The sequence below is a fragment of the Xiphias gladius genome, chromosome 8 (assembly GCF_016859285.1).
Source record: "Xiphias gladius isolate SHS-SW01 ecotype Sanya breed wild chromosome 8, ASM1685928v1, whole genome shotgun sequence".
NCBI lineage: Eukaryota > Metazoa > Chordata > Actinopteri > Istiophoriformes > Xiphiidae > Xiphias > Xiphias gladius.
Genome location: NC_053407.1, coordinates 21,192,493 through 21,333,017, shown reverse-complemented (window position 1 = coordinate 21,333,017; position 140,525 = coordinate 21,192,493). Strand labels below are relative to the sequence as shown.

Genomic DNA, 140,525 nt, shown 5'->3' with positions numbered 1-140,525 from the left:
CATTTATTTTAGTAATCAGTTTATCCACAATGTAGAAGCGGGTCTGCTTACAGTTGTTTTTACAGTAGTTGTTGACAGCTTCAACTTTGACTGCTTATCTCCAGACGCAACGACAAAACCATCATCTGCATCACTCAAAGCAAACTTTCTTTCTATACTATCAAGAACAAGAAATTCAAATACGTTAATAACATACTTATTCAGGTAAAGCATGTGTAGGGCAGGATGTTATTTTTTTGAAATGTGGTTTTATATGGCACTTTGTGGCTCATCAAATAATTAAAAAATAAGTAAAAGTAAAAGAATATTAAGATTTTGAAAATTAATTAGCAAAAGGCTGTAGACAATATTCTTTATTGAATCCTATAGTATAACAGTCTTTTTAAAAATGGAACTTTGTAGAATTTTTAAATGTTTATGGATTATACTCTGCAGTTTGATCTGTGGCTTTATCAGTAAGAATACCTGCTACCCTCAGTTATATAATTACCTATGCACCAGATTCAAATAATAGAATGTCTTCACTTCTCCACTTTGACTGTCTGTGTTCAAGTTCAAGTGTGATTGGCCCTGTCTCTGCCACATACAAACATTCAACAGATTGCTACACAACTGTCTTTTCTACAATATTTGCATAAGAAGGCAATGATCTGATGATACTCCTGTTACTTGATCAGTCAGGTACCTTTTTCAGGTACTGAATGATCAACCATTTCGGAGAAATGGGTATTTATTATGGATAATGAAAAGTCAAGAAAACTACTGTCCCCCCCTTGCAGGCTAAGCAATGTCATTAACGACTCATGTTTACATGCTTGGAGTGCACAACACTTTCTCTTGGCCATCCAGTTTCATAGGATTAATGAATATACAGTTTCCCCAATGCACTTTCAGTGGGTCTTTATACACAGTGTCTTTTACCTCCTTTAGAGATGGGTTAATTATCCAGATGTCTGAGTATCAGTGCCTCTTGCTTTTCAGCATTTACGATGTGCAGCATCCAATACTAAACCATTCCCAAAGGTATAATGAGCAAAATATTCATTGACTACTAAATCATATATAATTCAGATTCTGTTTCTGGCTATCGTTATTTAACAATGGCATTATCATAGTTGCAATAAAGTCTAATGCATAATACTGTACTTATCTCAGAGAGAGAATTAGGATTACCATAATTTATTAAATAAATGTATAATAATCAAAAATAGAAAACAGTTGTTATTGTTCTTTAGAGACATCCTATTAGATACAAGGTTAATGTTCATCTGTAGTGCAGGTGAAGCAGATGGAAGGAGCGTTAAGGGATTACATTAACTCCTTTAACAGTCTGCAGTCAGTCAAGTGGGCATCCGATTATATTGCTCCATCCTCCCATTTGGGGAGGAGGGTGGAGGGAGAGGAGTGGAGCTGTGTGCAGCTCACAGCTCCCCGGTCCGGCCCTGAGTCACATGTGCTCTGTGCTACCGCTGCAGCTGCAGCTGCCCGGATACCTGCCTCGACTGTCTGGACTGCACATACAGTGACTCTGGGAGTTGTTGTGGATGCGGGGTGTACACAGCTCTGTGGAAACACAACTTAGATATCTATTCAGTTTGCCATGCTGATTACATGGTGGTATTTATACCTCGCAGCTCGGAGCATCGCCGAACAATGCAAGTATTGCTGCTGTTTTTGTCTGTAGCTACGCGTCTTTTGAAGGTGAACTCTGCAGAAGGATAATGTGTGTGTGAGCTCAGTCTGTGTGTTTTCTTTTTTTCTTGTGATGGATCTAGATAACGGAGAAAGTCATGCTTCCATTAGTGCTACTGAGATAAATGTCAGGCTTAATTTGTAATCCCTCTACACTGACTATAACTTTCTACATCATGAATGCAGCATTTATGAAGTTTGAGCACATTGCCTGCTTTCTGGGTGCAGGACTTTTTGCCTCGGGTGTTTCTGTGTGAGATGTTTATCACTTATCAACAACAAACAGACACTGTATGCCTGACCAGGAATAATCCTCTCTTGTTTTCTTCCCTTTCTTCTTTCGTTTACACTTCTCAGCATTTAAAATGGCCTCAATCCTGCAGAAGCTGATCACCCCGCTTTTCAGCGGTCCTCCTGAGCCCCCCAGGAATAAAGTGACAGTGGTGGGCGTGGGCCAGGTTGGCATGGCCTGTGCTATCAGCATCCTGCTCAGGGTAAGAGCCCCACTGGTTCTGCCTCTGCTCAGATTACCCTCCTGCCTGCTGTTGTCACAGGAGGGGGTATTACCCAGGATCCTCCGAGACTGACACCGGATTACTGATCTCTTGGTGTCTGATCTGGGTGTTATCCCTACGCTGTCCTTGTTAAGGTGTGGTGACAATGGCAGAAAAATAATTTGTCATCAAAAGGGAAAACCTAAAGTGACTTTCTACGAAAGCAGTTCAGCCCATCTTTTCTTCTTCAGCTGAAAGTGGGCAGCAGCTTCCTTTGTGAACAGTAGTAATTACTTAGTTTAGTTTATTACATTTATTTGTCAGGGACCATGTACAAAAAAACATTAATCTCATACAAAGAGAAAAGATGTAGTATATTAGGTATTAGCTAAATTCCATACTTCAATATCACGAATGCAGTTAATACAAATACAAGTTTAAAAACATTGACTGCAAAATACTAAATGAAATCATAGATTTAGTATATAAATAGTATATAAGTGTGTGTGTGTGTGTATACACAAATATATATATATACAAACATGTATGTATGTATATATGTATATACATATATACAAACATGTATGTATGTATATATGTATATACATATATACAAACATACATGTTTGTATATATGTATATGTATATATGCAAAGCATGTCACTACTTGCACAGTAGCAAGGTACAACGTTAGTTAAGCAAGTAAATATATTTGTATGATCAGGTTTTTATTTGATTTAAGACCAGTTACAAGTACATCTTGTTTTATATGAATTTCCATCTTGTCTCATATATTTCATTGAGTAGTTACCTGTAGTAAAATATTATTAGTTCAGTAATTGGGCTTTATCTGTGATGAACTATAAATCTTAATCTATAAAACACAACCAAAAGAACATATAACGTGGCTTTATGGAAGCACATACATGCAGAAAAGCTGTAGTTTAAAAGAAACCGTGTGCAAGTGGGAGGCCATACGACAACAATGGGTCGGGTACTGTTAACAGCTTTAACCTCTCTATTGACATTATTTCAACTGGTAAACCCCCCCTGAAAAGCAGTTATGTTGGTGAATGAGTTTACTGCGAGGTGAAGCATTGTCATGTGGTTTGCTCTGACCTTGCCTGATGTGTGTAGGAGCTGGCTGATGAGCTGGCCCTGGTGGACGTGATGGAGGACAAGCTGAAAGGAGAAATGATGGACCTGCAGCACGGCAGCCTCTTCCTCAAAACCCCCAAAATAGTTGCAGACAAAGGCAAGTTTATATCCTAGATATGCCAAGAAATTAAATCTCAGAACCCACTCTTAGCTTGATAAACACAGTTCGGGTATTTTCAGAGTGCAGCTGACTGGCAAACACTCTGACCACTTTTTTGTGCCTGTAAAAATTTACAAAAAGTTTTTTTATGCATCAAATATGATTCACTGATGGTCTAAAGATACAAGGGTTTAGATTGGAATCTGAAAGTGAGCTTTTGCCCTTTTTACCATCCCGACGAATTCACTCCTCTTTCTTCTTCTTCTCTGACAGATTACTCTGTGACAGCAAACTCCCGCATCGTGGTGGTGACAGCTGGAGTCCGTCAGCAGGAGGGGGAGAGCAGGCTGAACCTGGTCCAGAGAAATGTCAACATCTTTAAGCACATCATCCCCCAGATCGTCAATTACAGCCCAGACTGCATCATCATTGTGGTTTCCAACCCAGGTGCTGTCTAACACAATTTCTTCACTCTGTCTTTACTGTCACACAAAAACAATAGTGCTAAAAACTCCCTTCAACAGTGGATGTGCTGACTTATGTGACCTGGAAACTCAGCGGCCTTCCCAAGCACCGCGTCATCGGCAGCGGCACCAACTTGGACTCAGCCCGCTTCCGTTTCCTGATGGCCGACAAACTGGGAATCCACCCCAGCAGCTTCAACGGATGGATCCTGGGAGAACACGGAGACACCAGTGGTGAGGATTTGTGGCATTTGTTTTTTGTCAGCCCTCCTGAACTAACTGCCTGTGAGCAAGCACAAAGAAACTATCACTATCATGTCTTAAGTTTTTGAAAGGAGGGTGATGGTTTCAACGTGTTTTAGTGCCTGTGTGGAGTGGAACAAACGTAGCTGGAGTCAACCTGCAGACGTTAAACCCGGACATCGGCAACGACTGTGACGATGAGAACTGGAAAGAGACCCACAAGATGGTGGTGGACAGGTAGGCCAGAGTTCACTTAGGTTGCTCACATTTCCTTGATTAATAATGTAATCGTATTGTGACCAAATACTCATATATGGATATTTTCGTTCACTGTTCTCACCTCTAAATGAATGATAATATTACATTAAACTCAAATGTAATCAAAACTTTTTCTTGAATTCATAGGATCTTACTCCAGTAAAATACTAAAAATCATTAGTCTCTGTGGTGTTACAGATTAATTAAACTTTATATCATCTGATTTTGAATATTTTGATAATAATTTTCACATATCAAAAACAGAGGCAAAGTGATAATTAATTATTTAATTTATCCACATTGCCATCCTGTCATGTATGAACTAGTCTTTTATTGGTATTAAAATACGTTTGTTTTTTTTTTCCTGGAAATTAGATTTGAAAAGTGAGATTGTATTATAATCAAGGATTAGACATAAATTAAATATTCAACTCTCCTTCTGTCTGTATCCTTCATTGGCGTTGACGAAAAAAGCAGCATTCACGATGCAAAATCTGCTTCTAAGAGTGCTCTTATGTTTTATGAGTTTATTTTTAACACCTCACATCGTTTTTTTTTTTGTTACATTTCAAATCAAATAACGGTAATAAGTCAAAACATTAAACAGTCCAAAGTTAGTTTTTGGTGTTTTAAGTTGTGTCCATGTGTCTCTCAGTGCTTATGAGGTGATCAAACTGAAGGGTTACACCAACTGGGCCATCGGTCTGAGTGTAGCTGACCTGACAGAGAGCCTCATCAGGAACATGAAAAGGATTCATCCCGTTTCCACCATGGTGAAGGTAAATAATGTTCACGCACACACACATACACATATTCCTTCTCACATGCATTTTACACCTCTGAACAGAAACTAAAACTTAACAAATTTTTTTGGATTTGCACACACATGCATTTATAAACATAAACCAAGCTATAGCTTTTCCTTTAAAAGCTTTTACGGGCTAATATCTACAACAAATAATTTTTGTAATGTTAGTGAAAAAAGGCTAGTAACAGCAAAGATTGTTCTTAAACTGCATCGGTTAAAATTGAATTGTGAATTTTAAATGCAAAAAAGCAAAATCCCATTATTATAAATTGATTATGACTGACTTAGATTTAAATCTGAATACTGAATTTTGCTTGTAACTCAAAATTACATTTTATTCTTATCAATTCTGGTTTGATTTTCTTAAATTAAGTCAAGTTCTCAGTAACAAACCTTTCAAATTTTTTTTCCCCAAAGTGTCACATTTAAACCTGATGTTATAATTACATTTAATTTCAAGCATTTGCTTTCAGTTTTAATTTTTGACTAACGAGTTAACTTTCCTATTTTTCACTCACTGTAAATATGGGCATAATGAGTTGAATTCTTTGCAGTTGTGATCACATCTCTGGTGGCTCTAATCTTTGTTTCATAGATGTCTACATGCTCATACAAAAGTGTTTTTTGTTGATCGACAGGGCATGTATGGAATCACTGATGAGGTGTATCTTAGTCTGCCCTGCGTGCTGAACAATGGGGGTGTTGCCAGCGTGGTCAACATGACCCTGACAGATGACGAGGTGGCCCAACTGCAGGCCAGTGCCAACACACTGTGGGACATCCAGAAGGACTTGCAGGATGTCTAACTGACCAGCAGGTGGCGGGATAGCTTCATCTTCCTGACTGCTTATGGCCTGCCATCACTCTACAGTCACTGAAACCAGACAGCTCCACCTTCTGCACCTTCAACCCTATGCCCTCTGTAGAGTCACAGGTATATGTACGGAGATTTAATCCCGTCAGATGTAGCTGTAGATGTCAGCGTTTCTTTACTTCTGCTCGCTGGAGACCAAATGAGTGAAATGTTGCTCTGACTCATTTGTCCTTGACTGTGTTGCAGTGTGGTACCATTTGTCACTTATGTTGCTTTGATGTGTAATAAAGTTTGTTGATGCTTGAACAAGAAGTGCATTTGTTCAGTTATTCAGTGGTGAAGTCCAAATCTACTGTGAAATATAATTTATACACACAATCACTGAGCAATTTATTAGGAACACCATACTAATACTGGGTAGTTCCTCTCTTTGCGCCCAAAACAGCCTCAGTTCTTTGTGGCACGGATTCAATAAGGTGTTGGAAACAATCCTTTGAGATTCTGGTCCACGTTGACATGATTGCATCACATCATTTCTGCAGATTTGTCAGCTGCACATTCATGCTGTGAATCTCCCATTCTACCGCATCCCTAAGGTGATCTATTGGATTCAGATCTGGTGACTGGGGAGGCCGTTGAAGTCCACCCAAGTCATTGACATGTTCATGAAACCAGTTTGAAATGACTTTTGCTAAGGGACATGGTGCATTGTTATGCTGGAAGTAGCCATCAGAAGATGGTAAATTGTGGCCATAAAGGATGCACATGGTCAGCAATAATACTCAGATAGGCTGAGGCATTCACACCATGATTGATTGGTATTATAGGGCCCAAAGTTTCCAAAGAAAACATTCCCCACACTATTACACCATCACCAGCAGCCTGGACTGGTGACACAAGGCAGGTTGAGTCCATGGATTCATGCTGTTGATACCGGATTCTGACCCTACCATCTGCTGCCTCAGTAGAAATCCAAATTCATCAGATCAGGCTACTTTTGTCCAGTTTTAGTGAGCCTGTCCCCACTGCAGCCTCAGATTTCTGTTCCTGGCTGACAGGAGTGGAACCCGATGTGATCTTCTGCTGTTGTAGCTCATCCGCCTCAAGGTTTGACGTGTTTTTCATTCTGAGATGCTTTTCTGCTCAACACAGTTGTAGACAGTGGTTATCTGAGTTACCGTTGCCCTTGCTGTCAGCTCCAACCAGTCTGGCCATCCTCCTCTGACCTCTCTCACCCACAAAGCGTCTCCGTCTACAGACCTGCCGCTCACTCATTTTTTGGTTTTCACACCACTCTAAGTAAAAACTCTAGAGACCGTTGTGTGTGAAAATCCCAGCAGATCAGCAGATTCAAAAAATACCAACAACCATGCTGCAGTCAAAGTCACTGAGATCACTTTTTTTTTTCCTCATGCTGATGTTTGATGTGAACGTTAACTGAAGCTCCTGACTTGTATCTGCAGGATTTTATTTATTGCACTGCTGCCACACGATTGGCTGATTGGATAATCGCATGAACAAGCAGGTGTATGGGTGTTCCTAATAAAGTGCTCTGTGAGTGTACATGTTATCTCTGCACTGTAGGTTATTTCAAAAATTATGAGTCGACTGAACTTAGGCTGCATACTTGGCTGACAGGTTTGCTCTTCTGCTTGTGCATTTCTTGCACAAGATCTTTAAAGGAAACAGTATACATGTAAAAACCTCCAGTCAGTAATCTTCCAAAACTAAATAGTTGCTTTTTATAGAAAATTGTTCATTTAGGAGCCCTTACATGTACAAATGTACTTTTATTCTGATTTATGTCAGTCTAAAAAAAAAAAAAAACAGTATTAAACCCTTGACTCCTCTTCATCTAAGCTGCTGACCTCTGTTTGACCCAGTCATGGCTGGGTCAAGCTGCCATTCCCAATAAAACTCACTGGGCCACCTCTTTTAGTGACCCCAGTGTAGACAGCGTGATGATGTTTATCCCGGTGTTAATCACTATGTGGTGAGAATGACTTAACTGTTGCTGACAGACTTTCTTTTTATATATATATATTGTTTAATTGCTTAACAGGCTGTACCAACGTGAAAGGAAATCCCTGCTGTGCCGAACACACGCTGTAAATCTAAACACTTCAGCCCAACAATAAAATTGAACATATGGCTCAGAATTTAACAATAACAGCTCACAGGCATGGTCATTTTATTTATATAGTTCATTTAATTACAAGTAAACTTGAAAAAAGCAACAAGTAATGTACAGAAAAACATAATAAATACATGAAAATGAAACAATTTAAGAAAAGAAGATAAAAGTGTAGACATGATCTCTGATAGGACCTCACAAATTCAGCTCTTGCCCGTCAGAGTAATTATCTAAAGTGCCTCCACCTGAGGAAGAAGGTAGATAAAAGAAGGATTTGGAAAAAAACAAAATCTTATATCATAGATGATGGTCGGGCAGCATGTTGGTGATGGCTTTCAGGGTTTTACCTTCTTCCAGAGCAGGCTGCAGAAGCCCCAGGAGAATGGATGAGGCCAGAGACAACCCCAGGCCATCGCTGCTCCAGTTGTGAGTCACTGCAGAGATGCAGAGTAAAGACATTTGAAAATGAAGCACGAAATTGCAAAGTCCTAGAAAGAAATAACATACAAACATATGGACATGTTTTTCAGGATCAGCCAAACAGTGTCTGGTCTAATGCTGGAATAAATGTGCTGAAATTAATTGTTGTGAGAAAAACAACTTGGTATCAAACTGTTGTAAAGACTGTATAGATCAGTTATAAGCCATTTGCGGGAGAAACTTTTGTTGCCAGTTTGTTAAACATCCCTCTTTCTTGTCATTAACAGTCAAGTCTGCAGTGATAAATGTCAATAAATTGTTTCTCTTAAAAAACTGCAGTTAAACATGTAAATAAAGTCATTTTTAATGGATTGTGTTTTTCACTCGCAAATAAGCCAGAAGTTAATAAGTCATTTGCAATTAAAAAGATCAATTAATCATTCATTTACATTTTTTTACAATTATTTGTTATGTCTGCAGTTGTAATGTGAATAAATAGTTAGTAAATAAATTGTAGTCCAGATGGTCTGCAGCTAAAAGTGTCATACTGGAGGAAGATCAACTCTAGCCAGAGAGAAATTTCATAACCTGGCAACCCAGATGTTGTCCTGGCTTACAACTGATCTATAAAGGATTAGTAAAAAATGTATCAAGCATTAATAAAGTTCTTATTTACAACTTATAAACCCTGTATAAAGGCTGACTTCTTAGAAAGTGATAGAGGCTTTAAAGAGCCCAATATAATACAACACCACTGCTTGTATAACGTTCTTTCTCTGAATTATTGGATGTTTGCCTGATGGTGAAACTGAAATTAAATGGTTTTGTTTCAGTTTTTTTTCATCATATTATATCATCACTCACCTGAATGTAAAGTGCCCTCTTCGTCTCTGCTGGCGCGCTCCAACACTGAGCGGTGTCCCTCTGCAAAGGATCAGCATTCAGCGCTCACTTCTCTTAATTTGAAAGGACAGCTCATAACAAGCCAGTTCTTCACTGTGCTGAATGTGCGCTTACGTGCTCCTTTTAGGTATAAGATGGCCTGAGGGGTCCAGTTTCTCCGCTGAAAAATGATGCCATCGATACAGTCTTTTAATCTCACACTGATATTTCTACACGTTCGTGATTAAATTCGGCGTAAGACGGGAGAAAGAAAAATGAGCTTTCACTCACCTGTGGCGCTGTCCAGCACTGGGTAACCAGTGTCACCACAAACAATGTGACTATGAGAGACATGGTTGAACTCTGTAATGACATTCAGTTCAATTAAAAGTAACAATAGTACAACGACTAATAACAGAAGTAACGAAGAGGTATCAACCTATATTTATCCATCAGTTGGTATTTTAATTGCCCCAATTTAGTATTAATAAGCAGTATATAAACATTTAATAAATTATTCATGACACACTATAATGTAGACATTTCCATATGTAATTATATATTACAAGGTTTTATTTATGTTTTATCATTTATACTATCATTTGAGATTATCGCAGCTGTGTTTTCCTATATTGTTATTCATTCATCTTTTCACACCAGCCTCCACCTATGGGTTTTAGTCAAACAAACACATTCAAAACATTTTTCTGCCTACAACTACATCATAGTGCGCTATAACCCATATTTTAATGTTTATATGGTCATTATAAATAGTAAATGATCGAAAAACACACACTTAACCACTTTTTCTTTAATCTTAACCAACTTAACAAAACACGCACAATAACACAGCAGGTGTTGCACCACTACAAGCACTTAGAAAGAGACATTGCAAAAAACAATCTTTCAAAATATTATTTTCTAACCATTATTGATTGTTTATATACTGTGTTTGAATGCTAAATAGGGGGACTTAAAGTAAAATATATATTATTAATGATGACAGCTTACCGTTAATGATCCTTTCTCTCTGCTCTCCTACGCGCTGCGGTCTGTGATCAAGTGTTTGATTTTGTGCTTCGTCCTCCTCACCGCTGTTACATTATAAGAAAAAAAAAGAGGCAAACCATCTCGTTATCAACATCAGTGCTGAGGCTGATAGGCGGCTTAATCACGTCACACTATATTTTTCAATTGACGGCAGTGACAGGTGCCGTTGAAACTGTCACTGCTCATTAATCACAGACACGAGGGAGACTTCAACTTTTTGTCAGACTCCCGTGAGCGGCAGCAGAGTCTCTGCAGCAGGTCACCGCAGGATGAGATTTTATGAATGGAGCTGATGTGATGACAGCTTGTATGTGGGTGTAGACACCTGCGGCTGAAGGTTGTGAAAAAGCTGCAATTGTTGGCGCATTTGTTGATGCTTTCTATAAAAAGCTGCATGTGTCTTACGAGTTACTATAGAAGTAACCATAGTGCACTCTTCGAGTGCAGAAGGAGAGATTTATTTGTGTTCACTGAAAGTACTGGTAACACCTTATAATACAGCTCATGCTTTACAGTCAGATTATAAGACAACACGCCCGTCAACTACTCCTACATACAGTAAGAGCAAGACATCTGGATCAAAAGTTACACAAAATGACCACAAAGAAACGCAAAACAACTGCATCCTTTGTGGTCATTTTGTGTCTCTTTGTAGTTATTATGTGTCTCTTTGTAGTCATGTTGTGTCTCTTTGTGGTTGTTTCGCATCTCTTTGTAGTTGGTATGTGTCTCTTTGTAGGCGTATTATGCCTCACTGTGGTCGGCAGTGTCTCTTTCAGCGACATGTTCCAGGCGAGGCCTAGGGGGAACCTTGACCCTTTGGGCCTGTGCCCAGTCGGACTGTTCATCAATCCATCCATGTTTACGGTGTAATTTTGTTGTAAATGTAGGTAGAGAGGAAGAAAACAAGACTCTGAGGAACAAGGGTGTAAAAACTGGATATTCAGTGGAAATAAGAAATAAATTAAACTCTCGAGTATTTTTGTGAATGCTGGGTAGCTTAAGGTACAACACTGGGAAACAAAAAGTTTGTGAAATAAGGTGTTTACAACCTTGTTCATGGTGTGTAATTAAAGAGTAAAAAGGGAAGAACAGCGACGCATTAAATATCCCAGGTGACGTATTTAAAACTGCGATCCCTGCTGCAAAAATATACAACAAAAGTATAAAAGACACACTTTATTTCAAGTATGCACTTACAAAATTTAGGGTCAAACATCTCCACAACAAGCCTCTTGAACTCTTTCCACAACAAGTTCAGGTTTCTTTGCCTAAGTAACATTCAGCTCAACCTTATTTATTTTAAAGTACAAAATTCCAGTAACACTTCACAGAGGAACCCAAAAATGCTCTCAGTGACTGTTTAGGCACACAATCTGGAGGAGTGGATGCTACAAAAGGCTCCAGACTCTCCGCTGAGTTGGTCCAGTGGTCCCAAATTATCAGTCCATAAATATCGGACTGGAATCATACAAAAAAAAAAAAAAAAAAAAGAAGGAAACCTGCTTCCAACCGTTAAAATGAAAAAAAAATCTCTTGGTAACTTTGTCCAGTTGCAGTCAGATACAAAAGTGTTTCCTTCTGACGGAGGAAACTTCCTGATGTCAGTCAAATGTCCACAAATAAACCAATAAACCAGTGTCTTTTGTGCAGAAAAAATGTTTGGATTCACAGTTCTGGAGTGGCAATGACCAAAATATACAGTAACTATTAGAAGCTTTGATAAATACTGAAACTGAAACAACCCACTGTTATACCATAGTGTTGCTCTCGCCAATTTTGTCGACCAGCTGAAAAAGAAAGAGAAAACAATCCAGGGTTATTTATGAGCTGCAAGTTTTACAACTTACCCAGAAATATTCAATGCAAAGTTTAAAGCTCAGAGGAAGAACAAGAGGAAATTGCTTCTGCATCTGTCAGAAGCAAGGGCGTATGTTGGCTTTCAGAAATAAACAATTATATATCTTCTTATCTATAAGAAAATACTAACACTAACTTTCGGATATATATTGTTGTATAAGTGTCTTCACTACAAAGACTACTGATGTTAAGTTCTAGGGTCTTTTTAGGAGATTATTAACTATAAATAGAAATATTGATTATATTTTTTTCTTTACAGCCCATATACAGCCTTAGAGGCTGAACCCAGGGCCAAAAAACTGGAAATCAATCGATGCACCACTCCTTACCTTCATTTATTTATTGATTTATTTATTGACAGACTTGGTTCTGAAATAATAAAAGTGAGGGGCGGCGAAAACAGGATTTTGAAAAGTGAGCGGGTTGATTTAAAACCAAAAAGTCCTGAGGGGAATATTTTACCTGACGAAGGTCTAAGGACCAAAACGTTGATAACGAACTGAGCACATTGGATTGACAGCGTGGGAGATTTCTCAGAAGTCAGAAAGACTTCCTGGTGTGCTACGACTTTGTAGTTATCTGAAGGTTCATTAAAAATCATGGTGATAAAGCAACATGTGAGAGCAGGATTTTTGGCGCGAGGGATAAAGAGATCGTTTAAGAGAGGCCGACAGGATCAGAGCTTGGATATCATGAGCCGGGAGACTTTGCAAACCACGGAAAAGAACGTTTTCCCTAAAGACGGGATGGGGTTTTTATATGAAAACACAGAGAGGCACAAGATTTGCAAAATGTTTGGTGTGCTGAATACAGTACAATACACCACACACACCAGAGAGCAACATTAAAGGAATTATGTTGTGAGAACTGATCCCGAACACTGACTGTCTTTATGGAGACATGAAGACAGACAACAGACTCTTAGAGGGGAGTCCCATGAGGCCGCGCTCAGTACAACAGAGACGCTTTTCTTAGGCGACACAAGAGAACGACTGTCAGCGCTCACGTTTCAGTAAAAGCCTCCTATCGTATGTCACTTTTTTTTTTCACTTTTCTGACATTTTGCAGACCAAACGATCAGTCGATTAATCAAGACAATAATCGGCGGAATAACTGAATAATGAAAATAATTGTTGCACTGTGCTGAATTGCAATAGCTGTTACACAAATAATTATTCACAAAGTTCATCTTTAATTACTGTTTGCCTTTGAGGCCTAACTTGTCGTCGACAGCTTGTAAATTCAGTGTTTTTCAGGATTAAACTGTCAAATATAGGATGTTTGATACGCACCAGAACGCTTTCAAAAAAGTCCTTCAACTGTATGAACACACTTTACAAGGTGAGTAAATGTTATTTGTGAAGAGTTATCAGTCTCAACCAAGTTTTAACTCTCTAATAATTTAAATGTGAGTTCAGTTTGCATGGTTTAATGGTCGACATTGATGCTTACGGTACTGATCCCCGGTAAACTGAGCAAAGACCCGAGCACAGGCACTCGTCTGATGAAGCCCACTGCCACCGGGAAAAATCCCCTGTTGAAGAGAACGAGGTGAGACCCAAAACAATTCACATCAATCAAAGAATACGATGACAACGGGTTTGTCTTCGTTCTGTCTGAGCTTACCTGAATAGGAGGAAGAAACCGTAGATCTCCAGAACGACCCCAATGATCGGCCAGCCGATCAGAACCACAAACACCCCTCCCAGGAAGAAACTGGTGGCTTTTGCTTTGTGTCTCTGGAAGAAAAATCTGAACGTGCGCTCCAGGCCGATGACGAAGGACAGACCGGAGACAAACAGAATCTGTACAACAAGCAGAGGCACACAGAGCATCACAAGTCCGACATCTTTCAGACGACACAAGGGAGATGTCTGACAGCGCGGTGACGTCATTGGTCAACTCACATTTCCGATGGCGAGGAGAGCTTTATCGAAAAACAGCATCATCCCAAAGAAGAGGAAAAACACACCGAACCCTGTCAGCCCCATCCCGATTTCTTTAGAGTTTGAGAGACAAAGGAGTTGTTAGTATGTGCACGTGGTTACATCCCACGTTGTAAACTATTATTTAAATAAAGTTTTCAAATCTAGGGAGAAACTGACACTAACGGGGTCAAACAAACTGATATGAAACAAATATGAAGGTTTTCTAAAATAGGAATTACACTACTGGCTGCGAATTATAGAGGGCAAAATGAGAGTCGCCGTACAACTTAATAAGGAAAAAACTATATGAAATAAGATATGAACCACGTGAGTAAAAAAAATGACTGAATCTCACGATGAACCCCATTAGAAATTGATCTGTTGATCAGTTTCTCAATTGCAAAACAAAAACACACAATTTAAAAGACCATAAAAATTGTGAAAGGCATTAATAAGTCATTGTGTGTTCACGCTTTATGAACTAATTGATCAACGAATGAACTAATTAAAAACTATTGGCCTGGACAATTAATAGTGTAGGACAGTGTAAATTTAATTTAGTATATAAAATATATGTGTTAAAAACTAAGTTAAATATATATACACGTAATTAAGGATGTTATAATGGAGAAATATATAATTTAAATCAGAAATTTATTAATAAGTTAATCACTTCTTTATTTTAAATACTTTACAGTGACGTCGCGATACGTGACGTCGCGGTGCTCTCGGCCAATAGTATTTGAGCGTTTAGCCTCTCGCGTTCGGCTGAACCCGGGTTCTACGCGGGGACGACGATGACAAAGGAGGACGAAGGGCAGCAGGCGGGACCTACTCTGCGAATCCGTGAGGGAGATCATCCTGGCAGCACCGGGAGAAGCTAGCGGCTCACGCGAGGCTCGTGACGGATCGGGGCCCGCTGCTCCTGACGCTGGCGCCGACTGCACTGTGGATGCCCCAGCGGCGGCGGCGAGGGCGACGCTAGCGGCTGGTTTGCGCCACGTCCTCCGGAGCCCACGTAATCACGTAGCCCGACCAACGATCGTCTATGTAGGCAGGCTGCGTCAACGGCCTGCGACTACGTGTCCGCCCCTCACGCCCCACAGACCTCCTTTCTACCTTGTACTCGTACTCTGTTTTCTTCTTTTGCACTTTTCCTCCACTACTTTTATCTGACAGCTGCCACGTGTCGCTCTCGTCGGGCCAGCGTTTATTTCACGTTGCGTTCACTCACATCACAACCTAATCGTTTTAATGGGCAGATTTGCTGGAGGCAGCAGGGACAAGGCCTGCGGAAAACCCGCACATGAACTTCCGCCGTGAACACATTTCTCAATCAATAGGTTAAACCTTCTACTTCTGCCTTTGATTCGCGTAAAGCACGAGTAAAACCGCCAGTTTCCCGGCGTGTTTTTCCAAAAAATATGCAGTTTGGCAGAACTCTTCATTACTACAATCACATAGAAGTTCTACGCCCGGTAACTTTAGCTCCGAGTTCCTTTCCAGTCTAGAGGTTGTCAAACAGTCAACAGAGGTCAAAGGTAAACAGATGTGAATTTAAAAACACTGTATGGCTTTAATATCACTGGGATATGTAGGATGGCAGGATATAACCTCCGTGCATTTTCTATCCCAAGTACTACATTCAGGGTCGCAGGGGGTTGAGCCTGTCCTACCACCTTATATAATTTAGTATGTGCAATTAAAATATCTTAGTAAACCTTCTCAGTAAATAATAATAATAAAAAAAAGTAAAACCCGCAACCTTCTTAAATCTGGTGCAAAAAAAACCCTGTTAACTTCTGTTTCATGGCACAGGCCTCTGTCCGTGTCAGTGTTTTTTTTTTTCAGATTCAAAGCATGAGTGAACCGAGTATTTCTTTGTGACAGTTGACAGAAAACCCTGTTGTGACTCCATGTAATAGTGTTTGGGCAAGAACTGCACGGACTGTTGTGGAGGTCCACCCCGGAATGAGCAATATAGAGCAATATCCCTGCTCTATCCGCTTCTCAGCGGTTTGTGGTGCCCATAAATTCGGACAGAGTGGGACCTCATCAACTTTTCTTTTCTTTTTTTAAACTGTTGACGAATGCACGTTCGAACGTCCGCGCGTCACAACGGCGCAGGGATTACACTGTTAACTAAATAATTTAAACTATTTGTTCGTTTTGTTTTGTTTTGTTTTTTATATTTCGTTAATATTTACTCCTGCTAATAATATATGTGTGTTTCATCTGCAATGTTGTCTTGGATACGGAGAACGTTGAGGACACTGCGTAACTTTTTCCGTGATGTCACCGGCGAACGACATTTCCCATGAGCGCTTGGCAGTCACGAAAAGCGCAGTCTCAGATTCAGACGTGTTCAGCCGAAGCCGGAGTTTGTGTGGAAGAAGGAAGACTCTCTGCAAAAAACGAAACGCTGCGCGTTTGCAAATATGCACCGCTCGGAAACCTGCCTCGTAAAGTGACACATTTTACACCGAGTTTTTTTGTTTGTTTGTTTTTGTTTTCCCCAGGAGTAAATCACCATGGGGACAGTTTTCGCCATTGTTCTTGTTTTTGTCGGATGCTGTAGCAATGTGGTGTCTCTGGAGCTGCTCGTAAGGTCAGTGTCAAAACTTAAGACTGTGAATGGACTTTACTACATTACAGTTCTCACAGCTGTTACTTAATGTTGTTGTGACCTCCCCTCTGCAGCAGCATTTTGTTACTGTGTCCACATAGCAAGAGTAGTCGCTGGGTTTGACGCAGAGCCGTGTTTTCAGAGGTGGCAAGTTAACAGTTTCTGGGCTAATGTAACCCCTATTAAGTAGCTTTGAGCCTGTGTAGCATAAGTAATGTTCATGAAGTGTTCTTCTAAAGGGACTGTGTGAAGGCAAAAGTTAAGAACTAGCCCACATTTATCATACAACACAAATAAAAGGATGAAAGGCAGGTAAAAGCCATATTTACAAAGTAATTTTCCTCCCAGTGCTTTGTGTGAAAACGTTTCCTTGATAAAATGGGATAGAAATTACTCAAATGTAATTTTTGTTCAGTGTGTGTATATATACATATGTATATGAAGTATGAATATACAGTATATGTACACACATGGAGCTGAAAGGATTAGTTAGATCAACAGAACAGCAAAAATGCTCATCAGTCTCTTAGAGCCCAAGATGGTATCTTCAGATTGCTTGTTTGCTCGGTTCAACAGTCCAAAACCTGCAGTTTACTATCAAATAAGACCAAAAAAAAAGCAGGAAATCCTCACAACTGAGCAGCAGGAACCAGAAAATGTTGCACTATATTAATCTCAAAACCATAACCCAACTATCCTACTCCTCCTTCAGATATATCTCCTTCGCTCTCTGCGTAGAAATAGCGCTGGGCAATGTGTGGAGAAAATAAAAAGTAGAAGTAGAAAGTATACACATGCTGGATTATAGCTCCCAAAAATTTTAACGAGACCTTTTAACTGAATCTGTCATTGTTTTCTTCTTTCTTTAGAGAGTTTCCAGGATGCGGCAACATCGTCACCTTCGCTCAGTTTGTATTCATTGCATTTGAAGGCTTCCTCTTTGAGACAAACTTCGGTAGGAAGAAACCAGCGATCCCTATCAGGTAAAAATAGATAAATAAATAAAAACAAAATTGACCGGTTGATGGAGCTTAGATTTCCTTCTGCAGAAAAGATGAACAGACACTAAAACAAGCCTCTTTTTTTTCTCTAGTAACTACGTGATCATGGTGACGATGTTCTTCACAGTCAGTGTGATCAACAATTATGCTCTCAACTTCAACATCGCCATGCCGCTGCACATGATCTTCAGATCAGTACGGATTACTGCCTTTCACACCTTCACTTTTAAATGTTTCCTGTTACCACACGACCTCCATCCCTCACCTCCTCTTCAGTCTAATCTCCGTGGTTGACCTGCTGCTTGTTTCTTTGCAGGGATCACTGATCGCTAACATGATCCTGGGAATAATCATCCTGAAGAAAAGGTATCGCTGCCTCCTCCGACAGCTCGAAACCTCGAATGACAAATATTTTGCCCCAGAGCTCTTCCAGTCTGCACCATCACAGTACATCTGCGTGCATATTTATTTCAGTAATTTGTATCCCACCTTCTCCCTCGGCAGGTATTCAGCCAGTAAATATCTGTCTATAGCTTTGGTTTCAGCTGGTATCTTCATCTGCACCATCATGTCTGCCAAACAGGTGGTGAGTCTCGTACAAGTCACATCTCCACACGTTGTCGCTGGTTGTCATGCAATATAATCTTCTTCAATCCAAGACAGTTTTCTCTTTGAATATACACAGTTTTGACCTTGACCTGTAATTTGTTCGCACGTGCTTTTTGTTACTTGTGGTTTTTGCTTCTGCAGAATGTGGCCGATGAGGGATCAGAGGACCAGGGATTTTATGCCTTTGTGCGCTGGCTTATAGGTGGGTCTTGGGTCCTAAGCTCTTTAAAATGACATTTCATTTGGACTAGGGCTACAATTACTTTCATTATCTATTGAGGTCCTGATGTGTTTAGTTGTTGTTGTTGTTGTTGTTGTTGTTGTTGTTGTTTTATGCTCAGTCAATAAATTGACAAAAAATGTTGAAAATGTCCACAACTTAACAGAGCCTGAGGTGACTTCAAATTGCTTTTTTTTTTTTTTTTTCAACCAACTGTTTAAAACCCAAAGATATTCGATTTGCAATGTAATACAAGAAAATTACAAATCTGCACATTTGAGAAGCTGGAACCAGAGAATGTTTGGTATTTTTGCTTGATTTAAAAAAAAAAAAAAAAAAAAAAATCAATCAAAATTATTTCCAGTTAATTTTCTGATGATTGACTCATCCAACCAACTGTTGTCAGCTCTTAGTTGATTTAATGACTAAGTTAAAGGCCCAGTGTGTAGGATTTACAGGATCTATTGGCAGAAATGGAACATTATATTCATAATTATATTTTTATTAGTGATTAATCACCTAAAACTAAGAATCGTTGTGTTTTCGTTAGCTTAGAACGATGCCTTCATATCTACGTAGGCAGCGGGTCCTTTTCCACAGAGCCTGCCATGTTGCACTGCCGTGTTTCTACAGTGGCCCACGGACAAACAAAACACTGGCTCTATATAGGGCCTTTACATGTTTTTATGTTACCTGAAGGCCACCGTAGGTTCTCCTAGACGCTTGGAAAGGGAAGAAGGTGGGGAGTGGTATTCAGTTGGTTGCAGTCTGCAACCTCACCACTAGATGTCACTAGATCCCGCACACTGGTGCTTTACCACCTGGACGAGGGACAACAGTTGAAAATGAGCCGTTTGGCTAACACTGGCACATTTACAGTGATGCTGATTAATGTGCATTTTCCCTGAAAAAACAAAATGAAATGAAAATAAATAGATCTCTTTCTGTGATAGGTGGATGGATAGACACGGTCAGAGTTAATACTAGCAACCAGCGATATAGATATGAATGTAATTTCTGTTCTCTTAGGTATCGCCATGTTGACCTTTGCTCTGCTGATGTCTGCCAGGATGGGCATTTTCCAGGAGACGCTGTACAAGCAGTATGGAAAACACTCCAAAGAGGCTCTCTTCTATAATGTGAGTTTTCTGTTCTGCTAGCTCTTGCCTTGCGGGACACGACACACAAAACATCTTCTTCTGCAGGAATCTCCAAGCTTCATTTAGGCTCCTGTCTTCTGTTAAATGTTTTATAGTCCTCTAAAGCAAGTTGGATAATGTAGAAAACTCTTTCCACCTCTTTTTCTTGTCTTTCTCAGCACTGCCTGCCTCTGCCGGGCTTCCTGCTTCTTTCCGCAGACATCTACAACCACTGTGTCCACTTCAGTCAGAGCGGTGAGTCCCAGCGATTCACTCAGGAAAACGTTGTGGTTGGAAAGTGTGTGTTTTGTGACCGCACGTCTGTGCTCACTGATGTAAATAAAAAATCTTCTCCTTGCAGCTCCTGTAGTTGTTCCTGTGGTCGGACTGACCGTGCCGATTATGTGGTTCTACCTGCTGATCAACGTCATCACACAGTATCCTGCCAAAAAAAAAAGAAAGGAAGGCTGATATTATGTGTACTAGATATACCTCCTCATATTTATTCAAGAGGTTTCTAACATCAACAAAGGGTCAGAACATGATTTAAGAGAACAGAAAAGAAGAAAACATTTTTTAATGATACATTTCTATCTTTACTTTCCTCTAAAGAAACACTTGATAGTTTTACCTCCTTGTGCCACCAAGTTGTTTTTTACATGAAACAACTTGAGATGGAAAAGTCCAATTGTACATTAACTGCTCACAACTCAGACAGTAGACATATTCAGCGTGTGACGAGGGGCCATAAGTGGACATACTCCTTCGTTTTGAGTCGTCAGAATTAGGACCGGTTATCAAAATTCAGTACACACAGCAGCAGCGTCATAAAGCATTGCATCGATCGCGGTTAGTTTAAATCTTTATTTGTGTAAATCGAGGAACTTTCCCATTTCAGCCCTCACAGTGTTTTATCCGGACAAAGTTCTTGTACGGCTGAGTCTGTTATAGGCATCGTTAACAGCTGACACATCGAAAAGTTATATAGAGTTAAATACAGCATGAATATTTTGTTAAATAGAAAAAAAACTTCCTCAGGCTAAGGAAAAATACTGAAAAACGCTATGATAAAGTAGTGAAAATGTATTACTTTGTTGTCACCACTGAAACTGTCAACTATCTCACATGCTACACGTGTATTTTCTGATCATAATGTGTTCGTACACTGCAGAACACACACACACACAAACCTTCACAATACATGAAGAAATCAACATACCCGTAAACAAAGTAATAATGATGGCAGTCTGGGACTTTTAAGTGTTAGGGGTTTTTTTTTTTTTTCCATTTTCTCAGTCCCGTTGCAGACTTTAACCAGTTCCTTCAGGTACGTGTGCATCCGTGGCGTTTTCATTCTGACCACAGAGTGCGCCTCGCTGACCGTCACCCTGGTGGTGACGCTGAGGAAGTTCCTCAGCCTCATCTTCTCCATCATGTACTTTCAAAACCCCTTCACTGCCTGGCACTGGGTGGGCACGGCCGTGGTCTTCCTGGGTACGCTGCTGTACACGGAGGTGTGGAGCAACGTACAGAGGGCTCTGCGTGGACCGGACGTCAAGGACAAGAAGGCAGAGTGAAGAAGAAGGGACTGGAAAAAACAGCCACCGTGTTGGACTCATGGATCGTTTTTTGGTTGACTACCCTGCAGCGATTTTATAGTTATGGCTTTTTGTTCTCACACATCATTGGCTCTAGTGAACCGCTCAGACACAACAGGTGAAAGGATGATGCTGGTGATATTCTATATTTTTATTACTGTCAACCAACAACGTGTTGGTCCACCTCTCAGTGCTTTCCCACCTCTCTACCGTGTCTGTGTCACTCAGCCCAAAGCCCCTTGGTTCCTGCTGAAGACGCAAATCTTTAAAGCGGCTATATCTTTAAAGCGGCCATTGATCACGTAGTCACGTGATTAATGGATCACGTGACAGCTTGTTACTGAAAGAGTTTGCTTGTAGTGATGACTTTATGGGGAATTATCACCCAACCCTGCAGTTCCTCTCAGCTGTCTGTAGCATTTTAGCATCTTTTAACTCCTTGTTCTGGTTTTACTGCCCACGGCGTTACTGTTTTACTTCTGTTCTTGATTCTCACCGCTCTCATTAGGCAGGCGGTTTTCAACGAAACATCTCAACTGCACACCGCCTGCTCAGCACCAAACAGCAGACAGACACAGTTAAGAGGCCAGCTGGTGATAGTGGAGATATAGTACAGTGGCCCAAAGTGGAGCTTTTATCAGCTTAAGAGCCAGATGTTTCCCTCGGGAGTTGGTAGAGACTGAAAACACAGCTACAAGAGAGGGAATACAGGACTTAAATTCATCAGGTGGACACAAACACGACTCCAAATGAATCATAATGATGCTCCATAGCTGCTGGTTGTTTAAATAAGTAACTGTTTGCTGACAGTTTTGAGATAACAACTTAAAAGGTGATGAAATGTCTAAAGCTCCAGCTTTTTTTTTGGTCTTACATTATAGTAAATTGAATATTTTCTGGTTTTTGACTGTTGGTTTGAAAAGAAAATGACATTTGATGTCGTCACTTTGTTCTCTAGTATATTGGGATGAGCTTTCTTCGCTGATGTTTTATAGACAAAACGGTTAATTGAGAAAACAATGGGCAGATTAATCGATAACGAATATAATCTCGTCAGTTGCCGTCCTAGATATGTCAGTGTTGTGTTTACAGCTTGTTTCCCCTGCCCCCAAGTGGCCAAAAACAACAAAGAAAATAAGAAAATATATCAGTTATTGTAGGTTTAAAAACTGGTAACAAATATATAATTCCCTTTTTAAAAAGGTTATATAAATTCCTAAGAAAACTGGGCTTTGTAGCTGTGGATTTTAAAAACATTACTCAAGCAACAGTAAATAATAAATTTGTTAAGCACTAATTCCAGCATTGGATTAATACAAATTAGGTGCTTTAGTGAGTATTTAGCAGCAGGACGGTGTTTACAATCAACTGAAAATTGAACTACAGAGCCCATGTCCGCTGTGAAGAAGGAACATGTTGCCCAGTGAAACGGCTCACTGATGTGTTTTAATAGTTTTTGGACAACGGTCTAGGTCTATGGCTCAGAGGAATAAGATATAACAGGTTACTGTAAGTGGGATCTGTTCATAGTCGCTTTCGGTCTTTTATTAAAAAAAAAAAATAGAATATCACCAAACTTATCCTTTAACAATAGTACCTCATTAGCATTCAGAAATTCAAAATCATGGTGCAATTTTTTTTTTTTTTTTTTTTTTGTCTGTGATGTTGTTTGAATATTTATTTGATAAAAGTGACAGCTAATTTACTCCATATTTATATCTTCTGTCGATCAGTAGGATCACACTGAACGAGATAGTGTGATGCTGAATGGACTAAATACATAAATGTTTTAGAAGCAGCAGGAATCAGGATCATTGAGATTCAGAACTGATCTTTCTGGGGTTCCTGCAGTGGCTGTATTTTAGTTTTCGTGTGTCCTCGTCATATTGTCTCAGGTGTCCTGAACCAGCATTTGTCAACATGTGGAAACATTGCACTGTACAATAAATCCTCACACTCCCTGCCCACTGGAATTAAACTGGCAACACCGCTGCAAATAAGTGCTGTATCTCCATTAGTGTCAAACAACAGGAAATGTATGTTTAAAAGAGTTTTTGTAGTTGGTTTTTATTAGTTTTGGGCTTTTTTTGTTTTTTTTAGGCAGGGACACAATGTTCTCTTACGTTTCACTGATTTTTAAGACCCAGCCGACCAATCCGGAGAGGCGTTGTTCGGCTCCGGCCAATAGCAGCCGCTGTTGTTGTTCACGCCCAGCGGTGAGAAGAGCAGGCTGGCTGGAGTTGATCATTCTGAGCGCAGACCCACGGTAGGTTGTGGATTAAATATTGCTAGCGCCCGGAAGGTCCTGGTAGCCAAGTGTGTGCGTCGCTGCGGCTGCGGGTGCCGATGGGAGGAAACAGCCCGAGTCACTTCTCCCGTGAGGATGGTGAAGGCGGGGGAGTTACTTTTGTGAAGGGCATTCGGGTGAGTGAAAGCTCCGGGTGGGTAGGAAAAAAGAAAAAAAAAAAGTTTGCTAGGATTTGAACTGAGGGAAACTATTTAAACTAAAGGTTTATGCGCACAGTTTCTTCACAGATGCATCAATAGAGACGCTGTGGCTGCAGGCATTAGCGTGTCATGTTTGTAGCCCGTAGCTAATGAACTTCCCCCTGGTGTGAGTGGTGGATGTAGGGAAAAACGTGGTTGGCTGTGACATGGACCATTTGGAAAAACTGGAGAAAAAAATTAACGATATTCATTAAGTTTTCCAATAAATAATATTAAAAAAAAACCCCACATAATTCAAAACAAGACATTTTACAGCAAGTTAATTAAGAAATTAAAATTAAATTCATTATTTAATTATTAATTAGTTAATTAAAAGAAGTGCTTTGAGAGAAAATAAACCATTCTGCTTTAAAAAAAAAAAAAAAAAAAATTACGTCATGATTAAAGAAGCAGTTTGGTTTTTCTATAAGAATAAAAAATATATTTAAAGGCACTTTAAGTCTCTTTAATAATCTTCTAGTTATTATAGGCAATTATCACTGTGCGACTTTTACTGCCCTGTATCAGTGACATTGTACCATATCAAATAAACAAGTTTTCTATGAAATAACAATCATAACAACAAGAAGCTCATAAAATAGTAATTTTGTCTTTTAAGATAAGAGAGTCATATTTTTTCACAATCTAAGTATCAGTGTATCTCAACAAATTAATTTGTTAAAATGATCTTGTGATTTTTGAAATTATAAAAGTCAACAGGACAAAACAATTGCTCGAGCAGCAAAGGCAACACTTGTTAGGTAGGCATTAGGAAATAATTGCAGTGATAGGGAGAAAACACTTTTTCTTTATCTTAAATAAAAATACCAATACAACAATCTATAAATACTACAGAAAAATTGGCAGCAAAATGTCTCCTCTCAGTGATATATTATTATATATGAGATTATTAAATTGTTAATACTGATGCATCAATCGGCATTAAGCAGCATAATACTGTCGTAGCTACTGGAGGTGGAGCTGGTTTGAACTACTTTATTTTCAGTCAGGTAGTTTAGTTCAGTGTTTACCAACCTAGGGTTACACCCCCCCCCCAGCCCCCCAAAGGGGTACTAGATAAATCTGTGGGGTTGTGAGATTGTTATTGAGATGAGGAGAAAAAGTTCTGATATATAAAAATTGTTTTCTTCTTTTGGTTGTTTGGTGTAACTGCTAAAAAACTCATAGAAGCCCGAATACGTTTGTGTTTCGAACGGGTGGTGGGACAGTGATACAATTTGAATATGTCAATTTGGGCTTTTGGACACTGTGAAATATATTTTTCTGTATTTGCTGATGATTAATTAAAATTCAGAAAATAATCAACAAATTAATCGATAATGTGAGTAATCACTTTCTGCAGCCCTGATCTCAATTTGTAGGTAAACTCTTAATCTGAGATGTAACCTGTGACTACAGCTGACAGATAAATGTAGAGGAGAAAAAAATGACAATATCTCCCTCAGAAATTTTGTAGAATAGAAATATAAAGTAGCATAAAATCAAGTACAAGTACCTCAAATTTATACTTGAGTACAGTACTTGAATAAATGTACTTTTTGTAACTTTTCACCACCGGTGTTAGTGTGCTACAATGCCCAGAAAGGGTCGTCCTTTAGAAGTCAGTCAAATTATTCACATAAGTCAAAGAGGAGCAAATAAACAGTTCTTGAACTTCCCTTTTAAATAAATGTGACTCCAAATAAGTACCAAGGAAAATAAATAAAGGAAGGAATGACAGGCGGGACAAACTTAACTTGTTATCAGATGCTACCATTTTTGTGCACCAGCCCGAAAGTCATGTTCCCCATAACCCTGGTCTCCTCTGAGAGCTAACTCTCTAAATGTCACAACCAACAAGTCAGAATGAGAAGAAGAGATACTGAACCAAAGTTACAGAGGCACAAACAGGGTAGAAATGTCAGGGTTTTTGCCTCGATTATTTTATTTGGTATAAAAATGGGAATATTGTAGATGTACCTTTTTTTTGTATAGCAAATACTTTGGAGCCACAAGTCTGAACTAATTCTGTGTCAACAGCTGTAGCAATGATATGTAGATCCGAAAATGCTTTGCATAGATAGAAACAGGAGACTTAGACTTTTCTGTTTAATTAATCGTGATTGAAGATTGAGTCCAGTACAGACCAAAACACGCCTGGCGCAGACCAAAAGAAGAAACTAAACTGGGCAAGAACAAAGTTGAGAAAACAGAGCTTCTGGAACCCGTCGAGCTAAAATATAGAAAGAACCTAAATGAGATCATGTCAGGCTGCTGGTGCAGCTCAGGCCCTGAAGAAAGAGAGAAGAAATGCTGATTAGCCCAGCAGGTGGAGCTCACTACCACAAATGTTGCTGTTTTTTCTCTTGCTTTTCTCCAGCTGTCGGACAAAGTCATCAACCGGATGAGACAGTCCTCAAAGGTCGTCTGTCCTCAGCTCTCACAGAATGGACGTCCTCCTTCACACCCACCTGAAACGCAAACACCCACCTCAGTTCCCGCCCCCTCTGTTGAACACCTGTTACCCCTTCTGACACCTCCTCCTGCTCCATCCATCCCCCCTCCACCTCTTCCTCTTTCTCCTCCTCCTCCTCAGGAAGCCCCATCTACACCTCCATCGGTGGAACCTGCTCCTCCTCCTCCTAGAAAGCTCGTCCCCCCTCCTCCTGTGAAGTTTCACTCCCTTATTCCAACCTCTGTTGAGACAAAAACTCCACCTCTGACCGACCCCGCCGTCTCGGCCCCACCTCCTCCTCCATCCGCAGTTTCTCCACAAGTCAAAACAACTGTGGAGCCTGCATCTCCTCCTGCAGTGGAGCCAGTAGTTCTGCCTCCTCCCGAACCCGTCGTCACACCTCGCGTAGAGCCAGAAAGTCCGTTTACACCGCCAGTTGCGGAGCAAGTCATCGAACCTTTTGTCCTTCCTCCACCTGTAGAGCCATCCCCAGCAGCTGCAGCTCCATCTGAACCTTTAGCTTCATCTCTTCCCTCTGAACCTGTGAAACCAGTACCTCCAGCTACTGAACCTGCTGCTGCAGCTCCAGCTGTGGACCTTCTTGAAACTGTCGTCCCTTCAGCTCCACCAGCAGAAGCGGTTCAGCCTCCACCTACTGTTGAGCTTGCACCAGTTGAACCAATAATTACACCCTGTCCTGTTGATTCAGCTCCAGCTGAAGCTGTAGTTTCACCTCCTCAGTTGGAGCCAGTAGTCCCACGTGCCCCAGCTGAAGAGGTGCTTCCAGTTGTGACTCCAGCTGTTGATTCACCTCCTCCATGGGAACTGGTTCCACCTCCACCTCCTCCAGAGCCAGTGGCAGCTCCCCCTCTTGCTCCAGAGCTCACTTTTGAGGACTCCCGCCCACCTCGTCACTGTGTGGATCTGGCCGTCATACCCGCTGGCGCACCTGTAGGTGAACCCCTCATAGAGCCTCCAGCACCACCTCCAGCTCCAGCTCCAGCCCCAGTAGAGTCCACACCCAACCTGCCTCTGCCCCCTGTTGTTGAGGATGAAGTGCCTGCTGTCGCCTCAGTGCCTCCGCCTGTTGTAGCAGGTAAGTTGGATCCGTGTGTGTGTGTGGCGGTTTATCAGAGGACACAGTTGATTCATTTGGACGTCCCGTCACTCACTTGTTGGAACGCATAAGTAGGATCAATCGTACAGTTTTACAGTTTCGATCAGACGAGAGTGAAAAAACACATTCAGGAGCTGACAGGAGGAATAAAGCAACTAAACCTAGAAGCACCTAGGTCTACTGTACATTAGACATGACATGATTTTATGTTGATGGTTTCTGTCTGATAAAATTCTAAGGATGGATCATATTCCTCTAAATCTTTAATAAAAGGGTGTAATATTTATGTTGACAGTGTCAGATATGTGGTATTATCCTTATCAGTCTCATTGAGAAAAATAGATTGTTAATATTAAGTTACAACAAACTGAGGAGGCTTTGCCAGAACTTGGTTATGTTTGGACATGAATAATAATATTCACGCTGAATCTAACAAACTTCCTAAACTTCTCCATGTCGGTCCTAAAACCAGCGTAGTGTCACGTTACCACCAACAACCAGACTGGTGTCCGGCAGTAGACCGTGGTGGATTGTGGGATACACTTAGCTCTGAATGCGCTTCCAAGCAGCATTGGGAAAAGTGTCCATCAGGTGTTGGTTAAGTGAACTGTGTGTTGGTACTTTTCCCAAATGGGAAACGCTTGTCTAGTACCCGTTGTCGCATGAATGCGCTCTTATTTGGACAGAGCCTTTTGTTTCTTCTTAATAAGCAATGTTACATCTGATAGCAGAATTTTAAGGCTTTTAGAACAGTTTGAAATAAATCAACAATCTCATGTTTTGCTTTGTTTGTTCTTTTTTTCCCAAAAATTTCCCGTGTTCACAAACAGCCTTGCCCGTTTCTCCTGAAGTGCTGGAGGAAGAGCTGAGGCAGAAGATCAAAGAGGAGATGCAGAGAAGTCTGGAGGAGGAGATCAACCAGAAGAGGCAGGAGCTGCAGCAACAGTAAGGACAGAGAGGTTTCTGTCATGAGTGTGTGTGTGTGTGTGTGTGTGTGTGTGTGTGTGTACGATAATGTAAAACAAGGTAGAACTTCATTCTACGAGCCCAGTGTTTGTGGCTGCAATGCTCTGCCAACATAGTAAAAAAAATACATAGTAAAATAGAACAAATTAAAACTAAAGTAGAAAGAAATATTTGAGAAAACAATCTCACCACAAGGCCCATTTAGTAGCTGTTCTGGAGCTTTTGATCATATTATTACATGGTGTCAATCAGCAGGTGGTTTGCACATTGGTCATGGAATTACAGATGTTTGAGTATTCATTTTCTTCTGAGCACTTTAAACACTGCGCATCCAGGTTTCCTCAAAAGCTGAGGTTTCAAAGTTCATTCTTGACATTTGAGTCAGCAGTTGACCCATACAATTTCACCACAAGGTCCGTTTAATAGCTGCTCTGGAGCTTTCGATCATATCACACGATCTCTATTAGCAGATAAAAGAAAAAATAAAGGGGGAATCAACATACAAATGATGATGGGCTAAAAATTACAAGCAATGAATAAACTTTACAGTAAAGTACATAAATGTTACTAATTAACACAGAAATATAAAGTATGAGTGGAAAATGAGAAATGGTAATAATGTATTGTAGGGCTGCAACCAAAGGTAAATTTTCATTATCAGTTAATCTGCTGACTAATTTTCTCAATTAATTGATTAATCATTGAATCAAATTGTAAAAAAAGAGTAAAAATTGCTAATTTTGCTGATTTTTGCTGATCAACTAGTCGATTGATTGACTGATCAGTTCAGCTCATCCACAAGCAGAAAATGTTCTAAAGTGCGATCCTTGTGTGTGTATGTGTGAAGGCTGGAGGAGATGAGGGCTCACGCTCAGGCAGAGGCCAAGGCAGCAGCTAAGGCTCAGGTGGAGGAGCAGGTGAAGAAGACGCTGGAGGCGGAGAAGGCGGCGTACATGGAGAGCCTGACAGACTCCATCATGAAGGAGCGAATGCAGACAGAGGATGAGAGGCTCATGGTGCAGCTTTATGTAAGCAGGAAAAGACATGCATGACCTTTACGTGCAGTACTGTGCAAACAGTTAAGGCATTGAAAGTAAAATGAGGATGCGGTCGACTTCATACAAAGTGCAGTAAACAGAAAGAAAAAAAAACCCTATATCAAATCAGTCACAACGAACAGCACCAGTTTTCTCAAGTACACATGTGCACTGAATAGTTCAAGCTACTGGGCAGGCAGGTTGGTCCGAGCATCTTGCAGAACTTGCCACAGTTCTAATGTGGATTGAGCCTGTCTCAGTGTCTTCTGTCTCTTCATGTAATCCCAGACTGACTCCATGATGTTGAGATCAGGTCTCTGTGGGGGGGGGCAGACCATCTGTTGCAGGACTCCCTGTTCTTCTCGTTGCTGAATATAGTTCTTTGTGACTCTGGCTGTATGTTTGGGTTCTCTGTCGTGCTGCAGAATGAATCTGGGACCAATCAGACACCTCCCTGCCTGATAAGAATCTTTACATCTAAAGTGCCGAAAAGCTCTGCACGGTACTGTATGTGTCAGGATCTCTTGTAAATGTGGCAGCCTTTCCCTCCTCTTACCGTGTCTCTTTCTCTTTCTTGCCCTCTTTTCGGGTTTCAGTGGATGGAGCTGAAGGTAAGACGGGAGAGAATTCCTACTTGCATGACTTTCACTTTCATTCTGACCCGACCAGCGGCTGCACAGCTGTTTTCCACTCTTTGTTTCCACATAAAACACAAAGTCGCTATGGGAAATCGGGTTTCACATTCCGCAAAAAAAAAAAAAATTTATGTGACCTTTTATTGAACCTGGCAAATCCCATTGAGGTTAGCAACCCTTTTTTTCAAGTTTCAGACAAGACAATACAACATCAGTCACACAAATAAAACAATACTAAAATGTGACAATGTTTGACAGCTCAAATAAGCTAAGAACAGAGAAAGTTACAAAACAATTGTCACTATTAAGAAAGCTAAATCAGAGGCAATTAGTAAAGGAATCATTCGCCATAGAGTTTACAATAGCCTTGGGTCCAGTTGGGGATTCCAAGTTCTTTACTTTCATTTTCACCTACAAACTATTCTATATTGTGAAACAGCAAAATATAGTTTTTGCATGAATATGCTGCTTTTAGAAGTTCTGCTCATGTTGTCATAATTATTTTGGACTCACACAGGCTCATCAGCTGGAGGAGAAGGAGAAAGAGTTGAAGAAACGAGACGCTCTCTACAAGGCACATGTTGCAAAACTTGAAACAAAGGTAAGTTAACCTTTCCCTAATGTTTATCATAAGCTGAGTAAATCATTTTTTACCACCACAGATATACACTATGTACACGCGCATATATATGTGTGTTTGTTTGTTTGTTTGTTTGTTTGCTTACAAATGACATTGATGTGCAACAGCTCTGAGGGACTTGCTACTCTTAAGACATGCACAAATTGGCATGTTGGCATTTCCTGCACAGCCATACTGATACTTTAACTCTGCGTGTGTGTTTATTAGTTTTCAGCACTGCGTGAATGTTTTTATTCCATGTGTACCACTTCAAAGACAATTCTCCATTGCCATGAAAGATTTTCCGAGTCTGACTCAGCGGTGATATTTCATCTCGATGGTAACGTGTGGTGTTTTTACCTCTTTGACAGTGTACTGAGTTTTACAGAATGACTGCTGAGAACTTTCAGAAGGGCAAAGAGGAGACACACAAACGATTTGCGTAAGTCATGTACCTACAAATTTACTTAGGGATCAATGTTATAAAAGCATTTTTACAGCTGTTGTGTTGTGGGTAGTAAGGTTACAGAGTGCACCGACACATAGAACAGGGACAAGGTGAGAGACAGTGCAGGTTATACATGAGATTATAGGCTAGTTTGAATGTTTCACAAGTTTTGTGGTATTAACTACCAAACCAGCGTGATGTTTGGTATTTGCATGTCTGTGTTTTTGTGCCTCTCTCAGGCGTTTCAGTATCCAGCCAGTGTGTGGAGACCTGCAGAGTCAGATTTTAAAATGCTACAAGGAGAACACAGGAAAGACTCTGTCCTGCTCGAGTATTGCCTCGGCCTACATGCAGTGTGTGGACAACGCCAAGAAAGTACGACTCTTTTTTTTCTTCTTGAATTCTCATCTCTCATCTCGTCACATTGTAGTCCTTTACTCACTTCTATTCGCGACTTAATTTTAACAGAATTTCTCTTCTCTCCATCTACAGAATAAACTGAGCACCGGAGGTTAATATGGGCCACTTGACCAGGATGTCGGTACATGTGACATTTTTACTGCTGCAGCAAAGAAAAGCCAAAGGAAAGAAATCAACAAACAGACGAGTTACAGAGGACAGAGTCACAGGAGAATCAACTAAGATCCTTTACGTGTATCTAGAAGAAGTGCCATATACCCTCAGAGTCCCTTTTCTGATGTAGGCCAGTAATGTGGTTTAGCTTTAGTTCAGCTGGTTCATTTTAGCTTTATGTAGCACTTTGTGTCTGCGGCCTCTCAGGTTCTTGGGATCATTTTAAAACCAATGGTGCCAATACCACAACAACTACAGAAGGATGTTTTTAAGCGCTTGTCTTTGTTAATGAGGCAAAACATAACGAATTAGCATTAGATTAAAGTTTGTCACAGATGAGTTTCATTTTGAAAGCAGTGTGAATCCACGGTATTTGTATGTGATACATGCTGACTGAGAGCATGGTTAATCAATATATACGTGTGCCTTGAAGTTGTGAAAGCTAATTGAGATTGCAGACGCTGTTACACGAGCAGATTGTGCAGTAACAAAGACTTGTACTTGTTAAAGGTTATTGTACTGTACATAAATTATTTAAGGGAGTTTTCACCTTTAACTTGTCTTCCTCAAAGTGTGGTGCATGCAAAAAAAAAAAAAAATCAATGGGTGTCAATAAATTGTTTCGTTCAATCACACAATGACATTCTTATTTCACAGTTTGAGAAAATGTAAATGTTGGTGGTTGTTGAATTGAGATTAAGTAAAGGAATCCACAATTAGGTAAAAAGTCACTTTACTACACTCAAAATGTAACAATGGTGTTTTTTTACTGTAGGTATATTCTAATGTCTGTTACTTTTGTACTTTTACTTTAGTACGATTTTTACTGCAGGAGTTTGACTTTTAACAGAGTATTTTGCACTATTGTACTCATTTTTTCTACTTTTACTTTAGTACAGGATCTTAATACTTCTTCCACCACTGTCTATACAGTTCTAGACAAAAGTCTGTTTTTTGAAGTGAGAAGGAGTAAAAACCTTTTATAAAAATGAACCTTTCTGCAAATGTTAATGCACTGTTACCTTTTTATTTCAAGACCTTCAAAACTACTAAAAAAAAAAAAAAGTAATTGTGGCATGTGCTAAAGTTTAGGCATCCAACTAGGTCAGTTATCGTCATTTCCTTATTTTGTCAGCTTCATCAAATGTTCAGGCTCAGTTTGTGGAAAAGTGAAAGGTTACCATCAATTCTTTTCTACATTTTGGATTTGAAAATGGTCGGTAGTAAAGAAAATATATTTCTAAAGAAGAAAAAAATTGCAAAGTTTTTACACAGTGACGGGGTCTGTACGTTGAAGAAGTGAAGCTATCCTCTGTATAAGTCTATAGAAAATTAACAGTATTTAATCTTGTCTCTGCTCAGGTTTTTTTTTTTTTTATTTAAGTTAAATTTAGATCTTGTGTGAGTGTTTTCCTTTTGATTTTTAGGCACACCATGTCCTGCTTCATCTGAAGAGGGAGTGAGAGTTTGCGTGTACATGTGTGGATGTGCGTGGGTGCAGACGTATAGAGAGGTGTAGAGATAAAATTAAAGCATTAGATGTTCTTCTAATAGGCTGAGAAAGATCTACAGCCATGAAAACGTCCTGAATAAATTGAATATTGTATGGTTGTCAAGCTGAAAACAAGGCTGGTTCTGTTAGTTCCTAAAGTTTTAACATTTTGGAGGTTAAGTTGCACGTGTCTCTGTGTTTAAAACTACACGATTTGAACATTTAGCCTTCTTGTTTTCAGGCTTTCTTAATTACGTTGACTAGTTCTGTTGCTTTGAACTTCTATTAATTGAATAGTTCATCAAAGCTTACATTTTGCAAATGTAATTTATTTTAAACCTCTTCAGTTCATATCCACACCTCATCCACCACCGTGGATGCAAGGCCGGGCAAGTAAAACAGAGGTGAAGCTTTTGTTTGCAGACCGAACCTGACAAAGAGTTATTTAATTAGCCGCAGAGGAATGGTGTGTGTGTTAAACATTATGTAGTTGCATTTTTTCCTCTTGAAAATAGCACTAGTTCACATGTATTTGTGCTTGTGTGTGTGATTAATCTGTTTTTAAAATCTAATGAAATCCAAACATCTGCTGCTAAAAATGCAAACGTGGAAAAAATGGTCCTTTGTGCGCTGTTTTCACAGCTTCTCGAGATATAGAGTGTTTGTTGGTTGTTGCCTGGTTATAGCTAAGCTAAGGCTACTGGTTTTTCAATCAATTGATCATCTGACTGACTGATTAATAGTTTGATTCTTAGTTAAACTGTTTTTCAGTGTAAATATGACCAGTTTATAACAGTTTTAAACCTGGAAGGAAAATGCTAAAACTTATCAGGCAAAGTTAACGTGAAGGTGTTCTAATCAATATTTTTAGCCATGCTAGCAAACAAACAAACAAACAAAGCTAGCAACTAGTTGGTGAACATGGTGGAGCATTTAGCAGCTATGGGGACATGTATTTCTCTCAGGAGTTGGTGGAGAACCAGAACAGAGCTAAAGAAGAGTAAATATTGGACTTATATTCAGCATGTGAACAGAAACAGGACTCGGAAGTAAATGCTTGTGTTGCTTCATGTGCGCTGGATGTATAAATTGGCAACTGTTTGCTAACACATTAGCCATGTCAACTTTATTTGGTAATAATGTGCAAGTGTTTTGTTTACAGGTTGCTTCCACTGCCCACAAGTGACCAAAAACAATTATTCCAGGTTTAATAATGACTAAAATGTGCACATTTTGGCTCCTTCAGTAAAAGGATCACCTGTCCCTCCAGGTTGTAGTCGGACACTCCCCATTTGCTCTGACTCTCTCTTCTGTCAGGTGAGTGGACAGAGGAGGTGACTCCCACCGACTTCCTCCCTTCAAACTCCAAGATGTCGGAGTGGTTCTGGGCGTTAGCCAGGGCCTGTATGTCGATCTCCTCCGGGTGGACTGGTGTCACCAGCAATGACTGGCTGCTGTCTGGCTGGCGATGCCTCCACCCACTCCTCTCGACTCCGGCTCTTGCTGCTGAGGGTGGGATTATTTTCAGCTGGGAACTGGCTCACATGGAACATTTCCTTGCACCACATTTGGTCAAAATGCTCATCATCTGTCCTGGGTCCACAGTGGAGTGAAGGTAAGCGGGCCGCAAGGGATTCTATCTGGCAACTAGTCAGAACAGACGACCTTGATGATCCTTTGCTTAGGCCGTACATGGTAAGACCCTTTGCACAAACCGATACAGACAGAATTTTCCTAGTGTTAATTCGTCATATATTGACAAATTTTTATCATAAATGCATTATTTGTACTGCAAAATCTCCAAGGAGTGCAGATTCTCTGTAAAAATGTGCAGAGTGAGCGGAGGATAGCGTACCTGTAGTTTCATTGCAGTTGATTGCTGACCTGAAAGCAAGCGTCAAAAGATATCTTTCTTCTCCTTCAGTATGAAATGGTTCAGAAGCAAAATCTGTCATTTTGTTCAGCTGAAACAGACTTCAGTAACACATTCTTTCCACCTGACTCAGCATAATTTTTGAATCAATACAACTTGACACTCTGTAGTCTCACAGCTCTTTCAGTACCAATAATTAACTGTTTTCCTGTTTCTTCTGCCCGCACTATACAAATGTTACTGCATGCATCGAGCTGAACGTACTTCCAGTAAAGGATGACGACAGGAGTTAGCCTTTGAAGTTTTTACTGGAAGCCTTTATGATACAGTGAAAGATGAGATAAAATTAATATACTAACAAGATTTACAAGACTCTCAAAGTAGTTGCCTCCTATCCCTGATGCCAGAAAGAAACACAACAATCAGCAGCAAAAGAATAATCCACATAGGACCGATGACACAGTAAACAGTTTAATTAATCTAGTAAACAAAGAGTCCTCTGTAGACTGTACTTTCATTTCTGCATTAGTGCAGTATATATCTAAACTAATAGCAAATCACCACATCTAATATTAACTATATTTGGTAGATTGTGGACAGGTGGCTGAAAATGTTTCAAACTGGGTTTTTGTGATTAATGGTGGATTTTTTTTAGTGCTCTTGAAAAAACTAATTGTACGTTTGTTTGTTTGTTTGTGAAATGTACATTTTCTCAAATAGTAGCCTTTTGTTATAAGCAGATCGGGGGGGGGGGGCAGTCTTCATACTAGATATTTCTGTCATTGAGATGTTTACAGTCTGATAACAGTTTTCTGTGAGAGCTCTAAGTCTATTGAAGGATATAGGCTTTTGGAATTGGAAGGTGAGTGAGTAAGTGTAAGTTGACAGAGTGTATTATGAGGGACAAAATAAAATAGAAACAACGAGAAAAGGAGGTGGACAGTTTGTGTTTATGTCTAGTTTTTCATCCCACAGAGAAAAGCCCGTCACTGTATCCTTATCACCCACTCAGTGTACTCAGCAATACCACAAAATAATTCACATTACACTTAGACAAAGACTACTGGCTGGCATATTGTCTCCATCAGCATCACATCACAAATAATCATCGGACACTTGTTATAAAATTAGGGACGCATTGCACCTTTGAAGGGAAGCTATTCATCTCTTTTGCTGTTGGCGTGGGAGGCGTGCATATGGCTTTGCTGATAAAACAAAGCAATGCTGTGAAGGTGCAGGGCTGCGTGTTCATTTTATTAATCATAACTTTGGCTGCTGAAACATGCAGATCCAAGCATCAGATCCTTCACGGTATCACCTGTATTGTATGTACAGTATGTGGGTTCAGATCTGTTGCTTTTATCTACTTTTGGAGGGGACTGAGTTTATCGTTACGCAATCCTGTCCTTTCTTTTGGTGGTGCTATAGTGATTGTTACCAAGGACGCATCTGAAGCCTGCAGGCTACTTGAGAAGGACTGTTATATAACGCTGCTTATGTGTGTGTGTGTGTGTGTGCGCATGTTTTATCTTGTCACCTTGTTGCCTGCTGAACCCAAGGGAGAGTGTGACGTCTGATGGGATATTGCCTTAAATTTTTTTTTTTTTTTTTAATTGAAGGAATGGTGCAATACAAGTTACAAAATGCATTACATTAGCCTCTGTTTTTTTTTTTTTTTTTTTATAAACAAAGTTCTCCTTACCCACCCTCCCCAAATACACCTTGGCATCTGACGTGCTCACAGTACAACATTTCAGTTCCCCAGTTACATTCAAATGCTTTCATCCAGTGGCTAATTCCCCGAGAAGGTTACCATTTCAAATAGAACTTCACTGATCCCCTCAGCTAAATTTAATCTTTCCTCTAGTTTAAAAAAAAACATTACATCCTCCAGCCAAGCAGCAGTAGATGGAGAGGTAGTAGATTTCCAGACCAACAAAATTCTCCCACAGGCGAAAAAGCGATGTGAATGCAATTATGTCAGATTGATTTGCATTTAAACCCAGAGTTTCATCTGCTATAATACCAAATACAGCTATAAGCAGGCAAGGTCTTAATGTCATCCCAAGAACCTCACTGATGGGTTTAAAAACCGTTGCCCAGAAGTTGTCAAGCAGAGGGCAGGACCATAATGCATGTGTTAGAATGGCTGGAGAGAAGGATCACCTGTCACAGCCAGCGTTTGTCCAAGGATATATGTCCGCAAGCCTGGCTTTGCTTAAATTAACTCTATGCAAAACTTTGAATTGGACCCTCTGCTGAGCTTTTGACCAGTGCTCCTTAGTAAGGTCCAGTTTGTCCTCTCATCTAGTTTTAATTTTGTGTAAGTTTTGATCTCTTAAAGACATCAGTTGAGAGTATATTACAGAGATAAACTCTTTATCATCAAAGCTAAGAGCGCGTTTTTCCAGCATTGTAGTAGGTGGAAGATCAGGAAAAGAGGGAATTTCTGCACATAAGACCATTCAAACCCCATTGTTTATAGGTAGAGTCGAGAATAGAAGTTGGAGAATAGATGTTTTCTATGAATAGGACCAAGAACTGAAGCTGATGTGAGCTTAAAGTGGCAGCGAAACTGATAAAAAATTTTGAGGGTGGAGAGCACATCAGGGTTGAGTGTAAATTGAGAGCGTTTCAGCGTGTCTCAAACAGATACCAGTTTTTACCTGGCCGGTGGAGCGAAAATAATACCTTTTTCAATATTAGAGGCCCAATAGTAATGAATAAGGCTAGGAAGGCCCAGTCCACCTACCTCACGGCCTCTTTGGAGAATGTATTTATTAATCCTTGTGACCTTGTTTTCCAAGTAAAGGAGATTATAGATTGGTTGACTGATGTGAAAGAGCACGTCCTTCATATTCCTAGATATTTGAAACTGTCTTGAGATAAATGAAAAGGCAAAGATTCCTCTAGGAATCTGTAGGGCTAAGTTATTAATGGGGAAACATTTGCTTTTATGGAAATTTAATTGGCCTAGTAATGATACAATCACATGACCACTAGGGTCACTAACATAAAGCAAGAGGTTGTTAGCATATAGAGATACACAATGTTCCATGTCCCCTCTCCTAATGCCTTGGTTGATTTAAGTGCAGTAGATTGCAATTACGCTTACAAAAAGCGGGGACAATGGACATCCTTGGGGAGTGCCACATGTTTATGAGAAATAATCAGAATGAGAATAATTTGTCCGTATGCACGCTAAGGGTGAATCATATAATAGCTTAACCCATGCTACAAATGTCATGACAAATCCCAATTTTTTTAAGACGCTAAACAAGTGTAATCATTCCACTCAATCCCTTCCCCGCATCCAAAGAGATTACAACCTGTGGACATGAGAAGCGGTGGTTGAATAAACCAAATCAGCCAACCGACGGATATCGGGAAAAGGTGTAACGATTTTTTAATTAAATCTGTCTGATCGTCTGGGATTATTTTAGGAAAACTGTGCTCTAAACGACGCGCCAGCACTTAAGCCAAACCTTTCACATCCACATTCAACAGTGAGATAGGGTGCTATGATCCACATTGAGTCAGGTCCTTGTCCTTTTTAAGCAGAAGCAAAATAGATGTCTGTGAAAGGGTAGGGGTAAGGAACCATTTTTTCCAAAGATTCTTGAAATACTTCTAAAGCAACCAGCGTGAGTTTATTTTTAAATTTCTTATAAAATTATACTGGGTAGCCATCGGGGCCTGGGGTTTTACCAATCTCCAATGATCATAATGGCATTATTGAGCTTGTCCTGTTCAAGAGCCTGATCTAAATCTGCCTCCTAACAGAACATACATCTCTGTTAGTTGATACAAAACGGCAGTATTTTTCACTGGAAAGCAGAAGGGCGTTAAGTCTCCACAGAGGTCGTTCTCTAATGCTTAAAGGAAAACATAGGTCTAGTATCACAGGCAAGTGATCTGATATAACTATAGCTGTATATTCAAATTGTCTAACCATTGGAATGAGGGAGCTATCTTTAAGGAAATAATCTAGTCTGGAAAAAGAGTGATGAACACGGGAAAGAAAAGGAAAACTGCCTAGCCAGTGGGCTCAAAAATCTCCACCATTTGTTGCATAAGCAGTGAGATAGCCTTTGCCATACCAGAAGGTATTCCCTTAGAACTACACCTATCAAGCAGTGGATCCGTAGCACAATTCAGATCTCCTGAAAAGATAAGCCGGTCTTTTTTCATATTAGATATTAATGATAAAACTTTATCTGCAAATGGACATCATCCCAATGGAGCATAAACATTTACCAAGACAACAGGTTTATGAAAAAGAGATTTCGAAACTATAATAAAACGGCCATTAGGGTCAATGATTACATCAGACGATGTAAACTCTGTTCTTTTGGTGATTAATATTGCCACACTCCTAGACCTGCTATTAAATTTGGAGTGAAAAAATTGCAGAACCCACATTTACGGAGTCTGTTATGGTCTTCCAATCTTCAGTGTGTTTCTTGTAGGAATAACATCTGTTTTTAACTGTTTTAGATGAGAGAAAATTGTAGTTCCTTTCACAGGACCATTAAGCCCCTTTATATTACAAGATATAATTCTCACAGGATTGCCTCCATCAAGGATAGGGAGGGCCTGCGATGCGAAACAGTGCGAGGATACATGCTGCATAAGAAAACACACAATGAAAATCCTGTCGTAACACTCAAAAACATAAGCTTCCACGGTGATTCCCAAAGACATTCCACCCATGCCCATGTGAAAATAAGGGGGGGGGGGTGAACCCCCAAAACCCAGATCTTCTTCCCCAACTGTGGACGGTCGCAGGCAAAAAAAATGTTTTATGTTTATTTCATTTTAATAAAATTTAAATTAAATCTAAATGAGGTTGGCTCCCTTCTTTGAAATTTGTATGCTCGCTTAGGTGCCCTTTTAATGCACAGAGACATACAGTAACCATACATCTGTCTGTGTTTTTGCTACTAAACATCAAGCAGTACATTGCTGTCTCCCCGGCCCAATCATAATAATATCTGAATAAAATACCATCACGGTACTGCGGGTTACCCTTATAAAACCTAAAGGGAAAAACAAGCATCAGTGCCTATCTCGATATAGCTCTTTGTTCAGTGCAGACTGTGAGGTAGAACTGAGCATTTGACACTTCAGTAGGTTGGGTCGTGACCAAGAGATCTATACTGAAACGGTCTCGATATAGCTCATGTCTGCATGCTGAGTGTCAGAGTCAAACAAACAGAGAGAGACAAGAAGAAGGGGGAAACAGACAGTGAAAAGAGGAGATATATTTTCAGGCTCTCTGAGTCTTTATAGCATAGTCATCCTCTGGTGAGGCAGCTGGTGAGGACTGGGGATCGTGCGAGGACGGTCAGGAGGTTGGGCCGCGGGCAGAGGCTGGCTGCAGGACTGAGGACGTCCACAGAGGCAGTCCTTACGATGCTGTGGCCGTTGGAATCACAGGCAGCTGGAATGATGCCGGAAAGTGAACGGAGGGGGGTGAGAGGTGAGAGGTTAAAGGAGGAGACAGCCGTAACAGGTGCAGGAGGAGCATGCTGGACGACTGACAGCTGGATCAAAGTGTGTGTGATTTTGTCACAGAGATGAGGAGGAGGGGTTTTGTGGTGAGATCAGGATGAGAAGTCGATGTGACTCAGCCCTCGCAGCCACTTCCTTTGGCATCTTCTGGATGCAGAGATGAAAGGAGGAGAGGAAGCAACTCATCGTATGGTCAGCTGACTCACCGTATAGTAACGGATACTGGGAAATTAAGTACATACTTGAGGATGGGGGCTAAGTATGCACATGTATGAGTTGTACCAAGCCTTTTGTCTTTGACAGCGGCACAATTATTCCATTTCCCGTCACACCAGAGGAATGCAGGGTGAGATTCCTGCTCTGTGAGTCGCACCCTCTCACCTGCTATCACCATGCGGTTACAATTTCACCCCTTCCTTTCCCGCCCTGCAGGGGAATTCCCCCAGTTTGTGTGGTTTTACTCATGGGGCAAGTTGCAGAGTTTGTATAAGCCTTGTTGTTCTGGTAATAATTGAATAACTCAAGTCATGGCCGGTCTAACCAAACTATGTTCCTGTTTTCTCTACACACAATTTATTTTGCCTCCTTGAAGGAGGTCAGGAGTCTATTCCAGCTCGAAATGTGGGAAACCAAGGAAATATACTGCTGTGAGGTATTTTCACAGCATTTTAGAGTTAGTCATGTGCAAGCATGTAGGAAATAAGTCTACAGGATTATGTGGATGAAGTGTGTAAATGGAGTAATTGCATGTTTGTGTTGGCGAGAGTAGGGATGCTTTGTCATGTCGGGTGTGAAGTGTCTGTCTGTGTGTTTGTGAGAATGAGTGAGCACTTAAGCAGCTGCCACTGTAAATTTTATGTGCTCTGGGATTATTTATATTGTCAGAACTCGTTTCTAAAGCTTGTAAAACCTTCACATCTTCTCTTTCTACATCCTTATAACTTACTGTGAACATAGACTACTACTACAGTGCAGTCTATCTGCATGCGTGCGTGTTTGTGTGCCTGCGGGAGCTCGAGTTGACTCACAGTTACAATAATGACTGGTAAAGCAGTGGATGAACAGCTCACCCTAACTGTAAAAAGCAGAGAGAGAGAGAGAGAGAGAGAGAGAGAGAGAGAGAGGCGAGGGGGCTGTGCTCTCAGTGCCATCTCCATCTTATAACTCTGCTGCCACTCAGTGTGTTCACACACACACACACAATCACACACACTCATACAGAGGCTACAGCTCCTACGGTACAGTATAATACTTTAGTACGGGGTATGGGTTGGGACTGGCTTTCAGGCGGAGCAGCAAGTGTGAAAGCGTCTCCAGGAAGGAAATAATTTCATCGTGTGGTAGGTGACGGACATTTGCAACAGGTTAGTGTTGGTGTTTATCCCTGGGTTTGTGTATATATTAATTTTTTTGTTTAGCTTGTTTAGTGTTTTAAAGACAAAGATGCAGTTTTACTTGCAGTCCTACTATGTCACAACGTGCGTGAAATTTCATGGGCTGTTACAGAAAGTGACATAGCAGTTTTATTTTCAGTCTATTTTTGAACGGCAGCCAGTCACCTGTGGCCTTGCTGAGTGACAGATCTCTATCATGTCTTCAAACACTTGCTGTCAAGGCTTGTTTGGCTTCAAATGTGTTTTAGTTTTTTTTTTGCTTCTGGGTGGCATTAGCTTAAAAAAAAAAAAAAAAAAAAAGGAAAAAAAGTTAACAACAACTCTGCCACAAACAAGACAGAAAAGTTTGTGTTGATGAGGGGAGGAATTTAATAAGCATTCTTTCCAGAAGGAGGTCCAGTAAAAGGGTTTATTCTCTCAGTCACTATCTGGTGATCCTCTTTGCAGTGACACAAGAATTAGATGTAGTCCTTCTCAGAGAAAACGCTTTATGGCTCTCACTTCTGTCTGTTCTCACAGACTAAATGTGATGCCACTTCAAGGCTAAACATCCTTCCTTTGTACCAAATGATCTTGGGTATATCTTTGTCCATATGACATTTTCTGTCTCCACTTCAACCTCATGCTCTCATATCTAAATTTTGCATATGTCAATGCCAGGTGACCACACCTGGATGCTGCCCAACATCAGCGCGTGTATATAGAGCTACAGAACACACTCCCCGCAAACCTCATTCTGTCATTTAAATCCTGCCTGTGCTGAAGTCTTCCTTTGTCTGCACAGTGACTGATCTCAGACCAGGCGATACAGGTCCAAACTAATTAACAGCAGACTGGCAAGTCTCTAAAATCCCCTGGTTACTCATCCCCCAACATCAAATACTGTGACATCTATTTTACATAATTTGACGAAAGTAATTCCAGTTCTCTTTCTCTTGCATCCATCCTCATTCATAACCATCTCTGTGCCAAGGTAAATTTACGTTTTAATCGCTCACCGTTGTTTGTGTTTGCTGCCTCTTCAAAATGAAAAAGCCCAGGAAATGTTTTTGTATGACTCATCTGTCACAAGATTGATTGCTTTAAGTCTTGGAACATGACGCACATCCAAGTTTTAGTTTTTAGGAGGTGGACTGACTCATCTTCAGTTCAGTGTCTTACGGAGGCAGATGGGGCTGAGTTATCTCCCTTTGGCCAAATGCCCAAAGTCTTACTGGGTTTCTGATCTCAGGAAGATCCTGTAGATTCCTGATACATTTCTCTCTTATTGTCTTACAGCAATAGTTCAACATTTTTTGGGAAATTCGCTTATCCATGGTCTTGATGAGAAGATCAATACCAATCTCACATGTATATGCTACATATGTAGCTACAGTGTGTGTTTTTTACCTGTGGACAGGGCCAGGCTAGCTGTTTCCCCCTGTTTCCGGTCTTTATGCTAAGCTAACTGGCTGCTGGCTTCATATAGCTTCATATTTACCGTATAAGCCTGTGAGTGGTATCGATCTCCTCGTCTAACTCTTAGCAAGAAAGTCTATTACTGTATTTTCCTTTAACCCAAAGGAAGCAAGACCTTGTAAATGATGCTGCTATTTGTCTGTGGTCACATGAGCAGAAAAATACTTTTCACTGGAAGAGGAATCTGAAGATTATTCATCAGTTCTTTATGCTGTTTGTTTGCTTTTGTAGAGTAAATGCCTCAAATAATTGGTTTTTAGTCTCCCCGTGGTGTGGCTGACTCATGTTCCCCTCACCTGCTGAACTTCATCGGTCAATACTTCATAAACCTAAATGCCAGTTATGCTTTGGTTGGGTCAACAAGTCTCTTCGTTCATGTCATGATGAATAGGAAACCTTTCCACCAGATTCACTCTGTCCTCCTTTCTCTGCCTGGGTGAGCACACCATTGCACATATTCATGGGGGTTATACCCTCTGCCATTAAGGATAATTGCTCTGCTTGCCCTACGTGTGAACTCACTTAAGCATGCCGAGGAGCATTCACTCTGATACGAACATGAAACTGCAACTGGAGACACACCAGCTTCAGATTGAGCTCAGGGGAAATGATACATCGCCGCCATCATATCCTTCTCATCCATGAGTCTCCACTGACTTCTGCTCCTCATACCCGAGTGATCACTGGATGACTCACTCTCGCTCTGAATTCTCGGACGGCTGATCACACCAGACAAAAATATTGGAGAGATGAGATAAAAATTGATGACTACAGTTTCTCCTGGGGTCACCTCTCTCATTTGTCTGTGGCTCAGTCATCATCCCCCTTTGGTGATGCAGAGCATTTACCAGCAAACCCAGAGGAAGACAGAATCTCATTTCCTTTCCCCTAACTCATCCAGTGTTGTTTTTGTATGATGAGGCGAGATCGCACTGCGACAAATCTTTTCCTTGAATGAAAACGTGTATTAATCAGTCTCTTTTTGTGTCTGCGTGTTGAATTTGTACTGACTTAGATGAGATATGGCCCATGAACGTGGTAGGAAGGAAGGGGAAGAGGAGGTGTGATGAACAGTGTGTCATATGATAAACCTTCACCCCATTCAGCTCCTGTTCCCATGAAGCCATCTGGGAACAAACATTAGTCATAGTTCCTGTGGTAGAAGCATTAATATTAAACTTGCTAGACCTGATGCATTTATGTTGCACATTTATTGTCAACAATCTGTTTTTTTCTGTAGCTCAGAACTAAATATTCAACCATTATGCATGATTTTTAAAACTCACTTCTCACTTCTCTTTCAGTCTACCGCTGCTGTATCTCGGCAATACCTGTTGTTTTCTGTAACATTTCCATTTTTTCACACGAAAGCTGTGATTTATAGACTCCAGCAATGTACTGACACCTTTCTGACCTATGTTTGACCTTATGGACAACCCTGAATGGAGGATTTGTCCTCGTAAGATGATGCCTAATGCTACTATGACATTAGCGGGCCAGTGTTCAGGTGTTAGGCCTGCCTCTGCATCAATTCATACTCAGTTTGGCCTGTTGTTGATCACCTTTTGCTTTTAAAGGAATTAAAGAAATAGTTTGACATCGTGACAAATACACTTATTCACTTTCTTACCGAGAGTTAGATGAGAAGATCGATACCACTCTCATGTCTGTACTCTAAGCATGAAGGTAAAGCCAGTTAGCTTAGCTTAGCATAAAGACTGGAAGCAGGGGGAAGCTGCTAGCCTGGCTTTGCCCAAAAGTTAAAAAAAAAATACACTTACCAGCAACTCTAAAGCGTAATAAATAATGCACATCTCATTTGTTTAATTAGTTAAAAAAAAATCAAAAATTTAAAATTGAGACGTTGGGGTTTTTTTGAGAGGTTATTTGCTGGACTCTTTCTTGGCCGGGCACACTAACTTCTGGCAGAAATTCCCCTATAAAACCACAACTTTTCATTTTCAAACTTAAGATGTAACGTGTTAATCACTGGACTTTAGAGGTTTGGATTTTTTTTTTAACCTTCAGACAGGCTAGCTGTTTCCCCCTGCTTTCAGTCTTTATGGTAAGCTAAACTAATCAGCTGCTTGCCATATTTGACTTACAGACATGAGAGTGGTATCAATCATCTTATATAACTCTCTGCGTAGGAGTGAATACATTTTCAGTTTTTCCCCAAAATGTCAAACTATTACTTTAAAAACATCAACTCCATTGCTAAAATGTCATCTCAGTCAAAAATGATTCAGAGGTATCCTGATGTCCAACACCATGTCAGTCTAAAATGTGACACGATCGCTTTACTGTAATGATGTTTGTGATGATTCTGGTTTCTAGCAGAGGACTCTGATCCAGGTAGGTAAAGTAAGAGGAGACACCTAGGTCTTTCCTCTTTTTGTTTAATGTCTTTTTGCTTTTTTTTTTTTTTTTTTTTTGGCCTCTTCAAAAATATCTCTTTTAACTTCATGAGGTTAAGTTTCATCCACCACTGGGTCACTGGTCTGGCCCTGGCTTGCAATGTAACCGCACACTCTGCTGTTCATTCGTAGAATGGGCATCGAGCAGTGAGAGGATCAATTACAGGACAGCTTCTCTCTTCAGACAGCAACAACTTCTGACCTACATCTGCATCCAACTAGCAATACAAGGCTTTCAATTCATTATTACATAATATCAAGAATCTCTTTTTCTGTATCCAACATGTCTTGTGAAGCATATTTAAAGCCTAGTGCATTGTCTGTATCAATCAGAAGACTTGTTGAGTAACGGACTGCACTCAGAAACTGATTTCATTTGGTGACGTAGATGTTTGTACCCAGTCTCTAGCACCATATGAAATCAGTGTTCTGGGTGGTGGACTATCAGCATGTACAGACTCTGTACATGAATAAACTGAAATACAACCTGTTCTTGTGATGCCTGAAAGTAGGTCAGATTTGTATAAATTACTTTACTCCCCTGCTTTATTCACTAACTGGTCACAGCTGCTGTCCTGCTTCTCATTATATCTTTTTTTCCCTGTCTGCGCCTTCCATTGATGTAAACATATGTATTATCATGAATCCACCTTTATTCATCTATAAATTCTGTTCCCATTAGCTGTGTTAATTTTTCTTGAACAGTGGCCAAAACTGACCCTTAAGAGATAACGGCAAAACGATTATTTGAGAGTAGCAAGAGGAGGCATCAAGTCAGACTCAGTATTGTCTGTTACACAACAATATCTATCTAAAGTTAACATCAGCTTACGTATAAGCTACTGGTCATAAAACACCAAGTAAGGATTCAGCAGCAAAACTCCTCGGTATACTAAATTTAGCTACAATGCATTGTATTGTAAAATTAACTTTCCATTTGTAAGAGGAAGAACATGTTTTCCTCTCATTTAAATAGTTAAATACGTTTCTTTGAAGGCCCATTCTGTGACTGAAGTCTGGTACCAGCTCATGGCATGCACTTCATCCCATTACAATGTTTTCTCTAATATGGTATTTGTTTTAACTTAATGTGAACTGTACTATTTAGATTTTACCTAAGGGAGTGGGTGTGTGTTATAGCTACTGTAAACAGTTTTGAGGCAGTCTGTGTTATTTTTAAATGCTGAAAGAACCCTGTATTTTGTGGTGATAAATATTTTAAAATTATACTTAAATAAATGTCAGCGTTATATTAAACTTTTTATCACAATAAAGCTTTTATTTTTACCTCATTTAGACTCATTCAGCTGCTGAAAACGTAAATCTCTCAGATAAGTTTGATATTTTGATGTTTATATATGAAATGTTTAAAAGTTTAATTATCTGTTGGATTTAATTAATAAATAACTTGTAGAAATATATCCAAGGAGTTGACAAATCAATCTCACCACGAGGTCCATTTAGTAGCAACACAGGAGCTTTCTAACATATAAAATGATCTTCTTCAGCAGATGGTGCTTGACCATTTGTCTTTGCATTGTGGATGCTCAGATTCCCATTATTGTGAACGCTTAAGTGTCGATGGATTGTTTTGAGCTCAACTAACTAAAAAACTCACGCTACCACAGATGTTGTGTTTGACTGTGAGCCATGAGTATGAAGGTACAGTGCATGTCTTCAAAATGCCCCCTCCACCCTCACTTTATGATGACTCCACAACGGTGATGTCAGGCACCATGTATCATGACACCGACAGGTATGGTTATTAAAGGGGAGAGGTCGGCCCCACTGAGGTGATGATGTGCTCACGAAGGACAAGGCTGTGGGGTCCAAGGAGCTTATCAGGTCCTGTTTGACTGATGGGTCAGGTAGTCCTATATGGGAATGTCAAAAAGGACACAAAAGGGTTCCTTTAAAATCTAATCATGATCCTTATATGGGAGTAAAAGAGAGGGTTTATTGAACAGCATAAGTATCCCCTTAAGATGATTTAATATTCATGAACTATGCACCAAAGCAAAGAAATTCGGGGGCCAGAATTACTAACAACATAGTTTTCATCAAAGTTTACATGCATGCTTTCACTGAAGTGAAAATAGTTTTCAAGTTCTAAATTATATATCAAATGCAATATGCATTAGATGAAAAAAGTTACAAGCATTCTGATGTTATATTCATGTGGTAGTATTCATTTTTATAATACTCGCATCCCTGTCTCTGGGCACAAACAAGTCTATGTATTCAAATGAGACATTTTACATACTGTAATATTTTCTCTATAATGTCAGAAAATGTTAATTCTTTTCACGCTTTAGTCCTCCAGTTTGGCTCATGAATTCTGACAGTAAAGGCAAATAAGGGGCCTGGGGCAAAAATAAGATGTTGGTACCTACCGACAGCTCTTTTTGCATTGTTCACTGTATGTACTCTGTCGTATTCAAGGACCCATCAACTACCGTGCACATATCAGAGTGCACATGGCAGCTGAATTATGAGAATCAAAATCCGAATCAGCTCTATTGCCAAGTATGTTGACACATAGATGATTTTTGACTCTCAGATAAAGGACCTGCAAAATCTAGGGAACGATTAAGAAGAAGATGCACATTTAGACCTTCAGCTATACACAGAAAAGGAAATAAAACAAAGACAAGGAATTATAAACATATTAGTATCATGTGCAGGCAAGTAGGTAGTCGCTGGGTCCCATTCAAGTGAATGGGAAAGTGGTCTCAGACTTTTGGACCCTACTGTATTTATAAACAACATCTGGTCAGCTAACATACAGTATAATACCTATATACTGTTTATATGGGGGTGTGGTGTGGTTACTATACTAAAGAACAACAAAGTAGTAGTGGCTGTACATCAGTGCAAAGACCACTGGAATTAATATTGTATGGGTAATGTTATAAATAATCTATATACAGAGGTAGTACAGGTATTTATTGGTGGACTGAGTCTATGCACACTATATTATATTTTACCTGAAGCCCCAGAAACCAACTAGTGATCCTATACTGGAATACAACACAGCCCCAGGTTTGCAACATGTCTTTTAGTTACAGGTAATACTGTGTTTGTGAACTCCTTTAGCTTTTCTGCTCACCTCAGTTGTAAAGAGTGGTTATCCGAGTTACCGTAGCCCTTTCTGTCAGCTCCAACCAGTCTGGCCATTCTCCTCTGACCTCTCTCATCAACAAGGCGTCTCCGTCTATAGAGCTGCCGCTCACTGGATGTTTTTTCTTTTTGGCACCACTCTGAGTAAAAACTCTAGAGAGTGAGTGAAAATCCCAGGAGATCAGCAGTTTCACCAGCCTGTCTGGCACCAACAATCCTGCCACGGTCAAAGTCACTGAGATCAATTTTTTTTTCCCTCATTCTGATGTTTGATGTGAACATCGACTGAAGCTCCTGACCTGCATCTGCATGACTTTGTGATTGGCTGATTGGATAATTGTATGAATAAACAGGTGTAGAGGTGTTCCTAATAAAGTGCTCTGTGAGTGTATATTCATTCATGTACATGGAGAGATTACTGTGGGTGTGTTGGTGCATGCACGTCTGCATGCGTAGTTTATATTCAGCTCATAGTGTGTCTATCTTGTGTCTATCTTTTGTCATTATTTTTTTCTATTATTTATATTTATTATTTTAATACTTTATTTAGTCTATTTAGCTTTTGTATATAATTTTGCCTTTAATTATATAGTTTCTTATCTAACTCATTGTTTTTGGGATATAGGTGAAGTGGTTGCTGTAACATTGCAATTTCAGTTTGGAATTAATAAAGTACTCTTTCTTTCTATATATCTATCTATCTATCTATCTATCTATCTATATCTATTTAGATAAGTCTGTGCGTAGATAAATGTGTAGATATTGGGAAGATGCACGTCTCTAATTTATGTTATTCATTATTATCATAGTTTATGTGGTAAGTTCAGGTTAACTGTTATGCATCTATCTGTGAATATACTGATGCATTAGTTTAATAAAGAAATAAACGTCACAAGCGGGAATCTGAATGACCTCGCAAAATAAACCTGGTTTCCATTATTCTCCGCCCCATTCAAGGTCGATATATAGTATTCTGACTGGCCCCTCCCTCCTCCTGGTATCCTAGCTGCGGAGCTTTGAGCCCTCTCCTGATTGGTCCATTTCCAAGAATCCGCCATATTCAAACTTCCGCCGTGGTGTGTGTTCCCTTGTCATCGATCTTCTATTTTCTTTGTACACATCGGGGCCAGTTTCCACACGGCTGGCCGTCGTATTTTGCTCATTTGGCCAGAACTACGCCTCGGTATAAGTGATTTCAAAAGGAAGCCTCTCGCAAAATGGAAGAAAATGAAGAAGTTTGCGGAAGGACGGTGGAAAATAAAAAGCAGAAAGTTCGCAGGATGTCATCGAGGACGTCCACTTCCAGTGTCATCAGCGCTGCAGAGCCCTCTCCACAAATACTCCGGAGAAATAACTCCAAAAAGTAGGTGGATCGTGTCTTAAAATGCAGAAATCTTTCTTTATTTGTAGCTCTTTTGCATTATAATGTGGTTATAGCACTCTTTATTACAGCTAACGTCACCTGGTCGGTCAATGGTGACGGGCAGGGCTGGTAATGTAACTGGCACACGATGCCTTCAGGTGCCCCTCGGAAAAAAACAATTTTAAACTTTAAATTTTAAACTACATGTGGTAAACACACAACAACAAAAACATCTGTTTAGTCATTAAAAACTTGTCATAATTAACTACAAGTAAATTTATAATGAAGGCAGAGTTAACTAATGATTAATTTCATCATCATTTATCTGCTCAGTAGTTTTTTAGATTAACTGATTAATCATTTCATCTTTAAAATATCAAAAAAATAAAAATGTCCATCACAATATCCTAGATATTAATATGCCCTAGATGTTGTCTTTCACAATTATTTTCATCATTAGTCAATCTGCAGATTATTTTCTCGATTAATCGATTAATTGAGTTGTCTATAAAATGTAGAAAAGCAATGAAGAAGTGTCTTTCACTGTCCTATTTTGCCAGACCAACAGTCCAAAACCCAAAGATATTCAATTTAAAATGATACACGACAGAGATAAACATTAAATTTGCACATGGAGAGGCTGGAGCCATGAAAAGTTTTGGCGTTTTTACTTGAAAAACAAAAAGATTAATTGATTATCAAAATAATTGCTAATAATTTTTCCAGCAATTGACTAATCAATTAATCAACCAGTCATTTTAGCTTTACTTCAAATTCCTTTTTTTTTTTTTTTGATTTCTCCAGATATGTTTGGTAAAGATATATATGTTGGCTTCAAAAATTCAAATTGCCAAATGGTTAGCTTGTAATCATTACTCTGTTAACATGTTGACATGTTTCTGTGTCCCCTACAAATCACTTCCCAACAACCTGGATTTTGCAGATAAAAGCAACTTCACCAGTTATTTTCATTACTTTCTTCGATCCTTTACTCTCTGCACGCTGGTCCTTTTATTTCCAGGATGGCTTAAAGGGATGAGCACAAGAACTAGGTTGTGTAGCAGTGTGAGCAGCTGACTTTATATGGTATTAAATATTAATAAACCTCCATCATCATCCACAATGCTTGACATATTTGAAACATAACAGTGACTGGAACAGAAATAGGATACAAAAGGCATCCATCATATCAACAGAGCTGTATAAAAACAATGATTCTCTATCTCCATCTTCTCCTGGATACATTCGATTGACCATTTTCAGAAGCTGGCTTTTTTGAAATTCAGGTGAAGTTCAGTCATGTATTTATGCCTTAACTTGGTGTTCGTGGTCTGTTTAACCCACCAGATCTGAACAAAATTTTAAAAAGACACGCAGTAAGCCAAGCTGCCCATGATATAGATAAACTTGTTTTCACTTTGCACAGCCACAAATTATTTGTCTCATTTCTTGTAGACCTCCACTGCAGAGAGGCAGCTCCTTCACCTTTCTTACACCAGGGACTCCGTGGGACTTCAGTCTAGTGAGTTAATGTTGAGATCATAACGCCATCATGTTACACTGCAGTGGTCATGTCCTTGCACTATTAAATGCAGAGCAGATAAAAATAAAACATGTCTGTCATAAGCCATAAATGTGACTTGTACATGTACTGCATCTCTGATACTTGGAATTGTATTTTATGAGTAGGACTATTTCGGGATGTTGCGGGAAAATTTATTGTTTAATTCTCGTTGCACCTCTGAGAGTAGCAAGTGTGTCTTGTTATATTTCTACAGAAGAGAAAGCGCAAAGAGAAAGAGGACGACACGGTCAGTCTGTCAAGCTTCGACCTCAAGGTGAGAGTCAGGACGGCCTCCTGTCCTGTCTGACCTGGGTGCAGGTCTAGTGCAGCAGCCTTGATGCTGCACCAGACCTGCTTTAATCCCTCACACTTTAATCCCTCTGCATGACTCAGGTACTGAGCTGAACAGGCAGCCATGAGCGCTCTTGTGTCTTACGAGCTCAGGATATTCCCACTATACATCAGACCGGCACAACCAGTGTCTGACTGAGGAAATAATAATGGTGGAAAAACACATCTGAATCTCACATCGTTATGCGGCATAGTCAGTCTTTTGGCACTGTAGTGGTTACAAATTCAAGGTTCAGTTCAATGCATTCAGTGGTTTAATACACTTTCTATACACCACCGACAACTTACACTTGCATTTTGAGACCCCCATTAAGCCATGGAGGATTTCCTGACACATTTAGAGTGGTTTGGTTTCTCATCAGTATAAATCACACTAAATAAAAGCAACAACATTTCAGACATTGTAATAATATAATATAATATATTATAATAATAACACACACTATATATATATATATATATATATATATATATATATATATGTGGTAAACACACAACAACAAAAATATATATATATATTTTATATATATATATTTTATATTTTATTTTATTTTTTTAATGTGTTGAACAAAATAAGTTAAATATAAATGTTTTACTCAACTGAGAGTCTTGTATAAAACAGTACCACATTATTCAAGGTAGGGTTGCACTCGTACAGTCTACACCTCAATACAATAGAGTGGAACTGAAGAGAGTTTATTTCCTCGCTTCCCAGGAACCCAGCAACAAGCGCGCACGACCACTGGCCAAAGTTTCATCCCTGGTCAACTTGATATCTCCTTCAAAGAATGGGGCAGTGCGGCGCTTTGGCCAGACCATCCAGGTACACGGCAAAGTCTTTTCTGTGACTCTCACTCTACAAATTGACCATCTAGTCATTTCAATAAGTAGAATTTGTTTGACCGTAAAACATCTTCTCTTTCTAGTCGATGTCGTTACGTGGGGATACCAAGTCACCAGGGGTGTCCCTCAAAGCCAGCAGCAAGGCAGCAGGGCCCACTCCCACTAAGCGCAGAAACAGTACGCTGTGGTCGGAGACCCTGGACGTCCATCAGAAGAGCACGTTCTCCACCAAAGAGATCAAGAGACAAGAGGTTGTGTACTTCAGTCTAGAGTACAGTCATCTTAAAAGTACAGGGAGTGGAAGAAGTAACACTGTGGTTCCTCTTGTGTTTCAACATTTCTTCTCCAGGCAATTTACGAGCTTTACAGGGGAGAGCAGGATCTCATCGAAGATCTCCAACTTGCACGAAAGGTTAGAAAATAAAATTAGATTCAAACATTTATTTAAAAAATCAAAACATTTATCCTCCCCTCTTCAACGTCTTCTTTGCTTACTGTCAGGCGTACCATGATCCGATGCTAAAGCTCTCCATCATGACGGAGGAGGAACTAGCTCACATATTTGGAGACCTGGATGCATACATCCCCTTGCACGAGGGTAAGTTATCGGGAACCGTTCTTGGGCTTTAATGCTAACCGGTGTTTCTGACCATGTGTGCACTATTTTATCTGCAGACTTACTGATGAAACTGACCGAGGAAACTGGCCCCGATGGAACAGTAGCTCAGATCGGACAGATAGTGATAGACTGGGTATGTATGGTAGCAAACTAACACGTGCTAAGAATGTACGGAGAGGATGTTTACCTTTCACACATGGTTCCTATCGGGCCTTTTTAAGACCTTGGAAATACCCCATAGAGTGCAGTTTAATACCTATTTCACAGTGAAAGCAGCCAAAGTGAAATGAAAGTATGATTGAAAACTAGTAGGGACTAAACAGACTTATTTATTATGACATCCATTTTTTTTTCAGTATTTCCTAGCAGTATATAACAATAATTCCTAATGTTATAAAAAATCAATTATGCATTAATGTAATTGGAAATGGATAAAATGCAGAAAATTGATTAATTAACCCATTAAAAGTGTTTTAATTTATAGAAGTTTTTCCTAAAAATTTACACTTGCCCATTATGAGATGAGACTTCCTAGCTACTATAGCTAACAGTCGTGACAGTGTTTGCTACAGGTCTGATGGTGCCCACTGCAAATCCACTAAAAAGGATTGAACAGCCTCCTGCAGCATTATCTGCTGTCAAAACAATCCCACTTTTAGTTTAGTGGTGCATTACATCGCCTGACGGCACGCAGACACATACAGAAACGTTTTATAACATTTCTGTCTACGGCACAGGCAAGAGAAAATGTTTAAGACTTATAAATTAATTTTAAGGAGGAACCTGAATTCAATAGTTTTTAAGACTTTTCAATACTTGCAGATACACTGATACACAGTCATAAATTCAGTCAATTTTCTGGAAGCACAAAATTTCAGTGTGTAAAAAGCTTGAAACCGGTTTTGTATCTTCCCAGCTGCCTGGTCTGAATGCTTACAAAAACTACTGCAGCAACCAGCTTGCAGCCAAAGCCCTGCTAGACCAGAAAAAGCAGGACAGGCGGGTCCAGGATTTCCTGCAGCGCTGTCTGGAGTCACCCTTCAGCAGAAAGCTTGACCTCTGGAGCTTCCTAGACATCCCACGTTCACGCCTGGTGAAATACCCACTGCTGCTGCGAGAGATCCTCAGACACACTCCTCCTGATCACCCAGACGTAGTCAGTCTGGAGAGAGCTGTACGATATCTACTTTATACATATCTTTGCTATCACAGATATAAGTGTTGTTGCTTATATTTAGCTGTTAGATATGATAAATCACGTGGCTATAGCCTACAATAATATGTAATAATAATAATAATAACAATAATAATGATAATACACCCTAATTTTATAGTAATAGAACATCTCACTGGTTATTGAGTCTTGTGTGTTTTCCCAAACAGCCATCTGATGAGTCTTACTTTAACTATCCAGATCTGTATAATCCAGGAGATTCTGTCCGACATCAACGTGAGGAAAGGGGAGTCTGAGTGCCAATATTATATAGACAAACTGGAGTACCTGGATGATAAGCAGCGCGACCCGCTCATAGACAACTGTAAGACCCTACTTTGTCATGGTGAGCTGCGGAACAAGAGTGGCTCGGTGAGAATTCGGATCACTCCCCTTATTATTACCACCCACGTGCTATAGACAGTGTTCTACTGTCTACATGCTGTTTGTCTTGTATTAAAGTAAATTTCATTCTCTATTGATGTGTTTCTCCGCAGAGGCTGCACGTGTTCCTCTTCTCTGAGCTGCTGGTTTTGACCCGACCGGTGACACGTAACGACAGGAGCTGCTTCCAGGTGTATCGACAACCCATCCCAGTTCGGGACTTGGTTCTAGAGGACCTGCAGGATGGAGAGATCCGCATGGGGGGGTCATTCAGGGGGGCTTTCACTAACGCAGAGAAAGGTGGGTTGAGCTGTGTTGCACTCCACCTTGTGCTGAGGCATTTTCTCTTAGATCTGTGTCACCCATTTGAATTTTTCATTGTTGTTTCATTAATCCAACATTTGGTGAATTTGCTCCTTTTCTGTCTTTTGTATCGTTGTTATCTTTTAGGTTTTGGACTGTTGGTCAGACAAAATAATTTGGATGTTTTTTTTTTGTTTTGTTTTGTTTTTTTTTTGCTCTGAATTTTTATAGACTAAATGATTAAGAGGAAAATAATCAGAAGATTAATCACCACAAATAATCATTAGTTGCAGCCTTTGTGTGCAAGTAGGGCATCATTATCATTTGGTCTCACCATTCCCAAGCTTTTCAAAATCATGGCAGTTACCTTGTTAAACTGTGAACATGCCCTGAGCTGTAAGAGAGGGGTGGGTTGAGGCTCCAGTGTTCAACGGTGGAACTAAGCTTAACTTGAATCTTCCCTTTGCTACAAGCTGGCCTAAGCCAACGTAACCACAGAACAGTTGGTGGTGATTAAATTTCACAGAGAAGTAAAATCGCGCTTTATTTACTCCCATTACTGCAGCTGAGTAGCTGTTTTAGTATATTTGTACTTTTTGGACCATAACGTTTGACTTTACTTTACTTGCATACATATTTAGTAAGTCATCTTCCATCTTCCAGGTTTTACTGACATTGTGTATGTAACTACATTTCAGATCACATCCAGACCCACAGTTTACATGTTACTGGCTCACTAATAGCATCAGAAATTGTAAAATTATGATGCGAAGTCACAGAGAACAGTTCATCAGCAGCAAATTGGCTTTGCTTAATTTTTTGCTTTGTATTTTTCGTCTTCTATTTTTACTTTTATAGCAAAATATTGTGAACTCTCAGCGTTCAACGCATTCTTATGCATTCATAATATTTAGCTGAAATTTGACTCAGTTTGCACACCTTTAATTCATCAAGGTGTCACTTAAATTGCATTTACTGTGCTGACAAGTGGTCTTAAACAATGTGCATAAGGAGGAGTTAAATAAATACTGTATATATAGAATATATTTGGGATCATCTATTCTTTGTATTTAGGGGTCGGGTGGTTATTCAGTTCACAGTCCTGAAAGTATAGAGAAGGAAACTAATTTAAAATGGATTTTTTCTAGACTTTGCAGCATTAAGAGATTTTTTTTTTAATCTTTTTTGACTGTGTTTCTTTGCTTTCTGTGTCTCTCCAGTGAAGAACGTTTTCCGTGTGAGCTCTCTGGATCCATCCCATGGCCAGACCCACACCCTGCATGTCAATGATGTCTACCACAAACAGCAATGGCTCAACTGTCTCCGCACTGCGATGGCCCAACAGCAGGAGGCTCCACCTCGAGTTCAGCAGGGAGAAGCCAACAGAGCCAAACGCCGGTCTTCCACTCTCTCAGCCACTGTCTACGACAAAGAGACAGATGAGAACTGTCCACCTGTCTCTGGCCCTAAACTCAGGCCTCAGACACTCTCCAAAACCAGATTGGACCAGAAGTTGCAAGGCTCAGTAAAGAGGAAGGAGACTGGAGTGTAGACATTTAACCCGACCTGATGGTTCAGGGATGGGTTCCTCTCATACAGGCACATGCACCCTGCATGTGCACCGTTTGTCACGTCAGTGAAATATCATGCAACCACTTTTTTTTGTGCTTTTGCTTTGTCTCTGTAGCTGCACCTAAAAAGCCTTTCCAATCATTTCCGTCCAAATGTATATGAAATTTTAGTCTTTAAAACGTGTAATTAGTTTACAAAAAAAAAAGGAAAAAGCGATATGTGCCAGTGGGACTGAAAAGTATGTTTACACCAGCTAAATGTGCGTGGAACCTGGGATTTCTGTGTCTCGCTGAGTTAAAACAACTTTATACCACCTGTAGCTCTTTTGTCTTTTCGTTCATTCCAGTGTCGACAAATTTAAACTTCCTCAGTTATTTGCTGAAATCAAAATATCGGAGCATCTACTAGTATAAGCAGCATGTGGTCTGTTGTCTGTTTTAAGTGTTATCTGTGCCTAGATAAGGTACCAAGGAGCAGAGAAAATGTAATGGCCTCAGCCGTCTGTGCAGGAACCAACTGTGTGAAACAAGGTTAAAAATGTTTGAGATTAGATACAAGATAATGAGCAGAGTACTGATTATAGTTCTGATAAGGTAAAAACATTTCTTGGGAAAAAAAAAACCTCAAACATATTTGGATGTATTCAGTGGAAATTGATCAGGAAAAAATAAAATATTTGTTTGTACTTGCCTGAGTCCTGAGTATGGCTGACTGTGAGAAAGTCCTCTCGATGTACTTGGACCCCTTAGTCATTTCCTTTTTTTTTTTTTTGGACACTTGTTTGTGTTCACTGTGTTCAGTGTGTTGCAACATAAGCAAAGTAAACTGTGAAGCTGACTCCTTTCTTATAAGTGTGTTAAAAATGATTTTGTACATTTCTCAATTCAAAATGACAGCTGAACCAAAAAGGTCATGATTGCATTTCGTTTTCCATTTGATCCATTTGAAACATCAAAATCTGCTGACAAGGTCAGTTTTACTGGTTAACTATTTTCAGTTCAGAGGTACATGTGACTCCCGTTTTCTACCCTCTCACTGTCATTATCGACTGCTGAATACTACATAGTGGGACGTGTTGATTAACGAGCTTGAGCTGCCCTCCAGTCGAACTGTTTTTGGCCTGAAAAACAATGTCTGGAAGTAGAGGCCATATAATGATTTACATTAACAGGGTTGATTTTAATGTACATGCAATTTTTTTGCATTTTTTTTGGTGAAATTAAATTATAGCTGAATATCTGTTGTAATGTCCATGTTTGTCGAGTGTTTATCCTCACTATAAAACCGATGATTATTCACTTTTGGTGTATCGGACAGGCTAGCACCTTATCAAGCTTGCTTATGTAGGAGAAATACAGAATTAATGTGTTTAAAATCTATACCAAAAAACAAAACGGCCTCTTGCAAAGTTTCAACTGTTGAATGTGCAGTATTTAAACCACAGCCTTGCCGAAACCATCTTCCTCAAAATTTAGTTTTTCTGCTGAAATAAGACTGTTGAATTGCAGTTTACAGGAGCCAGTCGTGGCACTCCATGCAGTCTTTCTGGTAGGGTTGTAAAAGCAACAGTTTTTAATAAAACTAATAGGTCACAGCTGTGTGGCCGCTGTGGTTCAGGTAGGGTCAAATGACAATCAGTTTCACCACAATAAATGGCACGGTCTGATGCAGTGGAGTCGATAGGGAGAATCTTTCTGTGTAACAGAAGGACAGCAGGAACGAAACTTCAAATTTACGCACAGGACATACGTTACTCCAGTCCGCCTCATAAAATCTATCCTCATGTCTCCCAACTCTGTTTCAAGTGTAAATCAGAAAAAGGGACACTGATGAATGCATTTTAAGACTGTAAGAAAATACAAGCTTATTGGTCTGAGGTACATGAAATCATCCAAAAGATGAAGACACAGGTGTTTATCCTGAAACTGACCGCTGGCTGAACTTTCTTCTTATTTCGTGGTCATCTCATCAGATACCTTCTGTTAAAATGTGGCTAACCCAGGCAGCTAATCTGCGGCCACTGGAGAAAATAACATATGATTTACAAAACAAATCTGGAAAATAATAATTAAAAAACATCCAAAAATAAAAGTGAAAATTATATGATCATTGTTGTCGCAGTCTAAAGGCGCCTTTACACAGATAACATACTATGGGTTTTCACTGTTGAACACAGCTTTGAAATCACATAACCTTTGGTAAAACACAGTAAAACTTTGTAAAACTGGTAAAACACAGTTTGACTAACGATCAGTCAAGTTTTGTAGCAGCAGCTCATGTCGGGACACATTTTTGACTGAGTCAAACTGAACAAATGCATTTATTTTCTGTGCTTTCGTATCTCTAATTTTCATGTCAGGTTGTGGCTGCAGATTGCTCTCGTCTAATCTTCAGTAGTTTTTTTCCCTCTCTGACTGACTACCCTTCTGTCACTGATAGTAGTGATGTTGTAGTAGTGATAATGTAATTATTGCTTTTTAATTTAACTTGCTTTTTTTATTAATTTTGACTGATATATGAGGCCTAATAAGCACTGCAAGCTGGTCAAACTGTTTCCAGTAAACCATCCTGGAGGTCTCACATTTTTGTTCCAAAACTGCTTAAATAACTTTTTTCATAGCATTTCAAATGTATACGTTAGTTTTTGGATGTATTTTTCCTAATGTTCCAGGGCACTTTCCAATTATTAAGAAAATTAATCAATTGTGAGTTCTGAAGATTTTATGGTAAATTACATTAAAAGACACAACACTGAAAATTGGTTTTGGTCTATTTATTTACACAAATAATAGCGATAGAACCATCTGTATTATTTACAAATTTACATTAAAAATAAACAGTCACAGAATATATACAAATAAATACAATTATACAATCCTATTCAAACCACCTCATGTTCCCGCACGCTTAAACAAAGTATTACCGGACCTATGATGAAATCACACTTACGTTCAAACTTACTTGGTCATGATGAGCCAGCCAAGTACAAGTTTACTTCTTTAAAGCAATACTTGAAAAAAAATACAAACATTAACACTGACTCAAATTACTCCAATCGATGTGAAATGGTTGGTCGTGTTGCCAAAGCCTCTGAGAATTAACAGCTCAAGGTGCGTTCAGCCTTTGTGGCTGATTATACTTATGCTCCGGTTGAAGGTTTCAGCTGAGCTTGACGGGAATCGTGCAGTTACCGGACTTTATGCGCTAATAAGCATGATAGAGGTGTAGTTTCTCCTGCTGTACTGAGTGCAAAAAGCTAACAGGAGAGCCTGTGCTTGATGGAGAGTCTGTACACACCCACACAGTCCTGAGTGGAGACCTGATCCGCCAGAATAATTCAAATCACCTTTGTAGGTTTACCATTGACGTGCATGGCCTTTACTAGCTAGGTGTTCTGGTCTTTCGGCCTTCGTGTAGACTATGGTATAAGTACGGTATGGTTGACCTCTCTTAAACACCCCGAGCAGCCACTTTTCTACTACCTTCCAAGCGTGAAACGACAGAGGTGAAGTAAATGAATGGCTGGCGGAGGCTTTTCTGAGGAGTTGGTGAACCAAACCAGAGGTGAACGGCTAGTCAACATTAATTTGGTGGCCAGAAAAACACGACTCCAGTGAGACACTACTGATGCTCTGTGTCTGCGTGATGTGTAAGTGGGCAGTTGTTTGCTAACAGATTAGCCATGATGTCTTCATAAGCTGATGGCATAAAAGGGCTGGCCTACTGTTCCCTTGCAGTCAAAAAAATCTATTAATGTAGCATTAAGTGAATGAGAAATTAAGCTGATCCAATGAAAGCTTTGTGAATCCTACCAGTCTGGCAGTGTTCAGGTATTTTAATCTGTGCTGTATTTCTACCAATTTCAACATTCTGTCATGACTTCCTGGAGAGAGATCCACAGAGCCAGCAGACGTAACAGGTCCAGATTGAACTTTCTTAGACTTGCATCTAAAGTTTCCCATAGTGATTAAAGTTCAGTAACTGGAGGTGGCATGTACGAGAGAAAATTTATGATGCGACTGGGCAAGCCCAGCTTGGAAACGTCGTCACGTGCTCTTGTCCCGAGAGCCCTCCTCACAGCCACTCTGCTGATCTGCTGTAGGCTGAGGGGAGTATCTAAGGAAGAGATTAACAACGGAGGTTTCATTTTACCTGCGCTCTCAGGTGACCTACATACAGACAGCGACAGGATGCACACTTTATGTAAAAAAAACAAAAAACAAAAAACTTACTCTCATAGAACTCAAGGCAGAGGTAACAGGGAGATCCCAGACTGGTGTACTGGATGGGTTTTTTGTTCAGGTTGTCCCTGGCATATACATTCCCCCCAAATTCCACAAGTAGGTCAACCAAATCAACGTTCTTTGTTTTGGCTGCATGATGAAGGGCAGTCTCATGCAGCTTGGCAGCATTAACATTTGCCCCTTGAGGAATGAAAGACAGAAATGCATGAGTGAGAGAAGTAGCCCTGTTTTTTCTGCAGCATTTGTGTTTGTACATTAAGTATAAACGCCGGTAACACTTAATAAATAAATATCATTAGCAGTACACATGAGAATAAACCAGCTGTTACTCAAAATAAATAAACTGTATAATCCCTGATGTGGATGAGTAGATCACTGGTGTGGCAGGCCATGCCTAAGCAGCTGAGTAAAACTGTAGGTTGGATGCAGCAGGCTCACTGTGCAGTGGTGAGCAGGCTCTTCTCGGTTTGTGTTATTTGTGGCCAGCAAAGCAAAGCGGTACGAGAAAAAAAAAAAAAGACAGATCGACTGGCAGATACAATGAGCACAAAACCATTTTCATAAATTGCTGAGAACCGGGAAGATCAACGGATGTAATGTTATTCTTAGCGTTACTTGTTAACTTGGGAGTTACAGCGTTCAAACTACTTTTGGTCCTTGGTGAAGTAAACGTTAATGACTGCTTCAGCCGCTGGACGACAAAACAGGGACAACAATCGTGCTGCATCACTTCACTGTCTTAAGGCATATCAGTCCGCCGATCTACACAATTACCAACACTGTAGGCAGGGTGTACAGAGCTATATAGTTCCCTATCTACACATATATAGGGATATATTAAGTTTTAAAATGGATTAATTATGTAAATCCTCTCAATAAACATTAGTAAAATAAGGTGATTAACAAAGTAAATCTTTACAAGAATAAGTCTCATATTAAAGTACTGTCATTATTGTCCTATGGAGACTAGACAGTTGGTTTTGTTGTGGTAATAAGCTGGTTACTGTAATATCACAATGTACCTTAATTGTTTTTTTTTTCAAATTACACTTTACATAATTTTCAAAACATTTTGAGGCTTTTCAACATTTTTTTGAAAAAGTGGCTGATTAATCAATACAAAAATAATCTTTAGTTGCATTTCTAAATAAAAAAAAAATCTTAAAAACACATTCATATCCAGGTTTTGACCCGAAAATATTGTTGGTTTTACCAATTTCTGGTTTGGAGTCGATAAACACGGACTTACCTGCATTGAGGAGAACTTTGGCGCAGTCATAGTGTTGCCTGGCGCAGGCTACATGAAGCGGTGTCCCATAGTGGCAGTCATGGGCCTCCATCAAAGCTCCTTGATCAATCATGAGCTGAACACAATCTGAATTACCTATTGTAAGAGACAGGCAAAATTATTTCTGTTTAAAAATAAAATGAAATACTCTGCAGCATATTGACTTTCCAGGCACGACTGGGGATACAATCCCAGGAGGCGAGGAGACACCTATTTTCTGTAGGCTCGAAAGGTGGCTGTAAAACACGAGCTGTTGTTCAGCTTGAACAGATTTTGGCTGAAGTTTCACTTCAAAGGTTTCTCTTTACCAGTCATTTCAGTTTTCAAATCAATACTGCAATTATCCGAGTATGTTCCAGTGCCTTTGCAAGCACAGCTAGTACACTTTGTCCCACAGTCTTACTGCTAATTGTGTAACTTTTTTGCTTGTCTGTTTGTTCTACTACATCTTGAAAGGCTTTTAAATGTGAATCAAGAGCTCAATAGTCAGGAGCTCTGGACCACAGGGACACATTTCAAATTGGTAGAGAACTGCATTCAGCTTCCTCTGTTCAGCTCTCTGTTCCTTTTCTTCCGAGTCCCCTAACTCTGGGAGAAATGTTCAAAATGTGCTATTAAAAGAGGCTTGTTCAAATGTTTTCCAACCAGTTAGGATGTGAAAAAAAATTTGCCATGTTCATAACATTTCCCTCCCAGCCTCCCTACATACAGTCAATGCTTCCGGCACTATTTAAAAAGAATACTGAGGAACTTTGTGTAGTTAAGGCCTGCCTTTAATTATTCCAATTTATCTAAGATCGTTAAAACCCCCGTGCACTTTTTCCACAAAGAAAGAAAACTACTTCTCCCAGACGTTTCTCCTGCACTAACACAGTACAAACACTGTGTGGAATCCTGTTTGGAAATTCGAGACCAGTGAAGCAAAGACATCTCAGATACATGACTCAAAGTATATCCGGTTTGTGTGTAACAAGGCGCACCTCCCATGCACGCCTCATGAAGAGGTGAGAAGGTGAACAGTGGAGGATTAACTGTTGCTCCATACTCCAACAGTAGCTTAACACATTCAAGGCTACCGGCTGCACAGGCGTCACACAGCGGAGTGCTACCATCGATGTTACGAGCATCCACCTGTCGGACACAGAGGCAAAATAAAGTCGCGCATACACCGATGAGTCAATCATGCACTGATGACGAAAGCCATTAAACTTGACTTGATTCTCTTGAGAAAAATTTCTTGCTGTTGAAACAGTTCTGACACCGGCTCACCTGCGCACCAGCGTCCAGCAGTAGTCTGACACATTGGGTCTGTCCCTGTATACACGCCTCATGGAGCGGGGTGATGGAGTCAACAGCCACGGTGTTAACCGCCGCACCTCCCTCGATCAGCTGCTGCAGCTGGAGGGCCCTGCCCTGTGCAGCGGCCTCATGCACCGCTGACCGGTCTGTCCAGAATCCAAGACCATGAGCTGCAGATATGTGAAACCAAACAAAGACTGAACCTGTCTAATCGTGGTGTTTACGTTTTCTGGGTGTGTGGGTGTTGACTTATGATTAATACAAATCTCTCTTCGAGTTCAAGTTTATTTAGTCATTCCAATTGAGCAATCATGGCTGAAATACAGTTTCTTTTTTGTCGAGCCTCAACCACAAAGTGAGGAAAGAGAGTCGCAGTAAGCTTTTCATACAAGTCCTTATAAAACATGAGACAAGAGGTATTTATGTAGCTCTTGATCCTGCAGTAAAAGTACTGCAGTTGAAACACTAAATGATGGTGTACTGCATTTCACTATTTACATCTAAAGCACGCTAGGCAACAGCTGTTTAACACTCATACCCAGGTTCATGACCATCCTCCTCATTAACTGGTTCAGCAAGAGGCACAGTAATAAATCACACTCATCGTATAATCTAAGGCAGCGACTAACGATTACTTTCATCATCGATTAATATCTTGATTATTTTCTCAATTCATCGTTTTATCTAAAAAACATAAAAACTAATATAAATGCACATCACAATATCCTGGAGCATAAGGTGCCATCTTTAAATGTCTTGTTTCAACAGCCAAAAAAAAACAACCCAAAATTAATCAAGGTTACTACGATACAGAACCAAAAAAATGGCAAATTCTCCCATTTGAGAACCTGAAAGCATCAAATATTTGGGATTTTTGTTTTTAAAAATTACTTAAACTATGAATCGATTATTTAAAAAAAAGGTTGCTAATGAATTTTCTTTCAATAGACTAATCAATTAATGGACTAATCACTGCAGGTTTAGTATGATCCAAACCATCATAATGCCACTAGTGTATTGGATTGTATTACACTGTTAGGCGTATGTTATTGGGTCCGTTGACCTGAACATTCACAGGGTCGATGTTGCGGAACATGAATCTTATTGAAGTATTTCACATTCGCTGTCACTGAGCAACGCTACGATCGCACAAATGCACTTAAGTGTCCACTGGCCTCACTAACGAGCTTACCGTTTGCCCGTCACTTTGTGAAAGCGTGCTAGCTGACGTTGACCCAGTTATACGCCTGACGGAGACTGAAAGCTAGCCACCATGAAATGAAAGCTAACGAGAGCTTGTCTTATCGCAGCCACCAGTCCCATCCTATTCCTCGCCCAGCTAGCGCAGTTTAAAACGCTTGTCTTGGGCTACTGTCGGTCATCGACTGTAAGCTACTTACCGATTTCTCCATACAAGGACGGCCTGGCCCGAGTGATCTCCATTTCATGTTACCGTTTCCTTCGCCGTGAACCACGCAGATTCAGCCTAACGTGTTATTCATTTTGGCGCAAAGGGATAAAGACTGAAAGGACTGCATTACTACAAAAAACGCGCTGGGCAGTCGGGTGCTCCGTCAGAGCAGCTGAGGTGCAGTCCACATAAACGATGACGTGGAATTCTGGGAAATGTAGGCGACTGACCTACAAAAGAGGGGACTATTGAAGGTCTCGTACAGTCAAGTTAAATAATTAACTGATGAAAATAGGAAACTAACGGATACTTAAAAAAAACAATACTAAAGAAATTGGGCTTAAATATTTATTTGTTTATTTATTGACTGATTTACCTTTCCAGAGTGTGGAAATTAATCGGAGTTTAGCTAGCTAGCTAATACAGATATGAATAACATTAAGGATTTATGCTAGCTAACGAGTTAACCTGTTAAAATAAAGCTCTTAAATGGTACAACATGTATAATACAATTTTTTAAACTGTAAGAAAATGCATATACAATGTTTACAAGTATGCATGTCGGAGTGTTTTCTTTTTCATTGTTTGCTTTGTGTTTTTAAAAGCTAAAATGGCTAACTTTAGAGAGTGTGACACTCAGTTATAATGTTTTGACCATGACTGTATTAAGAGATCTATTTATTTATGTATTATTAGAAATAATTCATTATATATTATAAAGTACATATAATACATCCATGGTTGTGACTGACGGATTTGCTGTGATTCTACTGTATGCGTTCATGTTATGGTGGGTAACTGCCATAGTTGCCTTTCATGTGAGTAGCATCAGTTGAAAGAAATTATGATTTAGTTTCAAAGAAAAACATCAAAAATCCCCATGTCATGAGAGTGGCCAACCCTCGCTGGCTACTTGCACACTGCAGTTAAATATGGTTTACTGTAGCCTAAGATGGCAAGGCAACTCCTGGAGTTCCCCATGGTAAAACATAATGCTTTGGGAGACGCTTGCAGTCTTACATATCTGAGGCGTATGAGCTGAGTTTTTGAGCTTACTGTGTAAGTGTTACATAACTTTGCCAGAACTGACCATATTGAAAGAACAGTAACCCCTCTAACCGATTGGAGAACTTGAATGTTACCACCTATTGTAACACACATTCGAACTCAAGTTTTTATGTATTTTTGTTTGGGCCAGCATATTGAAGTACACCTGGTCCTTCTTTGATATTGTCTCCATAGCAAGCATCAATTTGCTGAAATGACTATCTATCATGGGAGGATAGTCTCTATCTTGCACTTACTTACCAGAAATGGTTACCAGCAGTTTTATAGGTATGAAACTATTTAAAAATGGATTTCATCTTGATTTGCAACATAAAAAACAAAATGAAGACAAAATGGACTGTCTGAAACCTCTCCCCATTGATTGTCCGGATCCTTAGTGTGTAAACTTATCCACCATATAGTCCCCTAAAAAATTCCACATTGGAATGAAAAAAGTAGTGTCCATGGCAGCGAAAAATCCCACAATGTAATGTGCTGCATTTTATAGATGTGAAGATTAAAGTTTTGCTACAACAGCTGTCAGTGATGACGCAAAATGATGATAAATAAATGTCCGAAATCTCAATTTACTGCTCCTTGTTGAGTAAACTACTGAGTATACATTTTATAGGGAATACTTAATGAGTGAATGAGAGAGTGATTTCAGATACAGCCAGTGAATGCATGGTGTGTTGGTGAGAGCCCAGAGACTCAATCGTACAAGCAGTGTTTTGGGCCAGGGGTAGAAGTGGCTCAGAGCTGCGTAGCTGGAAAGTTGGGGTTTAAGTGATTCCCAGATGCTTTGGCACCTGTGACCATACACTCGATAGGTCAATATCAAAAAATCTTGTGTAGTTGAGCTTTGAATTTCCATTGACCTCATACCAGGTTAGTGAGCACTTTGAATCATTTTGGTAAAAATGATAAAGTGTCAGAAATACTGATTTATTCACGCAAAAAGAAATAAAACTTGGATCCAAAGTTGTTGCTGTCACAATGTGTGTTGGCAAAACCATACACCTTAAGCAGTTCATTCTGAAAAGCTGAATTTCATGGTATATATGGTAAATATATGTAGCCCCTGATCCCAACTTCCTGTGCAATCTGTGTATTTTCAATAAACTACGCTGTATTGTAGAAACCTCAGTACAACCCTCCAAAACCTGACACGGGTTGAATCACGATAGGGTAAAAAAAAAAAAAAAAAAAAAAAAAAAAGTTCGACACCGCCAGATCACTTTTGGTTATTAGTAATTCATTTTCAAGGGAGACGGGAAGCAGCCCAAGGAGAAGTGAACCGCAAGCACTAACTAGCCTCGGCATAACACGAGCAACTGCCTCGCGACCACTACAGTTTGGTGTAGACTTTCAAGATGGATGCTTTCCCCTCGATAGGTTTCTGTTTCTTTTTCGAAACGGACTATACATGCGCCGATCGCCCATGCCTGGAAACAGAGTGGAGACTGATGGAGCTTCCATAAATAAGCGCTTATATTGGCTGTGAAACGATGAAAAAAATCGATTTTAGTGGATATATTTGGTCCTACATGTTTGGACTCTCGGGTATTTTGTAACTTCCTGGTTGTCGTAGTAATATGTTAGTCGAAACCGCTGCGATAGCTCAAATGACTTTGAAAGGCTCATTGGATACAAGATACATGGGACTTTATAATTCCGCTGTAATGCTTAAAACCAGAGGCAACTGCTATCAACGAAGGGCAAAAGGAGAGCGACAGATTTCATAAGAGTTCAGCAATGGAAAGTGGAAATGGTGTTGCCTCGAGTGAAGGTGACGGGCTTTTTCTCTTTCCGTAGCTTTAACTTTTAACAAGATGTTTGATGATTAACAAGAAATGTGGGGTGAATATTTATTTACCCACTATACCTTACATATAGGCCTGTTATTTTATATGAGCCGACGGGAAATGACCCGTTGGTTGTGTTGTCTCCCACGGGACAAACGGTTCCAGGCTTGTGAAACTTTTCCGTAGTAGGAAGCGAAAACGCGACTTGCTGTAATTTCCCCCGTGTCGCTTGTATATTGTGCTCATGTTTGTGTTTCCCCCCCCCCCATTTTCAGGTGTTGCAGTACCTGTGTCAGACACTTCTGACGTTTTTCCAACCAGTATTTTGGCTCCACTTCAAAGTGCGTACTTGTATGAAGAATCAAAGCAGTCTTTCAGATATAAGTCCGCAATCTTGATTAAGAATCCAGAACTGGAAGAAAAGGTCAGTCCAAATCTTATTCCACCATTTATATGTCATTAAACATTAAGCCACACCAAGTGGTTAAACTTAAATCAATTCACATTCAGTCAGTTGTACAGTAAATGATGTCAATCTATAATTACTTTTGTATAATAATTCACTATTTTTGTTATTCTCTCTTTTGAGTTTGGGCAGTTTTGGGAGAGTAAAGCAAAATTATTAAAATTGTAAAACGCAGCATAGTGTTATTCCTCTACATCTGAGAACGTTTGCAGAATAATGAATGCATGAAAGTAGGAACTGTCCTTAAGTGCAGTGAAATGAACCTCAACATGGCATTTGATAGTTTTTCATTACGCTATTATTTCTCTTTTACATCAGTATAATGCCTTCCGAGCAAAGAGAAGAGAAGGAGGATATTCAGAGGAGGATTTGAAGGAAACCTACGGGTTTTTGCTGTTTGATGATGTCAACAAGGTACAGACTATAGATACTCTGCCTGAGAAAATACATGTTCGTACAAGTCTTCTGATCTGGATTTTATTGTTATATTTAAAAAAACAATTTTTTTAAAGGCTCATGCACTTGGAGAAACGGGTGTTCTCACAGGAAACAGCACATGTTCAACTCTGGGAGAGCCCTGCAAGGGTAAATCATGTTTTGTTACTCTCTCAAACTGCCACTATGTCAGCCAGTGGTGAGCTCACTATGACAGATTAGTATATACAGCTCAGCCATAAACGAACAAGAGGTCATATTTCTATGCAGGAAACACCCATTTATGCAACAGTTACTGTAACATATAACTTAAATATACTTAGTTGCTTGGTGGGTGAAAAAAAAATTTTACATTAAGCCTTTCTCATTGATTTGAAGTATTTTAATAAGTTATTACCTTAATGGTCACATCCAGGACATCATCCATTCATCCACACTTTCCAAAGTATCTTTAGTGCAGATCAAGCTAAGGAATAGTCCGTGTTGAATGCTTGGTGCTCCCTTGCCTATGAAAGTGAAAGCAAGTTAAACAGCACTATGAACTTATCGAAATGAAAGTGGAAGACGTTGTGTTGTAAAATAGAAACTATAATTGACTGTACTTATCGTTCAGGATATGGGCGTTGGCAGATTTATTGCCTGTTTCACTGCACACTGCAAAATTGATCTCACTTAATTGTAAGATGCATTTTTGCCATCATTTTTTTGCCTTATAACTTCAAGATAGAAATATTGCCTCTCAAATATTTTCTTTGCTACACTTCTACCTGCTCTCGGCTGTAACAAGTGTGGAAGGTGTCAGGCAAAAACATTGGTCAAAGTCCTTTTTAAGGGTCAGTTTTTCAGTGGACGTTAGTATGAAATTACACTGAAGAACTACGCCAGATGTCCTTATATATCTTCTCATTACAAACGCATGAATTCTACTGACATTCACCAAACCTGCCAAACCAGTCATTGGCTGTTTGTTTTACCCACTATGTTCAGATTTGTACATTGTTGTTTTTCATGAGTGGGAGGACATCGACTTTGTTGTGAGTTCATGTACATTTTCAGTGGGTGAGGTCATTCAGATAGTAGTTAAGCATGTGGTTTGTCCTTGGTAGTTCCAACACATTTGTCTTTCAAGGTACAGCTGTGCTGCTGTGGGAGTGTCAGTTGTTTGGAAAGCCTCTGCAGCGTTATGAGTGAAACATTATAGTTTTTTAATGACGTCTTCACATGTTAATAGTTCACCATTCCTGTGTTTATTTCTACCTGAATACACATCAAATGAAAGTTTTCTGTGTTTACTCAGGTGTTTACATATCAATGTACTCTGACTGTTTGGATCTGAATCGCTGGTATCATGGGAAATCTGGATACATTGCCATCATCAGGCTAACAAAGGTAATTGGGAATCGTGAAATGGTTGTATGGAGAAATGTGGTTATTGTGTTTTCATTCAAGGAAAATATATTACTCTATGAATAAAATCATTGTCCTTGGTTTTTACCATCAGGGGAGAGTTAAAAAGGTTTTAGAGAACTACACCCAGAATTTCACAGCACCCACTGTGGGGTATGACTGCCACGTGTCAGAACAGTTGCCCTCAGTATCTGATCAAACCAGCTCCTTTCTTGCTTTTGAGAGAACCCAGGTAAGAAGAGGCATGTGACTGGGTGCCATGATGTCAACAGCAATTTTAATTTGGAGATGTGCTTAATTTGTGAATTGGTTTGATTGCAACAGAGATTATTCACTGCTTCAGTCTTCATTTTACATAGAACTAAAACTTTACAGAAATGTAAATGCATGCTAATAACACTGTAACACACTATACTGACTACATCAAATCATTGCACCTGTCACTAGTAGTGTATCAGTCCTCAGTTGTTGTGGAAGTGGCATCTATGTGTCTTTCACATTTGTCTGTGTGTGGATGCATCCTTGTCAGCACAATATTGTTGAGCACCATAATGCATGAAAGCAAGTTAAGAAGGAAAAATGAAATGACGTCAGGCAGCTCAAGTGCCTCATGTTTTTGTTCTTGCAGTATTTCGTGTATGAGCTGTTAGATGATGGAAGCAATGAAACGGCTCAGTCTCCCAGTGCTGCCTGTCCTTTTGCTATTGTATCGTTTTCATATACGGACACCAAAGCAACACCTGTAGCACCACAGGAGACAAGGTACTGTGACACTATAGCAACACATTCTCTGCCCTGAGGATTATAGTATATTCCTGATCTGATACAATTTAATACAGGTTAAGAATATTTAAGTCATATTGATTAATTGTTTCCTTATTTGTCTTAACAGTGAGGAGAAAAAACTGGGTGAGTAACATATACCAAGTACAGCAGTGTTTTTCCGTATACTGTACGGTGTTGTCAAAAAGCAGTACTGTAGCACTTCCATAAGGTTTATGATGTGGTAATTCAGCCACAGAAAGAGCCTATATTTCTGCCGAATTTTTAATAATATGTAATCAAATGTAATACACATCTATCTATTCATCAAATATTACACCTAGTACCATTTAAATAATAGCAGTGGTTTATTTGTCAGTAATTTGTATGTGAACATACACTCCTTGGCCAGAGTTATGTACACCTATAAAATCTATTGCAATCCAGTACAACAGCTCTGTCACACATTCTACATTTATGAAGCCTATTGTGATATGAATATGATTTGATTTCGCAGGTGTACCTAATAAAGTGGCCACTGAGTGTATTTAATTTACTGAAAATGGCCTCTAATGAACATGCATGTTACTTTTTTAATAGTTGTTGTATCTGATGATTTTATTTTAGTTTGTCATTACTTGCCATGGAGGGGTCAGCTTCAAATAGGCACCCAGTTCTATGATGTTGGGCTGAGGTCTACAGCAGGGGCTTCGATTCCTGCAAAACTGTAAGTTAAAGGCGAACATAGAAAATGTATGCTGTATTCTTTATTGACTTAGATTATACAAGCTGTATTCTGTTCTTTGTTTTTGTTACCATTTAAGGCCACCAGTGGTCAAAGCTGACAGAGCCATTTCCATGATAAATCTGATGCAGCTCTTGCCAAAGGCTGTCTTTGAAACCTGCTTCTCTGGTGAAGGTGTGTCAGAAAAATGTTTTTATTATCCAAGAGATATATTTTTAAGGAATGTTTCAACATAATTCCTGGATATAATGAATGTATAGTAATGAATTTGGCTTTTTTTTTTTTTTTTGTGCTGTCTTTTAGTCTTTGTGGATGGCTTATACTGCAGTCTGTTTGAACTTGTTCCTTCTGAGGCGGAAGAAATCAATGCACTCTCTCTGCTTCTGCAGGAGGTCAAGGAGAAAGATCTTGTGAGTTTGTTTATTACTGTCCTCTTAGAGATTGTTGTAATTAGTCATTCTTTCCATAAAAAGTCAAAAGTACTGACAAATGATCATGGTTTATCATAGCCCAAATTGTTTATTCAGTAAGAAACCTAAAGCACTCAATTTACACTGATATGAAAGACAGAAAACCAAGTTGAACATATCCAATTTTACAACTGTAACCAGCAAATGACAGATGTTTTTATCAAAGAATTACTTAAACAATGAATTGAATGTTAAAATTGTCATTAATTATTTTTTGCCCATTAACTAGTCAATAGATCAGCGAATGGTTTCAGCTCTGGAAATTCCCTTGCATTACAACAGTTGGTTTCCTTTTCACATCAATTGGCACTGTGTGATAAAATGTACATTTTTTAAAATATCAAACAAAATCTAATATCTAACCAAATGTACCTGACAAACTCATTTTCGCACAGGCTCTCCCTGTCCTGCTGAATGATGGTGGTTTTCTTATCCTAATGCACTCCTCCCATTTCTTCACATACGATGGTAAGATAAGAAAATGGTGACGGTGGAAAGTGTATGAGGTTGTCAGTGTCATGACAAAACAAGCATTATCCAACCTTAGCTACATTTCTTTGTGTGTTTTGTTTTTGTTTTTTGTTTGTTTTTGTTTTGTTTTGTTTTGTTTTGTTTTGTTTTTTAGATACTGGGTCAAAAGCAACTGAGGTCCTGCAAGGCATGTTTGTTTTTCCAGACTCACGGGTTATACAGAGAGGTGATTACAGCATGGTTTTTCTAATGGATAGTTTCATTTTATGTTTCTCACATCCCTTAAATTAATTTACATTTTCACCGCTCAGTGACACTTGTAATTTGTGTTGATTAGCAGTGATGACATTCAAGGAAACAAAAGCAGAGATTAAACAAGTATTCTTTCTTGATTTATCACAGACACAAAATCTGGGCAGAGAAAAGCAACTATGTCATCTGAAATCCTTCGGGTTCTACCCGTGCTAAGTTATGCAGAGGGTGAAATTGAGAAAAAACCCCTCGACCCAAGTGAAGAACTCAGTGAAGTGTTGGTAAAGCATATGCAGAGTTACGCAGCACTGATAAATCCTGGGTTGGCATTAAGTCCCTCAAGGGAAGTCAGCATCTTTCCAGATGAGTATGATGTGCCGGATGCCCACAAACACTTCTACTCATTCCCCGAGTGGACTAACACAGCTTGGCAGAGCTTCAGGTCATACATGACCAAACCAGTCTCCTTTCAACTGCCAGTGTCAAAGGCTTCAGAAATCCTGACAGATGGACAAGAGGAACGAAGAGAAGACCTTGATGACGATGTCTACATCTGTCTGTCATCTCCTGAGGAGGCGCCAGCCAATCCTGTCGACACTGGGTCAGAAGACCAGTTGACAGACCAGAAATCTCCTGTAAATATTGAGACATCTGTGGACAGTTGTATAACAAGTGCTGAAGCACAAGTTGACTTAACAGCTGTACTTCAAAATGTTGTACCAGATGATTTGAAAGCTGGAGACATAACCAAAGACAATGAAAAATGTGACCTGACTGTACTGATGACAACTGTTGATACAGAGGCAAAAAATCTCCTGACTCCCCCTACATCAGATGACCTTTCAGCAGAGCTGATTGTCAGCATCACTTCAGCAGAGCGAGCTGTCACTGATGAGAGTTTAAGTGTGATCAGTTCCGTGTCAGCAGCAAAGCATAATGACTTTCAGCTTTCTGGTTTTTCAGCAGCCAAATTGCAAACAGCAGGAGTGAACTCTCTGCATGATGAGACTGTCATAATCAAAAATAACAATTGCCCTGAGGACACCAACTTCACAAAAACGAAACGAATGAAAATACACCGGGGACATTCTAAAGGACTGAAAAAGGCATCTAAAGCTTGTGTTGAGACTCTCAGTTTACAAACAGTCAAATTATCAGGGGAGGATGACATCTCGATGAGTCAGAAGGATGACCAGGCCAAGGAATCATCAGGCCACTCACAACTGAACAATCCTTTGAATACTGATTGGAGAAAATTACGAAGGCGAAAACGCAAATTTGGAAAACTATCATCTAAAAATAAGAGAGTAAGATCTGCTACTGTCGGTTTAGCAGTAGCAGAGGAGAAAAAATCAAACCCTGGACAGCAGATCTTGGAGGGCACCATTTTAATGGAATTTGAAGTTTGTCCTCTAAGAAAGAAAACTGAGCGCTGGGATTTAAAGCCAGTTATCAGTGAATGTGGAAGAATCTTGGTTCCTCATGGATCTGTAGATATTGCTGATCAGATTAAGTCTTTAAAGGATAAGCTTCAATGTACAAAAGATGAAAAGCACCCTGTAAAAATGTTGGTTGATGCCTCTGTGAATGCTCAAGTTGAAATAGAGCAAGAGTCTAGCACTGTTCCAAAGACAGCAGTGGATGAAACAGTGGCCACAACATCCAAGGATGGAAGGAACCATCTTCAAAATGTCATGAACAGTCATATTAATATTGAACATAGCCTTTTGAGACAATCGGACAATGGTTCATTGCCTTTGAAACCAGATAGTAGTGAGCATTCTTCTAAGAATGATGGCACAGACACTGATACCTTCTCATCAGGAAAGTGTGCCACAAAGGGTGGATTTCTGTTGAGTAAACTAAAATCAGGTCTTTTAAGTAGAAAGAGAAAAATCGATTTCCTTGTGCCAGAGGGAACAACTACAGATACTGCCGAGAACACTGAGCCTTCTCGCAAGAAGGGTAATTCTGAATACGACGCTGAGGCATTGAAGAATAATAATGCAATTACAAGTGTCCAGACCACCAATGTAGGTGTCAAGGAAGTTTCAAAGATGTTATCAGTTGACCCTCATTTTGCATATGCCTTAGGCCTGACCCCTAAAGAGAAACCAGATAAGGTGCACAAAAGTGAGGGTCAGGATACTCAACTAAGGAAAGACTCATCCGAAACACAAGAACAAACCATTTTAGAAAAACACCCTGAAATCATACAAAGGCCTCCATCAATTTCCCCAAGAAGGGGTAGGATTAAAACACTGAAAAAGCATCAAGGGATCTCCGCAGAATATATTAAAAAGAAATGTAAGTCATATTTCAAAATTATGAGATTTGGAGTGCATGTTTTTGTATATAATGTGTAAAACCCCTTCAGCATTGTGCATGATATTGAAACTGACTGACCCTTTTCTTGGCTCTGTCACTTCCGCGATTGTCCTCAGCATGGTATCGCTGCGCTTTGCTAAGTATTTGCTAATTTTTTATTTGCTTTTGCTTTTTTCTCACTTATGCTGCATTATGGCCAGTACTGGCTTAACAAACCAGTTCCTTTGTTTGAAACAATGGCATAGTTTATATGTTGGTGATAAGTTCCTAAAAGTCATGCATTGCTATACTTCAAATGCTTTCAATGTGCTACTTTTTATTTTCATGCAGTTTCTCTTTTTTCTCCTCTGTTTTGTCTTCACAGGGTGGTTGCATTTTCAAACGCCAGCATGTTTTGCTGCTGAAAAACTCAAATACAAAGAGTGTACTAGGGATTATTCTTTCAGGAAGACTGTTAAGGAAAAAACAAACAGTTCTTGCTCATCTACAGATGCTTTGAACTTACTTGCTGACTTGGCACTCAGTGCCAGTCACGACCAGGTTCCACCACAACCAGACCCAGCACTTGAGAGAAAACCTGAGACAAGGCTGAAGAAGTGTGGCCATACAAAAGATGTTGCCAGTGCTGAACAAGAGTCTGTTCTTCATGCTCTGCTTAGACAGCCTGCTGCTAGACCTGTTGAGCCTCTTGAGTCTCCTTCACCAAGCTATCTTGTGGGAGACAGTGAATTGGTTGGCTTAATATCTAAAGAACATGCTTACTCATTGCCCTCGTCTTCCCCTCTGCTGTTGGGTCTGCTAGGTACACCCTTCCAGGTATCCCCTTTAAGTGGTTCTACCAGACTGCTGCACCATCACCAGCAATTGTGCGGTGATGGAATTCAAACACTACACCCCTCTGTATGTCAGGAAGACAGAGGTGAACGCAACCACAGGACTCCAGAATACCTGAAAAAACATATGGTGTGCAGGCGAAAGTTCAGACACTCCCGCACCTTTGGTAACAAGGATGGAGCTGTCCAAGTCACAAGGGAATGGAACGAAAACTATGACTTTAATCGAGACAGCAAGTTTGCATGTGACTCAAACGATAGAGCTATCATACGAGCCTTGCATGGGTATGTATATTGTGTTACTTATTTATACAAAGAATCAGTATAAAATATAAAAATGTTTCTTTTCACATAATGTCAATGCTATACCTGTTGTATCTAGTTGACAAATGTGGACAATATGCAGTAAAACGAACTTTTAGTTTAGATGACATGAAAAGTTATTTAACTAAAACAGCTAATTTTTGTACATTTTGCATCTTCGATAGACCGTGGGATTTCTCCATTCAAGACACAGCTGAAGAGGTACAGCTCATTGTCCACATGTGGATAGGTCTATTTTACAGCCGGTCAACAGCTAGATTCTTTCACGTTGACTCGAACTCTACACGCCCATGTTCAGAAGAGAATGATTCTTTGGAAATATCCAGTGGAATGGTATCAGTACCAGCTCAGTCTGAGCTCAAGGCGAATTCTATTGGTGCTTTCCCGAAGGTAAAAGACACACAAGACCCTTCAATTGCAAAAGCTTTGGACCTCAGCAAAAAAGATAACTCAGTCTTGGACCAAGGATCTGTGATTTTGGACTTTTCACTGAGAAATTCCAGTGCAGAGACTGTCACTTCAGATCCACAAGTCAACAGAAAAGAGACTTCTGTGTCCGGTGAACAGAACGAAGCAAGTGAAACACTGAAGAGACTCAAGTCATCCATGGGACTACAGGAGGCAGACACATTACAGGTTTGTTTCTATAGTTACTGTTATACTGGAGAAAGATTGTTACCGATTAATGTTTTTGTCATGATTTTCAGATGGTCTTTAGGATATAAAATAATTTAATGACCAGGTTTGTGTTTGCTTGTAGTTATAGGCATACAATCACTGGCATAAATAACTGCATACCAATAAAGAACTATTGAAGATAAAATGATTAATTGGAAGGGACAATCCACTGTGTTCCAGCAGGGTGCTATGGCATCTGAATGGGCGTCAAAAAACACTCATGCCAACTGCTTCACACTCCAGAGCTCCAACTGTACTGTATGTTGGCTACAGGGATTTTACCAATTGAAAGGGAAGGCCTTTATACATCCCATTCATTGTATTATGGGCTGTGTATGATAGGTGGGCACAAATATGTGTGGATGGATTTAATCCCAAAATTAATACTAAAATTTCACCCAGTGCCGTTTTCTTTGTTTTTTGTGGCTTTCTGCATTTTTCAGCTTAATATAACATTTTGTAATTGTCATTTACCGTATTCACATTTTTTGAATTGCTTGCGCAACAATTGAAAAAGTGACCTTGAAAAATCATGGAAAAATTTTCAAAACATTGAAAAACTGAATTAGCCAAGAGGAACAGTGGTTGAAGCTGTTTATAATATGTATTTGTATATTCTGTTTACTCTTTCTTTCTCCAGTGTTACAAAACGAAAGTACACTCTACAGAGATTATTAATGAGGTTAATGATGTCAGAAGCATCCATGAAAATGAGAAAACTTGTGGTCATTCGCAAAAAGCTGGCTGCCTGGAGCACACTGAGATACCATCTTTTAAAGGTGATGCATCATTCATTTCTCCACCAGAAGAGATGGAAAGTGTATCCATTCGGATGGAAAATGTTCAGACTTCTTCAGGAATTGGCCACATGTTACATGGATGCAACACAGAGAAGACACTTATAAAAGATGGCATTGAAAATTCAGAAACTGCAGAGATGAGTTTGGTTCAAAAACATGAAACAGAATCATCCAAATCTGTGACAGACGAAGAGGTTGAGTCCAACAAAGAAGCAGATGAGGTGGTTCATAAAGATGAGCATGATGAATCCAAAGATGGGGAAAACTCGGAAGTGAAAGAAAACTCATGCCAAGAAGGCAATATAGAACCTTCTCCAAAAATGATTCATACATATAATGACTCTACAAGCAAAGAATCGGGTATCATCTGCAATGAAATTTGTTTTGAAAATGAGACGCAAAAGCAGTTATCAAGGGAGGAACCTAAAGCAGTCTCACCAGGCCAGGCTGAAAATGTTAACACAGATCAGGATTGTTGCACAGTACATGAAGGTAAAATGATCACAGATGAAGTTCACTTTGGAAAAGACGATGGACTTGATGAGAAAGACAGTTGCGTTTCAGCTTTGGAAGATGTGGGTGATTTGATTAATCAGCCATTACTTATGATGTGTGAGAGCCCTGATTCAGTAAAGAAAGATTGTATTACAGATTGTAGTTGCCAAGCATCATTTGACAAGCAACCACCACAAGCAGACAACAAAGAAGATGCCTGCCAATATTTGCAGTTGAGAAAGCTATGTGCAAATGGCAGTGCATTGGCAGATGAACATGCCATTTCAGAAAAAGCTCATCACACTCACTCTGAAATGGAGCCTGTTATTAATGAACCTGCAATTGAGGAAAATTCCAAAAATGATATTTGTTTAGCAGATGAGGCACATCAGAAGGCAGCATTACCCATATCTGATGAGAGCACCTGTTCATTAGATGGGTCCTTTGCAACTGGATCTAACCCCCAGTCAAAGGACAGTTTGGAAACAGGAAGCCAAAACACAGTAATGGCAATCTTCAATTTTGGTCTAAGTAGTGATGATCATGAAGATCAGGAAACCAAATCAGTTGTGGGAGAGGAAAAAGATAATGCAACTCAAGATGAACCATTTCATCACCAGTCTCATTCACCTCAGTGTGAGGTTATAAAAACATGTGAAGCTGTAGAGGCATTGTCTAAAGAAAAAGATCTCAAAATGAGCAAAACAAATGAGGGATTGGAAAAAAGTCATAGTGGGGTTGTAATTCCATTTATTGGAATAGACATCTCTGGAGAGGATATAGTACAATCACATATCTCTCACCTTCAAAGCAAGGTTGAAGAAGTTGCTCAAGGCCAGAAAGGAATACCATTAATCAGTGGAGCTAAGTACCCTGACTTACCCACAGAGGTATGCAGCACATCTGAAATGTACAGTAAAAAGGAGGAACTGTCTACTGGCAAACTTTCTCCTCTTGATGTAAATGAAACCAACCAACCAATAGTCGTGGGAAGTGGATCTGATGACAGGTGCCCTACCCCAACTATAGATGAGAAGCCACATGAGTGCATACCTTGTTCTGGCTCTAGCATCAATACATCTACTTTTACTAGTAATGAAACCTACAAAAACATTAGTCAAAAATGTTTTAGCAAAACCTCAACCCCTATAAAGGATGAGATGCCTCTTAAGCAAAAACTTTGTTACAAGTCTACAGATAGCGGTCATCCCAACCCTCCTTATGGTCTTCATCCTGATCTCGAACTAAGAACTCCAAAGGTTCTGCAAAGTATAGATAAATACTTCTCCACATCAATCCACACCGTCAAATCCAGCGAGATTGAAACAGGTAGTATGAAAAGCTGTCTTAAACAAACCCCTAATCTCAGCAGCAAGTACATCCCCCCTTGCTTAGCCCCAAGCCAAACTTTGGCTGACTTCAAGGACAAGAACATAAGCAATACAAAGCCGATGGTTGTGTCAGCCTCTACCTCACAAGATCTGCACAAAGAATCATCAGATCACTTTCTTATATCACCTTTCAAAAGTAAATTAGAGGAAGTACTTGGTGTTAGGTTGCAGTTAAAGAAAACGGACTCACCACTTCCTCAGCACTATTTTGGAAGAACAGATAAGGTACAGGAAACCTCTATAGGACAAGATTATTTTCATTCCTACTCACCTATTCCATCTACTGAGTGTTTGAAAACCATTAAACCAAATATCGAGCAAGATAGGCATAAAATAACATCACAGTCCAGTTTAAGCCGTGAACCCCGTTCATACAGTGAGCGTCCTGTCATGGCTGTGAAGCCCTCTAAGAGTGATGAAAGTCAAGCAGATTGCATCTCTAAAGATGGACAAATAGATTATTCTCCGAAAAATAAACAGACAAAAACCCCTGCAGTCACATACACCACACCCATTACTGTGCCCTTGGAGAACACAGAAAGTTTCAAAGCTAATTCTGGACTAAATGATGATAAGCAAGAGCCCAGTGGCTTTTCTTGCAAAAGAAGTTGGTTGTCAAATGTTAGTGACAGTAAATCTAACTCGCATAAAATTAAATGTGCACTTTTAGATCCTTCATATAAGTACCAAGGAAGGGACATTTCAAAATTCAACAAGATTTTTTCATCATCCCTGTCCATGCAGTCACTTGAATCGGCAAAAAGTGATGGTCACCAAAGTTTCTTGACATATAGTTTACATGAGAAAGTTGGGCAAACAACTAAAGAGAACATTGAGATGGATCAGAAAGACTGCTCAGAGGCATCAACTTCATTTGTGGATTACAAAGACAATCGCATAGTTGATGATAGTCTCATCTTGGGACCTCAAAGCTCACTCTTATGTACAATCTATAACACCAACCAGAAGAGATCATATTCTTTTCTGGAACAAGTTTCTCAGAGGTGCCTACAAGATGACCTCACTCGGGCATCAATGGAACAGGAGTGCCTTATCTTCTCAGAACAAATGAAACAGCTTTTGAAAAGGAGTAAGAGAGGATCCATCCGCCAACAGGACAAACATGAAAAACTGAAGTTGTCTTGTGCTAGTCCTGTGACCATGCACTTTTCCAGTTTAGAAGAGCAGGAGGATTCACTGGATCTCTTAAATGCACCGTCACTTTTTGGACAAAAAATCAAGGTAGACATGTCTGACAGGAAAGACATGGCAGACTCCACAGAGGAAGAAAAGACGTTGCATCCTCAAAAATTACCTCAAGGAACAGACGAGGAACATGCTGGAGTTTCTGGTGGAACTGCAGAATGTGCTAGGTTGTACAAGGCAAGGATGGATGACGTTTGTGCTCACAAAAAGGTCGCATGTAGACCTAGGCACTTCAGAATCGACAGAGGTTACAAAAACACTGAACCAAGTAACCATTTTGACTTCTGTGATCAAATGAAGAGAGAGATGGATGAGACCTTTCGAAGTAATCTGAATTCAGTTGTGAAGAAATCCTGTAAAGCAAAGTACAGATTCTACATATTAGTGACTTCAGATGATGCCCTCTTTGAGGAAAGCAAGGTAAGACGAGTTTTCAACAAACTTCTAATTCAGTATTTCTTTTAACTATATTTTTCAGTGATATACTGTATGTAGCCTGCATTCCTAAAGCCATTAAAGTGATATGCCACCAAAAATGTATTTTTTGACAGTGTAACACTCATTCCATGTACAAACGTTGCAAGTCCAAAGATGTTGTTTATTCCTTAATGGAGAGAGGAGGTTGTGGTCAGCTTGGATTCATGGCAAGGAAAAAATTATCAAAATGTCCTTGCAAATTTCTCACCCTGCTTTTGCAGAATAATCCATTTCTCTGCTTTCCCATAGTAATCTTTTCATGAGCAGGTGCTTACATTGTGCACACCTCAATTTTCCAACATTTAAAGAAGAGAGTGGCGTCTTTTCTAGGGCTGAAATGATTTGTTGATTAATGGATAAGTCGATCAACCGAAAAATATTAAACTATTTTGGTAACTGATTAATAGTTTCGGTCATTTTTCAAGCAAAAATGCCAATGTTTCCTTACCTCCAGCTTCTCAATTATGAGGATTGGCTGCTTTTTCTTTGTCTTATGTGATAGAAGAGCAAATATCTTTAGGTTTCGGATTGTTGTGTTGTTGTTGTTGTTGAAAACGAGATATCAGATGACATCACCTTGGACTTAATGATGGGCATTTTCACTATTTTCTAACATTTTATTGACCAAATAAATTTATAGAGAAAATGATTGGCAGATGAACGTTAATGAAAGTAGACATTTGTTGCAGCCCTCGTCTTTTGCTATACATTCCTGTCATATGGACCAACGGATTGCAGCATGAGCACTGACTACAGATGCATACAGCACCTCAGTGTTGTTTGTAAGGTATATCGCTAAGTATCACATAACAACCTGCATGAGGAACTGTGCTTGTTATATGTATTACATGTTGGACATGACCTGTTTGCCCATAGGTCAGGATATGGTGAAAATAGAACTGACCTTTAAGTTAAGTCCCTCAGCAGGTTCTCAGAGGGGGTTATTTAGTACATGGAGCACAGTTATCATGGAAGAGTGGAAATATTGAAATTTTTTACAGAGCAGTTTAAGGACTTCTCGACATGTTGGCTTAGAAGCTTGGTCTGAAAGTTCACTCTTGACCATGAAATCAGCAAATGTGTACAAGCTGTTCCCATGGCCAAGAACAAACAGTTGTTAAAATAAATAGAGCAGGACTAACACCGCGCTCTAATGTGCATGCTTGCTTGTTTGACAAGGTTGTGCATGTGGACTGAGACAAAAGCAGTGTGTTTAGTCATAGTTTGGTTAAAAAATAAAATAAAATGAATGTAACGGGGTAATGTATTTTCTGAGTAAGTACATGAGCACGGGAGTGAGTTGAGAATTTTATATGGTCGTTTTGATACCTTTTTACACCTTGAATTGTTGTCCCTCTTGAATTTCATTTTAAACACCAGTGATCACAGCCTCTGTTCTTCATTATGGAGCAGTCTACAAACATTTACTGCTCTTTATTAAGGCTAGGGCAGTGAGTGTTTCATGACCAAAGATACATTTTGGGTACAGGATCAGTAAAATAATATTCTCAAGAGGGTTGTAAAAGCAGTCATGATCCTCACTGCACAAGCCAAGACTGAGGCATGTCCATGCATCAGCTTACAACTCGATATAATTTGTCTTATTTGATGTCTCATTTATTGTACAATTTATCGTGGTGATATCAGGAGGTAAGTAGCCACTAAGTAGACTTAAAGATCATATAAGAGGAATGCTAAATTCAAGGACATCGTGCAGTCTCTTAATAAGCACTGGACATTTGCTGTCCCAAAATGTATGACACCAAGTCAAGTCATTGGGATATTTTTTTTCTAAAATTAGATCAAAGCAGTGTAAGACTTACTAGTGGAAAGTGGCTTTAAAGGATTTGTGATTTCTCCTTTATTTTCAAAAGGCACAGTTAGAGGCAGAGGGCCATACTGCCGTACAGCCATCTGAGTTCTTCCTTGGTGAGGGTAGTTCTTCATCCTTACTCATCATCATCAGGAATGAAGACATTGCAGAGCACATTTGTGAGGTAACAGATCAGCTGCTGGGAAAGATAACAACAGGCCTTTTGCAATAAATAGTCATGAACTAATTACTCTGCTATCACAGGTCCCACATATGCTTGAGCTGAAGAAGTCACCAGGTGTGCACTTTGCTGGAATTGACGAACCAGATGATGTTGTGAATCTCACCCATCAGGATCTCTTCACGCGGGGGGGGTTTGTCATGTTTGACAGAGCAGCATTGGAGCCCCTCAGTCTTTGTATGTGGAGTTTTTGTTGTATGTGATCTAGTTATCTTAGCATTTTATAATTAATCTGAGTGTTACTCATGATCTCAACTTTGTATGAATTTTTAGGCAACATGAAAAAATTCTCAGAAATCCTGCGAGAGCTAAGCAGAACGGGGAAGTGGAAATGGATGTTACACTACAGAGACAGTCGTCGGCTGAAAGAAAATGCGAGGTAGGGCTCAACTTTGGAAGAATACTTTTCTATCTGGCAGTACAGAGCTGTTCTAAAAGTCTCTCTCTGCACAAGAGAACTTATTACAGTAAATCAATGAGGAACGGTAACAAACTGAACAAAATTTAAAAAATCTCAGCACATAGAAGTAAGCTAATATTAAGTAAAATAACACAAACCAATAAACTGAGAGGGAAAAGGTGCACAAAGTATACATAATACCACATAACATTTTCATCCAAAAAATTGTAGTAATATTTACTTAAAGTTTTCATGTTTTAGACCAGACTTCAGAAATCATCACTTGGTAATAATTAGTCTGTGCAGTTAGCGATTCAAAAGGTGCAATGTCCGTCATTAATTTTAACCATTTAGCAATGAACAAGTCTTACTCTTCCACTGACAACAATCTTTATTGTGCTAATATTGAACCTGCCAGTGCATGTTCAAATTTTTGTGTGGATACACCCTTTTGTAGGAGAGTTTTGTCTCCTAATAACCACAGCTGGGGAGATTCTGGCAATGGCTTTTACTACCAGTCTCTAATACTTATGATTACCTTTTTCCAAAAAGGAAAAAACAAAAAAACATTCTCATATTAAATGAAGAAAAGTAACTGCTTCCAAAAGTAATTAGCATCGAGTCCTATTTTTTTTAAGTTTAACTGGCATATAATACTACATGTGTATAATTATGTAGTGTGTAAATTTGCCCACTGCATCTCTAAATCACCACCTGCCATCAGCCTCCATGTTTTTCTGTATTTCCTCTTCTATATTTGAATTCCGATTCACAGTTAACTTACAGAGTGTTTGCCATAATTTTACAAAAGACTGATGCCGATTGTGCACTTTCAAAAAGCCTTTCTGTTGAAATCTTGTCTGCTTGTCTATTATTATTTCTCCTCTCATATGCAGGTTGAGTGCAGAGGCAAAAGAGAAGAAGCACTTCTTAAACTCTTGCCAAGACACCGGAATACTGGAGGTCATGCCTTACCACGAGTGTGACCTCATGTCAAGAGATCATCCTGACTATCTCACATGTTTGGTTCGCTTGCAGGTCCAGAATATATCAGCCCGTTACCCTGTTTTTATAACTGGTGAGATCCTAATGCACTAATATATTAACTGTACACTGACATTCAGTGAGTCACGTGACATTGTGGTTTTATTTTGAAGGTGTTGTTTGCAAGGTTTGATAAATATCTCATAAATATGATATTAGAGTAAATGCTTTCAGTGCTTCAGTACCACGAAACACATTAAAATACACATTATTAACACGAAACAATAATACAATAATAAGCATTTTAAAAAATCCCAAAATGAGCTTTTGCACTCTGTCTGAGTTAACTTGTGTTTTGTTTATCTTACAGTACAAAAGGAATGATGTGTTTTTCTTCTTCTTACAGATGCAGCAACAGACGGTGCATTTGGGAGAAATGGAATCTTAACAATGACTGTAAACTCTTTCCTGACAATGTCTCCAAGTGAAACATTTACATACTGACCTGAAAAAAGTCAAATGGGCAAATTCAAGTAAATGGCAATAAAATGCTGACTGAATGTCAGGAAAAGCGAGTACTTCACCACTAATGACGATTTCAAATATACAACATTTATTATTATTCTTCTGCAAACCTAATGGTTCAGCCCTTTTGTATGCAGTAATAATTAGTGATTTATGATTTAACATATTTTGTAAACTGAGTTATCATTCAGTTAATGGATAGAGTGACAGTAATGCCAATATACCGAAAGGTGTGCTGTACATACTTTCATTTGTACTGTATTTTTGTTGTAAATTGTATTGTAAACTTGATACAAAAAAAGGGGGATTTTTACATTGTATATATGTTCTGCTAGCTCTTAATTATGACTTAATACGATTGCAACACAATCAATACAAGTGTTTGTTTAATGATAACTTTTTTTTGTGGTTAAAAGACGGAACGATTATTTTGAAAAACTTTGTTGCAGTACTTTGTCCAGGCCTTGCAACAAAGCTAAATTAGGCTGCTTTCAAGTTGTGTGTTACATATTTAAAGTTACTATTATACACTGTTAAGGTTGCTGACAGTGACTCTTAACTATTGTTGTAGCATAACAAATAAACATTATTACTAAACGCTATATATGTTTAATTTTGTTGGCACTGATTCTGCACAGAACAGCAACTGAGAATAAAGAGATGTCTTTAATTGTTTTGCTTAAAAACATAAATGCTGGATGAAGAATCTACGCTTGATCGTGACCACTCTCACTGCACTATGTGTTCCCACTTTCAGAGCATCCTTAAAGCTACTAGACCCACAACATGATATGGGAAATTGTTTCAGATGACCAAAGAACTGTCTTTACTTAACCAAATGAAAAAATAAACTAAAATAAAAGTCTGGATTTAGTTTTGGCAAGGAAAATGATGTTCAGCTTTATGAGAATAAAGGGCAGCTTTTGGTTTTTCTACACAGTGGCACTTCTTCTGTTATGGATTTGATACTGTATTTCATTCTAGTCTTGTTTCCCATTCAGTCTTGCTCCCAGGATTTAAAACTCAAGTAAATACCTATGGTGCCCTTAAAACATGGTGGAAAGCTATGGTTTTGAGAGTGCTGGGCAAAAATCATCCAATGTTACTGTTACAATATATATTTTAGTTTTTAGTGAATTTATTTAAATTTACCATACTTCTAGTATAACTGTGGACATTAGGCAATAAAAGGGAATTACTCCGATACTGAATGGATATGACTTAAATAATAGGCTATAACACAAAAGATAAGGCACCATCAGAAAATTTATCCAAGGACAGTACTCTGTCTCACTGAGATCCTGAGTTTATTTTACATATAAATTAGTGGGCTATACCTTTTTCAATGTTTCTAACAGTTACAATATATAGGTATAGTCAAAGAACCATATTTATTTATATATATACACACATATATATATACGCATATATATATATATATATATATATATATACACACAGATATATATACGCATATATATATATATATAATGTATGTATATGTATGTATGTATATATATATATGTATGTATGTATGTATATATGTATATGTATATATATATATATATATATATATATATATATATATATATATATATATATATATATATATATATATATATATATATATATATATATATATATATATATATATATGTATATGTATATATATATATATATATATGTATGTATATATATATGTATGTGTATATATATATATATATATATATGTGTATATGTATATGTATATATATATATATGTGTATATGTATATATGTATACATGTATGTATATGAGAATATGTGTAGGTAAAAATAGCAACCGTAACACGCTGGTGACACATACAATTATAAAGAACTTTAACCAGGAGAGGGCCTCGCTGAGAATACAAATCTCTTAAAGAGGAGTACCCTGGCCAAGAACACAGCATTACAGAACACAGAGGTCAGAAATCATCAATGAACCAGATAAATATGAATAACAGATGTAATCAGAAAGATCCTTTAAAATTGATCAAATAAAGTATTCCATAAAGAGGAATATAAAAACCGATGTGCAGTGGATTCAAATTCTTTAAAATAAGGTTAAAATTGATCAATGGGATAGAAACAGACAGCACTCATGATCCCAATTTAAAAAAGAACATGCACTGAAAGGGTAGATACCACTTCTCAGTTGTGTATGCTGGAAAAACTAATATAACTAAGACACTTCAATTTATGTAAATAAAGTAGAAGACATTTTCTTAGATTTTTCAGACTATTCTCTAGTCCAGGGGTTGTAAGGGATATTACAAAATGAATAGACCTGTATTTCAGAAATATTTTACATGTAAAATGACATAATTCTGTTCAGCTTAATTCAAGCACTTCAAGAGAACGTCAAGACCTGATGCATCTGTTAAAGGTTTTTTTGAAATTGCTTGTTGTCACTGAAATTACATGAGGCTGGGTTTTTTTCAAAATCTCAATCAAAACACACACGTGTCGTCTGCTAACATTATGGGGAAAAAAAACCCCACACACCAAGTAGTTTGATCAGTGAAGGTGGTAAGGGCACCAGGATTTACCCTGCCGCTGGAAATGCAAGAATGTGTCCAAAATCAGGTCCTGTCTGCTTGATATTCAAAAAGCACAGCAGCAGTTAACTGAATTGGACCCTTTTCAAACTACGCTCCTGTCGTTTTTAATCAAAAATAAGATTAAAATAGGATTATTTAAGGATTACTGTTGAGGTGCCTTCAGAAAGCGGTTGCTGCCGTAAATAATATTCATGATCCTTGAATAGAGGCAAAACTAAACTGTTTCGGGGGCCCAAAAAGCCAAAGGTTTACTCAATATCTGTCTGTATATTCTGATTAATTGCAAATTTAGAATATCAGTTATAACACGTCCTCCATTTTGTGGCCATGGTCTGGCAGAGGGACCCTGCTTCAAGATCTAGTTTTAAGACTTGGAGATGTTTTAGTTGATACTGAGCTCATTTTCGTAAAGCTGCGTTTTATCAAATTGCTTAATTTGCCAGAGGAAATACTGAAACTGCCATGCCTAATGGGGGTCCAAGGGGTCCCAGCAACAAAGTTTTGCCCCTCGGGAGGTTTATCTGGCTCTGGTCTGGCTCTGAAACCCTTGACGTTAAGTTGTTGTTTTTTGTTTTTTTTTCCAGTTTCAGCGTGACTCTCTGGGTGCGAAGAGAAAACCGAAACCGACAAGAAATTGTTCCGGGGCAAGTGGGCAGTAACTTGTTTGGAGCCAAACCTTCTCGGCCGTGGCTACAGCGGACATTTTACCGGCCCGACAGAGGAGCTGCCGCAGTCTGCGCTACACGTAGCTACATTGAACGGACGAAGCGTTTTCCTGCGCACCGTCAGACGGCGATGAGCCGCTCGAACACAGCAGAGCAGTGTAGGCAGACGCTGACCTGTGCGCATGTGCGATCTGGATTTCGGGGATGGGTCTATCGATGGAATCAAGATGGCGAACCTGGCAAAAGCGCCAATATATTTACTGAAGTAGATGTCCAAATTTAACCACGGTAGCGGGTTTTCTCAAGCCCCTCGGGGGTTCCGTGAAACATGAAGACTAGGAACATGCTCTGGAAGAGGAATTGACCGGGATTACTACTGTAACGAAGGCAGCGAGATGTGCGAGAGCTATGCCCGCTCGCTGCTGCGTGTGTCGGTGGCGCAGATCTGCCAGGCTCTGGGCTGGGATGCGGTTCAGCTCACTGCGTGCGATCTGCTGTCCGATGTGCTGCATCGATATATCCAGCAGTTGGCCAGGGTCTGCCATCGGTACTCTGAGCTCTGTAAGTGCTTCATTAATCACCCCGATTACTTTTTAACCCATAAACCTGAAGTAGTCGATCACGTTGTTTTTGACTGGTTCTGTAGCTGGCGCCCCCTAGCAAAGGTTGATGTGTCAAAAAGTACAGGAGCTACATAGCTAAGCAGCTTCCATGTATTGTTTTTATTGTGGCTATGATGCTTCCTAGCTGTGCTCAACACACTGTGAGTAGCTGATGTCACATGCATTAGTTACTTAGAGTGCTCTATTACCTGTAAACGAGTTATTATCAGTGTGAAACCTGTTGAGCATTACTACTTGCTTTAGCTTGAATATCAACATCAGACAGGGCACCTCCTTGTATGTGCAGCACAAGCACTAGTATATAGTCAAACCTTTGTCCCAGCTTATTATCAGCCTTAACAAAGAGTATAGCTTAGTGAGCTGGAGGCCTGCGGAGTGTGTGCTGAGGTTTAATGGCTTGTTTTGATGCTGCATTTCAGATGGAAGAACAGATCCGGTCCTGGATGATGTCAGCCAGGCCTTCAGGCTGCTGGGCGTGAGTCTGACTGAACTGGAGGACTATGTCCACAACCTGGAGCCTGTGGCTTTCGCCCATCAAACACCACTCTTTCCTGTCAGCAAAAACAATGTCCTGCAGTTTCCCCAGCCTGGAGCCCGAGATGCAGAGGAAAGGAAGGACTACATTCCAGATCACATGCCACCCCTGGTCTCCTTACAAGAAGGTCAGTACACAGATGGCTATATGCACATCAGTGTGTGTGTATTCTGTGTTTTCCACAGGTTTGAGAGCTGGTTTGTGGTGGTCAACATGTTCTCAACTAAACAGTCTATAGACTATACAGAACACAAGTCAGTTTGCCATTATTTGGTACATCTAGGTAAGATTAATGTGGGCCAATACATCATTCCTGCAATTTATCCTGCACTCATGACGGCTATAATGTTCACTTTTTGTTGATGCCAATATTTTGTCTCCCCCATATATATAAACGACGGTGGAGTAAATATTAGAAACACCTCTCAGCATAATACAATACAATTCAGCTGTACCACAAACTACATCCTTCATAACAACCATAAAAATCTCTGAAACAGTTTAAAAAAAAACTGGACATTATAACCCTAGGAAAGTAGGATTGTATCAGACTGCATTAGTTTTAGCTAGGCTTAAATAATAACTTTGGAACTGAGCATATAAAACCATATCTTTGGATTGGGGCAAATCGGTTTGAATGGGCCACTATAATAACTTGTCTATGTGTTAAAAGAGGTGCTGTATTTGTGACAATTCTGGGAGATTAATTGAAAACACTGCTTAACTGTTATTTTTGTCCCTTTCCTCTCTAGAAGAAGAGGAGGAGGAGGTCCTTGCTGACATGGGCACCTCAGCAGAAGCTATGCAGGTGGCACTGGAAGAGGATGAGGAGGAAATTGAAGAAGATGAGACAGTCAATGATGAGAACCACCCACTAAAGAGGCACCTAGACAGCCCCGATGCAGCTGTTGGCATGATGCCTACCTCCAAGAGACCACGCATGTATCCTGGCCTCAGCCCAGAATGGGGTGTTGAGCCCAGGGAGCCCCTTACTTCTCTCAACCCGCAACGTGTTCCCCCAGGCATGCTGCCTTCCTATGATAGCCTTGACCCCCTATCACCTGAAACCCCTTCTGGAGCCCTGCCTTCTTTCAGACCTCAGCCGGTAGTACCAAAACACTCTGATCAAAAGGGCCTCACCACTCCAGGAAGAAAGCCTAAGGTGTCATCCCCTGGGAGACAACGGACTAAGTCCCCTAAAGGGGTCATTCCTGTTCCGGTGGGTGGCAGTCCCATCCATTCTCCAAAACCGTCTAAGGAAAGAAAGAAATCCCCAGGCAGGACGAAGAGTCCTAAAAGCCCCAAGAGCCCAAAGATGGGTTCGGTCAAAGCACCTCAACCCCCGAGCAAGACAGATGTTGTGCATAAACTTCCGCTGTCTGCGCTGAGTGAGAGGATGGGCAAAGAGAACATTCATATGCGTCAAAATATAGAGGACAGGGAGTTAGCCGAGGGCCCCTTCAAGAAACTAGAGCCTGATAATACAGCTATCGATGACTCCATCGATGCTGTGATTGCCAGAGCATGTGCTGAGCGGGAGCCTGATCCTTTTGCTTTCTCATCTGGCTCCGATTCAGATAGCAATGGATTCTCCAGCCCCAGGAGACTGACCATTATGGAGCCATCTACACCTAAAATCCCGATTGGGGCTAGCAACCTCGTAAAAGACACGTCAACACCACTTCACCTACAGGCACACACAGGCCTAGGAAACTGGACTATGGATGATTCAATCAATGAGGTAATCCGAAAGGTCAACCAGGGGGGTCCATCTGCACCCCCGCCAAACCAAGGAGAATATGTGTCATCAGGATCAGCCTCGCCACCTACTCCTGAACCTCTGCTCAAGATGTTTGAGGAGAAGAACAAGATTGTGTCGTCGGTAGATGTCAAGAAAAAGCTAAAGAAGGAGCTCAAAACTAAAATGAAGAAGAAGGAGAAAGACAAGCCAAAAGACAAAGACCGGGAAAAGGATAAGGGCAAGATAAAAGAGAAGAATAAGGATAAGAACAGGGATAAAAACAAGGAGTTTTCCAAGGATGTCAAGATGCCCTGGAAGGACTTTGTCGTCAAGAATGATGAGCACTTTGTTCAGCGAGATTTTACTCTGCCTGAGGGCTCCATCAAGATGAAATCCAGAGATGGAGATGTCCCTAAGAAGGAGAAGGAAAAACACAAAGACAAAAAGAAGGATAAAGAAAAAAGTAAAAAGGACAAAGATAAGAGAGAGAAAGGTAAAGACAGAAGCAAGGACGACAGGCAGAAACAATCAGCCTTAGCCCCTTTTGCTCTGGGTGAAGTGCCACCATTGTTCAGCCCCTCTGCCTGCCTGCGCATTCCCTCCATGCTTCCTCCTTTGGCCCCAATCCTCCAGGATAAAGATGTAAAGAGCAAAGAGAAGGACAAGAAGAAAGACAAGAAGGAGAAGAAGAAAAAGAAAGACAAGGAGAAGGATAAAGAGCGAGAGAAGGCCAAAGAAAAGGAGAGGGAGAAAGAAGAGAAGAGGAAAGAAAAGGAGAGGGAAAAGGAGAAACGAGAAAAAGAGAAAGAAAAAGAGAGAATTCGATTGGAGAAGGTACATTTTTTTGTTCAGTTTATCATTACGTGTCTGCGTTAGTGTGTCACTTAGATTCACCTTGTCCTTCCTGTTTCCTCAGGTGAAAGTAGAAACTCCAGCTGCTGTACCATCTCCAGTCATCCCCAGACTGACACTCAGGGTGGGAGCAGGCCAGGACAAAATGTAAGCAATCGATGAATGTTTCTGGTGATGTCTCTGGTAATATTTCTCCCATCACCTCTTTGCATGTTACATGAGGTTCTCCTTTTCTTGCTTTATTAAAAGTTGAAAAGCAGTCTTACCATGACATCTAGCTGGGGTTGGGTATTGCACCTGAGTACTCTTTTGGTTTGGTCTGAAATGTGCCTATAGCATTATTGCACTATTATATTTGTTATTATTATTATTAGAGCAGTATTGAACACTGTCAAGTGTTGTCAAAATTGTAGTCCTAAAGTCATAAATAAATCATTGCAATATCTCTGTTCACACTGACTTGTATTTTGTCTCTGTCCATCACCAGTGTTATCAGCAAGGTGGTTCCAAATTCAGAGCCCAAGACGCCAGCACCCAAGACCCCCGCTGCCAAGTCTGGACCTGGGAATCGTCCTCGGACACCTCCGCCTCCCCCGATACTCTCCCCAGTCGCACCCACTCTGCCCCCGCCTGCGTCTCCACTTCCACTAGCTCCTACCCCTTCGCCTTTGCTCTCCCTTGCCCCTATGCTCTCTCCCGCTGCTTCCCTGAAACCGCCGGTCCGCAGCGTAGTAACTGAGACCGTCAGTACCTACGTGGTGAGTGCTCGTACTCTAGACTTTTTTTTTTTTTTTTTAACTAAGAGTTGGTGCACAGGACAACAATAAAGGGGGTGTTCATCTCCAAGCAAAAAAACAAACAAACACATATTTGCAGTGTGGTTCAGCATTAACAGTTTTTCTTCAGTCTAGGTGACCAGTAAATGAATTACACCTAAGATAAAAGGGAACACATGGTTATTCATGTAATATGTTTTTACCCCTTTTTACACTAGTCTGCATTGTTTATGCAGTAACCATTTTGTCGTTTAGCTGCGTGTTGCTAATGCTTTTTATTGTCTGTATTTACCCAAGATTCGAGATGAATGGGGAAACCAGATCTGGTTTTGTCCTGGATGCAACAAACCTGATGATGGCAGTCCCATGATAGGATGTGATGATTGTGATGATTGGTATCATTGGTAAGTTGTTTTGTGCCATGGTGTGTTTTTATATAAGATTTAGTTAAACATAGGGGACACTTTAGTTGCAGTCGTTGCCATTAATTACAGCCTTAATTCACTGATCTGTGTTTGTGCCTATAGGTGAAAACTAGGGGTTTAAACGTACACAAAATTCACTCTTGGGTACCTACCTTGGCTTTAAATTATGGGCTCATGGTTTGCTACATTTTCTGTACAGCAGAGGAAACAAAAGAAACGCAGTAAAAAAGAAAAAGGTGAAAAGCCAATAAATGTTAGCAGTAATTACATTATTACAAAATTATTACATTATTACAAAAGACTCTAAGTTACATATTTGTAAATGTAAAGTGGATGAAAAGAATGTCCATTAAGGGGAACTGATCATATTTATAATTAAACAGTACAGCTAGCAGCGCAGTTTCAGGTTTTTAAACATGCAGTTCATCAGTTTTTGTTTTACGTTACACTCAGTCAAAACACTATTCACTCTGTTCTCACATTGTACACATTTACTCTCTGTAGTCCTGGAGGTCCATCCATCAGCTGTGAGTGTCAGAGTAGGGAAGTGGATAATCCCTGGACGTTTGCAGCTTGTCTTTCACTGAAATTAACACGTAAAGGAACATTACAGAGTGGCTCAAGCTCCGTAACAGACGAATTTTGGGTGATGCTGTTGCCAGCATGTTTGGTCACTTAATGTTTCCAGAGACATGACTTCACCAAACTCCAATGCAGCAGCAGGTTGCCAACCAGTTTTTGTCGGTAGCACAATTTGTCCAGTGTTATTTGTGTCTTACTAAGAAACCATAATACTTTCAAACGATAACTCTAAATGAACGTCTTCCAGCTCTTGATTCTCATTTGCGTTTGCCAGACAACAGCTGTCCCACTGCCAAAGCTGTCCCAGTATTTCTCTTGCACTTTAAAAATGTTCCACAATTGCTAATACGTAAACTTAATCTGACAGTATTATACTTATTTATTATAGACCAATATATTTATTGGTTTTGAAAATGTTCACACAATATATAAAGTAAGAAAAACTACATATACATATTAACACACCAAAAAACTAAGAATCAAAAAAATAATCCTTAAATAAAAACACAGACATTGTTCATTAGTTCATCATACTGTCATATAAAATCTGCATTTCTTTGCCAGAAAGAACAGCATGGGTTTGGTAGCTTGGTTTCCAAGTATTGCATGAAGAATTCCCATAATTTTTTTGGAAAATTTGTAAGTGGCCTGTAGTAGCCTACTCCAGCTTTTGCAACTTGACAATCAGTGGCTGAAGAGACTAACAGTCGGTGCTTCAGTATTTTCCATTCAAGGGCAAGTGTTAAGTAATGACTTTGTTGACAGGGCATACTGAACTGACAAAAGTCTAATGCTGAACTAACCATTAGTAATGTCCTGTAATGGTTTGTAACTAATACCTGTAGTGTTACACCCACGAGTAGAAATGTAAAAATAGCTTTGCTTCCACAGCCTCATTTCAAAACTAAGCTGCACTGTCTTCTTCTCGTGTCTGCTCAGGCCTTGTGTCGGGATCCTTACAGCGCCTCCCGAGGACCAGCAGTGGTTCTGTGTTAAATGTTCCAGCAAGAAGAAGGACAAAAAACACAAGAAAAGGAAACTCAAACTGCATTGAGACTATGCAAAAAGCACATATTTTGGACTGTTTTGGACTGAAAGCCATCACTGAACACTTGTGGCACTGCTGTAAAATAAAAGAAAAGAAAGTTTAAAATTGTGGCTGATACTAACTTCTGATGATTTTTTTTTTTTTTTTAATGATGTCAGCCATGATGCATTGTGACTCGGTAAGAAAAAAAGGCTTTAACCAGCACATATCCAGCCTTAGTTCTCATGTGGGCTCTGTCGTTTTCTCTTATTCACCTGTAAAGTGTTTGCTTGTTGTTTTGGATGTCCAGTCGTATGAAATCATGACAGTTATGTTTGTACAACGAGACCATGACAGTTTGTATAAGATGAGAGCTCAACAAAGTAGAACCACAGAACAACTAACATCCACTGTCTTTATTTCTGTTTCCTTCATGTTGCCACAAAAGGAGTGACCTCAAAGTCGAACCTTTTTCCCAGTTCTCTGCAGTATCATTGCAATGTCATGTATATAATGATGATGGCATCAGGCGTGTATAAATCTGTAAATACCAACTTCCAAGCCAAGTGCATTTTGTTCTTAGGATTTTGACTTGTTAAATCCATTTCCAGATATTGGTTTTTAACTCGAATTATTTTCTGTAATTTCTGTACATTTTTTAAATTTAAAGTTTGTATTTTTATTTTTTCTTCATATGGATTTGTCCTGGAGTTATACTGTAGCTGTGCTTGTAATGTAATTCATTTCGCTGATATTTCAATATTAAAGATGAACAGTCTGTGTACTCACAGACTTTAAGACGTAAATCTCATTACCATCAAAATTGTACTTAAATTTTCTGTCAACCGCTGTTGTACATCCTTATTTTATGTTCAACCCTGACAGACATTTCCCCCCTTTTTCTTTTCCGGTAGCCGTTTGTTTGCATTTGCTTTACAAAAATAGATTGGAAATATTTTAACAAACCGAGTTGCAGATGTTGAATTTTGTTCCTGCTCATTTAGGACTTGATGACAAAACAGTTGGTCACCATTTGAATTTTCCAAGCTGTGTGCAGTTGGTAACAGATCAAGTTCAGGATCCATCCTTGCAACAGTCTGTGCGATCCATCATCTTAGATTTGAGGCTTTTCTGCTGACTTGTCATTCCACACTACATCTACATAAGATATGTGGGTGCTTGACAGTCACATTTCATTCCTCATTTCAAATCCACAATCAGTGTTTTCTTCGAAACGCTGATTGTGGATTTTGAGGAATTGATTTAATGTCTTAGAACGTGTCCAAAAATGTCTCCTGTGCCATGCACAGCAGTTGCTTGCGCCCTTCCCCGAACGACCACACGGTGTCATTCTTCATGCACAGTCACTTTGGCATGCTGCTTCTGACATGTATAGACAGCACAGCAGGCTCACAAAAAAACCTGTTTCACAACATTATGAATGTAAGAAATGTAACAAGTGTCTCTCCTTATCTTGCCGGCATGCCTTGAAGTGAAACCAGCTCGAGACGTTTCACCCTTCACGGTAGAACCTATAGATGACTGGGGCTGTAAATATGACTTACTATTAAGACTCAGATTTCTATAGACAATAATGCACTGTGAGATAGTAAAACATGTTTCCCCCAGTTATCAGTGGACTACCATTTTTACGATGCAGGTATCGCATGTTTGATCTAACTTCTTCCAAAGGCTGCATCTATACCAGAAGGTTGTATTATCACTCGTCTGTAACCTTACATACTGAACTCTGAAAGGTGTATCAGCTTTACTGTGCTTCTACTTATTTCTGGGAACAATCAGCAGACTATTGCTGGCTGACCAGCAGTACTTTAAAATCAATTATTTGGCAGAGCGGTGTGGTGTGCAGAGCCGCTGCAGCTGTCAGAGAGCTCTTAGGAAAACCTGATGAAAGGTTAAAGACGTGAACTAGTTTTGGACTAGTTTTATTAAACCCATGACTACACCAGGATGACTCTCAGTCTTTCTACATGGGCACCAAAATCCAATATTTCAATTATATCCTGTTTCGATTGATGGGGATTGTGGTACGCCCAATCACAGATTTGTTCAGTGCCCTTATTTAGTGACTACAATCATAGTTTAGTAATAAATAGGATTAATTCTCAGGCTCTCAGATACAATATCTTGATTAGACGCAGATGCTTGATATGAGCTAGAGATAGAAAGCACACCTGACTCATTCACTTTTTAAACTTGTGAAATATTCCTTTTACTTCATCTTATCTTTCTCTTTGAGTGTATGTAACCCATATACTACGATAAAGAGGAAGTGGAAAAAATGATGTGTGACCTGAGAAAAAGGGAAGTTAAATTACTTCTGTCCATGCAAAATAAGCTGACATTTCAATGTGGTGTAGGTTTTTATCACATGAAGTGCATCCACTCAAGCAAGCCAACACCGACAGTCAATTCACAGAGGGGGAAAACACAGTATGTTAGACCTGTAGTACAGCACTTCAGTCCTAAATCATTTTTGAGTTTTCAAGGAAAGGGTCTTATTTTTGGAAAAAAAAAAAAGATGATGTATGAATTAAAATGTCAAAATGGTCATAGATACACAGCAGTATCCACAATTGGACAGCGTCTAATGCTCCCCTTCCCTCTTCAGTCACGCATGCTGGTGTCAGGTGTCGTGCAGTCCAAGCTTGTTGCTTGCATCTGTTGGATCATAAATTTTACTGCTGGTAAAGATAGAGTTCTGACACGTCTGACATAAAAAAGGATTAAGTCTTTAATAATTACTAGGTAAAAATGTCTCACCTTGTCCAGATGGATCTACATTGCCTTTTAACCCCGGGTATAATGCTGCTATAATTCAGCACGCCCTGCTTATTTATACATAAACAGGTGATATGTTTCAAATTCAAGTGACAAGTTAGTTTTACTTCTCCAATGTTAAAGCTCATGCAAACCGTACTTGGTGTTAGTGCACGCTACAGAGCACAATGTGCGGCGAGCTGTGACAGTTTCAGTTTTAACCCACAAAAACACAGACAGCGCTTGCTTGTGCGATCACTCCCAACGGACCTCATGAGTGGTGAAAAGGGAAAGCTGATGGCTGCTTTCGCTCATTACGTGACCACCTGCAGTGCTGTAAACGTGCCGTTATTTGACTTATTACTCGACAAGCATGAGTGGGTTTTCTTGTTTTTTTTTTTCCAGCTGCAGCATGTGCTAAGACCTACTAACGAACCATTTTCCGTTCACCAGGGATGTGCACAGGATGTGGCTGTTACAACAGTGTATCTTTGTTGCATTTACTTCCAGCTTTCAGAATTCCGATGCATTATAAATGTATTTCTTACAGCACCCCCGTACCATTTTCTGTCGTATTATTCTGTGAAGTTTCAACTGTAAAGCATTTCTGCACACAGCATTATCCCACTGTTCGGTTTTTTTTTTCCGCTGGTACACGTTGGTGGCTCAGAGCAGGAAGAAAGAACCTCAGTTATTCTGTGCTCTACACGGCGCCTGTGGCACTGACAGACATACTAAGCAGCAACACATCATACAGAACTGGATTTCAACATCGGTGTTTAAAATATTCATGTCAGCAGAAAGAGCGGGGCTGAAATGAAGAGGATTCGTGGTACGATCAGAGGAAGTGTAGCCCCTTCATGCTGGTCTTCTCAACTGTACTGATACCGGCACACACTGACATGACCCTGTTTCAGATGACTTTCCTACTTAATGTCAAGTTACTCTAAAGGGACACAACACCTATGGGGGAACGAGACCTAGATTTAATTTCCCCTGGGTTTTGTGCAAAGAATATTGTGACAAATTACTCTTTCATTTTTTTATCGGATGGCATAGTGACAGCATAACGTGCTTTATGCGTCAGTTAGGAGAGAATTCATTATAAGTTCACCAGTGTTCAGCACCTTCAAAAACTGCTTTGCCTTCATCATATTCCACACCATATGCCTCAAAGCGGAGACAAATGAGCTCCGTCCACAGCAAATTAACATGCCGGGCATCTTTTGATAAAACTCTGCTGTTAAGCCTCCTCACTGCGCTCTCATCGGCTGATGATTAGGGTGTCCAGTAATTCAGTTTTAATGTGGAGAGCCATTTCCTTACGTGGAGGCACATGTCATCTGAGTATGTACGTACCTTATGCTCTCAAGTGCTGCAGGTAGGCCCACAGGTGGGCCCGTACCATACGCGCTGGCAGTTCAATGAACTTTAAAAGCACTGCAGGTGTTTCAGTCCGAGCGTAGACTGACTGCAGCCTGATGTTGAAAAATAGAGACAGCACCATGATCTGTCTTTATTTAACAAGTATTCATTTTGACTGTAATGTTTGCTTATGTTCCGGCAGGCTATCTTTATCCCTGTCTACTCCGGAATAATAATGACATGAGGTTGTCAAGGAAAGCTCTCTACTTGCCGCCCACCGGTTTATTATCAGCCGAGTCACAGAAATGAGATATAATGTCCACCTACAGTATGTAAGGGTGCTGAGAGATGAGCAGAACGTTAAATGAGAAAATCAGTTATAATGGACGCAGTTATGAGGGTGCCAGGTGTGTGAAACCCATTTCCAGGAGCGTGAATGCCATGGCCTTTATCTGGAGCACTTCACTGATTCAAATACATGCCAACATTGACAGAGGCGGGCCACAAAACCAGGACTTGTGGATGAGCTCTTGTGGCAACTGTGTCAATGCTTCTTCTAATTTTCCCCAATCTGACAGTGGGATTAAATCATCCATGTCCAATTTCCTGAAGTTTTTTTTTATTTAACACGGGTGTCAATTAGTGCAGGAGTGCTACAGTGGCCACAGCTTTATAGCCTGCAAACTGGGCTGCCGCAGGCAGCACAATGCATTAGCGCATGATGAGCTGTCAGAGAGGATTATTTCAGCCACGCCAGTCAGCGAAGGGGGTGGGCGCCGCTCTGCTGCACTAAACCGAGGAGAAAGAGTGGGCGGGAGACAGGGAAAGGGAGAGAAACACATAGAGGAAAGAGGGAAAGAGAAGAAAGTGTCCATTACACCGGGTGGATTTTTTCAGAGCACCGATGTTGGAACACTCTTCTGAGCTGGCCCTGGTGCAGAGTTTGTATGCCAACAGCATGCGCTGTCCCCCCTCTGCGGCCGGGATCTCTGTCAGGAATGAGGACCTGCCTATGAGGTATGTAGGGATTGGCCCCTCATTCAAATCTGGGCTAGCTTTTGTGGAGCAGCCCGTATTTGGACTGCCTCTTTGTCTAGGCTGGATATTGTCATAGGATGTATTGTTTGCAGTTGAGGCATTCTTCCTGCTGTGATTCTGACTGTGGGCAGAGTAGTGCTCTCTTGGTGTGCCTATATGTTTTGTTTTTTTTTCTCCCCAGGAAACCAGAAACCATATATTTCAATCTAGGGAATTCGGCTGTTCAGATCAATCCCATCTTCCCAAGAAACAAATAATTCACTCAGGAAATAGTACTTTAGTTTTAAATTGTTAAAACGTATTGAAATAGAAAAATCAATACCAATGTATTGTCATATCATTAAATGTACCTCTCTCTTCTATTCAAAGTTCCACAAGGGCTCAGATACTTGCATCAACTCTAAATAAAGAAAGAGAGTGGAATGTGTCAGTGATGCGGGTGTTTGTCTCGTTTGAATCGCACAGGCCACTGAAAAAATCAAACCCGTGTGATTAGAGATCTGTTGAAGCCAGCCCAGGCCTTACTGTACTTCCTCAGTCAAAAACAACAACAGATACCACTTATCATTAAAAGAACAACATGAGACATTTACATCCACTGTGGAATTTGCATAAATTTAGGGGGAACTGGACATTGATAAAGTGGTGTTATCACATGTGCTTAGGACATATTGACACAGTAGATGTCCTCTAGAAAGCATAATAAGATGACGTTCCGTCTCTCCATTTTCTCCATTTTTAGTTGGTCAGCATTCTGCAAATGCTTTCTTTCAGGAAAGGCAGAGCTCAGAAAAAGTGGACCATCAAGTTCAAGATGACGTGATCAAAAAGACACAATGTGGCGGCCTATTTTATTACTATGGAGTTTTTCATGAAAGGGTGCAAATTTAAATGCTGTGCAATGATGACTGACCCCTGGGACCTGTGCTCCACTGCCTGAGGGGAAAACATCTGATGTAAACAACAAAAGCATGGTACGTGTGGAGGATTATGATAGGATTACAGTAGTAGTAATCTCAGATTAAGAACAGGAGGCTAGTATTAGAAGGTGCCAGCAACTGGGCATTGGCCTCTGGAATTCACCCCAGCAAACATCTCTAAAGAAAACCCAAAGAGATGCATCCCAAATAGTAGGAATAAACTGTTGCGATGGCATTATGTACTGCTCAGAAAACTGTACTGTATGTATTGTACGTACCCAATAGGGAAAGGGGGCTGCTCCTTACAAGAATCCTGCTTCTTTTGTAACAAATCTATTGAATAAGATCCCCTGAGATCTAATTGAGTCAAAGGAAATATGTGGATGCTGCAGATGGGATGACATTATTGTATTTTTCCTCCATCTTAATGAAACCCGATTCTCCGGAGAGGTTTAGACTACGTTTTTATAGCAGCCCCTCAAGCTTAATGGTAATTTATGTTGCAGAGTGGGCTTGCCTGGATGTATGGCAAAATAGGTCGCATATCACATTATGCATACAACCCTCTTTTGGGCACCGTTTAATAGACCCTACTCTGCACTGATGCCAGGTTGCGTTGAAATTGCTAGGGATACAGGGATTAAGTTGGATTTTATAAAGGGGATGTTTCTTAACACTCGCTATGAATAATATTTTTGGATTTTGCAGCTGCTGGAGCAATAATGAATGGTTTGATAATTAGGATCCCCCCCCCCCTCTGCTAAGGCAAACAGTACTTGACAACGACCCCCCTACCTTTCCCCCAAGTGTATAGGCCTCGCCCTGCGAATCCAGCACAACAAAAGAAGATAGGCTCCCCATCCCCCAGGGGAAAAACAGCCCAGCACAAAGGGGAACATGACCTATGACCCTGGGGAAAAGCAAGACTGAAGACAGCAAGAAAAACTGCATTTTAACCATCTCACTTTTGATAGGAAGAGACTTATGGACCTATCCGCAATGCCAGCCGATAAAGAAGCCGAAAATGATCTTTTTTTTATTTGTCTAACCCAATTAAAAAGCCAGGTGCCTACTTTGGATTCCTGGGACAATATGGAAAGAGGAGCAGCATTATTAATCTTGATGGTAATGACCTGGGTACTAGACTTTAACATTATAAATGTCTCTTTAATTAGGATCATTAGATCCCTGACTCATCCACAGACTAATCTCCCTTCACGACGAGGCTCGACAGGACCCGATTCTTCTGAGGTGGATTTTTCTTTTCTTAAAATGCTCTAGGAGTCATTATAGGGATATTATATTGATCCCACAGCAGATAAAACCACATAATCTATAGAGCACCATGTAGCCAGCCCCTATAGGGACATTACAGTAATTTTACATCGGGGCAGAAGCGCGGTGAGGCTTGCAGAGCAGCAGCGGCGGCGGCAGCAGCAAGCAGCAAGCAGCATGGTCTCAGACTTTTGTTGGAGAGGCCACGCCTCTGGTTTGCTGCAGCTCGGTGTGCAGTGTGACAGCGGCGTGCCTGAATTTATTTCAGTCGGGGACGAGAGTGAAATTAGGAGGAAGGAATAAGGCGGATACCGGTGCCCATACTCTCTCTTTCTCGCTCACTCCCGCTCCCTCGCTCTCTCATGCAGTTTTGAAGAAGACGCCCCCCCCCCCCCTTTGCACCTGTTCTGCTTCGTCTTCTCGCCGTCTCGCAGGAGTTGAGCCTCTTGTGAGTGAGCGGACGTCGCTACTCATTGTTAGATAGACGGTGTTTTGAGTATGACTTCAGCGTTCAACCTAAATTTCCACCCGTCCACTCTCACAATGTAAGTAATCCAACTATCGATCTGTGCTGCGTTCTCGACAGGAACCTTAGCATTTCTGAGTGTTTTTAGAGCGGAACCAGAAAAAAAAAAAAAAAAAAAAAAAAAAAAAACAGTTCAGGGCGAGTTGGGAGTTGGCTAGCGTTAGCTTAACTGGCAACTGGGATGCTAACGTTGCTAATGACACGGTACGCGCACCTGGAGTTGAAATAGTTTGTCCAACTTGGATAATAACGGCTCTAACCACAACAGAAGTCGGTTAAGTAAATGTACCACCACTCCTAGCTACGGCCGAGCACACACCTTATGGGCTAACACGTCTTGCTCGGAGGGACTGAGAGAAAACGCAGTTTGCTGGGCGCTACAATAGTCAAGTGACATGTGCTTCCGCAGATCACCCGTTTCGGTATCAGCTCAGGAAAACAGCATCGAATAACTTTTTTTTTTTTTTTTAAAGCAGCCCGGGGTATCTGTGTGTGCTTCTTCAACGCAGCTGCACCCTCTTCTTCGGCGCCTTAGTTAGTTTTTTTTTTTTTTTTTTTTTTTTTTTAAACAAGTGGATAAGTTTACCTTGCCGTGTACTCGTCAAACGGTAGGTGTTACATCGGTCAATAATGAGCGGGTCTTATAAGGAAGTGCGTTGGGCAAAGTTAGTTAGTTAAGTTGTCCTAAAGTTTGATATTAATACATCATGTGCCCGCCCTAATAACTGTTTGTTTTGTAGTGTTATTGGCTAGAACTTAACAGCTCAAAGCGAACGTTTATTGCATGCAGCACACGGGGCTGTCTCTGCTAGCTGCCGAGCTAGCTCACATCGTTAGCTGCAGCTCTCAGGCATTGGTGCCCCCCTCCATGTTGAATGTAGAGTGCTTACTTAACCGCACCAAACACGTGGTTTCCTACATTATTGAGCCATTAATGGAAATCTTGTGACAGCGCATGTAAACAAGGGAGAAAAAGACCCAGCACAGAGGTCCACATTATAGCTCCCGTCCTCTCGACATAACATCAGCTAATCCTGTTTGACAAAAACATCTTCAAAACCACAGCCTGCTTTTACAACACTGTTTAAAATTTAAATGTTTGCACTTTCAGGAGTGCTGTCTTTATTTCGCAACAAAACGGGCCCTGCCTTTGGATTTCATGGTCTGATTTTCTTGGTCTCTTGTAAGGGTGATTCTTTAAAGCATTTTTACTACTCTTTTCGTTCAAATTAGTTCAGTGCGTGGTTGGTATTGAATGGTAGCAAGGTCAGTTCTTGAGTTGTATTTTCTTTTTGATCTATTACCCCTTATTTCCTTCTGCCATGATTATGGCCAACAAACGATTATTTTCACAATCGATTAATCATTTGGTGTTGGATCCATTAGAATACAGTGAGAAACGTCCACCCCAGGGCACAAGACAACCTCATTATATGTCTTGTTTTATCTGACTAACAGTCCAAAACTCTTAAATTGTTCAATTTACCTTAATGTAAGACCAAGAAAGGCGGCGAATCCTCACCATCAAATGTTATGTATTTTTTCTCGAAAAATGACAATTAATCAATTATAAGAATAGTTGCTGATAACTTTTTTCGATTGGCTAATCAATTAATCAACAAGTCATTGTAGATCTAATTGTGATTATAGCTGAAACAGGAAAATAAATGCCAGCTTCTTAATTGTGAAGAGTTGCTGCTTTTCTTTTTAAGTGACAGTATATTGTATGCCAATTTGACTTCTAGGAAATGGGCATTTTCATTATTTTTTTTAACATTTATGAGACAGGACAATTAATTAGTTAACTGAAAAAATAAGGTTAATCAATAATGAAAATAATTGCTAGACGCAAGCCTACCTGTTGTTATAACCCCACATTGAGGAGATCTTGTGAGAATTGATGATTTAAATATGCGTGGTTTGAAATTTTTTGAATATTTCACACTTTCAAATGGTATTTTTTGATGAATATCTCATCTGTGAAACTTGGTGACAGAGAGTTGGTGATTAGATCTTGCCCCAGCTGTATTTGATTTATCCCTGTGATTGTTGACAGTGAGAGTGACTATCAGGGCTTAAGCGTGATCCTTTGGCAGCCAACACAGCCATAGTGCTATGTCAGTAAGCTAAGCGTCACGGTGATCCCTTTTGTTGTGACCGGGGAGCTGTTGATCTGTGCCAAGTGTAGGATCTTGGCACAGGGTCCGGAGGGCTGCTCGGGCCAGCTGTTCTGTTCTCTTCCTTCGCTGTGAGGGCGGCGTCAGTGGTGGGAGAGTGCCATGCAGCCAGATGTTGAAGGCCAAGAGTAGGAGGGCTCTGATCTAGCTTGTCACCTGTTTCTCTGTTGCTGCTGCTAGCTTGGCGCAGCAATAATTACAAGACTGGCTGTCCTAGATCTACATGCACATAGCCTTGGAAGGCTCATAATCGTGTCCCCTATCTCCAGTGTGGGGTGGTGTGATCGAAGGTTGAGCAAATTCTTCTGCACACATTGCAAACAAAAGATATTGTGGGGCAGAGTTACATAAGACCAGATAAACCAACCATGTCCATTAAATTGTCAGTACTGCGTGGCTGTTAAGTTATTAACCAAAGTCTACACTAGAGGTATGTTGAAGCAGCAAAATAAACTGATCTAAATGTTCTCAAGATTATTCACTGTCCAGGTCAGCATGCCTGTGAGCTAGACGTTGGTGCCTGTAAACCACATGAAGTGGAATCACCTGATTGGTTTAAAAAAAAAAAAAAAACTTTAGTGGACAAGTCAAGAGTAGAAATAACGGATTGGATTGCGGAGATTAGATAAGAGAATCTCTTTTGGATTGACACTATTGTGGAAAAGAGAGCTTCTGTGCAGTTATTAGCTGTGTGCAAAATCAGTCATTATTTAATATTTAGTGCATTATATATTTTATTTGAGCATATGAATGAGTGTGAATTTTATGTACTATTTAGTGTCCTCAGAAATTCTAACAATGGAGCAAAAGTTAGAACTGCAACAATTAACTGATTAGTCATTTGACAGAAAAATAATTTGAAACTTTTTTGATAATCATTGTAGTAATTAAAAAATGCCAGTCTCTGGTAACAGCTTCTCAAAGGTGATAATTGGATGCATTTCTATGTTATAAAGTGAAAAAAAAAATGTTTTGGTTTGGCCTGATTGCCCTGTAAAACAAGCCATTTCAATGCATCATCTTACAAAGGGGAATTTTTTTTCAACGTTACATTTTAAAGGGCCAGTTGATTGATCGAGAAAATAATCTGCACATTCATCAATAATGACATTTTTAGTTGCAGTCCTAGAAAAAAATATTCACTGCGTTTACACTACTTTGTTGCTAACTGACCCATACTTCAATGTGTCTAATTTTATGCATCCAAAAATTTACATATAAGGTTTCCACTGTGTTCAGAAGAATTGGTGCGTTCTCCTTATAATATATAATATACAATAACAGATGATGACAGAGGAGGATCGGTAGAAAGAAATCGCTTTATTTACATAAAACAAAATCTTTGCGTTCGTCTGACCTTCATCAGTGTCACAATTGTGCAGTTTAACTGCCTTTTAAAATATCAAACACACGTGATTTCCCTCGAGGTAATCAGCACTGCACATGGCAAGACAATCAAATACATGACAATCAATGAGCATCAGGCATTGGAACAAGAAAGAAGATAGAAGTTCACCTCAGAAAAATGTGGGATCTGCTCAGTGGATCCACCATCAAATTTGATTTTTAAAAAAAAAAAAAAAAAAACAAGGATAATAAGGCCCTTAAGGATAATCACCTATGTGTTTGCTATTTAAAAGGTAGCCACACCACATGATTGGGACACTGATGAAGGATAGATAGCCGATTTCTTGTCATTGAGCATGATCCTCCTCTGTCGTCATAGATTCGAAAATTACCATTAGTGTGACTCTACACCTGCCAGTGATGACAAAGCATGATGCTGTTTAAAAAGTGTGTTAAATCTCATTTCACTGCTCATCTAGTGTAACCTACTGAGTGTCTTTTTAGAGGAAGGAGTTAATAAGGGAGTGATTTTTGCACACAACCATAAAGAAGTTTGTGCTATTCGTAGGCATAAACTGAAAGCAAAAAGTTGGATGTTTAGAAAGGGGGGTTTTGTACTAAAGATGTTCTCTTGCCTGTCATAGGTTAGAGTAATGGATGACTGAGTAAGTCAGTGCAGTAAGCGCAGACTGTCAAAGTAATCGAGTGTAATTGCTGATTTTAGTGGGCTGTTTGTCCCTTCATTTGAGATGCATTGGTAAGGCTGCTGCCTTTTCTGGTGATCTCCTCCTGAAGATTTAGATTCATGCTCCATCTGACGCTGACAGAGGTGTGAGCAGAGTTTATTTTGTCGGATGTCTCTCAGTTGGTTCGCACAAGCTTTACTTTAGCAACGTCATCCATAATCACCAGGGGCACTTGGTGTGATTATGGAGCTAATGGGGCGGGCCTTGTCATCAGATGCTGGCCGTCTGTTAACATGCAGCCCATTCAGAGGCTGATTGAACATGTCTGTCTTAATCAAGGGAAATGCAACAATGAAATCAAGCCATATTGAGCTGAATTGGAGTTAACGCCAAGAGAAAAATATCATAATAACTTCTCATCAGAACCACAGTGTGCTGATTAGGGCCAACTACTTGGTCTGGAAAGCAAATAACACACAATCCCCCCCTGTTTCTGGCCTCAAGCGATATCCATCATTGATCATTTGTTCTTCCAAACCTGAGCCACGACACTAAGTGATTCTTGCTCAAGGGTCCCAGGGCAGATATTCTGTAAATCCTGTTCCTGTTTTCTGTGGCCAGTTTTTTTTATTTTTTTTATTTATTTATTTATTTTGGAGTTGCAACTTCAAGCCTGTCATGAGGACATTTTTATTCCAAGCTATTATTGAAATCTTATTCAGCCTGTCAAAGAATATTCTGCCTCTTTGTGTAGTAGTGGAGAAAATAGATAAAGTTAAGAGAGAGCCTTCTACTTCACAGATGTCAAAGATATTACCAAGGCATTAGAGGCATTCTGTGTCCTGTTGAATCAGCTTATAAAGCCACTGGTTTCCTGAAAGAAGAAACATCTCATGATTTTTCTGAGGGTATTACAAGCAAACATCTGTTTCAGTTGACTTATTTTTCCTCTTTTCCCAGAGGAATTACGTGTGTCCATGTGAACTTTGACTTTTTTTAAATCTCCAATAAAGCATGAGAGCAGTGTGCTGCCGGTTGCTAAAACAGTTCAAGGCAAAGAAGTAAGTTTTAGACTTATCACTCAAAACAGGAAGCGACATAATGTTCAACATTGCTTTAGTTTTAAACATGTAATTGGCCAGAAAAACCAGGGAGCTTCAAGAAATTGTTTTCCATCAGCATTGGTGACAAAATAAGATTGTGTGACATTTTAATGGTCCTTAAACCCCTGGAGGTTTAAGGATGAGTATCGTCCAAACACACAATGCTTAGCTTTCAAAATCATGTACATTAACAGGCGAATTGGCTGGCTTTCTATTATGGGCACAGCAAAGGTGTTGCTGGCATACTTGCGCGGTCAGAGCTCACCAACAGGACAGCCACATGGTCCAGATAAATCACCTGTTTTTATGGGTGGTGCAGCAGTAAGTATGCAACTGTCGTGGCTCTCGCTACGAGTGACTCGTCAGCTGCTGCAGGGCATCTTGGAGCATGGTGAGCTGCCATATCGCAGGGCTGTTTGTGGAAGCTCAGCAAAAGACTTCATCACTACCATCTGTGAGCACTCGGCCGGGTGGTGCAGTGAACAGAGCTGGGCAGTACTGACAGAATCTATTATAGTATTTTTTTTTTTTTTTTAGTCAATACCCTTATCCACAATGTGCCAACATTTTTGTATGACTGAGGTGAATGAAAATTCATCTTTGGCGCCTAAATATTTGAAGAAAATACATTTTAAAAATTACCGACAGCAACGTGTCTGTTACTCAAACATTGTCCTGGTTACTCTAACCTCACTGAACCCACTGTGTTTTCATTGAAACTCATTGAAACTAACACCTGTGAAAACTACTGAAAGTGTTGACAGCATCATTGTACTGGCATAATGCCACTGCTGTATTGACATAACATTATGCAGCTTAAATGGCTCGACACTCTAGTTCCACTGATAGACACTACTTTTTATCAGCAGGTGACTTTTAAAACTGATATTCTACTGACAGATACTGATACTTGTAGGCAGCTGTCACCTTTTTAATAGCTAAGTTAGCAGGGCTAGTCATAGCTAATTACCAGGCCTGTAAGGGAATCGCTTATTTGGTTTCTTGCTGAGCGTTAGAAGAGAAGCTGGACTATTTCTTGTTCAGGTGCCGTAATTTCCTAACCTTCACCTCCCCCCACCACCACCACCAATTTGCAGTCCCTTTGCTAAACTAACTGGCTGCTTTTGGTAGTTTCATATTTACTGTACAGGCATGAAAGTGGTATCGATCTTCTCATCTAACTCTTGGTAAGAAATTGTATTACTTGAAAGCTTAAGTAGCATCTCTAGCTGTGTTTTTTTAAACCATCCTGTTTTGTTACTGCTGTTTTCTTTCCTCCAGTTTACACTCGAGCAGTCAGTACAGCTCCAGGTGTGACAGTGCCGACTGTCTCTGCACTCGTTCCCTGTACAATATAGTTCTATGACGGATAAACACTTTGAGGCTGATAATTTGAATCAATCAATGATTTTATTACTTTAATTGTTTGTGTTCATTGATATAATATAAATGTATGACATATAGACATTTTTGCAGTAATTACAACTGTAATTTTTGTGGGGGTGGATAGTGAGGCCAAAGAATGCATTACTGCGGTTACATTTCTCTGTAACAGTCTCTTAAGGATGAAGAGAGAATGCACAGCTGCAGGGGGTTTGGGAGTTTAATGAATGTAAAAGGGAATTTATTTTGAGCCTTCGTGCTTTTGAATGCTTTGATACAAATCCAGGTTTTCAAGTTAGGTCTGCCGTTTTTACAGCGAGATTTCATCAAAGGGCCCTCGGCAAAATGGCGTCGGAGTGTCACTGGCAAAACTGGATAAATGGTTTCACACACCAGTGCTGTGGCCTTAGCAGACGTAGCCTTCGATGTGTTCCAAAGCATCTCTCTGACTTGGCCCATTGTGTTGTGGAGGAACGGTGAATAGTGTTCTCCAGCATGGGGGAACAATATGTGATTGTTTCCCTGCTGTGGTGAAGAAGCTGTAGGTTACTCTCTGTACCATCGCCAAAGCGCCTGAGGAGGAGATGTACCGCAAAATCTCTTTCTGCTAACCAGCGATTCTTGGAGGTTTAGAGCTCTGCAGTGCTGTTTTTCGTGTAGCTGTCGGAGCTGGTGGGAGGGTGGCACTCACCCCTTTTTGGTGGAGAGGCTTTTGTTTCAGTGGAGCTTTTTTTCAGTTTATATGTCATCATTTGAATGTATTGACGGCCTCCAGGGGGAAAAAAAAAAAAAACCAGTTCATTCCGAGTGTGGAGTTGGATTTCAGAAAAACAAGAACTGAAGTGCAATTTGCTAGCATGTCATTTAAGTCCCTCAAGGAGTTTGGTGTTTCTGCAGAAAGGCTGGGCTCAATTTGTAAGAGATGGATGGCTCGTGTCCAGAGGTCTGTGTTTAAAATTGTTTCTACATTAGTGTATCTTTTTGTCAGTCTTACTACAATGTTTTAAGAATTTAGGTGCTGTGTCTGTACCATAATCTCCACTTTTTGTCTTTACTTGTGATCCTTGGCCCTTCTTGATCCTCTATAGTACTAGAGTGTGTATTGGGAATGATGCTTTATCCTTAACATGATTGCTCTGCCTCAGTACCCGTGGATATTTCTTGCTGTGGCCTCATTTCTGGTTTCCAGCACCTCTACCACCATCAGGAAATGTTTATGTGATTGTGTTTGTGTGTGAGTGAGACAAAGGTGCTGTAGTCGTAGGTACACTGTTATTGATTCTCTGTCCCTAAGGCTTGCCTCAAAGGAAAATGGCATGAATTAGTAGTTCACTTATCTCCATTATAGCTCTACTAGTCCCGATTACCCAGATTGTAGCCACACTACCAAGGATTTAGTGCCCTGTATACCATTTGACTCCTTGATAGAAAATTAGAAATGTATAAAAACTATCCAAGCAGGATGCATTTTCCTAACTAATCTTAAAGACACAAAGTATTGTCCATCTGATAAACCACAGTTTACAATGACCAGTCATTCTCAAAGCACGCTGATTCCTTTTAGAAAACAAGCTAACAAGAGTCTTGTAAAAAATTATACAGAAATTATTGATGAGAACAGGTGCATCAGGAAGTATTTTGGTTTTAAAAAGGATAATGTGGAGCTGTATTTGTCTGTCTTTCTGTGGTTCTTAAAATTATTATTGTTATTTTTTTTTAACTGATGTATATTGCTAAAATCCAAAATATTGTTACTACTTTTACCAAGCACTGCACATATAATTACAATAATATTTAAAATGGCTGTCCAACTGCCTCCTGTCTTTGGAGATGGATATGTTGCAGATGTTTCTAAGAACAATTTGGAGCAGTACATGGCTAACCAACTATTAGAAAGTGTGTGGCAGAAACAATTCAGTTTTTTAAAACTGATAGTTGATAAGCAATATGTCAAAAGATGGTTGTCTGAAAACCCATCAGCAACGAAAGATTGGCTAATTTTATTTTTTTTATGGGAAGAAACGTGACAATTGACATGGTCCTGACCCACTCTGAAGTAGGCATTATGTTTTTGGGTTGTCTGTCTGTCCGTCTGTCTCATTCTCGCGAATGCTATATCTGAGGAACGCCTTTAGGGAATTTCTTTAAAATTTGTCCACTTGGACTCAATGATGAACTGATTATAGAATTTGGTCTTCAAAGTTTCAGGTCAGTGTGACTTCACAAAAGACATTTTGGCCATAACTCAATTCATAAGCTAATTATGACAAAATACCCCTAAAAATTAGATTCCTTCAAAGACTTTGCTACATATAATGTATGAATCTGGACAGACATGGATGTAACAACAGTTGTTTCTTAAATACCATGTTTAGACTAGATTTTGGGCAAAAGTGTCAGACCCAAACTATTGTTACATTTTTTTCGATATTGAACTTAACGCACGACCACCGATTCAAACGTAAGAAATTAATTTTGTGTAGTTCCCTGTGTACTAATTACTTTTTTTTTTTTTTTTGTTAGCAACGGCAGCAAGATGAACGGGTCGTTGGAGCATATGGACCAGCCAGACCCAGACACCATCAAGATGTTTGTGGGACAGATCCCGCGCGCCTGGTCAGAAACAGAACTAAAAGAGCTTTTTGAGCCCTTTGGAGCTGTGCACCAGATCAACATCCTCCGTGATCGCACCCAGAATCCCCCTCAAAGCAAAGGTATGGTCAGAGCATAAAATTACTTAAGTGATCGGTTGTCCTACTGTGTCACAGATGTTGTTGAATGTTAGACACTTTGAGAATGTTTTGCCTGTAATTTAATTTTTAAAAATATACATTAGATTAGTTGATTAAGCAGTTGGATATAAAATAAGTTTAGTCACACCAATAATAGATTAAGACATCTAAATATTGGTTGGTTACCTTCGAGTTTGGCCAGAAGTACAGAAAACCTTTGACTACTTACAGCCAACATTGTCCTCTACCTGTATTTTCCTGGCTTTTAGTGGTCAAGCACAATACACAAAATCCTGTTATTGCCACATCATCTACCATCACATTTTAGCACAATCCCTTTAGGCAGTGCACAACATTGCTTGTCTGCACACGCAAAGCAGCTATGTTTGTGCTTACAGATGAGATGATTCATTATTTTGTTTCATGGTTAAAAAAAAGTAACTTTTTTTTTTTTTTTTTTTTTTTTGTAACCCTGCAATTAGAAATATTTTTTCTTTTTACTTTACCTTGCTGGTTTCAAAGCAGCATTGTATGAACGAAGTGTTGCTCAACTGCAATTTTCCATTAAGACATCACCTTAGAAATGGTACTCGAGTTGAGCGATTCAGTTTAGGTTGCATTCAGATGAGACTGAAGTGTAAGCCTGCTGTCTGCAGAGAGCTGCCAAGTGCCACTGGAAGTGCTCAGTCTCCATAACCTACTGCAGTTGAATAAAGTGAATGACAGTTTCCTTGATGTAATTGTCCTGGGTTTACAACATCACCCAAATTTCAATTCCCTTGATGGTTGTTGACTCACTATGGCTAAAGGCAGTAATCCACTCTTGGGTATTAATTTGGTGGGACCATGTTTGATGCTGGACAGTGGTTTTACGGCCCTTGCACACCAAACTGCCTGTCAACTATTGCTTGTAGTTGTTTTTCAGGTGTGTCCAGAACCATTGGCACCTTTCAGCCCTTATCGGACCCTGTTCCGCTGATCGAGTTTGTAAAATCGTTTGGTGGAGGCAGTATAAGAGAGAGTGTCGCCTCACTGGTTGTTGAGCTAGGTGAATTAATGATTTCACCCACTGAATACATTTTATTTTTTTGACTTTCACAAGCAAAAGACAGGCTGGCAAAGCCACTGCAACAGCACCACTACTACTACTACCATCTCCTTTCTAGCATCCATGCAAACATCATTTGCATAGCAGTAAGTAAAGAACAACATGAGGACTCTGTGTTGTCTTGTCACAAACAGATATTTTGTCTCAGTCAAGATGCTGCTTTTTAACCTGTTATTGATATATTATCCAGTTTTCATGGTTATTCGGGTGTCGGGGGAAAGTACAAACAGGACTGTGCAACAGCTGCGCAATTGGTAGTTCCTGATTCAGATCTCGATTTAGTTCCTTGGTTCCTCACTTCATCCAAACTATTTGGTCCAAACGAGCCTTTAGCGTGTCAGGGCCCTAACAGCAACACACCTTGTCACCACGATAGCACTTGGATCCATATGATCTAGCTTTTTAAAAAAAACGTACACACATTTAACATCACTTAATAATCCTCTGTGTGTTCAAAAGTATACCAGGGAATCTCCCAGGTGCTTATTACGTAGTGTGTATATAAATATACAGCCAACACTGTGCAGTTCATTGGGAGCCTGAAGAATTCAAAGCTCCCTTTTTTTAGCAGACCCCTCCCCTGTTCAATGCGGAGTTTCAGCTGTGATGGTCTATTGACATGTTAATGCAATGTTAATGTATTCTAATAGATAAACTGGCTTGATCACAGTGGTCTTTGGCTCACCCAGCCTGTGTGAGGTGAATTTGTTGCAGTGGCACCCCAACACCCACCAAGTGCCGTCGTCCTTTCCCAATAGTCATATTCCTACTGGGAGCAGTGGGGCAGTTTTATCAAAGCACAACAGCCTGATGCTATCAGGCTTATGTTCATTAGCATTGCAGATAATACACCCTTCACCCCCCTCTTGTGTCATCAGTCTTGCTTTTGTTTGATTTGTTCTTTGAAATTGCTGTAATCCCACTTTCATTTTGGTTGTTTATTTTGCCATGGATCTCATGAGGAGCCATCAGATTTGCGTCTTTTTTTAGGTCACATCTACTGCAGGTCATGAAAAAATCATCTGATAACTATCACGCCTCTCTGGATGGTTTATTTAGCTCCAGTAAATCGGAGGCAGGGCTAAGCAGCAGAGAAAGAGAGAACTCAGCTGGTTGTGAGAGAGAAGAGAGCAGCTTGATGCATATTAGAGTTCAACAGCCCTCCCCGCGGCCTGGGAGCTCCAGTAACAGCATAATACACACTATGTAGGTCAGAGACGCTGCAGTGCTCCACTTCCCCAGCCCAGTGAAACTGACAGGCTGGAACGCCACTGGCGGTCTGCTGGGACGGAAGGATGAGAGGCTTTATTTTTCCTCCCCCGCTCTTCTTTTCTTCATCCCCTTCCCCCACCACCTCTCTCCTCCTGTGATTCCTCTTCCTTGCTCTCACTCCCGCTCCCTCTTGTCTCTTTGTGCTGTTTTCATGCCTCTTGTATGTATGCATGCTGAGTGTGATTGGATTCTTATGCAATGTGGCACCACTCTCTTTGATGTGTTGGTACTGTGCCCTGGCTTGGCCTAGCTTTGTTGACCTGCGGACTGTGCATCAGTGCCTCCTGACAGCTATCTAACCCTTTTGTCATCTCTATAACCATGTCACACAACGGCCTTCAACTATCTCATTACTCTACCGTGCTCGCTGCAAGCTCCTACATGAGCTGTGTGCACCATCTAACAGTTGGTGCTAAGAATATCCTGTCACGTTTGTAACATGTGATATGTGGAGAACATAACTTTGATCCATTTAGCTTCTTTCCTGCTCTTCGGTAGTTGTGGTATTGGTTATTTACTGCCTGTATGCGTTGCCTCTTAATACTGTTTGTCTCCTTTCCCTCGCCCATTGTTTGTGTGTTTTTCTCTCTCTGCAGGATGCTGTTTTGTAACTTTTTACACAAGAAAAGCTGCACTGGAGGCCCAGAATGCACTGCACAACATAAAGACCTTAAGTGGGGTGAGTAAGCACAGTATGGACTGCTTTTAGCTGCTTTAGCCCCTCTACATCCCTGGTGCAGGCTGTGAGCTGTGTGCAGGTCGATAATCAGCTCCTGGCTAACTGAGGGCCTGTCTGGCCTGAGAAATATCTCAGCCACCGCTATGCACCAACACCACACTGAGGACTCCCCTCAACCTCAACACACTGAATTGATAAGCTGACCCAACACACACACGCTCACATACACATCAAGGTATCAGGTAAAGTGTGCTTGACCAGGCAGGAGGTTGTTCTCTCCGGCAAAGGACCCAATCGCCACAAAGTGGAACAAATTATTAATGCTTGTCTTCATGAATCATTGATGCACATCTACACTTATATTTCCCATCGTTAGACGTATAGAAGTAGACGAGTTGACGTCTTTTTTTAATAATGGAGCCTGGTGAGAGTGAGTGTGGTCTCCTAATTCCTCACCTGATTTATCCAGCGAGATTAAAGCCCAGTCAACTGGAATAAGTGCAATTACTTGTTAAACCTCTACAAATCTGCCGTGCCTATACACCATTCTAAATGACTTTCCTTCCAATCAATTAAATCTATACCAAACAACTCCAGCTGTCGATTAAATCAATAACCCAGTCTGTTGAAAAAGGAGCCACTGTCAGTGAAGTTACAGGTAAATATTGAACCAGGTTGATAAATGAGTGTAGCAGACCGAGTATACAGGCCTGGGTGCTCTTCACTGCAGGACTATCAATCAGCCAGACATTTCATATAAAGTGAGGTCTAAAAGCTCAGCTTTTGAATCCCAATTCCCAGTCATACTGTTACTGGCATTGACTAGGGATTTTCCTAACGACTAATTTCACTGTCTTTTAAGAAAATTTAAATGTAGACTAGCTGAGTAGTCTAAAAGCAAGAAAACAATCAAAAAACAGCCAAAATTGAGAAAAAATGTAATCAATAAAATTTAATCAGTGAAGTTAAAAATCGTCCAAAAGAATATTGCGTATTTACGCATTGCTCCGGTTGAGTGTTCATATGCCAGTGTATCCTGGCACAGACTACATACAATCTTATTTTCATTTTCTAGATCAAAATACTGCCAGACCGTGCTGGGTTTTTGGGTAAATGAGATCATCAGTCCCGCTTTCCATGTTGATGGTTTACAACATCCTGGCATTAGTGCGGGGAGAGGGGGGCTGTGTACCATCTTAGACTTAACAGTTAACTGGCGCTGTACATTTAATACAACACTAATATTTAGTTTAACCAACTAGAATTTGTGGTGCCGGATAGTGAGGTTAGCAACCTTAAATCGTTAAGTCGCCTAATCGCGCACATCCCTAGCATTGACTGCAGGTCCCAGAGTTTGGTTTGTGTGACAGTGGAAAAGCTTGTTTCCTTGTTCCTCTTCTCTCTCCCTCCTGTGCCTCGCTCTCTTTGGTCAGTGACGCTAGCCAGTGCCCACACTGAGCAGACCATCTGTCTGCTTCTCTTTAGTGCTTGTCAAAAACACAACCACTTTTCATAAGTACAACCTGCTCAGGCATCTCACGGCTAGATTTATTTCTTCTTTCACGTCACATGGCAGGTAAATTTTCTAAAAATATATTCACTTGAAGTTCTGTGAATCGCCTCGGACAAAAGTGTTCATTAAATGGCTTGACATGACAGATAAGCAGTTGTTCTGCATCCACTTTCACATAATGAACACAGCTTGATAAATGGTGATATGATGATGATTGGCAACAGATATTAGGTTGACTCAAATGAGATTTTTCACAGCTAAGATTGGCCACATCTTGTACATGTATGTAATATGATGATGTATAGGGGTTAAGAAAAAGTATTATATCAAATGACAAACTCACTGTACATTTGAAAGCAATACAGCAATAGCTTGCTTGTCAGCCATCTCCGTATAACAGTTCTAAAGAAGATGAGGCATGTTGACAGAAATAATCGATAAGTTAATTCACGGGTCTACACTACAGCAAGAAGTGAAATTGGATACTGGAGAATTTGATCCCTTCCATCAACTCAGACACTTCCTCCTGATTCTGGTGGTGGTGAGGGATGATGGTCTTAGAGTGAGAGAACAAAACAAGAGGCAGAGAAATGCTTAAAAATAGGGGGGCACTAGTGTGAAGATATATCCTTGTGATGATAACAAGGTCGAGCACCTAGATAGTCTAGGACGGTGACAGGTGTCGTGTTAACCATTTCTCTACCCTTTTTTTCCAGATGCATCATCCTATCCAGATGAAACCCGCTGACAGTGAGAAAACAAGTGGTAAGTGGATTCATCTAAAATGCAGTGTGACACCAGCCAGAGAATGGAAGGATACAGAAATGGTGTGTGTTGGGGAAAAATTTAGCCAAGACAAATGGGGTGTGAAGTTTTAAAAAGAGAGGCGAGGCAGGGGCTGTATTGTGCGTGTATTCAATGCCAAAATGAAGGGCTGAGAAGGACTTAGCTCAGGGAATGTGCAGCAAATACACATTTCTATATAGTGTCAGGGGTTAGGAGGATTAAGAGCTTTAAAAGGCACCAAGGGGAGAAGAGTAGACCAGGTACAGAAGATCTGGAGGAAAGCACGAATGGTTGATATATCTATCTCTGTAGAGAAGTACACATTTAGGAAAAAAACGTTGCAAGTTGCAGAGATTGGTACAAGAGGCTGGCACCTTGAGTTAGAGGCAGAAAATGTGGCAGCATGACAAGGAGAGAGCTTGAGCAAGAAAAGGAGAGGTGCAAGATTTAGCACCTGATGTAACTGCTGCTTTCATTGCTCCATAATTGCTTGGGTTTAACTGAATATCTGTTCCCTTTTATCCTTCTGTAGCGGTAGAAGACAGAAAACTCTTTGTCGGAATGGTTTCAAAGAAATACGGCGAGAACGAGGTCAGAATGATGTTCTCATCTTTCGGACAGATCGAAGAGTGCAGAATTCTCCGGGGACCAGATGGTCAGAGCAGAGGTAGGTGTAGGCAACGCGTTCTTGGCCGTGCAACCACCACCTTCAGTGTAGCTGAGTACATATTCTCATCGAGTGTTTATATAGGCCCCTCCCAGCTTCTTCATTTCAACTCCTTCCATCCCCAAATCAAGTGCTATTCACCTCCAGTGGCACCCATTCCATCCCCATAGTCTCTCCTTCCGTCACTGTGACACTCAGCCTCCACATCTCACAGTGAAGGGCCGTTGCACTCGCTGTCCAGCACAATGGCCTGTCGCCTTGGCAACCACTGGCTGCTGGTGTTTCTGGGCTCAGCTGGCAGGCGGCTCAGCTCGGCTCAGCTCCTCCTTTACCGCCTCCTTCATCACACTCTACAAAGGCGTGAATTAGCCTGTCGTCGCATCTCCTACATAGCTCTCTGCTGCATAAAGCCTCAGATAGCAGGCGGTACAGCGCCCTCGTCTTGATGTACACATGATAAAACCTCATAGCAGAGACAGTTAGCCATGACTTTCTGCTCTTTTTCTGGTAAGTGTACGCAGTGCAACCAGAATTTGAAATGGACCATATGACCCTCTGATATTTGCAGATCTTACATATTTTAGCAAATCAAATCCTTTCAGGGTATATTTATGTGTGCATTTGATGTGTGTGTATATAATCATGTTTACTGTCTCACCATGACACCACATAGTCAAGCCTCTCTGGGTGGCAATGTAATCCGTCGATCACTGTGCTCATGTGACACGTGTTACTGTTCTCCTTGTTGTGTTCTTTCTCTGTGTGCTAACCAGTGAGGGTGGTTCCGTGTGCTTGGGAGTTGCCATTCTTTGTACTGTAATGTGTTTTTTTGGGGTTCATAACGAGTTGTCCAAACCTTTTGTCTTGTTTTGTTTCTTCTTGTCCCCCCCCCCCCATTGTTCCCCCCCTACAGGCTGTGCGTTTGTCACATTTGCTACCAGGTCAATGGCACAGAATGCAATCAAAACCATGCATCACTCTCAGACTATGGAGGTACTGTACCCCTTAGCACCTATTTCTCATCTCTCCCCTCCCCCCCTCTACATTCTGCTGCCCCCTTGTGTTGGAAGAACCTGTCCAAGCAGATGGCATCCATTCATCACAGAGCATGAGTCATTTCCAAAACCACTCTTTCTAATTACAAAATTACATTGTAGTCTGCAAAATAATTGAATAAAACTTGAAGCATTGCCTCGCACAAAGCTGCTGAATCCAGAGTTAACAGGACAGGGCAGGACACGATGAGCTTTGCTGTCATCTCTAATTTTGGGCTGGACTAAATGGATCTCATTTATTGATTCTGATCATATTTTAGAGCCTAGCCTAACATAATCAATCTATATTTTGGACCACAGGGAAAAGAGCCCCCATCATCAAATATAGGTTAACAAAGAAACACTCTAGACTGGAGCAGCTATCCTTTTAGATTTCTTCCAAAACTGGGCCCATGTCCTTGTGTAGCCAGTGGAGTCTTTGTGGAAGTGGAGCAGCAGTAATTTGACAGCTAGCAGGTCAGAGGCTCCCCAGTGAAGCATCAGACCAAGTCTAATTAGGAGCCCAACCAAACATAAAACTCCTCCTACTAGATTACATGCAGGCCCCAGTGGTGGTGCCACCTATTCCACCACACCCACACACCCCCTCCAAATATCGTAACCTCCCAAGTTTTCAGCTGCCATGGGAGGTGCTGCTGTTGCAGAAGTCATTTTCCCTGTCCAGCCTAGTCCCTGTCTGGCTCTCAACTCTCAAAATACTTTTGCACCGCATGCTTCATGTCCATGCGTCTGTCTGAACAGTATGTGACTGTCTGTTTGCGAGGATGTGTGTATTGTAACGCATTTTTCTTGTTAATGTCTGCTGACATATCCTTGTTTGAATGTCTGTTTTTCAGTGTTGTCTCCATGTGCTTTCTGCTTGTCTGTGGACTCGATTCTGCTCCTCAGTGTTAAAAAGCTTCACTGTCTGCAGCATTGTCCTGTGCCCTTTTTGGAATGTGGCCTGGCTCAGCTATGCATGGCAGTGTGTTAGCTTTGATATGAATGCAACAGGCATAAAATCCATCTGGAGGCATAGATACCCCCCCCGAAAAAATCCTTGCATCGACTGTGTCTTTGCATTGGTAAATAGGCTGTGGATTCTTCCGCGTGTTTCTGAACCGGTCTAACATCTCTTACCTCTTCACTGCTTCAGGGCTGTTCCTCACCCTTGGTGGTGAAGTTTGCCGACACACAGAGAGATAAGGAGCAGCGGCGCCTGCAGCAGCAGCTAGTACAGCAGATTCAGCAGCTCAACAGCGCCTCCACCTGGGGAAACCTGGCTGGCCTGGGGACCCTCACACCGCAGTACCTGGCTGTAAGTCTTACTCAAACATGCAACCCTGCTGAGCTGCACAGTTACTCATGTATTATCATATGACACAGGTTTAGTTTCTGCAAAATGCATTCTTAGTTTAGCCATATGCTGACTTTTCATGGGATTCACAAGGTACCAAGGTAAGAAAAAAAGAGCTAACGGCCAATATAAAGCAATACGTAAAAGGCGAAACATTAAATGTGTAATAAACACATTGTTTGTGAAGTTTGTAAATAAATTTGTGTAGATGGAGTCAGGTGTAGTTTGTGGTGATATATTGGTTGTTATATTGTGAGGTGTTTTAGATTCATGTATGAACAGACCACGCCAGCTCAGCCAGAACTGACAAAAATGAAAAGCGTGACATGGGCAGGGTTTTTCTCAGGGATGTTTTGTTGTATTGAATCATTATCAGGTGATCTTGTTTTTGTTTACTGTTTGATAAACAGTGACTGCTCTGGATGAAGCAGCCATTTTGTCTACAATACAGGCAACCTTGTAGCCCTCAAACCTTTTGAAAAAAGTGTAATTGTATTTAAATTATTGAAACTATTATCTTATTTTGGGCCTAATACACAAAGTGTGATGGAGCAGTATACAAATTAAAAAAAAAAAAAAAAAAGCTATAAAATAATTTGAAATACCACACATTCTTCAGACCTGAACTATGAATCGATTTTCTTTGGCTCAGAATAGGAACATCTTGTCTCACTCAGTTTGTGTTCTGGCTGCAGGACACTGGCATGTGCCTAATCATGTGCCTACATGTGCCAGTGAACAGGTGATTTAAACATCTTCACAACATGAACAGCTGAGCCGTTTGTGTTTCTGGCAGGACAAGAAGGAGAAATTGAGATTAATGGATACTTTTTAATAGTGACAGGCAATAACTGATGAACTGCTATTTCATCAGTCCAAATATTACATACATTTTGAATAGGGGGAAATAGAGGGATGTTGTAACAATCAAAAACATGACATTTGTCATTTGGTGACATTTTCTTAAGTCAGACTGTGTTAAAATAGGCAAGTTCTGTACAAATCTTGCCCCAAGTTGGTGCTGCAACTTAAATTATCACCAGTAGTGGTCAGTGATCAGATAAACAAATAAACAAAACCAAATATTACATATTAGAAGATATAGGAGTGTATTAAAGTCAAGATTATAATATCCATTTTTTTTGTCTGTTCCCTCCTAAAAATTCATAATATAATAGGCAACACAAAATGTGTTGTGTGTTGATCTGAAATTCAGTGAGAAACCAGTTGCGGATATACAGGTAATCAAGACGTAATTCTTCGTTCCCTGTTTGGTTTATTGATTTCAGTCTTTCCTTCGTTCTCTTCAACAGTTACTCCAGCAGGCCACATCTACCAGTAACCAAGGCAGTTTCAATGGTATTCAGAGGCTAGGAGGTGAGTTCATCCTCTCAGATGTTCTTAAACTTTCCTCTATACATGAACAGGGTGACGATTTTCATGTCACAAACCTCGTGACTCAGAGCTCTGCACCCACATGGTTTTAAGTACTGCAAATCACATTACTCTTCCAGATCAGTGGCACATTAGTAATCAGTGCTGCTCATGAGGCCTGTGCAGGCCCCTCTAAAGACAAACACCCATTACATTACCTTGACTTGGCCAAATTAAAAAGCAATAGATCTGTGAGGAATAATGTTCTGTGTCTAAAGCACACACCATGCTGTTTTATAACTACAGCGGGGCTGGTTTTGTATGTTGAAATATAATTTCATGTCTAATACTAAAACTAATATAAACACACACACTACAGCTAACACTATACTTTGGCAATATTGTACCAAACAAAATCAAATTGACCAAATGTACTGGCTTAAACGTGATTCGAAAAACAAAACAATTCTACAGACCAATAAAGATGATGGAAAGTAATTTTCTGAGGATGAATGGAAAGCGGTGAGATTGATTACAAGAATGCCACGTATAGTAGTACCCTACAAGGTCAAACATAGTAACTACATATTTGGTCAAAATTGACTTAAGACCAGAACCTGACTTTTTGACATCTGTATTAGCTTCAAAATTATTATGCCAAAGAAATATGTGATTTTCTCGAAAAAGCAGGAACCCATCAGCTGTGACTGCACTCCACAGCTAGCCTTAGCTAAAGCTAATTTGCCAACTTTTTTTGACATTTCCTGTGATTGAATGTTTATTTTGATGCTCCAGCATCTTAAGTTTATTATACAACATGAGTAGAGGAGTAGCTAAATAATAACGGAGAAAAAATAAACACAGAAACTGCTGCTAAAAGCTTACTAGACTAGTTTAGATTCCTTATGAATTGTCCAAACATATACATGTTTGTATCTGACAATCACAATATTTATCCTAAAAAGGGCATAAAATTAAAGTTTTTTTTCAACATATGTAGTAAATTTAAAACCTTTTTTTTCTTTTCTTAACTTTAGTTTTCCTTAGTTACTGCTGTCTGCTTTTGTAGGACAGCACATAGAGGAGGCTGAGAGAAGTAATGTGTTTTCAATTGATGACACAAGCCTAAGAGCACATACCATTTTAATTTGTTAAAATGTATTCGCCGTGGCCAGAGGCATTACGGTTTCACTGTGACCTCACAAAAAAACATTTTTGGCCGTAACTCAAGAATTCATACACCAATTATGACAAAATTTCACAAAAATGTCTAAGAGGAAAAAATTATGAAGTTATGACATTTTAAATGCAAAAGATCAAAGGTCAACTTCACTGTATGACATAATAATCTGCAAAAACACTATTTTTATTAAAATGCTTAAGGGTCTTCACTACATATATTATGATTCTGGACTGACACGAATGTAAACTGTAACATGACTGGTTGGCGGAGGCATGCAAACATGAGGCGGTGATGCTAGTTGGACAGGTGTTTCTCTGCAAGAACATAAATTTGGAAGTCTTTGATAATCACCTCCATTTCTTGGTTCTCTTTGCAGGTGTGAATCCCCTTCAGCTGCAGAACTTAGCCACATTGGCTGCTGCTGCAGCTGCAGCTCAGAGTTCTGGCAGCCCGACTACCACCAGCGCACTGTCTGCAAACAGTGGAGCCCTGGGAGCTCTGGGCAGTCCAGGTAATTAAACATCAACATAAGTTCTTTTTTTATGGATGTTTTGCCCGCTGAGTTTTTGACATTGTTTGTTCGTAATTGGTAAATTAACCCGTCTGTATTTCTGGTTTATCTTCACATATAACATTTAAATATAAGTCCTCACCCACTGAGATATAAATGTTCACAAGTCAGCTGCTGTGATGATACCTGCCAACAGCTCTGCAAACCTCCCTCATACGGTCGTCTGCCATTCCTCATTAATTTTATGGGAGCTGATCACCCACACATAAAATTTTATGAGAACCCCGGTTCCCTTTTAATCTGTATAAATATACATTGGCTCCATCTGTATGAGTTTAGCATATTGCAGCTGCGTTAATGACCTCTCCTCGTCAAGAGACAGATTTTCAACTGCCCCCTCACTGCTGTATCATCCTTCCATAACCATAACAATTTGTGGCAAAGATGCTAGACGTTTAAAGTGATACAAGGAGTTTTGAAGATGAGCACGGTATGGTAACCCATATTTCCTTTTTGATTATGTCTCTCAACAGCCGGTTCAGCAGCAGGGTCCAGTGCCGGTGCAGCCATGAACACCTTGGCATCTCTGGGCACCCTGCAGGGTCTCACTGGGACTTCTATGGGCCTCAACAACCTTAACGCTCTCACCAGCAGCGTCGGTGGTGAGAATCTCCGTTCTATTAGCTAGAAAAATCCACAGATGTTACCTGTACATTGTTAACGCTGCTAAATTTGAAGCTGCATTAAGTGCTTTTTGTCTCTGCTGGATGTGTAATTATGTAGTTCTTTGTTTAGGGCATATTCAGACAGATGATAGTACTGCATGGAAAAACCGTAGCCTCCTCATTCAACGAACGGTCGTCTGGAAAAAGGTTATCCTGGCTCAGTGTTTGCCACAGCGCAATGTCAGTTTCATTTTGCAAGGTGGTTGTTTGGTTGTTCCTCATTGTATCACCGATACCTGAAACAAAGTTCCCCCACCAGCAGCCCTTGGCATTGTTTTTAACACAAGGCTTCTGTCTGTCTGAATGCCCAGCAGCATATTAAGCTTGGGACAAACCTGAGAACTAACTGAAACCTAAATAGACAGGACAAATGACACAGAAAGATTACTTCCACCAGCTTACACAGATATTAAGTCTTTGACAGTCAGGAAGGAGCATAAACCTTAGGACTTAGTAAATACACTAGGCAACAATCTGAACGGCTGGTCAGTAAGGACTGGCGCTCTGGTGGTACATGACTCTGCAGATTTCGTGAGAACGCCGGGTGTTGCGTGTTCTTGTACCAAATCAAACATGGAGGGGAACCAATAGCTGTTTATATGCAGAGCAGTTTGTGCTGAAAAGGCCAGAAAAAACAGAAACAAGCTTTGGTTTTTGGTGAGATTTCTGTTTGAGTTGTCAGGCGCACTTGCCATTGTTCCTCTTCGTTTATTTTCCAGTATTCCTCCTGCAAGTGATGGCCCTGGTCGCACATGTCAGTTACAAATATCAAATGTTTAAGAAAAATCTGAATGAGTACCGACTGGCAGCCACCGGAGATTAGAATCTTTATATATCACACACTTGATTTTATCTGCCGACTGTCAACACTAACTCACCCAGGCTGGAACAGACCTGGTGAAACTTGGTCCGATCAGTCGTCAAGCCTAAAAAATATTCATAATCGGCTCAACGGTCGTATTGTGTCCCAACCTTGAATCATAACAACTTATCAATCCCGAAGGCTTTATTTCTGAGTCTGTCTTTCTGACCCCTAGTGGTCAAAATCACTTAATGCAGCTTCAGTACGTGGCACAGACATTTTAAAAACTTGAACAAATTGTTTTTATGAGAGTATATCATTCATCAATTTGATTGTGTTTCACAGGTATGGGGGCCATGAATGGAGGCCTGGGAGCCTCCATGGCCAACGGGTCAGCAGCCAGCTCCATGGACGCTCTGACCCAGGCCTACTCAGGGATGCAGCAGTACACAGCCTCCGCCCTGCCCTCCCTCTACGGCCAGTCTCTCCTTCAGCAGAGCATTGCCGGCAGCCAGAAGGAAGGTGAGCAGATCCTCAGCACACACCAACGCACTCTGGCGTCACATCTTGACATTTGTCGTCTTAATTCTCCCTTGGTTTCAGTCTGTTTTCACATCATTTCATGAACATGTTTTTTTTTCAGGTGTTTTCAAAATAAGGTTAACTTTTGCATTGATAATAAACCTCTGTGTGTGCATCTAAATTTGTATCTAACTTGAGTTTATGATTTTCTTACCAAATGGAGTAGGGCCAGAGGGCGCCAACCTGTTCATCTACCACCTGCCCCAGGAGTTTGGGGATCAGGATCTTCTGCAGATGTTCATGCCTTTTGGAAATGTGGTCTCTGCCAAAGTCTTCATTGACAAACAGACCAATCTGAGCAAGTGCTTTGGTAAGGCTGTGGGCGCCGCTGGTCTCTGAATGCCTGTTTATTGTAACTGATATACCTTGCCAGCCTTCTGCATTGTGTGCAGAATATTAGGTTGACATGGTGCCACTATAAATGTCTGGATTTTTACCGGCCTCCATTTTTGAATAATGCTGAGGCAGTATTGATGTAGTGCAAGCAACAGCTGTGCACACATTTGTTTTCTTTGCAGCATTTCTTAGTAGCAGATAAAGTTGCGGTGTATACATAGTGTGACAGTCACACGGCAGTCCTAATGTAATGTATAAAAATGTAAAGATCCCCTCCAGACATAACTTAAGATGTATAAAAATACTGTGCTTTGTTATATACTGTTTTCACAAAAAAGTTTAAATAACTGGTTTAAAATGATTAAAATCACATTTTCTCCTTCCTAATTAAAAAATATCCAGAATATATTAATATCCAAATATTTCTGTGTTTCAAAAGTTGAACTACTTTCACAACATGTCTTAGATCACTGTGAAGTCTGTTCTGAGTGTGTGCACACTGGAGGTTTCAAGTTTCCACATCACACTTGTATAAACTACGTATTGGACCACAGCTGGCCTCCAAACTAGTTAAGTTACCAAAAAACGCTTGTATGCCCATGTGTTAAATTTAAAGGTGAGCACAGAGAATCTTTCCCCTTTCAGCTGAAAACAGCCTTCTAGTGTCAAAAGCTGTGAATACATCAATCTGCACAGTGAAGGTGAAAAGCGAAGTAACAATGAGGAAAAGGCATTATTATATAATGGAGGTGGACTGATAACTTGCCAGTTACCAAGCTGTGTTTTCAATCCAGTTCAAAACTTTGTCATAATAAATCATTTGCCCTCATTAACAAGCTCAATTTCAGGCATTGCCATCTCTAAAAGTGCTAAATGAGAAATTTTAGCTTTACACAACATTAACTGGTTTCAGCTTTTCATTGAATTTTGCTCAAGTGTTATGTAAAGACTGGTATGTTGACTGAAATATTATTTATATGGATTATCTTGCTCTCTCTACATTAACCGACTAGGGGTTCAAGTATTGTTTTCATTATTTTAATATTTTTTTATTTTTATTTTAGAATGCAACATTACAATTTATCCGAACAAATCGAAAGGCGTAAACAGCCAATCCTCTCGTACTGTGTGAGAAGCTGTAATGTTTGGTATTTTTACTTGATGAATGGCATAAACAGCCATCACTTCATGTTATGTATCTGTTTGGCTTTTCGTACCGTTGAGCTTGTAGTGAGACTGTAGTGGTGTGTGTTGTTTTTTTTTTTGTTTGTTTGTTTTTTAATCTGACCCCCCACAAACGGTCAAAGTTCATGTAATACATATTGTCTCTGGTCGATTTCCAGAACTCATAAAACCATAGTTGCATACATAACTTTCTCTTGGAGTTGTAACTTTTTGTTTATGTGAAGGGGGCGTGTTCAAGCTAAAACATGGTGTTAAGTCGCTCCTTGCATGTATGTAACACATGTCCTCCACTTTTCTGTCATCAGGGTTCGTCAGCTATGACAATCCTGTGTCTGCGCAAGCTGCCATCCAGGCCATGAATGGTTTCCAGATCGGAATGAAGAGGCTGAAGGTTCAGCTGAAGCGCTCCAAGAACGACAGCAAACCCTACTGATCCTAGCCCCGGGGCCGTCCCCCCTCCCCAGCTCTAATGCTAGCACTGCTAGGGTAAGTTCACCCTCCAGCCAAGGTCACCACAGCAGAGACTCAGTGGGGCAGGGGAAAGGAGCCCACCACAGGAGGGAGACTTACCCTATTCCTAAAAAATGGTTGCAATGAGCGTTCCACATTTTACTGTATTTCATTCCTGCGGTTTTCTCATGTAATTTGAGTCGGATTAAATATTTTAATGTATATGATTATTTATGACTATCACTGGAGTCAGTGTTCGCTGGAGGTATTTTGTGTCACTGTATTTAGTGGAGAGCATCAGGTGTGTTTCCATGCCATTTCATTGCCTTCAGGTCAAGCTAGACAGGTTGACTAAGGATCAGTTGTTGTGTTGAAGGGCTGAAGCCAGGCCACGTAGACCCCTGAGCCCAGAGCTTCAACCTGTGTTTGGCTTTTTACATGTAGTCTGTCACATTTGTGTCATCCTTAATGTGAAAATCTTTTGCACTCTAAATTCCTCAATCTTTGTTCCCCTCATCTCTCTCACTTTTTCTCTCCCCTCTCTGTCGTATCATTATCTAAGCCATGTTGAGCTAGGCTACCTCTCTTTCTCTATTAACAACCTCTTCCAGTCATTCCATCCATCCTCCAAGTCTCTCCCACAAGGGACTGGCTCTAGATGGATCTCTTTTGGGTGCCAAGTATACAGTTTGTGCATGTTGGAGTCTCTGCCATATGTCCTGGTGGTGTCACTTCCTTAAATCTGTGTATTGTTTTTGTGTGTCGGGAGAGATGGGGGGGAGATGTTTACCGCACTGTCCTTACTGTATGTGGTGATTGGCATTGTTTTTGTTGGTTTTTGTGCCTCATGGCTAAACGATTCTTGTGCTGTGCCCCTAACTTTCTCTTCTCTCCTCTTTGTCTTCTCTCTCTTCCTTTCGTGTTTTTGTTCCTTTTTTAGAACAAATCTCCATGCCTGTTTGCTCATCATTAGCCTAGCATGTCTTCATGATGTTGAAAGCCAAGCCAAACTCCTGGCCTCATCATCCCACCATTGTCTGTGATGTCTCTCTAAGCTCGCCTGACCAATACCTGGCCACCCACTGACCCTTGACCTTAGCTCAACCTGATTTTCTGCATGTATATTAATTTTTTGTTTTTTCTGTATAGATATGTGACAGGTGGGAGAGAGGTCAAGCAAATCAATGTGAAAACTTACCTATGTTGAATTCAGTTAAGAGACTTTTTTTTTTTTTTTTTTTTTGGGTGATTGTTTTAAAAAAAAAAAAAACCTGTGGGACTTCTTATTTTTAATTTAGCTTTTTTTGGGGGGGGGTTGTTTTTTTTGTTTGGTTTTTTTTTTTTTTTTTTTTTTTTTTAATCTTGCTTTCTTTTTACCTCTCTCAGTAAAGTTCACTTGAAAGTTGAATACAGGGATTGGCACACAGCTGTGCTATTTGGTGCCATTAGCAATATGTTGGCTTCTTTAAAAAAAAAAAAAAAACAAGAAAAAAAAAAACAAAAAACCATGCTTCAGACCACTGTCCAACACTTTTGAAAGTCTGACCAGTAAAACCCCTCTCAGTGCTCTGTAATGATCTCTACATTTTGCGGGCAGTGTGAAGATTTACACCAAGGCTATTTAAAAATATATTTTCTTTTCATTTACAAAAATATCCAGTGTATTTACTTCTTTTTTTCTTGAACTATTGATGGCACAATAAAAAGGTACATTTGCTCTGTTTAGAGAAATGACTACCTACATGAGTCAACTTTTTTAGAACTGATTCACAAATAGACAATCTGTGGTTTAAATGCACACTTAGATTACCTATATTTTATACCATTGAATCTATAGAAGTTTAACTAACAGAACCCAGGCAAAACGTTGGGTTTTTTGTAGATTATGTTGTAATGTCATCTGTGTCGGGGGGAGGGAGGGGGTCTTCAGTTTATTACATTTTTAAAGAGGACTAAAATTAGTTTGATCAGCGTGACCGTTTGAGGGTCATTTCTACTAGATTAACACTTTAAGTCAAGAATTCCTCTGCATTAATTGTAATTTCAACTTCTAGGGAAAAGTACTTTTCTTTTTTTTTTTCTTTTTTTTTTTTTTTAAGGGTCACATTTTGAGTATGTAGGCTAATTTTTTTTAATTTCTTTTTTTTTCCTGCGTTTAGATTGGTGTTCAATTTCCACGGTACATCTTGTTGACTTTCTGTGAATTTCTCATTAATAATTTAATTAATGGATGTTTCACTTTGGTTTAGTGTGGATGCCACATGTTGAAAGATGATTTACAATGTCTGTTAATCATACAGATGCCAGACAATGTGTTTTTTTTTTTTTTTTTTTTGGTTTGTTTTGTCGTTTAAGTGCCCATATGTAAAACTCAGTGTTTTTGATGTCACACAACATTCTTTCCTGTAATATTAACTGGTTTTCTTCACACGCACACGCACACACACACATGCACACAGACACACACAACACTTTCTGTGATTGCAAATGTGGGAGCCCCTGAAGAAGAGATCACTTGGACACAACACACAACCTGTGGGTCTCTGCACATTTTATAGACACATACACACACACACACACACACTTGCTTTTTATTTTTGTTTTTTGCTGATTGTTCTTTTAAGTGACTTCCAGTATCATGTTTCAGTCGTACACGGCAGTATGCAGAGCACATCAATACCACCGAGTCCACCACAATTGTGTTGGTTTACAAATACATTCCATTTTTTCAGCACAAAGTTTACATTTTTTTTTTTTTTTTTTTTTTTAAATAAATAAATCAGGGTGGTATTTTGTCTGTTGTACTACAAGTTGTCGATACAACCCTGATAAATTAACAACCACTTCACCCCCCCAAAGAAGGTTTCCCTAAAACTGCGTACCTGATGGCGCTAAAGAGTTGTCAACTCAGGGGTTTTTTTGTGTGTGAAACTAGACACTCACACAGGATTACGACACAAATGCACAATTGTCACCATTTGACCTTTTCGGTTTGGATTTTTTTTTTTTTTTTTTTTCTCAAAATACATAAATATTCCAAAAACAACAACAAAAAAAAAAGACAAAGGTACCAAATTTGAAACAGTGCACGTGGAAAGTGTAGTTTTGTAAGGAAATGTTAAGCACAATTGTGGGAACTAATCACTTTTGCAGAATGTTGTGTGATTATAATCCCCAAATTTTCAAGGTACCACTGATCTCACTTTTTAATATGGGCATGTGCTTTTTACAGTGTGTTTTTTCTATCCAAATGCAATACAATATTCAAAGTGCCATATATACGTCTAGAAACTGCCTACACATCCTTATTAGGCCTTGGTTTAGAGATTGCTGCAGTTCGCCTTTTTTGTCTATTTATGCCAGTGTCATGAAAGCTCTTGTCACCTGCTCATGTCGCGCCCCCTCCCCACCCAGTGTGTCGAGTAATTGCTAAATGTGTATTGTGATGTACTCAATTTGAACAGTTGGTCAAAGAATTGTAGATAAACAATAAACTTCCCCTATACATTTGAAGGTTAAACCTCTTTCTTAGTGAGTGTGAACACATGTATTGTAACACTTTGCGATAGTTGGTGATCAGATGTTTTAGGGAACTGGTTCTGAGTTTAATAAAGTCCGAAACAAGCTGAAACAACAAAAAAAACAAAAAAACAAAAAAAAAACTGACTTGGGAGCCATGTTAAATACGACCTTTAAGTGATAAAATTGTGTTGAACACTGAAATAATTGCAGGTCTGTGGCGATATGCAGTGTATATTGAAGTATTACTGTGAATGAATTTTTAAAAAAAAGATTAAAAAAAAAAAAAGCACAATGTACAGTCCACAAGCAGTCCCAACAAGAACATGACTCACTTCAGGGGCTTCCATCACAAATCCTGTTCAAGCTCTAACAATCACTTTTTCTTCTGTTGTTTTCATATTCTGAAGTGCTATTTTTTTGACAGTGTGGTAGCTTTGCATCTCTATAGATATTGTCCTGATCCAAAAGAAGAGAGAGAAAAAAAAATCTTTTCCTGTGTTTTTTTCTTGTCTGATAGTCGGTAGGACTTGTTCATGTTCCACCAATTATTTAGTAGATGTTTTGTCTTGTCTTGATGAAAGCCAAAGTGGGTGCATCTTGATGTGATCTGTAATTTACATACAGTAGTTTTTTTTTTTTTTTTTTTTTTTTTCTGTTCAGTCAATATCAATTTTTTGAAACTGGGTGGGATTTGAAAAAGAAAAATATGATTAACACAGGCTTTCCAATTTCTACAACTGGTTGTTCATATGTATTTTGTACCAGTGAAGCTTTTTATATTGGAAATTAAAGAAAAAAAAATCTATATTGGAAAAAAAATTGTCTGGCCTCTCAATGTGGCCTCGCCTTGACCAGGTCTTGAGTTTGGCCTCTTGGTGGTGTCAAGCAATTTTTTTTTTTTTTTTTTTTTTTTGGTTCTTTTTTTGGGTTTTTTTGTTTTTGTTTTTTTTTTTGTTTTTGGGTTTTTTTGTCTCTAAAAGATGCCTGATTCTGATTTGACTTGGATCTCTACATGTTCCTCACTTTGTTAATCAGTTTCAGTTTCTTCGGGGGGGGGGGATCCTCTAAATCTTGGTAAGTTTCATGTTAGTATTTGTGCTGTCCACATAGTTTAATGGTCATCAGGATTTCGACTTGTGTGGATAATTGTCTTAGTTGAAGAGTTAACTATCTGTTTAGTTTGAGCCTTGCTTTTTACCTGTGTAGAGTTTTCTGTTTTTTCCCATAGCGGAGTGTGTAGCCGAAAGACTCTGTGTTCTTTTTTTGGTCAATGTTTGTTCATGTGTGGTGTGTTTCTTTGCCTCTGTCTCCAAATTAAACCATTTCCCCTAATATGGACTGTGTGTCTTTGTGTGTTGTGCTTGTCCAGTGTTGTAAAGACATTTTACAAACCACCCCTCCCTCCCCCAGTGTGTCGTGTCTTGCTAACTTGTTTCTCCTCGTTGTGCTTCTCTTTGCTTCTTTCTGAGCAGTAACAGATGGTTTATGCAGGTTTGTTGTTCTTAATGTAAACTCCCAGGTGTCTGATGCGCTGGGCGGGTTGTTACAGGTGATTATTTTGGGTCTCAGCTTTGAAAAGCTATCATACATCTAAATTTGGTTTCTCACACATCTGTGAAGATGCACCTGTAGGTGTTTCTCCGGATAAATTCATATTTGTGTGAAAACAAAAGTAAATTCTGTCAATGCACAGTTGAACTAGAATGGCACTCAGAGCAGCCCTCCGCCAAGGTCAGTGTCAAAGAACGTACACCAGACTTCAAAGGAAAAAATTCAAATTCATAGTACACGATCCAGATCTGCCCCAAAATGTAATGGGTTCTTCCCTTATCATTAGTGGCAACACCGAATGTTTCACGTTTTGTGTCATTGTACACTGAATATATTTGGATTTTGGACTTTTGGTCAAGACAAAACAAACAATGTGTTGTACAACTCTGGGAAGTTGTCAAAGGTGCTTTTCAACATTTTCTGCCATTCTATATAATAAATGACTACATGAGGAGGAAATGATCACTGTAGCATTATAGAAGCAACAGAATAACACAGAGAGCGCCTCACCTCACCCTTTGACCAAGATACATGTTCCGCAGCACTGCGACACGGTCTGACGAGGGTGGTGGGAGAGGAGCAGCTGGCCTCCCTCCCCCTGTCACTCTACAGTTTCCTCCGTAGTTTAACCTTTGTACACATCAGCAGTGTGAGTTAGAAGCTCAACAAAATGGGCCCAGAAGTGGCAGCGAGCCGGAAGGTGAAAAACATTTCTAATAAATGGAAAGATGTCGAAGTCGTTTCCATGCTCTCGGTTATCAAAAGACAGAGTGGGATGTGATTATTTCCTGTGCTAATTTACTGTGAGCATGTGGGCAGGCTGAGGTCATTTCATTGATTAGGGTTATTAAATGTATTCCCTTTACATGAAACCTACCTTGGCCCCTATTAGACGGTAAATTATTTCATTAAAGTTGCACTGAGGTCACCTTGCTTGTTAATTTGATGTATCCTTGAAACAGGTTTTTGGGTAAAGAATAATACAGAAAGACATTATTCAGAAGTGTGTGAACCAAGGACATTTATGGAGACCAAATGTTTGTTTTCCTCATGACAATAATATACTTCAGAGAGTGAATCTGAATTATCTGAACAAGCAGCAGGCAGGTTTCATACTTGTCTTTCTGTCAGATCGCAGTGTTTTTCCAAAAAAAAAAAAACAGTTCTGTGTCAAAAAAGTTGACCTCAAGGTTTTGTACTTGGTCTCCGTTTTTTTCATTATTTATCTTAGATTGTTCTGGATGTGCCGAATAGGAAATTCTTTAGGAATAACCCCTTGAGATGTACCATCCCCTTTTCAACGGGGTTCTCAACAACAGTAATACACTATAAACACAATTAGACTGAACATTTAACAAAAACAAAAAATAAGATAATGAGACCATAGCAAATGTGACCGAGAAAAAAAATGAGCAATAAATATCAAATAAAAGAAGTCATGAAATAATATTCCAAGCAGAGCATACAAATCATCATTCATCCTTCATTCATGGATTACAGTAAAATATTAATGCATTAAGTGATAAATTTATAAAACATAATTACGGAGTCGTTATTACGGACATGTACAACTGATCCTATAATAAGACATTTTTGAACAAGTTGAAAGATGATATGGACTGAATGTTTACAGGTAGATGAGTTATGAGAGGACAGCCAAGAACAAACCTGAATGGTCTATTATAAAATTATATTGACAGGAAGAGGATTAGTTCTTGGATGCAGGCTGATTTACGACGTCAGCATAAGCCAATATTAGTCAAATGAAAAGCAGTTTCTGGAGCGGTTAAGAACACCGACACCGAGGTTCGACTCTTTGCAGTGGCGTACCGTCCGGACGGGCAGGAACACATTAATAAGCTTTAGATTTGGATTTGATGTTTTGGCGAGTTCCATAAATCATAGAGTGATATTTAGTTTTATTGAGTGGTAATTTATTAGTTGCAATCCAGTGTTGTCGGGTATTAAAATGTTGATTTGTACCGTCATGCACTGCTCAGCTCTTGCAGTTAATGGGGCATTTACACAGCTGCAGTTGACATTTACGGAGGCTCAGGTCTCAGCTGTGTGAACTCAGGCTGTTCATACATACTGACAAAACAAAAGTTGATGCTTTTCTCAGGAAATGGGACAAAGCTCCTCTTGCATCACAGGCAAATTTTAGCAGCACGACGCAAACCAGCTATTAGATTGTTTCCTCCTTTAAAAAGTGGAATCTACTCTATTTCTGACTACAACATTTGATTAATGGCAAAATTTCATAGAAATGTGCACGAGTGAAGTAAAATATCGACTATAGCAAGTCCTCCGTCCTCCATCTGGTGGACCTGGTCTTGAAGAGGGACCCTGTCTCAAAATCTAGTTTTAAGACTTTCAATGTTTTAGTTTATATTGAGCTCATTATTTTCTGTTACAACTGATGGATAGCTCAATGTATAAAATGTCAGAAAATAGTGAAATATGCCCATCATTGCTCCTTGAAGTCCAACTTAACATATTCAAATTCCTTCCTTTTGTCTGACCAACAGTCAAAAACCCCAAACCTTTGAGTTTACGATCTTAGAAAACCAGGAAACTAGCAGATATTCATATTTCAGAAGCTGGTACCAGCGAATGTTTGGCATTTTTGCTTAAAAAAATGACAATTAATCAAATTATCAAAATCGTTGCCATATCAGCTCTAGAGCACTGGTTGATTTCTGAGTGCCAAAGAAATAATGAAACTGCCATTCATAATGGGGTCAATAGGGTCCCAACCCCAAAGTTTTGCACCAGGGCAGTTTAGGAGGATAATCTGGCCATTAAACAGATGAATGTCCTTCTGTCAGATTCCATGTTGATTCTTTTGAAACTTTTTTATCCCAGATATAAGCACTGAAAATAAAAACACAAATTGTCTTAGTCAGGTGTTGAGCCAACAGGAGCCCCCAGAATGCTTAAAATGCTCCTTGGCGTAGATTTCAAGGGTAGCTCGACAATTCTAAATCTACCAATACAAAGTGTAAACTACTGGACAGACGAACACCATTCTGCTAAAAGATATATTCTCATTTGATCTTTTGAAGGCGGTTGTGGTGGTGGAAAGAGCTGTCTAACAGGTCGGGTCAAAATCTCATAAACATGCTCAGCTGTGTAGAGATCCGGTGACTGAGAAGGCCACGTTATATGACTCACATCATTCTCACACTCATCAAATTATTCAGTGAGCTACATGGGCCTTTTTGGAAGCATCTGCGTTATGTCTCTCCGCTTATTTATTCAAATCCTCCCTTTAGTAAACGGGGAAGCTGCAGTTTCTCTGGATATAAAAAGCACTACAGCGGTTGCATTTTTCAACAGATTTCAATAAGTCGTTTTTATATTCAAGGGTTTATGATCTATGTGGAGTACAAAAAAAAAAGTTTTGTCTCCAGTTACTTAGAATTTGATAGTTAGGCCATAATCGCTGGCAGACACTCAAGAGAGGAAAATAATTCATTCATATTCATATCATTCACAAGGATTTGTAAAATCCCACGTTTTTCAAGCCAGGATTTGGCTTATTTTCCCTGGTTAATACTTGTGTAGACGTCCTTATATAATATAATTTAATGTATCTGAAATGTGCATAAAGTTTGTAACATTGAGGAAATGTTTCTTTCTGTCTACGTCCCTATCATTTTAGCTCACCCATGCTACAGTTCAGATCACGGCTCATTCACTTTGCAATATTGAAAAAATAAATAAATAAATAAATAAATAATGCATCTTTAACTACTAATAACTGACCATCACTGAGGAAAATGGGACAAAATCAGCAAACAAAATTCAAATAGTGAGACACTGGCAGTCAGTCTGCTTACTATATTTTTATAGCAGTAAAAAGATACAGATATACTCCCAGGACAGATGATTACAGACAAAGACATTTATGTGATAAAATAAGATATGCCTCTACTGATCCCCAGAGGGCAAATTCAGGTGTTACAGCAGTAGAACACAATTACATGATATGGTAAAAAAAATAGTACAAATATAGTGCAGTATAAATAGTATTAAAGAATAATATATTATAAAGTAAGATGTAGTAGTAGTAGTACAACATTATACAGCATAGTACAGCAGTATATCATATTATTAATAGCCTATAAACACAAGATGTAATATGACTATTTTAATATTACAGTAGTAATATAAGAATAAAACAATATTAGATATTAGTATTATAATTTAATATTGTATAATATATCTATAATAATATAAGTAGTATAATTATAGCATAACAAAATAAATATATATAAATACATACATATAATATTGCGTATATTGTGCAATTATACTCCAAATATTGCAAGAGTCAGTCCTGATCAGGATGCTGAGTATGAGCAGGGCCCAAAACAAATCGACTTGAACAGGCTTCAGTATCTCATAGTGTAATACACATCATGGATTCCTAAACATTCAGGAAAAAAACAAACCAAAACGCGTTCATCAAAGTGGGACACTTACTGGCTATGAAATCCTCACAGCCCAATGAGACACCTACTCGTTGGAGATGAGTCGGGAAACTGAGGACATATTAACTCCATCTTCTAAGCCTGACAGTCTGACCTGTCAGAGCCCTCCGGCTTTAAGTTATCACTGCCGGGAACGGAGGACTCAGCGGCGGAAACACCCCCCCCCCCCTTTACAGCTAATTCCCACTGCCTCCTCGACTCTTTTTTGTTTTTTCTCTGGGGAACCTCCAAAGTGTGAGAAAAGTTTTGCTAGCCAGCGAGCTACAGTCAGACTACACAATGTCAGTCACTCAGTCGAAACGAGTAGCTGGCCATAAAAAAAAAATCGGTTTCGGAGTAAAACGTCAATAGGGATGATAATCTCGGATATGGGCGATTTAGTTTAAATGATAACGAGAGGTTGAGATGAGATTCGGTTGTCATAGCAGGCTGGCGCTATCGCTAACTTTAGCTATTAATGGCGGCCATATACCATATTAACCAAAAACAATTGGTCAGTCGAGTTGCATTTTTTTTGGATTGTGCAATGGTTTGTACCGCCCCAAGCTGCGCACGTGTCAAGTATCTTTTTTTATTTTTTTACACTACAGTCGATTTACGGCAAGTCGCCCGATCCAACATGGCGTACCTATATATATGCGTTCTTCTCGTGAAGGGCACAGACCCTGCAAACCACGACCCCTTCAAACTAAAGTCCATTATCATTTCCAGCAGTCAGAGTCCAGGCCACGCCCAACCCTAGCCCTATTTTGAGGTTCAACTTCCTCAACGTTTGTCCTTTCACGTTCATGCTTGCGGGCGAAGCGGCAACACACTTGGTCGTTCTCTGTACCTGTGTTCTCGCGGACTTGTGAAACGTCATCAGTCACAGCCCAAGCACTGTTCCACATCTAAGCCAATTACAGATCGAACATTAGGAAGTGTTCTCGCTCCGCCCGCTTTGTCGAGGGTACATCGGGAGCTTACTTGTGTGGACTAGGGGGCAGCTAAGTGCTCCACAATGCACTGCGCGCCAACCAGCGGCAACGGCGGAGATTTTGAAACAGGCTCAAAGCTGGAACGATTTTCATCAAAGGACTTTTAATATATCACTTCGTTAAGTTTTGATATTGTTTTTCAGGAGATGAGGAGATACAGGAGATAATTTTTTCAGGTGGGTTGCCGATATGCTGCCCAACTCCAAAAAGTCCTCCCGTCTTCTGGAAGTTTGTACTCCTGAGTTGAACTTGCCCACTTCGAACTCCCAAGTACGGAAGTCCTAATTTGGCCTGAGTTAAGGTGCAGGTACTTAGTACTTCAGCCAATAGGCTTCCGATGCGGCGTCTCCTCCCACAACGACTCTCTCTCTCTCTCTCTCGGCAGTATGGCCGCCGTCCCGTAGTCGTTATTTAGCTACTGTCACGTACAAGATTTAAGCTTTACACTTTAAAACATGTCGGCCCTACTTGCTCTGAAAAATTCGCTCAGCAGACTGCCTCCGGGTGTCGCCCGGCAGGTTGTCGGCTGCAGTTATCACACCGAGAAGGGTGTTTACGGATACCGACCCAAACAGATCGACAAGGACCACAAGTTGCAGAGCGACCGCATCGCTGCACTAAATCAAGGTCAGTATGGGGTTAATTTACAAAGTGGTCAACGTAACATCACCTAAGAAGAAGGCGAAGAGTCTTTTTAATCATCAAATGATGTTACTGACTAAGAAACGTGCTTTCATTCTTGTTTGTAATGTTATGTTTACTCCAGTATCGGTTTTAAACTTGTGTAGAATATCAAATTCCCATTTAAATGTTTCATTGTTGATTCAGAGGGGGGTGTTGTTGCTGTTAGTCGAAGTGGCCACTTTCACCCAGTGGCTGACACGGAGGGTATCATTTGTTGTGGAGCAGCTCATCCTTGTTGTTTTGCTTTGTGCTCAGATCATGGTCTTGCGCGTCTGGTGGAGGCATACAGAGCACATGGGCACAAGGCTGCTAAAATTAACCCCTTACTACCCCAAAAGCCTGTTGCGGACAGTGTCCCGGAGATAAACATGCTGAGTGGCACCATAAGAGGACAGCTCAACACCTCAGGTAAATGACAGCCGTGGATGGAAACCTACAGAAAACGTGCCTCAGAGGTTAGGATAATGACCATATATTGTTCTCTCCAAATCCTGTTCTCCTATACATGCAACATTATGTAACCTGCACTCATGGATGTGGATTACTGAAGGGCATACCGGACAGATGCCAAGAGAGTCAGGGGGCTCTGGGGCCAGAGCCTCTGTATGAAGTGACATTTAATATTTCTTACTGGAAAGTCAATGAAAAGACTACAAATAGAGGCGAAATTACCACAAAG

At 39.9% G+C, this 140,525-nt stretch overlaps 11 protein-coding genes across 24 annotated transcripts in view; 8 read left to right on the top strand and 3 right to left on the bottom strand.

Annotated features, from left to right (window-relative positions):
• The window catches only part of ldhbb (lactate dehydrogenase Bb), an 8,895-nt gene extending 2,595 nt beyond the window's left edge, over positions 1-6,300 (top strand). For 7 of the 8 annotated variants that reach the window (XM_040134163.1, XM_040134160.1, XM_040134159.1 and 4 more), the window contains 7 exons: positions 2,050-2,186; positions 3,324-3,441; positions 3,718-3,891; positions 3,969-4,142; positions 4,271-4,388; positions 5,065-5,188; positions 5,856-6,300. In XM_040134163.1, coding sequence (XP_039990097.1) covers positions 2,058-2,186; positions 3,324-3,441; positions 3,718-3,891; positions 3,969-4,142; positions 4,271-4,388; positions 5,065-5,188; positions 5,856-6,023 — 1,005 coding nt within the window. In that variant the 5' untranslated portion in view covers positions 2,050-2,057 and the 3' untranslated portion in view covers positions 6,024-6,300. Of the gene's footprint in view, positions 1-1,840; positions 2,187-3,323; positions 3,442-3,717; positions 3,892-3,968; positions 4,143-4,270; positions 4,389-5,064; positions 5,189-5,855 lie in introns of those variants that run through there. The other variant, XM_040134164.1, reaches the window with a different exon arrangement.
• Positions 6,301-8,360: 2,060 nt separating this feature from the next.
• Positions 8,361-9,821, bottom strand: LOC120792887 (spexin prohormone 1-like). Its single transcript, XM_040132272.1, has 5 exons — positions 9,759-9,821; positions 9,603-9,648; positions 9,450-9,509; positions 8,513-8,599; positions 8,361-8,410 (listed from the first exon to the last, which is right to left on the bottom strand). The coding sequence occupies exons 1-5, from the start codon at positions 9,819-9,821 to the stop codon at positions 8,361-8,363; spliced, it is 306 nt and encodes a 101-aa protein (XP_039988206.1).
• A 1,860-nt stretch (positions 9,822-11,681) lies between these two features.
• Positions 11,682-15,297, bottom strand: golt1bb (golgi transport 1Bb). The gene is made up of 5 exons (XM_040132454.1): positions 15,141-15,297; positions 14,285-14,376; positions 14,004-14,182; positions 13,830-13,911; positions 11,682-12,307 (listed from the first exon to the last, which is right to left on the bottom strand). The coding sequence occupies exons 1-5, from the start codon at positions 15,163-15,165 to the stop codon at positions 12,269-12,271; spliced, it is 417 nt and encodes a 138-aa protein (XP_039988388.1). The 5' UTR covers positions 15,166-15,297; the 3' UTR covers positions 11,682-12,268.
• A 37-nt stretch (positions 15,298-15,334) lies between these two features.
• On the top strand, positions 15,335-23,123 carry slc35b4 (solute carrier family 35 member B4). 2 transcript variants are annotated; one of them, XM_040132453.1, is made up of 11 exons: positions 15,335-15,846; positions 16,825-16,913; positions 17,801-17,914; positions 18,025-18,127; positions 18,249-18,298; positions 18,437-18,518; positions 18,683-18,743; positions 19,791-19,900; positions 20,080-20,155; positions 20,262-20,337; positions 21,228-23,123. In XM_040132453.1, the coding sequence occupies exons 2-11, from the start codon at positions 16,837-16,839 to the stop codon at positions 21,475-21,477; spliced, it is 999 nt and encodes a 332-aa protein (XP_039988387.1). In that variant the 5' UTR covers positions 15,335-15,846; positions 16,825-16,836; the 3' UTR covers positions 21,478-23,123. The 2 variants fall into 2 exon arrangements, with proteins under 2 accessions (XP_039988387.1, XP_039988386.1); XM_040132452.1 differs by lacking the exon at positions 15,335-15,846 and having other exon boundaries at positions 16,422-16,913.
• Positions 23,124-23,731: 608 nt separating this feature from the next.
• On the top strand, positions 23,732-32,470 carry LOC120792980 (vegetative cell wall protein gp1-like). 2 transcript variants are annotated; one of them, XM_040132450.1, is made up of 9 exons: positions 23,733-23,922; positions 26,366-27,536; positions 28,388-28,502; positions 29,371-29,551; positions 30,157-30,171; positions 30,713-30,796; positions 31,186-31,256; positions 31,502-31,637; positions 31,755-32,470. In XM_040132450.1, exons 1-9 carry the CDS (start codon positions 23,845-23,847, stop codon positions 31,776-31,778), a joined length of 1,875 nt encoding a protein of 624 aa, XP_039988384.1. In that variant the 5' UTR covers positions 23,733-23,844; the 3' UTR covers positions 31,779-32,470. The 2 variants fall into 2 exon arrangements, with proteins under 2 accessions (XP_039988385.1, XP_039988384.1); XM_040132451.1 differs by lacking the exon at positions 30,157-30,171 and having other exon boundaries at positions 23,732-23,922.
• A 17,616-nt stretch (positions 32,471-50,086) lies between these two features.
• Positions 50,087-58,000, top strand: LOC120793603 (neuroepithelial cell-transforming gene 1 protein-like). Its single transcript, XM_040133823.1, has 12 exons — positions 50,087-50,466; positions 51,922-51,988; positions 52,245-52,304; positions 53,097-53,204; positions 53,308-53,475; positions 53,574-53,636; positions 53,726-53,822; positions 53,900-53,976; positions 54,760-55,017; positions 55,258-55,428; positions 55,554-55,740; positions 56,964-58,000. The coding sequence occupies exons 1-12, from the start codon at positions 50,321-50,323 to the stop codon at positions 57,293-57,295; spliced, it is 1,734 nt and encodes a 577-aa protein (XP_039989757.1). The 5' UTR covers positions 50,087-50,320; the 3' UTR covers positions 57,296-58,000.
• A 2,073-nt stretch (positions 58,001-60,073) lies between these two features.
• On the bottom strand, positions 60,074-65,893 carry asb13b (ankyrin repeat and SOCS box containing 13b). Its single transcript, XM_040134081.1, has 6 exons — positions 65,547-65,893; positions 64,117-64,316; positions 63,828-63,978; positions 62,809-62,943; positions 61,548-61,739; positions 60,074-61,431 (listed from the first exon to the last, which is right to left on the bottom strand). Exons 1-6 carry the CDS (start codon positions 65,587-65,589, stop codon positions 61,283-61,285), a joined length of 870 nt encoding a protein of 289 aa, XP_039990015.1. The 5' UTR covers positions 65,590-65,893; the 3' UTR covers positions 60,074-61,282.
• A 1,998-nt stretch (positions 65,894-67,891) lies between these two features.
• On the top strand, positions 67,892-86,824 carry tasor2 (transcription activation suppressor family member 2). Of its 3 annotated transcripts, XM_040134080.1 has the most exons (23): positions 67,892-68,393; positions 68,685-68,833; positions 69,194-69,289; positions 69,388-69,460; positions 70,608-70,699; positions 70,812-70,949; positions 71,346-71,479; positions 71,610-71,626; positions 72,107-72,206; positions 72,304-72,398; positions 72,528-72,634; positions 73,090-73,162; positions 73,320-73,391; positions 73,568-75,724; positions 76,110-76,561; positions 76,655-76,863; positions 77,067-77,538; positions 78,221-81,892; positions 83,824-83,946; positions 84,027-84,180; positions 84,277-84,382; positions 85,300-85,481; positions 85,794-86,824. In XM_040134080.1, the coding sequence occupies exons 1-23, from the start codon at positions 68,360-68,362 to the stop codon at positions 85,889-85,891; spliced, it is 8,805 nt and encodes a 2,934-aa protein (XP_039990014.1). In that variant the 5' UTR covers positions 67,892-68,359; the 3' UTR covers positions 85,892-86,824. The 3 variants fall into 3 exon arrangements, with proteins under 3 accessions (XP_039990014.1, XP_039990012.1, XP_039990013.1); XM_040134078.1 differs by having other exon boundaries at positions 76,110-76,863; XM_040134079.1 differs by lacking the exon at positions 73,320-73,391 and having other exon boundaries at positions 76,110-76,863.
• A 2,460-nt stretch (positions 86,825-89,284) lies between these two features.
• Positions 89,285-96,542, top strand: taf3 (TAF3 RNA polymerase II, TATA box binding protein (TBP)-associated facto). The gene is made up of 7 exons (XM_040133872.1): positions 89,285-89,719; positions 90,201-90,443; positions 91,069-92,891; positions 92,974-93,056; positions 93,397-93,667; positions 93,983-94,089; positions 95,632-96,542. The coding sequence occupies exons 1-7, from the start codon at positions 89,554-89,556 to the stop codon at positions 95,744-95,746; spliced, it is 2,808 nt and encodes a 935-aa protein (XP_039989806.1). The 5' UTR covers positions 89,285-89,553; the 3' UTR covers positions 95,747-96,542.
• A 6,837-nt stretch (positions 96,543-103,379) lies between these two features.
• Positions 103,380-129,832, top strand: LOC120793392 (CUGBP Elav-like family member 2). 3 transcript variants are annotated; one of them, XR_005707973.1, is made up of 14 exons: positions 103,380-103,643; positions 112,844-113,034; positions 116,029-116,111; positions 118,341-118,389; positions 118,943-119,077; positions 119,991-120,070; positions 121,268-121,429; positions 122,782-122,845; positions 124,402-124,536; positions 125,070-125,198; positions 126,409-126,585; positions 126,809-126,955; positions 128,472-128,652; positions 129,557-129,832. XR_005707973.1 is itself a non-coding variant. In XM_040133419.1 (13 exons), exons 1-13 carry the CDS (start codon positions 103,597-103,599, stop codon positions 128,597-128,599), a joined length of 1,524 nt encoding a protein of 507 aa, XP_039989353.1. In that variant the 5' UTR covers positions 103,380-103,596; the 3' UTR covers positions 128,600-129,832. The 3 variants fall into 3 exon arrangements, 2 of the variants coding, with proteins under 2 accessions (XP_039989353.1, XP_039989352.1); XM_040133419.1 differs by having other exon boundaries at positions 126,812-126,955; positions 128,472-129,832; XM_040133418.1 differs by having other exon boundaries at positions 128,472-129,832.
• A 9,134-nt stretch (positions 129,833-138,966) lies between these two features.
• dhtkd1 (dehydrogenase E1 and transketolase domain containing 1) overlaps positions 138,967-140,525 on the top strand; it is a 14,682-nt gene continuing 13,123 nt past the window's right edge. Inside the window, exons 1-2 of the mRNA XM_040133124.1 lie at positions 138,967-139,789; positions 140,102-140,254. Coding sequence (XP_039989058.1) covers positions 139,618-139,789; positions 140,102-140,254 — 325 coding nt within the window. The 5' untranslated portion in view covers positions 138,967-139,617. The remainder of the gene's footprint in view (positions 139,790-140,101; positions 140,255-140,525) is intronic.

What these genes read in the sequence shown, in the direction of transcription:
- LOC120792980 (XM_040132450.1), top strand. Translation starts at nt 23,845, where the DNA reads ATGGGAGGAAACAGCCCGAGTCACTTCTCCCGTGAGGATGGTGAAGGC. An exon ending in AGGCAGGAGCTGCAGCAACA is followed by an intron (nt 28,503 to 29,370) that starts GTAAGGACAGAG and finishes GTATGTGTGAAG; the next exon opens with GCTGGAGGAGATGAGGGCTC. An exon ending in TTGCAAAACTTGAAACAAAG is followed by an intron (nt 30,797 to 31,185) that starts GTAAGTTAACCT and finishes CCTCTTTGACAG; the next exon opens with TGTACTGAGTTTTACAGAAT.
- LOC120793392 (XM_040133418.1), top strand. Translation starts at nt 103,597, where the DNA reads ATGACTTCAGCGTTCAACCTAAATTTCCACCCGTCCACTCTCACAAT. An exon ending in TCACACCGCAGTACCTGGCT is followed by an intron (nt 121,430 to 122,781) that starts GTAAGTCTTACT and finishes TCTCTTCAACAG; the next exon opens with TTACTCCAGCAGGCCACATC. An exon ending in TCTCACCAGCAGCGTCGGTG is followed by an intron (nt 125,199 to 126,408) that starts GTGAGAATCTCC and finishes TGTGTTTCACAG; the next exon opens with GTATGGGGGCCATGAATGGA.
- golt1bb (XM_040132454.1), bottom strand. Translation starts at nt 15,165, where the DNA reads ATGATCTCCCTCACGGATTCGCAGA. An exon ending in CTCCCTCACGGATTCGCAGA is followed by an intron (nt 14,377 to 15,140) that starts GTAGGTCCCGCC and finishes CAAACTCTAAAG; the next exon opens with AAATCGGGATGGGGCTGACA. An exon ending in GGTTTCTTCCTCCTATTCAG is followed by an intron (nt 13,912 to 14,003) that starts GTAAGCTCAGAC and finishes TCTCTTCAACAG; the next exon opens with GGGATTTTTCCCGGTGGCAG.
- asb13b (XM_040134081.1), bottom strand. Translation starts at nt 65,589, where the DNA reads ATGGAGATCACTCGGGCCAGGCCGTCCTTGTATGGAGAAATCG. An exon ending in CAAAGTTCTCCTCAATGCAG is followed by an intron (nt 61,740 to 62,808) that starts GTAAGTCCGTGT and finishes TCATTCCTCAAG; the next exon opens with GGGCAAATGTTAATGCTGCC. An exon ending in CTGCCTTGAGTTCTATGAGA is followed by an intron (nt 61,432 to 61,547) that starts GTAAGTTTTTTG and finishes TCTCTTCCTTAG; the next exon opens with ATACTCCCCTCAGCCTACAG.
- slc35b4 (XM_040132453.1), top strand. Translation starts at nt 16,837, where the DNA reads ATGGGGACAGTTTTCGCCATTGTTCTTGTTTTTGTCGGATGCTGTAGC. An exon ending in CTTTGTGCGCTGGCTTATAG is followed by an intron (nt 18,744 to 19,790) that starts GTGGGTCTTGGG and finishes CTGTTCTCTTAG; the next exon opens with GTATCGCCATGTTGACCTTT. An exon ending in TGTCCACTTCAGTCAGAGCG is followed by an intron (nt 20,156 to 20,261) that starts GTGAGTCCCAGC and finishes TTCTCCTTGCAG; the next exon opens with CTCCTGTAGTTGTTCCTGTG.
- tasor2 (XM_040134078.1), top strand. Translation starts at nt 68,360, where the DNA reads ATGGAAAGTGGAAATGGTGTTGCCTCGAGTGAAG. An exon ending in GCTTCGATTCCTGCAAAACT is followed by an intron (nt 72,207 to 72,303) that starts GTAAGTTAAAGG and finishes TTACCATTTAAG; the next exon opens with GCCACCAGTGGTCAAAGCTG. An exon ending in AGGTCAAGGAGAAAGATCTT is followed by an intron (nt 72,635 to 73,089) that starts GTGAGTTTGTTT and finishes ATTTTCGCACAG; the next exon opens with GCTCTCCCTGTCCTGCTGAA.
- taf3 (XM_040133872.1), top strand. Translation starts at nt 89,554, where the DNA reads ATGTGCGAGAGCTATGCCCGCTCGCTGCTGCGTGTGTCGGTGGCGCAG. An exon ending in CCTGGTCTCCTTACAAGAAG is followed by an intron (nt 90,444 to 91,068) that starts GTCAGTACACAG and finishes TTTCCTCTCTAG; the next exon opens with AAGAAGAGGAGGAGGAGGTC. An exon ending in GGAGCAGGCCAGGACAAAAT is followed by an intron (nt 93,057 to 93,396) that starts GTAAGCAATCGA and finishes GTCCATCACCAG; the next exon opens with TGTTATCAGCAAGGTGGTTC.
- LOC120793603 (XM_040133823.1), top strand. Translation starts at nt 50,321, where the DNA reads ATGGAAGAAAATGAAGAAGTTTGCGGAAGGACGGTGGAAAATAAAAAG. An exon ending in TGTCAAGCTTCGACCTCAAG is followed by an intron (nt 52,305 to 53,096) that starts GTGAGAGTCAGG and finishes CTCGCTTCCCAG; the next exon opens with GAACCCAGCAACAAGCGCGC. An exon ending in TGCGGAACAAGAGTGGCTCG is followed by an intron (nt 55,429 to 55,553) that starts GTGAGAATTCGG and finishes GTTTCTCCGCAG; the next exon opens with AGGCTGCACGTGTTCCTCTT.
- LOC120792887 (XM_040132272.1), bottom strand. Translation starts at nt 9,821, where the DNA reads ATGTCTCTCATAGTCACATTGTTTGTGGTGACACTGGTTACCCAGTGC. An exon ending in CTTATACCTAAAAGGAGCAC is followed by an intron (nt 9,510 to 9,602) that starts GTAAGCGCACAT and finishes GATCCTTTGCAG; the next exon opens with AGGGACACCGCTCAGTGTTG. An exon ending in AGAGGGCACTTTACATTCAG is followed by an intron (nt 8,600 to 9,449) that starts GTGAGTGATGAT and finishes GCATCTCTGCAG; the next exon opens with TGACTCACAACTGGAGCAGC.